The sequence below is a fragment of the Dromiciops gliroides genome, chromosome 6 (genome assembly GCF_019393635.1).
Source record: "Dromiciops gliroides isolate mDroGli1 chromosome 6, mDroGli1.pri, whole genome shotgun sequence".
Taxonomy (NCBI): domain Eukaryota; kingdom Metazoa; phylum Chordata; class Mammalia; order Microbiotheria; family Microbiotheriidae; genus Dromiciops; species Dromiciops gliroides.
Genome location: NC_057866.1, coordinates 79,185,480 through 79,303,676, shown reverse-complemented (window position 1 = coordinate 79,303,676; position 118,197 = coordinate 79,185,480). Strand labels below are relative to the sequence as shown.

The 118,197-nt window shown below is 39.5% G+C and overlaps 1 protein-coding gene across 2 annotated transcripts; it reads left to right on the top strand.

Annotated features, from left to right (window-relative positions):
• Positions 1 to 30,849: 30,849 nt before the first annotated feature.
• On the top strand, positions 30,850 to 115,194 carry CD38 (CD38 molecule). 2 transcript variants are annotated; one of them, XM_043970958.1, is made up of 9 exons: positions 30,850 to 31,218; positions 80,745 to 80,871; positions 82,809 to 82,944; positions 87,593 to 87,675; positions 101,304 to 101,377; positions 104,065 to 104,157; positions 104,349 to 104,435; positions 111,016 to 111,089; positions 114,345 to 115,194. In XM_043970958.1, the coding sequence occupies exons 1-8, from the start codon at positions 30,983 to 30,985 to the stop codon at positions 111,086 to 111,088; spliced, it is 909 nt and encodes a 302-aa protein (XP_043826893.1). In that variant the 5' UTR covers positions 30,850 to 30,982; the 3' UTR covers position 111,089; positions 114,345 to 115,194. The 2 variants fall into 2 exon arrangements, with proteins under 2 accessions (XP_043826893.1, XP_043826892.1); XM_043970957.1 differs by lacking the exon at positions 114,345 to 115,194 and having other exon boundaries at positions 111,016 to 111,520.
• Positions 115,195 to 118,197: the final 3,003 nt, after the last annotated feature.

The window sequence follows — 118,197 nt, the reverse complement described above, 5'->3', positions numbered from 1 at the left end:
AGCCACTGGTGGTGATCTTTGAAAGCTTATGGGAAATAGGAATGTTGCTGCAAGAGAAGAAAAGGACAAAAGTCCCAACTTTCAAAAAAGAGAAAATCATAGATCTTATAAACTATAGATCAGTGAACTCTACTCAAGTTACTGGAAAACTTTTAGAACATGTTTTCAAAGGGAAGGATGAATGCAACAACAACAATAATCAGCAGGGATAACAAGTCTTGCTGACAAGACAAAAGCTCCTTTTGGCTTCAAGAATAAGCCATGCCAAATTCATCATTTCTTTGGACCTATAAACATGACTAGTCTCTGTTTTTTTTTTTTTAAAGTCATTCACTCAGGAAGAATACACACACATATAGTTGGATACAGAAATACATTTCATTCAAGAGGGAAAAAGGAGGGAAATGGGAGAAGGGTGGAAGGAGAATTAAGGGAAGGGGACATTGAAAGAGGGAGGGGTCAGTCCCAGGCAAAACAAACTCTAACTAAGGAGGTACAAAAATATTGTCCAAACACCTCTTTTGAGGTGGCAAAGAATGGAAATCTGAGGGAAACTGATGAACAAATTATGGTATAGATGTGATGGAATACTAGGGTCTGTGTGTGTGTGAGGCAATTGGGGTTAAGTGACTTGCCCAGGGTCACACAGCTAGTGTCAAGTGTCTGAGGTTGGATTTGAACTCAGGTCCTCCTGAATCCAGGGCTGGTGCTTTATCCACTGTGCCACCTAGCTGCTCCCATACTAGGGTCTTTTAAGAAAAGATGAAGGGGTGTGGTTTCAGAGAACCTCAGCACACTTGTCTGATTGGATACCAAGTGAAATGAACAGGACCAGGAGAACAATTTATGGTAAAGGCAAACAACTTTGAAAGAATTGGGAACTTTTATAAGCATAAAGACCAGCCAGGATCCCAGAGGACTAATGGAACATGCTACCCATCCTCGGAAAGAGGTGAAAGACAGTGCAGAATGAGACAACTTTTTTAGACGTGGCCAATGTGGAAATTTGTTCCAATTGATAAAACATGTTTGTAATAGGGTTTGTTTTTCTTTAGTTCTCATCCATTATCTGCCCCCCCCCCCCCCAATCCTGGGTTGGGGGGAGAGAAGGATGAGAGGGCAAATTTTGCTGATTGAAAAAATGAAATATAATTTTAAAAAATCTTTCACTTGACTCTTTTTTTTTAAGCGAGGCAATTGGGGTTAAGTGACTTGTCCAAGGTTACACAGCTAGTAAGTGTCAAGTATCTGAGGCCGGATTTGAACTCAGGTCCTCCTGACTCCAGGGCCAGTGCTCTGTCCACTGTTCTACCTAGCTGTCCCACTTTCACTTGACTCCTAACCACTAAAGCTATCATCTTAGATTTTTGTCCACCATTTCCAAGCTAGCAACAAAGAAAGCGCCATCTTTGTGTTCATCCTAACCTGTTTCTTCTACTTCCTCATTTCCCAATCACTTAAACTCTTGCAATCTGGCTTCTGGCCCCAACCCTCTCTTGAATCTGTTGTTTCCTAGATACAAATGATTTCTTAATTGCTAGCCCCAAGTCTTCATTCTTTTGGGGGGGGGGCAATGAGGGTTAAGTGACTTGCCCAGGGTCACACAGCTAGTAAGTGTTAAGTGTCTGAGGCCAGATTTGAACTCAGGTACTCCTGACTCCAGGGCCGGTGCTATATCTACTGCGCCACCTAGCTGCCCCTATAACGTACTTTGCAAGCCTTCAAGTGTTGTTATTATGATCATTTTCTTTTTTTTTTATTTTGAAAGCCATTTTTAGAAGAAATATCTGATCCTCTCTTTCATACCTGAGCACATGACCTTTTTAATCATAAAAGTATTTCATTATTTTCCAGTTCCAAGTAAAGATAGTTTTCAACATTTGTTTTTATAAGATTTTTAGTTCCAAATTTTTCTTCCTCCTCTTCCTTCTCTCCTCCCCAAGGCAGAAAGCAATTTGATACAGGTTACATAAGTATAATCATAATAAACATTTCTGTATTACTATTTTGACTGTTTTCATATGTGTAACTATTGTATCAGTTTTCCTGATATGAAAGCACTGGGTTTACTTTAAGGAATTTGTTTATTCTTGACAGGTATCCCTGACCCAGAAAATCTGGAAAAATCTTTATGTGACACTATCCAGTAGGCTTATAGCAATCCCCCTTGCAAGCATCAGTTCATACAAAGAACAAAACTGACTAGAGATTTCTTGGATTTTAATGACACCCTTCAATGAACCACTGACTCCTGTTTTGTGTAGTCTCGGTCACAACAACAACTAAAAAGGGGTCCCAATAGAACTGCCTCCTGAAGCTCCTCACTGAGTCCAGGAATGTCTGACATTGTTCCCTTTGCAACGTTCTGCAGTTTCCCATAGTTCACACAAGGTGGCATCAGGCATCATTCATCTACATCCCAGCCTTTGCCAGAATTTTCATTTTCCCTTCCTTCCTTCCTTCCTTCCTTCCTTCCTTCCTTCCTTCCTTCCTTCCTTCCTTCCTTCCTTCCTTCCTTCCTTCCTTCCTTCCTTCCTTCCTTCCTTCCTTCCTTCCTTCCTTCCTTCCTTCCTTCCTTCCTTCCTTCCTTCCTTCCTTCTCTTCCTCCTCCTCCCCCTCCCCCTCTTCTTCTTCTTCTTCTTCTTCTTCTTCTTCTTCTTCTTCTTCTTCTTCTTCTTCTCTCTCTCTCTCTCTCTCTCTCTCTCTCTCTCTCTCTCTCTCTCTCTCTCTCTCCACTAACTCCTCTTTGCCCCTCTCCTCAAGTCCAACCTTATTTCTTCATACCATCTTATAGTCACCTATATGTACCAGGATTACTCCTGCTCCTTAGCTGGACAAAAGAAGCCTATGGTAGACACCATTCATCTTTGAATTCATGAATGTATCTAAAGCTTCTACATGAAAGTCAGAAATCATCGTCATCATTGTTAACCTTTTGGCTGTTAGTGATGATTCTTCTGAATTGTTATTTTCCTCTATCTTCTCTGGTCCAATCCAATTCCCAGGAAACTAGTTCCCAGCTAATCCACCCAGGTAATGTAACCACATCTCCTTTCAAGCAAAGGGGAGGGAAAGACTGGAAATACAGTTACTCTTTCCAGCCTCCCTTAAGCTACCAGGTGCATCATCAGATCTATCAGTCAATTTGCCAACCAACCTTCAGTATGCATCATCTATGTGCTAGGCACTGCCAGGGGAAAAACAATAGAAAAGCAGCCCCTGCCCTCAAGGAACTTATTTCTAGCAGAGAGGAGACAGCATGTACATCCATCATATATTGATATATACAAAACAGACATCAAATAGATACAAGATAATTGGAGGGGCAAGATACTCAGGCCTGAAACTGTTCTTCCCCAAAGCTGGATCACCCTAATCCTTTAGCCAGTTTAAGTCCTTGGCCATAACTAAGAACTAGCCTCTCTGGTACTCACTTTATTCTGTATGGTAAGATGGCAACAGTGGATAGAGTGGTCAGGACTTGAAGTTGGCATATGGACTTGAGTTCAAATCATACCTCAGAGGCTTACTAACAAGATGCTTAACTTCTCTCTCAGTCTCATTTTCCTCATTTGTAAAATGAGGGATAATAATAGCACCCACCTCATAGGGTTTTTGTATGGATCAAAAGAAACAATGTATACAAAGTGCTTTATGAACCTTAAAGTACTATGTAAATGATAGTCATAGTACCTAAGCTATGTATCATGCACAGAGTAGATACATAACAAGAATTTTTTTTTTATTCTATAGATACCTCATCTCAGTGAAACTATCCCATTTGGGGACCACTTCTGTTGAACTCTATCCTTACAAATTCTTACTCAGAGAATAGGAATATTGGCACTGTGTCCCAGAGAGAACAAGTCAACAAAACCAAGTTTGAATATGTTGACTATAAATGTCTATCCATTCTCTCTCAGTCACCCAGTAGGATGACCCTGACCCTTCACCTGCCCCTTTTGAAAAGAAGGTCAAATTTTCTAATTAATAATTAATTAATTTTCTAAAGAATAAGCATTTATTTTCTTTCCCACCTTTCCTTCTCTTTACAAACAAACCAACCCAACCCTGTTACAAATATGCAAAGTCAAGAAAAACAAATTCCTGGATTAGTCATGCTCAGAAATGTAAGTATTCTCATTCTGCAACTTGAGAAATCATTTTCTTTTTTTTCTTTTTTCTTTTTTGCTGGGCAATGGGGGTTAAGTGACTTGCCCAGGGTCACACAGCTAGTGTCAAGTGTCTGAGGCCGGATTTGAACTCAGGTACTCCTGAATCCAGGGCCAGTGCTTTATCTACTGTGCCACCTAGCCGCCCCTGAGAGATCATTTTCAATAACATGATGGAGATAGAAACCTATATGGTAAGTGTTAAGTGAATGAGATTGAGGCAGAAAGCACAGACACCATTTTTCTAAGTACTTGGCGGTAAAAGGGAAGAGAGAAATAGAACAATAGCCTTCTACAACCTCTGCATTCATAATGGATGAGCCTCATGCCTAAGGTACACTCCTTCAATCATCTCTACCTATTAACATCCTTGACTTCTTCCAAATCTCAGTTTGGGGGTTTGACACCATCATTTCCTCCCTCCCCTAAAGTCATCTCTTCCTCTTTGAATTTTGGTTTAGTTCTGTGTCTAGATCATTTCTTTGCCTTCATTATACTTCACTTTGTACTTTATTCACATACAACTTATATCCCTCACTATTTGACTAAAACTTGCTTGTGGGTAGGTACTGTCCTGTTTGTGTTCCCAGAATCTTGAAGAGTGTCTTGTACATTTCCTGTTCTGTTGATTAGTCATGTCTGACTCTTCATGACCCATTTTTTTTTGTTTTTGTTTTGTTTTTTGCAAAGATACTGAAGTGATTTGCCACTTCCTCCTCCAATTCATTTTACAGATGAGGAAAATGAGGCAAACAAGTTTAAGTGAGTTGACCAGGGTCACAAATCTAGTAAGTATCTGAGATCGGATTTGAACTAAGGTCCTCCTGACTTCAGGGCTAGTGCTAGGTATTTAATACATTTCTGATGAGTTAAATTTTATGGAACCCTCATTTTTCAGGTATATTTTATTTTTTATGTAGCTAGATGGTACAGTGGCGTGAGTGTTGGCCCCAGAGTTGGGAAAAACTGAGTTCCAATCCAGTATCAGATGCTTACTGTCTTTGTGATCCTACTCATCTGCAAAATGGAGATGATAATAACATCTACTTCCTAGGGGTTGTCAGAGGATAAAATTAGATATTTGCAAATTGTTTTCCAAACCTTCAAGCATTTTGTTATGTTCACCACCACCACCACCACTACCACCACCACTAACTCTACCACTACTACCACTACTTACTACTACTTACTGCTACTGTTATAGGGGAAGTACCAGTTAAGAGATTTATTCAGTGTTATGGAGGCTAATAAATAGCAAAGCATAAACTCAGAAACTAAGTCTTCTGGCTCCAAGTCCAGTAGTCCACTGCAATATAGAATAAAGATTGGGTAGTTTAATGGGATGAAAGGGAGATGAGGAAGAGGGGGACTCTGCAGAGGGAGACCCTAAATGTACAGAGGGACAAAATTAGAGCACTGGGGAGATGTAGAATATTAAACTTATTTGACTATGCAATTTTGCCTTGGACAAAACTTGTTTCTCAGAGCAATTTCTTACCTGCAAATTGGGAATGAAAGTAATACCTTTTTTTTGTTTGTTTTTGTATAGGGCAATGAGGGTTAAGTGACTTGCCCAGGGTCACACAGCTAGTAAGTGTCAAGTGTTTGAGGCTGGATTTAAACTCAGGTCCTCCTGAATCTAGGGCCAGTGCTTTATCCACTGCGCCACTTAGCGCCCACAAAAGTAATACCATTTTAAAGAATCCAGTGAGGTCATGAATGTGAAACACATTGTAACCATAAATGTATTATTGCTGTTTCTATTCTTGTTATTCTTGTGGTCTTTGAACAGGAATGATAGGTTAGGAGGAATAGGGAACATAGCATCCTTTGTATTTATGCTCCCTAGGTAACAGGCAGGCTTGGGTCCAGATGGTCATTCACTGCCCACTGGTCTGTTTAAACAGTTGTTTTGTGTTTTTTTTTTTTAAGTTTGGTGGAATAAAAAAAAAATTCAGCACACTCCTGTCTTTAGAAAATCAGACTACAATCCACTGATAACAATCGCCAGACTCAATTCAAGACAATCTCACTGTACATTACATCTATTTTTCTATGGAACATTGGGATTTTCTTATTATGATGCCTGATTTTTTAAAATAAAATTTTATTGATATTTATTTTTATAGAATCTAATTTTCCTCCTGCATCCCTCCCCTGACCCTTATAACAATGTGGTTTTTTTAAAGAAGAGGAAAAAATCAGGAAAACCTATCAATACCTCAAAAAAAAATTGGGGGGCAGCTAGCTAGCACAGTGGATAGAGCACCAGCCCTGGAGTCAGGAGTACCTGAGTTCCAATCCGGCCTCAGACACTTAACACTTACTAGCTGTGCGACCCTGGGCAAGTCACTTAACCCCAATTGCCTCACTAAAAAAAAAAAAATCTGACATCATATGCAATATTCTACATGCATAACTTCCCTGTCCCCCACCTTGAAAAAGAAGTATTAGGAGGAGGTGTATTTTCATACATCTTCTTTGGGGCCTTTGTTCTTTGTAAGTTTTCAACCTTTATTCATTTATTTATTTATTCATTCATTCATTCATTCGTTTGTTTATTTATTTATTTGCAAGGCAATGAGGGTTAAGTGACTTGCCCAGGGTCGCACAGCTAGTAAGTGTCAAGTGTCTGAGGCCAGATTTGAACTCAGGTCCTCCCGACTCCAGGGCTGGTGCTCCATCCACTGTGCCACCTAGCTGCCCCAGTAGGTATTGTTTTATTCTTTTATTTTTACTCCCAATTTCTAGCACAGTGTCTTCCAGACATATAGTAGGTACTTCATAAATACTTGTTGATTGTTTGGTTCTAGTAGTATATCAACTCATGGATCATTGGAGAAAGACCTCATAGTCAGAGTAACAACAGATAAATTAGTGTTCATAGAAAATTTTTAAATCTGTTATTTTTTTCCACATCTTTTCCCCTCTTTCCATCACAGTCATTGTGAAAGGCAAAGGGTTCTGTCCATTTTGAATTTTAATCAATTTCATGAATCTCATTGGTCAAAGAGTCCATCACCTAGTAGCCAGCCTTGTGGTATTGAGTCTCTCCATGCTGGTTCTTGGATAACAGATATATGTTACTAGGATCATACCCAAAGTTTTTCTACCTTAGTAGAACTATAGATATTATTCCCATTTCACAGACCAAGACATTGAGGCACAGAGAAGTTAAGCGACTTACCCATGGTTATTTTATTAGTAAGTGTCAGAAGCAGGATTTGAATCTAGGTCTTTCCAGATTCTGAGTCTAATATTATTTCTGCCACACCACCCTGCCTTTCACTTTCCAGTACATCACACTGCCAAGTCAACATAACTTGGCAACTGATTGGATACAGGAAGAGATGGAGAGGGAAAATTCAAAGATGACTCTCAGGTTTTGAACCTAGTTGACATGGAGAACTATTGCTGTCATCCACAGATATAGAGAAGCAGATGAGAAGTACAGATTTCACAATATTTTGACAAATATCTACTCCCCATGTCCCACTTATCAAAGTATGGAAGTGGTTACACTTTTAATTTTTTTGCGTTTAATTTTTTTCAATTACATGTAAACAAAAACATTTTAAACATCAGTTTAAAAATTTGAGTTCTCAATTCTCTTCTTCCCTTCCCCTGCCCCTTTCTTGAAAAGGCAAGCAATTTTATAAACATTATACATGTGAAATCATGCAAAACATTTCCATATTAGCCATGTTGCAAAAGAAAACAGACGCCTCAAAAATAATAATAAAGAAAATTTTTTTCAAAGTATGTTTTGATCTATATGCAGACATAATCAGTTTTTTCCTCTGGAGGTAGGTAATCTTTTTCATCAAAAGTCCTTTGTTTTGGATCGTTGTATTGCTGAGAAGTCATTCACAGTTAATCATTTTACAGTGTTGCTGTGTACAACATTCTCCTGGTTCTGCTTATTTCACTTTGCCTCAGATCACATAAGCCTTCCAGTTGTTTTTTTTAAAGCACCTTGCTCATCATTTCTTATAGCACAATAGCATTCCATCACAGTCAAATGCTACAACTTGTTCAGTTATTCCCTAATTGCTGGGCATCCCCTCAATTTCCAATTTCTCTGCCAGAAGTCATTGAATTTAAAAAGAAATAAAGATTTTACATAAATGTTCTCCAGTTTTCCATTTCCAGTGCTTCATTCCAAATTGCCCCTTTTGGACACTTCAGCATCCATATCCAATTGGGAAAGCAATAAGGATCCTCTCTCTAATGGGATTGGCTTTTTTTGCCAGTGTCCTACTTGCTTGTGATTTAGGTTGCAGATGCACTCAAGAAATCCTACCCTGGGGAGCTGGAGGGAACATTCAAGAGGTGATATACACTCCTGAACTAACTTAGTTCTAAATACTACCAGAAATGGAATATGGCCAATATACACCTCACTGCACAGCTGGCTTTCCTACTAACATCTGAAACTGGAAGCCCTTCAAGATTCTGTTTTTCCAGATGTTTTAATTTGGACTGTCATATGTTGTTCTATGTTGTTGTTGTTCAGTCATTTCAATCATGTCCTATTCTTCATGACCCCATTTGGGGATTGTTTGTTAGTTTTTGGCAAAGATATTGGAGTGATTTGCCATTTCCTTTTCTAGCTCGTTTTACAGATGAGGAAACTGAGGAAAACAGGGTTAAGGGACTTGCCCAGGGTCACATGGGTCAGATTTCTGTGGTGTTTTTTGTGTCATTTTTCTCAAAACATCATTTAGTGGTAAGGGAGGTAGGGCACAGTAATATCCTCATTTTATAGGTGAGAAGATTGAGGATCAGTGGGAGGAGGATGTAGTCATTTGCTGGCATCCATAGGATTACAAATCTAAAGCTGGAAGGAAACTCAGTGGTCATCAAGCACAAGCCCCTCATTTTGAAGATGAGGAAACTGAGTTTTGGGAGGTTATGTGAATTACCATAGGTAATCAAGGTAGGAAACATCAGGGACAAGATTTGAACCCAGATCCTCTAATTGCAGAGCCAGAGCTTCTGCCATGGCTCTAAGTTCTGAGCCAGATGTCCAAGTTCATGTCTTTTGATACACCCCTCTCCCCAGGACTCCTTTAACCACACCAGCTCACAAGGGAATGATGAGGAAAGGGAAAAGAAGAACCAATGAATAGCTGGTGGGCAGCTCACTTCAATAGAGGAATAAGTCCTAGATCCCTCTGCAGGTATAATAGTAACTCATAAAAGTGCTTTGTTTTCAGGGTGTATTAAAATGACTTTTTGTTTTAAAAAAATTCAGAAAAATAAGTGACTTTTTAAAGAGGAGCCTTATTAGTAAATGAATTGAACTTATACCTGTTCAGGCCTCTCTCTCTCTTTTTTTTTTTTTGGTCAAAGCATTACCTCCAGTTTTTCTCATTGTTAACTATTCTGATGACTCTCAGGAAAGCAAGAAGAAACCTTTGCAGAATCCAATAAGATTTTATGGGAATAAATTCCCTCTTAATGTTTTCTGGAAATTAATTAATTAATTAGTTAATTATAATGCCCACAGAGTATTTATGAGCTTTCTTAGCTGAAGGATCAAAGTGCCACATCCATCCCAATAAGCTTTTCTGTTGGTTTTGTTTTGTTTTGTTTTGAATAGTGCTCTGTTCTGTTATCTTTTTCTTTAGGAAGATGGAGGCCAATGAATAAAACAAAGGGGGATATTGCCCCTGTGTTTAGTTCTTCTTATAACATCATCTTGCAGGTTTTAAAAATAGGCTCAAGGGGGCAGCTAGGTGGCACAGTGGATAGAGCACTGGCCTTGGAGTCAGGAGTACCTGAGTTCAAATCCAGCCTCAGACACTTAACACTTACTAGCTGTGTGACCCTGGGCAAGTCACTTAACCCCAGTTGCCTCACTAAAAAACAAAACCAAAAAAAAAAACCAAAACCAACAACAAAATAAAAATAGACTCAGATGAGCTGAACATGATCTGCAAAATCATTAAAGATGCAACAGTGTTCCAGGAAGAGCGTTGTTATGCAGCCTGTTCCCTCCTTTGACCACCCTCCTGGGATTTTTAGAGTGGGGAAACCAGACTAGCAGGCAATGCTGTTTCTAGGAGCCAACATCCTTGGAATGCTTGATTTCCAGCTTGCTCTGACTCATGCTTGGGATTAGTATGGTATAATGGAGAGAGCTTGGTTTGGCTAGGGAGTGAGACCAAGGACACATATTTGTATTCCCAGTTCTGCCATTTATTATGGGCAGCTAACTGGCACCACAGTGAATAGGGACCCAGGTCTGGAGTCAGGAAGGTTCATCTTCCTGAGTTCAAATCCAGTCTTAGACTCTTAGTAGCTGTGTGACCTTGAGCAAGTCATTGCAACTTGTTTGCCTCAGTTTCCTCATCTGTAAAATGAGCTGGAGAAGTAAATGGCATACCACTCTTTGCCAAAAAAACAAAACAAAACCCAAATGGGGTCATGAAGAGTCAGGCAAGACTGAAACAATTGAACAACAACAGAAATCTGCTGTTTATTTCCTGTGTGACCCGGGGCAAATCACTCAGCCTCCCTGGGCCTTTGATTCTTCAACTGTAGAGCTTTGGATTATATGCTCTTTGAGATGTCTTTCAGCTCTAGATCTCTGATCATATAGATATAAATAAAAACATGCAAAGTCCTTCTGCCATATGAATGAATGAACGAATGAATGAAAAGCTAGGTAGGTAAATAAAATATTTATTAACTATGTACCAGGCACTTTGTTAACTGCTGGAGATACAAATACAAAAAAAAAGAAAAGAAAAGAAAAGAAACAGTGCCTATCTTCAAGGATCTTACATTCTAATGGAGTGGGGTAGGGACAGAAGGAAACCACATATATACATTGCGGTAACCAAGAAAGGGAGTTATAGTTGGCACCTGAGAAGTCATAAAGATGTTGTTGTTGTTGAGTCCTCTTCAACTCTCATTTGGGGTTTTATTGGCAAAGATACTAGAGTGGTTTGCCATTTTCTTCTCCAATTCATTTTACAGATGAGGAAACTGAGGCAAACAGTTAAGTGACTTGCACAGGGTCACACAGCTAATAAGTGTCTGAGGCCAGATTTGAACTCAGGAAGATGAGTCTTCCTGACTCCAGGCACTCTATCCACTGAGCCACCTAATGCTCATCACAAAGATGGGGTGTGTAGAGTAATTCATTAACACACTTTTTTGGGGGGGCTGAGGCAATTGGGGTTAAGTGACTTGCCCAGGGTCACACAGCTAGTAAGTGTCAAGTGTCTGAGGCCAGATTTGAACTCAGGTCCTCCTGAATCCAGGGCCAGTGCTCTATCCGCTGTGCCACCTAGCTTCCCCAACACACTTTTACATATATGTTAATGATAGTGGTGATGTGATTATAATTCTCAGAAAAAGAGGTGGAAAGGGGTGTGGTTGGGAAGTGTAGGTCATTAAATGGTCTGGGTCCATTGGACAAGGTACCTTTCTTTGAGGCTTAGCTCCTCTCAGCCATGGTCTCAGGCAGTTCTACTTGGAAGGCTGATCAGGGCAGGGCAGAAAATAGTTGGGATGAGGAAGAGGAGGCATGGTTCTAGGGAGAGCAGAGACTCTCACGCAAGACCTTTGGTAGCTCATGGAATGAATGAATGAATGAAGCATGAAAAATCATTTATTTCTTTTTATTCTTAAAAAAAATTTTTTTTGTGGGGCAATGAGGGTTAAGTGACTTGCCCACGGTCACACAGCTAGTAAGTGTCAAGTGTCTGAGGCTGGATTTGAACTCAGGTCCTCCTGAATCCAGGGCCGGTGCTTTATCCACTGTGCCACCTAGATGTCCCTGTGAAAAATCATTTATTAAGTGTATTTTATATACCAGACAATGTGCTAAGCAAAGAGGATACAGATTATAAATAAGCAAAACGGTTTTTGCCCTGCAGGTCCTTATATTCAAATGGAAAGGCAACATATCAAAGAAAGCTAGAAAGGGAGTGAAATGCACCTGGAATGATAGGTTATGAAATAGCCAGAAAGTAACATGGAGTCCTGGTTCCAAGCAAGATAAGCTCATTTACCAGAGAGTCCAGGGGTTCCAGGATCATCAGCCAGGGAGTTCTTGTGGGAAGGAAATGAGAAAAGTGAGAATCATGGTTTGGAAACATTCCAACAGTACCCTTTGGGTTTGCAAGTATTCCTTCCACCAGAGGCCCAAACTCTGTCAGAGACAAAATCCAGTCCTCTGAAGCAGTGGACAGTTTTACTAGGGGAGCAGCTGGGATGGGGCCGGGAGTCTCATTCCTTACTCCTAAGAATAAGGGAAAGGGAGGAATCTGTCACTGGGTGAGAGAAGCCTGAAGTTGGCAGCTGGAATGACTGCCCTCTGAGCTACAGATAGAAGACTGTATCATGATGTATAGGAGTGGTGTGTGGAAATTTATTTTGATTTGGGGACCCTACCTTTGGGTTGAGAATAGAAAGCCTTAGGCCCTCAGGGTCTCTTCTGTGTGGAAGGTGCTGGTGCCCCTCTCCCTCTGCTTCAGCTAAGCCAAAAAGCCCCGTGGGCTGTACAAGATGCCAGGTCAGACAGCTGGGGGAAAAAAAGCCCTCAGCTTCCTCCGACCTGAGCAGAGCTATCGGAAAGATCCCGGATAGCCTGTGCTGAGGCACGTGAGACTGGAGCGCACCCCCCACCCCCTACCCCCCACCAGCCACAGCCCTGGCTAGTGGATTAGCTTGGTGTGTGGGCTCAGGAAGCCCTGAGATTTGAGTGGAGAAAAGAAAGGGGTTCAGCAGTGGCAGTAAGGAGAGGAAAGTTAGAAGCAGGGGGATTTACAAAGTGAAAGGGGATCCGAGTTAGAATAAAGTACCTGAGTGCCCTAAGGCAAGAGGTGGCTAAAGCCCTTATTGTATTCAAGAAGTTTCAAAGAGATGCAGTGGAAAGAGAAGTGGAACAACACAGTCAGGTTGTGCATTTTATTTCCCTGTATTCTTAATTTTAAATAGTATCTCATAAATAAACTCTGCTTGGATTATTTAGTTAAGATCCTTTTTAATATTTTACTTATCAATTTGGGAGTGGAGCAGTGCGGTGGAACTTTAAAAACGGCCCACATTAAATTAATAGCAGTCAGATAGACAGTCAGCCAAATAGCCAAAAGCCCCCACATTAGTCACCTCAGTCAGATTAGCCCCCAAAATTAGGCTAGTAAGTCAAAATATTTCTACATTTGAATTGCGACCACGGTAGGACTGTATTTTTTCATATAGTTATAATTTTTCATAAATCCAATTATATAATTTTTCCAGGTTAGATTAGCTAGCAATTAATTAATTTTTTGTATAAGCGGTAGTCACTTGGCAGAAGCATTCCTTCCCCTTAATCTCCAGAAAGGATTACAGCTTTCTTTCCACTAGCCTATGTTGTCCCATGCTCCAGAATAGGAGGGCATCAGGGCCTTCCAAAGCTAACATTCTAGGCTTCAGAGTTCCTGCATTTGTTTTTGCTCTGAAATACTCACGCGCGTGCGCGCATACACGTGCATACACACACACACACACACACGCACACGCAAATTTAAATGGTTGATGATTAGCATTTTAATTCTACTGTAAAAGAATTTGCTCATAGGTATCAACCAAGAAGCACAGACTCTTCGCTGAAGCCTGACATCTATGTACCTGACAGAACGCACGATCCTTTCCCTTTCATTCCTTCGAATGTTCCAAACCAGCCCTTCTATTCATTTTGGATACTGTCCACTCCACCCCTCACTGTAGATTGTTTATTTGCTTGCTCTTTTCCAGAGGATAAAAGAGGGCATTGCAACTGGTACAAAATAGTTTTGGATTAATGCTCAGAATTGTTAGCTGAATGCACATTATTCCCACACTGTGGGTGGCCCCATGGGAGTCATGTTGGGAGTGAGAACAGTAGTTAATAGAAAGGATTCATTTTGTTTCATGATAGGTATTGTCTCTGGAATATGACTAGGCCAGAAGCAATCTGTTTTTGATGGGGGGGGGTGCAGGGGTTGTAGGGAAGGAATCAAGGCTCAGATCAAAGAAATAAACGTTGGTCTTCATTATTAATATCTGTCTACAAGGTCTGTTGGGGTAAGTAGATGCTGGATTCACATTCCTCTGCCTGGCAATCAAGGCTCTCAGCAAGCTGGCACTCTCCTGCCTTGTTCCTTCATGCCAGCACTGTATGTTCCTGTCCAGACTAGGATACTGACTGTCTTCCTCAACATGTATTGCATTCTCTTATCTCCATGCCCTTTGTTCTCTCTCTCTCTCTCTCTCTCTTTCTCTCTCTCTTTTTTGATAAGGCAATTGGGGTTAAGTGACTTGCCCAGGGTCACACAGCTAGTAAGTGTCAAGTATCTGAGGCTGGATTTGAACTCAGGTCCTCCTGAATCCAGGGCCGGTGCTTTACCCATTGCACCACCTAGCTGCCCCAATGTTCTCTATATCTTTCAGGCAAGGTTGTGATGTTAAAGATGTGGTCTCCTATGGAATATCACCTAGAGAAGCCTGCGTGTTTTCTACAAATATCCTCATTGAAGAGGTCCTCAGTATGTGCAATGATTTCTCAGTCACCCTTTAAGAGTTTTAAATTTTACTAAAATCTAAATTCTAAATCTACTAAATACTAAATTCCATGTCTCTAGTGTCTTCTCTAGATGCCTTGCCTGCAAGACCTGGGACACTAACTACAGTCTCCAAAGCCTGATCAGGACTTTTCAAATACACACTTGGTTCCACCTCTTCTACTGCAGAAGTTCCTATTTATCACATGGTTAGCACACTGGAACCAGTTGCAAAGTATCTATCTACCCATGCCCCAAAGCTCTCTAAAACTCTTCCATTTGATATCAACGCAACTTTTTTTTTTTTTGGCTGGGCAATAAGGGTTAAGTGACTCGCCCAGGGTCACACAGCTAGTAAGTGTCAAGTGTCTGAGGCCAGATTTGAACTCAGGTACTCCTGAATCCAGGGCCGGTGCTTTATCCACTGCGCCACCTAGCTGCCCCAACCCATTTTCTCTTAAGTTTGTTCATCTTACTTTCGGAATATTTCAAATAGTTAGAAAGTTTTCTCTAACATCACACCTATTTCCACTTCTTCACCCCTGCCACTCAGTGCACAAAGGTTTGCTCTCTGAAGGCCAGGAAAACAAATCTAATCCCCTTTCCACATAACTACTCTTCAAATATGTGACTAGCACTATCACATTTCCCCTAAGTCTTCTCTAGAAGTTAAACACTTTGCTTTCTATATTCATTTGTCTAATGCCACATTCTCCAAAACTCTCAGAGTCCTAATTACATTCTTTTGTCCCTGTTCATGCTTACTGATGCCCTTCTTAAAATGCGGTGCCCAGAATGAACTAGAATTCCAGACAGGATCTCAGCAGAGCAGAGCAGAGAGGAATGATGATCTCTCTTGTGCTGGACACTGGTTCTCTTAATACAGCCTAGGATTGTATGGGTGCTTTTTCTTTCTTTTCTTTTCTTTTTTTTTTGGTTGCTATAGTGAACTGTTGAGTCATGCTGAACTTTCATTCTACTAAAATCCCTAGAACTTCTTCACAGGATCTATTGTCTAGCCATGTCTCCCACATTCTATAATTGTGCCATTTATTTATTTATTTTGTTTAAATATAGACTTTTATATTTAGATCTATAAAATAGCAAAGCAGTTCTTCAAAGTGTTTCATCTCTGGGGATCTGAGGAGTCCTGAGTTCTACTGAAGGAAAAACTGAGTGCACAGGATACTGAAAGCAGGAACACAAGTTCAATATGGCCATAAAGTTATACAAAAGATTGGAAGACGGTATGAGTCTGTGCTGTTTTTCAACTTTGTCTTTTTCTCTTTTCTGTTTTGGGGCTTCAATCTGGTGAGAGAACACCAGTTCAATAGTTCATCCAAGTCTTTCCATGTTGTTGGTTCATCATTCCATTTCTTTTTTCTTTCTTTCTTTCTTAAGGCAATTGGGGTTAAGTGACTTGTCCAGGGTCACACAGCTAGTAAGCATCTGAGGCTAGATTTTAACTCAGATCCTTTTGACTTCAGGCCTGATGCTGTAGCTACTGTGCCACCTAGCTGCTGAGAAGCAGAGATTGAGAGTTCTCACTGCCCCTCTTTGGGAGATATTTGCTTTGTGTAGCTTCTGACACTGGTACTAAGGCTCTGTGCGGTACAAGCAGAATAAGACAATAGTTGTGGGTTGAAATAGATATCCCAGAATGGAGATCAGGTCAAGGCATTGAGTCTTCAAAACAAACTAGTGACCAGAAGTAGAGAAGAAGCAGGATTGGACTAGGAGCTACTGTAAAAACTTAACCAGTGGTGACATCAGTTCAGGAGAACAATTCCCATCCCTGGTGTTTTCCCCTTTTTCTTCCCCTTTCTCTAATTGTCTATAGAGCCTATATCTGCATTCTGAAAATAAACAATCCTTTCCCTTATTCTCTTCCCAGATTCACCTGTTGGGAGGAGGTTGGTGAAGATCATAAGGTGAAACAGTTTCCATACAGTAAAGTTCACCATGTTATGAAATAGTGTTGGATAGGTAAGAGGTGATTGCAGAGAGCTAGGTGTTCTAGGTTCCTTCACAGCACCATTACAACTAGGAATTCTGTTACCATTTCCTCACCTATCTTCATCCATTTTTAGAGTTTGGGGCTTTTTTTTTTTTAATCTTTGCTGGCAGGAAGATTATCTTTACTAGTAAAGAGAAAGAAGCAAGATGAACTCAGTTGTTCTTCCTCTCCATCTTTCATCATTGTTCCATCTGCACTCCCCCCCCCTCCCGGGCAATGAGGGTTAAGTGACTTGTCTAGGGTCACACAGCTAGTAAGTGTCAAGTGTCTAAGGCTGGATTTGAACTGAGGTCCTCCTGAATCCAGGGCCAGTGCTTTATCTACTGCACCACCTAGCTGTCCCCTCATCTGCTCTTTTTGATCTTCCTTTTCCCCCCAATATAACTCAAAAGGCCCTTTCCTTAACCTTTATCAGAGCTTCAATTCGTTCTGAGATTTAGTGCCTCTAACACTATTGTCTCAGTGTTGGACTTTTCCTGAATCTCCTGTTCCCAAATCAATTTCTCATATATGTCCTTTTAAATTTTTCAGTCATTGATGAAACTCCATTACAGCTACATTAATCTCTTTAGCTGTCTCCTCTTTTTCTTCCTCGATGGATTTGTGCAGTGGCCTCATCAGACTTTTGTCCCTGAGAACCTCACCTCTCTTTGGGATGTTCACTTTAGAGGCTCAGGTTATGGGGTCCTACTTATCTTTTCCTTGAACCCTTTGAATTTTCATGCCATTATAACAAGAGTTCTCTGGCTTCCTCTTCCAGAATCACTTGCCCCTCAAATTTCTTGGAGAGACAGCTAGAGCACTGCCTCTGAAGTTGGGGGGACCTGAATTCAAATCTCACTTCAAATACTTACTAGCTGTGTGACCCTGGGCAAGTCACTTAACCCCAGTTGCCTTAAACATCCGGGGCCCTCTCCAGTCATCCTGCTATATACCTTGCCACTGGACTCAGATAGCTCTGGAAGAGAGAATGAGGTTGGTGACCTTGCACAGCTCTCCCTCACTTAAATCTAATTCACTGCAAGTCACGATCCAAGGTCATGGTACTCTTCAGAAACGAAGGACAAGCAACAAAAAATTTCTTGGGTATCCTGGGTGCCTAATGTGTGTCTTTTCTTTACTACCATTGATTCATTGACTGAATATGTCCCCCCCCCCCATTTTTAGGAGCCAATGATTAGCACCCTCAACTCATTTAACCATTTAACATCTATTAACTTTTACAAATTGATATGTACTTCAAAGATATAGCAAGAACTGAAAAGATTAACATTTACCCCCAACATCTCAAGGACAATACATACCCTTACACAACTCTGGTTTCTACCTACTGGGGGAGGAGGCTCAAACCTTAACTCAGTTCCTTCCCATCATCAGTTCCACCAAATTCATAAGCAAAGGCAGCATCCCTGCCGGATGAGTCCCCATCTCACTAAAGCTGGAATCGGGTCCTGAAATCACTCCTTGCTCCTTGAACTATCAATACTGTGCTGACTACAAATGAACTCTGGAGTGCTGGCATGCTCAGCTACCATACAGATCGTTTCTACTCAGAAGCTCATAGGTTCCACTATGTTCTCTGGTTGCTATGAGCAAAAGAGCCAACAAGCTCCCCCAAGATCACTGTGGCCAAGAGGACAGAGGCTAAAGGCCTTTGTGAATGCCTTTGTACCAAGCAAATAAACTTCTCTTTGCCAAATGAAATAATTTACAGAATGCCCAGGCATGTTGCTCCATAGACTATTTAAATTCCTTCCTTTCTACATCGTAACTCTCCAGGAAGTAAGTGACCAACCTCTCAGAGCCTTAATGTGGTACAGTGCCAGTTGAGATACCCTTTTCATGCCCCACATACTCACAAGTCATGAGACCCTGAGTAAGTCACAACCTCTGCTTGGCTCTGTTTCCTCATCTTTAAAACAGAGACATTAATAACACTATCTCCCCGGGTTGTTTTGAATATAATATGAGATAATATTGCTTAAGCATTTTGCAAACCTTACAGCTTTATATTAAGGCTAGTTTGTTGTTATTATTATTATCCCATAATAAGGGCTTAAATGGAGACAGAACTCAGAGCTATTTTGTAAAAAATAAAGAAACCCATAGAAATGAAACTGTCCTCATTTCCCCTTTTCTTTTAACTTCAACTCACACTGAAATCTTCAAAGCAGTCTTTGTTTCTAAACAGTCCATTTGAAAGAGAAACCATCTGTGCCTGACCTTTATATTAGTTATTGAAGGAAGCAGAACTTTTCAGGTTACAACAAAGTCAAATAACAAAGACAAGACTACAACATAGACTCAGATTAATTGCAATAACCAGCCTCGGTCCTAGAGAACAGATGATGAAACATTTACCTTCTTTTGCTAGCAATAGGGTATGACAGATAAAATGTTGCACATTCTGTTAGATGTGATCACTTTGTCCGTTAGTATTGGTTAACTTTTGCTTTGTTACAAAGGAGGGTTCAATCATGTGAGTTGTGGGGGTGGGATGAGTCAGAGATTATATTGGGAAATGTCTGTGATATTCCAAAGAAATCAATAAGACCTTTAAAAAAAAGCCCTCCAGTGCTAATGATCAGCTAGTGGGGGGGGTGTTCAATAATCTTTTTCAATATTTTCACAGTTCACTAAACTCTTTCTGTATTGCTTAGTATGATGTAGAAATTGTAGTTTCAAAAAGCCTCACACAGTTGCCTCCTGAATTGTTAAAAATATGATATCCCCTTCCCTGGTAGAGTGATTTGATTTCTATTCTCTTTGTAAGAAAAGAAAAAAGGGAAAAATAATCACATGAAATAAATCAAGTATACAACTTGTAAGATAATTTGCTCAGGAAATTTTGGTCTTATATGTCTAAAGTGTAGTAACTAGAAAAAAAATTCAATGATTAACATCCAAATTTTGGGCATATTCATAGAGGGGAAGGGAAGGAAATAAGCATTGATATAGTGCCTACTATGTACTACACACTGTGCTAAGTGATTTTTACAAATTACTTCACTTTATCCTCACAACAACCCTGGGAAGTTGGAGCTATTATTATCCCTATCTTATAGTTGAAGAAATTGAGGCAGACAGAGGTTAAGTGACTTGTCCAGGGTCACACAATTAGTGTCTAAGGCTGGATTTTCACTCAGAGTCCTAGCGAATTATCTTTCTTATTTACCACATTTAGTGAAAAATATCTTTTATGATCCAGAACTCAAGATTCTTATGGGTAAGGGTGAAAATTATATTTAAGTTATGATAAGGATGATTTTTCTCCTTGATTCTGTCTTTTGATCATTCAGTTTGCTTAATATTGGCATTTGTGGATTTTTAATTCTTGTGTTAGTACAACTTTTAATAACCCAGGCAAGTCACTCAACCCTCATTGCCCCACAAAAGAAGAAAAAAGAAATAATAATAATAACAATAATTTATATAGCACCTACTATGTGCCAGGTACCATGCTGAGTGCTATGATGATGATGGTGGTGGTGGTGGTGGTGATAGCTAACATTTATATAGTACCAACTATTTGCCAGACATTGTGTTAAGTGCTTTATGAATACTATCTCATTGGATCCTCACAACAATGCTGGGGGCATAGGTTTTAATATTATCCCCATTTTATAGATGAGGAAACTGAGGCAAACAGAGGTTAAATGACTTGCTCAGGGTCACACAGCTAATAAGTGTCTGAGGCCAGGTTTAAATTCAGGTTTTCCTGACTTGAGGCCCATCCCTTTTTCTATTTCACCACCAGCTGCCAATTTATTGTTGTATTAGGCAGGGAAAGTTTTCATTTTTTTCTTTGTATTCCTAGAACCTACCACACAAACATTTAACAAACGTTTACTGAACTTAATTGAATGTGCTCTAAAAATGCTTAGAAAGGCAAGCTGGCTTAGTGGCAAGATTGCTGCTCTTGGATCCTGTTCAGATTTGCCTCTGATATATATGGGCTCTGTGGCCCTGTGCAGTCACTTAACCAATTGGTGCTTGAGTTAGCTTCCCAAGACTGTAAGTTCCAGAGAAGATGTTGACTTGCATTGATAAATGAAATTCTTCCCTGGCATCTTCCTTCACCAATAAAATCACAGGTTTAGTCCCTATTCCTGTTTCAATGCTAGTTGTTATCCTTTAATACTTCAAGGATCTGTGATTTTATTAATGGAGATACTTTTTCCACCGTTGTAAATTGCGACCTGTCTACAATATAATAGTTAGGTTTCAAGAGTGACTACGGCTCACAAATTCATCACCTCATCGCTCATCCTGGGATGATGCTCTCTGAATTTAGCTAGGCTGGTCTTTGAATGACACACCTAAAGTCTCTCTAACTTGGTGGGATTTGTCAGAGATTTTGCTCTGTCTTGGAGACCTCAGGGCCACACTATAAGAAAACATCAGAAAGAGATGGATTAAAGGGGGCAGCTAGGTGGCACAGTGGATAAAGCACCGGCCCTGGATTCAGGAGGACCTGAGTTCAAATCCGACCTTAACACTTACTAGTTGTGTGACCCTGGGCAAGTCACTTAACCCTCATTGCCCTGGAAAAAAAAAAGCAAAGAAAGAGATGCATTATACAGTTTCCATTATACAGGTACTCCTGACTCCAGGGCTTGTGCTCTATCCACTGCGCCACCTAGCTGCCCCGTCATTCTCTCTTAAGAAAGGTGCAACAGCTTGGAACTCTCCCCCAAATCCCTCCAAATCCCTTCAAAAAATGCCATAAAACAACACCTGGAATAGCAGAACCCACAAAAGAAAGGTGCAGCAACTTCAGGTGACCTCCTGGACATTATGTTTAGGGCTGTTCACTCTCAACCGAATCAAGAGGAAAAACATGAGTCTTTCCAAAGGGTGTGGATAGGTCTAAATAAAAGCTGACCTATGACCTTAAATCTTCAGTAACTCCCCACAATTTCTGAACAAATAACCTCATTGTTTCTTGCCTAAGTTATGTCAACTTGGCTGCATCTTTTGGTTCGGGACCACCATTTCTCTCTGAGCCCACAGCTTCATTGCCTGTGGCTGAGCAGGCTAGAGCTGATGTGACTACCCACCCTGCCTTGGACGCAAGGTCCTTTTGGTGTGGCAAATAGTGAGATCTCAAGGCAACAGCTCCTTCCTCTGTCATGTTTTTCCTGACCCTGCCCTGCATGTCTCCACATGCCTTTTGAATCAGTGTTTGGAGCTTATAACATATTTTCTTCCCTCACCCTGATAGGATTAGTTGATAGGTTAATAAATTCCTTACTTTGATCTTTGGATTATCATCAATTTATTGCTTCTATTATTGCTGAGACTCAACACTTGTTAATACTTGCTTGACAATCTCCCACAAGGTAACCTATTCTGAGGAAGGAGGCAGATGGTACAGTGGAAGAAGTAATGTATTCAGAGTCAGAGAACCTGGACTCAGATTCTTTCTCTGACACTTACCATGTATTGAACAAATCCCTTGATCTCTTTGGTCCTCACTTTCCTCATTTGTAAAATGAAGGGGTTGGACAAGATTCCCTCTGAGGTCAATGATGGCTTTAAATCTATAATCCTATGAACTCAACAGGCTGTTTTAACTTGACTTCCCTGTACATTTAGACTACACTAAGATAACAGCTTTAAACTGCACTAAACTTTTAGGACACCCTGTATATATACTCTCCATCTCCCAACCCTGTGCACTGTCACAGCCTGTCTACCATCCCTAGAATTCTCTCCTTCCTTGCCTCAACTTCTGGCTTCTCTCAAGTGCCAGCTTAAAACCCCACCTTCCAGAGGAAACCTTTCCTGATTCTCCTCAATGCTAGTGCCTTTCCTCTGTGATGAAGTCCAATCTATCTTATATATCTTGTGCCTATGCATAAGTTTGCATGTTGTTTGCGTGTTGTCTCCCCCATTAGACTGTAAGCTCCTTGAGGGCAGGAACTATCTGTTGTCATTCATTGACTCCTCAGCATTTAGTATAATGCCTGGCACATAGAAGATGCTTAATAAATATAGGTTGACTTCCATTTAACTTGATATATATGCACAGAGACTGGATGGGGACTGATAGGAAGGGACTCAAGCAAGTATGAAGACAGTCATATTATCTATGAAAGGAGCGAAGAAACTCTTTCCTGTAGGATTTCTTGGAAGGTAGGGACAAGAATCACACAAGATGAAAGTTACTGACAGATTCTGGAAAGAGTAACCACATTCACAAAGTCAAGGATCTGCTGAAGCACTGAAGTAATTATTAATATTTAGTAATTTATAAATATACACGTATCAACAATTCAGGAGCTCAAACCATTTTAAGAGATATAATATATACACACATATGAAGTTTTCTATATGTATAACTACATAAATAAAATTCTATATATCTGTAGTGTTATATATAATGTACATTTATAGTGTGTATATATATATATATATGTTTAATATATACACACACACAAAGCTTTTTGTTTGTTTGTTTGTTTGTTTGTTTTAGTGAGGCAATTGGGGTTAAGTGACTTGCCCAGGGTCATACAGCTAGTAAATGTTAAGTGTCTCAGGCTGGATTTGAACTCAGGTACTCCTGATTCCAGGGCCGGTGCTCTATCCACTGCGCCACCTAACTGCCCCTCACACAGAGCTTTTTAATGTATTACTACATAACTAAAATTCTATATATCTATATGGTTATATTTAGTGTTTATATTTATAGTGTGTGTATGTGTATATATGTGATAGATCATAGATTTATATATTATATGTTTATATATCAGGATCATATATGTATATATTCATACCCACATGCATATACCCACTTACACACATATACACATATACATGCATAAGCATGAACACACATATACACATGCACACACAAACAATACATATATACACATGTGTATGCACACATGCACATATATGTGCACACACATATACATACACATAAAACTTTCCTCACACATCTGTGAGCTAGGTACTAGATACTCTTTTCAGATATCGAAAGTACTGGGTATGCCCGCATCACTAGGTTCCTCTTTACGTCCTGTCTCAGTGATGATCTTTTCTTCCTTCTGCTTACTTTAAGTTTTCTCTAACACTTATGTGAGGCCTTTCCCTATCTCCCCGCTGCCAGGGCCTTCACCACAAAATTATCTTGTATTTTGTATTTTCTTATACATAACACCCCTCCCTCACTTAAATCTAATGTATTGTAGTAAGCAAATGAGAGATAACAGATACTTTTTAAAAATCTGTGTTTTTTTAAACTGAACTTAACAAATACCAAAAAAATTCTATAAAAAAATAGAAAACATCAAGGATTATATATAAAACCATAAATATCTTTTTTTTTTTTGGCGGGGCAATGGGGGTTAAGTGACTTGCCCAGGGTCACACAGCTAGTAAGTGTCAAGTGTCTGAGGCCGAATTTGAACTCAGGTACTCCTGAATCCAGGGCCGGTGCTTTATCTACTGCACCACCTAGCCGCCCCATATAAATATCTTTTTAAATTTAAGTTTTATTTTATATTCCAAACTTTAACAATAATAAAAAGTGCTTTTCTATAAACACAGTAGAACACCAAGAGGATTGTGTATAAAACCATGAATCTCTATTTCTTACTTTTTGCTTCATACACACACACACACACACACACATCTATCTATCTATATATCTATAAAACAAATCCCATATGTTACTTTCAAAACTTGCCTTGCTTGTCTGGGTTTCCTTCTGAACTTCCTTCTATTCTTTTCTGTTCATTAAAAAATGTTTTATATATTTTATATGACTGTACGTTTATAATCTAAATCAAAGTGCTTGCCTTCTCAGGGAAGGGGGAGGGGAGTTGAAGGAGGGAATTGAAAACTTTTTACATGTAATTGAGAAAAAATTAAATAAAGCCTTTTTTTTTTCTTTTCAGGGCAATGAGGGTTAAGTGACTTACCCTGGATCACACAGCTAATGAGTGTCAAGTGTCTGAGGCTGGATTTGAAGTCAGGTCCTCCTGAATCCAGGGCCGGTGCTTTATCTACTGTACCACTTACCTGCCCCCCCCCCAATAATATTTCATACACTTCACAGATCACAAATTGTTCACCCATTCCTCAATCAATAGGTTATGCCCTTAATTTCCTCACATTTTCTTTTCTTTCCTTTTGTATTTTCATATTCTCTTTGGGATTAGGAAGTTTGTTTTGCTTTTGACTGTTCCCTCCTGGATAAGTCCTGAGTTCAAATCCTCTCTTCTCTCTCCCTCCTCACCTTACCAACTGTTTCTTTGTTGAATTAACTCTGAGCATGTTGTATGTGTGTGTATGTGTTTGTTCAACTCTTTCAGATGAGAATGCAGTTCACCAGATGCTTGTGCCCCTCACTGTTTTATTATGTTTGTATATTCTTCCCACTCACCCTAATTAAGAGAAATAACAAGTTCCACCTTTTCTTCCTCCTTTTACCCTTCCTCCTCTTTCCCCTTTTAAAACACTTAGAACAGAATCAGTTTACCCCCTTCTCCCACTCTCTTTTTCTTAACTCCCTCAATACCCTTTGAAGACAGTAAGGTTCTGAAGGAACACAGTTTCTCTTTCCGCATAATAATATTAGCAAAACACCACCATAGTACCCTTTCCAATTCTTCAGATAAGTTTACCTTTCTGGGTTTCTTTTTCCTCTTTTGTTTGTATTTCAAAGTTCCTACTCAGCTCATCAGGAATGCTTAACAGTCTTCTAATTCAATTGAAAATATTTTTCCCCCTGTAAAGTTATATTGCACTTTTTCACTTTTAAGTTATTATTGGAATTGGATGGAGCTGCCTTATCATCCAAATGGATTTTATGATGCCCTGAACTAATAGGAGCAAAATGCCCTTGGACTAAAACCACAGAACCCAGATAGTTAGCAGATAAATCCCTATTCACTAACTTCTTTCCCCAAGAGAGTAAATAGATCTTATTGTTCTCCTTATCAAATATCTAGGCATCTTTATCCTTGGTAAACCTTTCCTGTTTCTTCAAGTTTCCTGTTATATAGTATTTGCTTTAGGTTGATTTGTATCATTCTAATGAAACTGAGGTTACCCTGTAACCAGTGAAAGAGAAAAAAAAAAGGTTTATATACTGTCACAAAAAAGGGGGAATCTTTGAGAGCTCCTTCTTTGGAAGGGATCCCCACATGATTCATGCTTGCTTATTGTTGGGACAAATAAACTGGTACTATGCTTTTCTGTCTGTCTCTGATCTGGTTTTTCCTGTAAGAGACATTATGAAAATAATTCCTCTGATCTATAATTTTTTTCCTGTAGGAGATAGGAACATAATTACATAAAACAATATTTGACAACATGCATTTACAAGTATATATGCATACATAAATGCAGGCAGCTAGGTGGACTTGAGTCAGGAAAACTCCTCTTCCTGAGTTCAAATCTGGCCTCAGACACTCACTAGCTGTGTGACCCTGGGCAAGTCACTTAATCCTGTTTGCCTCAGTTCTTCATTTGTAAAATGAACTGTAGAAGGAAATGGCAAACCACTCCACTATTTTTCCCAAGAAAACCCCAAATGGGGTGGTCATGAAGAGTCAGACATGAATGGAAAATGACTGAAAAATAACATACATCCATAAATGAATGCTGTTCTATAGCATCATTCTCTAGCCTAGGGGTTCTTAACATGGATTCCATGAACTAGTGTTTTTATAGGTGTGTGTACACACATATGTGCATGTATGTAAATACATACACATGTACACATACATATAAAAACAAGTTCATGTACTCTAGGTTAAGGGACCCTAGGGCTAGAGCATGATGTACTGCCTGATGTAAAGTCCCTAACTCTACTAGACTTTGTCTCTAAGGGCATGATAAAGATAACATATTTCAAAGGCTGGAAGGAACATAGCCTGAAGAAGTGACAGAAATATTTACTTGTCACTGACTCAGTTCTGTGGCTAAAATTCAAAACATCTGGGAAGCAAACATCTCCCCAGAGACTGTGTGAAATATTCCCAGACACTGCCAGCAACCATTGACTCTTCAATTCACAATACTGAATGAGCTGCCTGTACATCATGAGCCTACTTCCTGTGGTCCTTTGTTGTTGCTGTTGTTCAGAATTTTTTTAGTAGTGTCCCACTCTTTGTGACCCCCATCGGGGTTTTCTTGGCAAAGATACTGGAGGGATTTGCCATTTTCTTCTCCAGCTCATTTTACAGATGAGGAAATTGAGGCAAACAGGGTTAAGTGACTTGCCCAGAGTCACATAGTTAGTGACTTAGGCCAGATTTGAACTCAGGAAGAGGAGTGTACCTTATTCCATATCCAGTGCTTTATCCACTGCATCCTAGTGAAAGTTATGTTTCTAGAATGTGGAGCAGGAGCCTTCTTTTTCTACCAAATTGATTAAGAAGACGAATACAGACAAGTTGTTTGGGTTTCTGAGATTTGGAGGGAGAGAAGGATCAGTGTTTCATAGGATTCAACCAGAGGGGCAGCTAGGTGGCACAGTGGATAGAGCACAGGCCCTGTATTCAGGAGGACCTGAGTTCAAATGCAGCTTCAGACATTTGACACTTACTAGCTGTGTGACCCTGGGCAAGTCACTTAACCCCAATTGTCTCACCAAAAAAAAAAAAAAAAGGATCCAACCAGAGCTAGGGATCTTCCATCTTTCACATAACACAGAACCATCACTGGATCTTATCAGTAGTTGTACAGAGAAAACCCCTCAGTTAACTTTTTGTCCCCCCAGATGAGCCATCACTGAGCCTTAAACCACAACTGGTATTTAGTAGTTAAGTCAACAAACTTTTGCTGTGTGTCAGGTTCTGTGCTAAATAGGATGATGGATCCTGTATAGTAATGCTGTAGGAGTTGCTGCCTTAGCAGAGCAGAGCTGCATTTCTTTATTGAGTACTAAGTAGCTGGAGATGTATGTATACCCTGGCTCTTTTGTGTCAGGAAAGAGCCTCTGAAATCAAGGTTATACAAATAATGGATCACATTGCTATCGCTGGAGCCTTTAGTGTTTACAAAGTGCTTTTCCCCATATTCCTGAAGTAGGTGGTCAATTTCATTCTTCTTTTTTTCTTTTTAACCAATGTATACAGTGTCACTCAAAGATATAAGGTAACCTGTTCACACAACTCATAGGTAACAGATAGGATTCTAAGTTGGTTCTCCTGAATCCAAGAAGAGTGTTTCTTTCCATCATCTTTGTCTTTTAGCAGTTTTCTCACCAACTCCCAAACATAACATATTGATTTCCACATTGTCGACTTTTTTCATGCTATTAACTGGATCATAAAAGGGATCATGGATCATGTAGAAGGGAATCAAATGAGAGAAGACATGACACATAGGAAGGAGCTAGGTTATGGAAGACATCAAAAGCCAAACAGATGATCGTCTTTTTTTTTTTTTTTTTTGTGGGGCAATGAGGGTTAAGTAACTTGCCCAAGGCCACACAACTAGCAAGTGTCAAGTGTCTGAGGTGAGATTTGAATTCAGTTCCTCCTGAATCCAGGGCTGGTGCTTTCTCCACTGAGCCACCTAGCTGCCCCAGATGTTTGTCTTTTTGATCCCGGAGGTGACAGGAGCTACTAGAATTACTTGAACAATGTGGGAAGGGTGATAAGGTTAGACCTCTGCTTTAGGAAGATCACTTTGATTGCTGAGGGGAAGATGAACTGCCCTCTAGCAAGACTTGAGGCAGGGAGTCCATCCTGCCCACATTTAAACAAATAATAGGTCTATGCCCTTGGTCTTAGAACCAGACTTCTACCTGCCTTCAAGGTTTAGATCAAGTGCCAAGTATTTCAAAAACTCTTAACTCCTCCAAGTGTTTAAAGCTCCACCTCGATCATTTTGTATTTACTTTGTATATGGTCTGGATTTACTCTTCTGTTCAAGGTATGGGCATCAAAAGTGGCATATCATTTCCTTGAGGGCAGGGATTGTTTTTCTTTTGTATTTATATCCACATCAACTGGATGATAGGGATTAGGAATAGAACCTGTGATTTTGCTGGTATAGGAAACTTCTTGGGAAAGAAATTCCCTCTATCCAGTAGAAGTGGGTATCTCATCTTTAACTCACTCTCTTAGGATATGTACTGGTTGTCTCCTCCAGTAGAATGTAAGTTCCTTTTTTGAAGAGGTATTATTTAATTCTTTGAACTTATAGCCCCAGATACCCGTACTGTCAATCAACATGCATTTATTAAGCACCTACCATGTGTAACAAGTTGACAAGCATTTATTAAGCACCCACTTTGGTTCGGGCTCTGGGACAAAGCACTAGGGATACAAAGACACAGTGCCTTGTATATAGTAGGGATTTAATAAATGCTAGTTGAGTGATAGTATGGTGGTCTGGCTATTTTTTTCATTTATTTATTTTTGTCTGGTTGTTTTTTGTAGGTTTTGTTGTTGTTGTTGTTTTTAACTGTTTCAAGGAAATTTTTTGCCTGTGACTATGTTGGTGTAGGAAGCAATACCTCTCAAAATTTTGACATCCCCCCTCCCTCTGAGGCTCTGATTCTGGCTCTGCCGATGTGACCTTGGGCAAGTCACTTCACATCTCTGGGCCTCAGTTTCCTCAACTGTAAAATGAATGGTTAGATTATTACTTTCTAAGGTCTGTTCCTTCCAACTTTAAATCTGTGATTCTTTTGCTATAGAATCTTCTTTCCCCAGTTAAATAAGGGGAATCGTTCTTATATATCTCTTTCCCTTCTTCCCAATCCCTTTCTTCTTCCTTCAAAGGACTTTGGCTGGGCCAACAACAGTCTAAACAAACACAAACCATGATCTTCTACATCATAAGCAGTTGGTGAATCACAACCTACTTGCTGCTTTAAAGCAGCTAACTACTTTGAAAGTCTTCTTCTACTGTCTCATCATAGTGGGAGTAAACTGGGGCTTCTCAAACGTTCTGTCGGTGGAATCTCTATTGACACTATCTCCCACCAAGATGGTAGGTAGTCCCACCTTGCAGGCAGGTAGTCATATGAAAATTAACTGCCATAGGAGAATTTAGTCAAGCCATGTCGGAAAGGCTCATAACCAGACTAACCACAGGGTGGGTGGTGAAATTCTGTGTTGCATAGTAACTCTCAAAGACAGTCTACTCAGAGGCTTATGGGCTGCAGTCTGCTTGGGTGAATATACCCACAATTCTACGAAATCATAGATTCTTCAAGGATTCAGCTAACAGTCATGAAAGGTCAATGGTGAATACATGAGAAACAAAGTTCAGATGTATGTTGGTTCTAATTCACTGAACAGGGCAAGGACCATGTCTTAAATTTCTTTTTGTACTGTCAGTTTGCATCATTAGAGAGAACTTTCAAATAAATGTAATCGTACACTAATTCAAATATTTACATAGGTCCCATAATCTTGAATAGTCCTAAGTAATTTAATATAATAAACACTTAGTAAGTACTTGCTATGTGAAAAATACTGGGCACAGAAATGCAGAGAGTGCCCAACAAATACTTGTTGAATTACAATTTGAAGGTACTGCCTGCAGCAAGCAGAATCTCTTTTATGGGCTTGGGTGTCGAAAATAAAACATCATTTACAGGGCTGTATCTTTTGAGAATACCTGCCAAATAACTGGTGGCAATGAGGAATTCTATAGCAAAGGAGAAGTTACATGTGAAAAATGAAAGAATTTAGGAAGAGGAACTGAAGAAGGAAGAGAGAAGCAGGGTCAACTGGATGGGGAACTAGACCAATAGGTGGGTTTCCTGAGTTCTAATCTCATTTCTATAATCCTTTACTTTGCCCCTGAGGAGAATATTCTTGGCCAAGTATCACAGGTTCCTCGGATATAAGACTTTATGAGCCCAGTTCCCCTTTTACTCCTAAAAGTATCATCAGTTCTGGTACTGTGTTAGACAGTGAATTGGAGCTAGGATTAACTTGACCTTTCAGTCACCCTTGCCATTCACTGTTGAGGCTCAGTGGTGTTTTAAGAAAAGAAAAAAAAAAGAGGAGACTCATTCAATTTGCTTATGATTGTGGGAATTCTTGGCTCCTGTTTGTTTAGGCCAGGGTTATTGCCCAGTGAGTGAGCCAGAACCTTTAAAGGAAGGAGGGGAGGGGCTGGAAAGAAGCAAAGCGAATCATAGAAGCCATAAGGGGGAGGTGCAGTTTCATACTGACTGGCCAAATTGCTTAATCTCCCCTTCCCCCATCTACTGCCAGAGTCTTGGGGACAACCAGGTTCCCTCTGCTTCACTCACCTTTCTTTTCCTCACCATGGTCAGGGAAAGCAGTTCGCACTGGAGGCAGAAATGTAGGTGCCTCTTGCTTGGACTCATAATCACCCTAATCCTTGGGGCTGTTGCAGTCTTTGTTGCTGTGGTCTTTGTCCACAAGAGGGACTCACCCTCTGAACTGCCACAGTGGAAGGGAAGAGGATCCACAGCCAACTTGAAAGAAATCATGCTGGGAAGATGCTTCAATTATGCCAGGATAAGAAACCCAAATCTGAGGTAAGTGGGGAGACCCTGCCTTTAGCCACCAAACAAACAGCTCTGGCAAAGGAACAGTGCAAACTTCTTTAAACAATCAGGCTACTGTTTGGGATCAGCTGAAAAGAGGAGGGCAGGCAGGCACCTCAAACGCTTAAAATTCTGCAACAGACATTAAAATTTTTGTCAATTGGATTGAGGGTGGAGGGAGTGGTGTGTGCCAGTGTGATAAGGCACGCAGGCTTGGGGGAGGAGACAGTTCTAAATGTTACTCTCCTAGTTCTGATAATGCTATCCACAGAAGACCTAGGTTCAAAACCTACCTCTGCCACTTACTCTATGATCCTGGGCAAGTCCTTCACTTCTGGGGCTCAGTTTCCTCATGTGTAAAATAGGAATGTTGGGCGAGGAATGTTATTTTTCGGGTCCTTTCCAGCTTGAAAGCTGTGGTTCTGAATTATGGGTGATTAACTTGGCCTTCACATAGCATCAAAAAGCTTGACAGAGGTGTGGGATGGGGGTGGAGGGGCAGGAAGGAGAATAGCTACTCATTTTGGGTTGTTGTCTAACATTGTACATGTGTGGGTGGAGTGTAAATGTGTGTAGGTGGAGTTGAAAATAATGCACACATACATAAGTTTGGTCAATTTGCCCTTCAATACGTTCCCATAATTTTGTTGTTCAGTCTTTTTACTGGTGTCCAAATCTTCGTGACCCCATGGACCATAGCATGCCAATGTTGTCCATGTGGGGTTTTCTTGGCAAAGATACTACAGTGGTTTGGCAATTTCCTTCTCCAGTGGATTAAAGCCAACAGAGGTTAAGTGTCTGGTTTAGGGTCACCCAGCTAGTCAGTGTTTGAGGCTAGATTTGAAGTCAGGTGTTCCTGACTCCAGGCAAAGCACTCTATTCCCTGAGCTACCCAACTGCCTCCAAAAATGTTTTTTCCAATTATGTTCAATTCTTTGTGACCCCATTTGGGGTTTTTCTTGGCAAAGATACTGGAGTAGTTTGCTTGGTGGTCTCTGATCTCTGTCTCCAATGCCTGCCTTTTTCAGTCCATACCTGAGGTATTGACTACCAGTATGCTCCTGCATCCACATACATCTCTCTCAGATGAGACATAATCCAAAAAGGCTTGGTTATACAAAGAGTTGTGTTTGTTGCCAACTCCCGACTGAAGGACACTGAAGTAGCTCTTTGAGGAAGTGATAAAACCCCTTGGGAGACCCAATCAGTTGATCAACAAAAATTTCTTAGAGCAGAACCAGAAGAAGAGTTTTATACAAGGACACAACATTGTAAAGAAAAATAACCTTAAAAGACTTAAGAACTCAAAGCAATGACCTTCCACATCTACAAGGGCCCTATGCTGAAGTGTGTTACACATCTCCTGAAAAAGAAGTGATTGCCTCAAAGAACGGAAAGAGATCTATATTTTTGGACATGGTTATTGTATAGATTCATTTTGCTTGATTATAGTGATTTATTACAATGCCTTTCCCCCATTTCTCTCTCTCTCTCTCTCTCTCTCTCTCTCTCTCTCTCTCTCTCTCTCTCTCTCTCTCTCTCAGAGGGCAATGAGGGTTAAGTGACTTGCCCAGGGTCACACAGCTAGTAAGTGTCAAGTGTCTGAGGCTGGATTTGAACTCAGGTCCTCCTGAATCCAGGGCTAGTGCTTTTATACACTGCACCACCTAACTGACCCACCTCCTCCCAGTTTCTCTTAAATTTTTTTTTCTTATTTTTTCATGGGGGAAGTGCATCTTGGAGGAAAAAGATAGGGTCAGTAATAGTGATACAAAAAAAAAAAAGAGGAGCACTGAATTTTCTTTTTAAATACACGAAAGAGAATAGAAGGAAATATGAAAGGAAACTCAAATAAACAAGACCTTTTTTTTGGGGGGGGCTAGGCAATTGGGGTTAAGTGACTTGCTCAGGTCACACAGCTAGTAAGTGTCAAGTGTCTGAGACCAGATTTGAACTCAGGGCCTCCTGAATCCAGGGTCGGTGCTTTATCCACTGCACCACCTAGCTGCCCCAACAAGACCTTTCTGAAAGTAATGTATGAACACTTTGATCTCAAAGTAACCTTTCAATCCCTTGTGTGTGTGTTTATACAAATATATATACATGTGGTTGCCTTATTTCTGTCCCAAGTTTGGGGAAAATTAGCTGGGGTTTCTAATATATTGCTACTTATAAATTAGAAGCTTTAGCATCAATTTGGGGGCATTAAGCATTTATTAAAGCAAATTAGGTATTAGTAAAGATAGAGCACATTGCCACGAAAGTTAGGAAAGCCTAGCTAGCCTAGAGGAGAAAATAGAGCTCAGCCTGGCCTGCTTCTTCCTCTAAGTCCTCTGGCACCAAGAGCTCCTCAAGAGAGTAACTGCATGTAGAACCTCCCTCTGGGTCCAGAGGAGAGACAGTTCTTACACACTGCTTCAACCTGATTGGCCAGCATCACCCAGATCCATTGGTTCTACTGGACTTGAGTGTGGTCCATGAGCGGAATGTGCCTGAGGTCAGAGTTCAGAGAACACACCCCCTGGGGGCCAAGCTCTCCTGTAGGTGTGGTTTCAATCAAGTCAGTTTCAAGTGAGTCAATCAGCAAAGTCAATCCAATCGATCTTAATATAATCCTCTAGAACAACAGGGTCTCTAAGCATTCTAAAACCCATTATTTTCTCTCTCTCTCTCTCTCTCTCTCTCACACACACACACACACACACACACACACACACACATGCACATGCACATGCACACGCGCACACACACGCACACACACACGCACACGCACACATGCACACACACATACATATATCTACAAAACAAGCATCTATTAAATGCCTTCCATGGGCCAGCCATTGTGCTGGGTGCTGGAGGTACAAAGACAAAGATAAAACAGTTGTTTACATTCTATGTCAATGTGCACATAAAGAAATATGTGCTAAATTATTTCTTTTACTAGTTTAGGGATGGAGGCTTCTAGTAGTAGTCAGGGTAGGGAAGGCATCAGCAAAGGCTTCATAGAGAAGGCAGTTCTTGATCTGAGCCTTGAAGGCAGTAAGGGACTCTATTATGAGACAGAGGAGGGCATGCATTGCAGGCATTCGGGAAAACTCACACATGACCAGCAAATACATTCTGTCAGAGCAGGAAGCACACACTAAAATTGGGAGCTCCCTCTTAATCATTTTGAAGGGGGCCAATAAAGAGGAAGGAGGACCCCAGGTCGATGCCCATCTTATTCCAGGATCCTCCACTAGGACCATTGGAAACATCCTTGAAACCTTGGTGGCGGGTGGGAGAGTAGGGGTAGGGAAAGAGAATTACCTGCCCATGCTGGCAGGATCAGCTCCTTCAGTCGGTGTGTGGTGGATCCCTGCCTACTCCCTCCTAGCACCACAGTTAAAGAAAGTCAGTTTTATGGTAATAACATGCCATTTTCTCTCTGGTCCTCTGCAACACTTCCTTCAACCTTTATCTGAAAATAGAGTGCTGGAATGTGAGAAAGCTGCCTCCTCTCTCTCTCTCTCTTTCTCTCTCTCTGCCTTCCTTATGCTCTCTTTCTCTAAAATATTTCTATTTTATTAAGTATTTCCACAGGTAAGATTGTTTAACCTTCATTTTTAAAAAAAATTTGAATTTTAAATTCTCTCCCTTCTTCTCACCCCTCCCATACCCTTCGAGAAGGCAAGCAGTGCGATCATTGATTACATATGTGAAATCGTGCAAAATTTTCTATTCTAAGCTACCTTCTCTTAGGCTCAGCCAATATCTACCTAAGGCTTTGGGTGCCCGCCTTGTCTCCTCTGGCCAACAGGTAAGCAGCTTCAGGCTGCGATAATTCATACAAGTTGTCAATTTGTGTCCCTGTGTCAGTGACGAACAACTCTGCCCTTCTTCCCTTGACCTTTCTCCTACCCCCCACCATCATATCTGGTTCTACAGCATATCTTAAACACATCTACCTCCAACCCCCTTGATTGAGAAATGATATGGTCATCAATTCTAAGTCAAAATGGGAGTGGGTCAGGGAGATAGAAACGGTAAAGGGGCTTAATCTGATAAAGAGATTCAAAATCTCAATGTGACTATAATTTTACTTCCTACACTTTAAGCCAAGTCAACTGAAACTCACAGTGATTTTATGTGGCAGGAAGATGGTGATCTTGAGAATCAATTAGATGGTAATGAAATGGAGTAAGGGGTGGTAGAGGCAACATTGTTGGATGAATATAGACTGTTCAGCTGGCAGACGGGCGATGCTATTGGGAGCGACAGCTGGTATGCTCTGTCCCTTGTTGCCTCCAACAACAGACTGACTTCTGCTGTGAACTAGGAACCAGCTACTTTAAATTCCTACTCTTTAGAAATGATAGCTGCCTCCTCTGCCTCCTCCTCCTCCTCTGCCTCCTCCTCCTCCTCCTCCTCCTCCTTTTTTTTGGCTGGGCAATGAGGTTAAGTGACTTGCCCAGGGTCACACAACTAGTATGTGTTAAGTGTCTGAGGCTGGATTTGACTCAGGTCCTCCTGAATCCAGGGCCGATGCTTTATCCACTGGACCACCTAGTTGCCTCCCTCTTCCTTCTTTTACCTGGCTTTTCCCACTATCATCTTCCCCCCACTGCTTCCTGATGAATAACCTTTATGTCAAAGGTCCCATGTGTCACAGAAAGTTGGAATGCACACCCAAGGTCACAGCTGTCCATGAGGTCATTGCTCACTTGCCTGGAGACTAGTTCCCTCAGGGTGACCAGTTTTCTGGATTCAAAAAGGTCTGAGGATTTCACTGGTGATTGATGATAACACCTGTTTTCATCACAAGCCTTGCCAACTTAGGAGAACTTTGCTGGTAGTTCAGGAGTGATATTGACATTCTTTGGGGGTGTTTTGTTGATGCTTTTAAAAGAAATAATGCTGTCACATCCCAAAGATTCCTCCCCACCCCCTATCCTCTCAATCAAATCCTCCTTTGTAAAAAAAACATGATTATAATCATGTAAATTGTTTTCCCAGTTTTGATGTATTCCACATAGCATCAGGTCATAAACTTTTGAAGGTCTGTCATGTAGAAGAGAAAATGGATTTGATTCATGTGGTTTTGGAGGACCAGGCATAAGGAAAAGGGTCTTAGAGATCACAAATATAGAGCTGGAGGGGCCTTTATCTAATGTGACTAGCTTATCACGTAGATGAAGCAACTCCAATCAAGAGATAACTTATAGAAATTTATATAATATAAAACATACACATATACACATACATAGATATGTTTATATAATAACTTACTAAAAGACAAACAAGTAGCAACCAGCAAAGTCAGGGTCCAAGCCTAGGTCCTCTGAATCCAGATTCAGAATTTTTTCTTTTTTTTTAAAGTTTATTTTCTAATAGTATTTTATTTTCCCCAATTACACGTAAAGAGAATTTTTAACACTCATTTAAAAAGAAGATTTTGTTTCAAATTTTCTTCCTCCTTTCCTCCTCTCCCCCTTCTTAAAAAAGGTAAGAATTTTAAATAGGTCATATATGTACAATTATGTAAACCATATTTCCTTATTTGTCATGTTGTCAAAGAAGAAACAGACCCAGCGGAAAACCACGAAAAAGATAAAGAAAGTAAAAAAGAGTATTTAACATTATTTCTGTTGTATCTCACTGCCTCCCTGGGATCATAGAAGCAAAACTTGGTCTAACTCTTGCAGGGGGAGAGGGTGTTAAGTAGAAGACCACATTATGGATCTGATAGGGGTCATACTGATACATTGTGATGCCATTTTAGTAACAATGCACTTGGCAACATGTCAACAAGTGGTGAAAGATACCTTTGGAGACCTGCTTTCCAGATCAATCAATGCTGATAAAACTTGGTCTCGGCATCAGACCAAGCATGTCCCCCATGACTGAATAACATTTCAGTCAGTAGAAATTAATTATTTGAGGGACAGCTAGGTGGCATAGTGGATAGAGCACTGGCCCTGGAGTCAGGAGTACCTGAGTTCAAATCTGGCCTCAGACACTTAACACTTATTAGCTGTGTGGCCCTGGGCAAGTCACTTAACCCCAGTTGCCTCACTAAAAGAAAAGGAAAAAAAAAAGAAATTAATTATATGCCAAACTTAAGCATGTTTAACTTAATAGAAGTTTCTTTAGGACAACAATCCCTTTATAAGATATCCAAATGGGTCCCCATCAGGATCATATTGTCTTTTGTTGACAAGTCCCTTCAAGCCTTGAGAGCTTATAACACATACTTAGAGTCACAGAAAACTGCCAGCAGTTCGTGCCTTAATTTTTTTTCCTTTTTTAAATTGAATATTTTTTCAATTAAAATATATTTTCTCTCCTCTCTCCCCAATTAAAAAAAGAGAAACAAATCCTTGCAAGTAATATGCATAGTTGAGCAAAACAAATTCCCACATTGTCATGTTTTATTATTCAACCCAGACTCTACTTGCCATTGAAGAATCATGCCTTTCCCATTGCTTATCTTTCTTTTAAGCTCTAACAAAATTATTTTCTTTTGCCCAGGTCTTAATCTTTACAGATGCCAAGTGACTTTTTTACAATAGAAACTGATGCTTTAGATATAGAAGTAGGACAGTACTATCCCACACTAAAACCACCTAAAAACATGTACTTTCCCCTACAAACTGACCCTTAGGAAACAGAATTACACCTTATGGAAAGAACTCTTGCCCATCAGAATGAAATTTATTTATTTTTAACTTTCATTTATTTATTCATTCATTTATCCATTCATTTGTTTATTCATTCATTTATTAAATTTAATTTATTCATTTATCTATGTATCTATTTATCTATTTATTTATTGTTAATAAACATTTTTATTCATGGTTTTGGGTTCTAATTTTTATCCCTCCTTCTCTTTCTTCCCCACCTTCTCCCTGAGGTAGCAAGCAATCTGGTATGGGTTATACATGTATGATTATGCAAATTATTACCATATTTGTCATTTTGTACAAGAAAACTTGATTAAAAGAAAAAAGAATGAAAGTGAAAAATAGCATGTTTCAGTCTGTTCCATCAATATCAGTTCTTTGTTTGGAGGAGGATAGTATGTTTCATCCATAGTCCTTGGGGATTGTCTTGGATCATTGTATTGTTATGAATAGTCAAATCATTCACAGTTCTTCATCAAACAATATTGCTGTCTCTGTGAACAATGTTCTCTTGGTTCTGCTCACTTCACTATGCATCAGTTTATACATGTCTTTCCAGGCCTTTCTGAAGTCATCCTGCTTGTCATTTCTTATAGCACAATAATATTCCACAGGATGAAATTTCAAACCTCATGGAGGCAGTGGATCTGACACCTTTCTTACTGGATTCCCACATTTGGTCCATAACCAGAATACTTATAACTTTTAGAGGTCAGATTTGTGGGTCACTCTTCTCTTCTGAGTTCAAGATCTAGAACATTCTGAGATCCCAGAGCTCCTAAGAGGCTGAGAGCCTTTCATAGGATCCCAAGTATCAGATCCAACCAGAAGCAGTTCAATTCAATTAGCATTTATTATGACCATAAATCTAGGGCGTGAAGGGACTTCAGATGCCATTTCATCCAGCTTCCCCACACTACAGATTTACACTTTACGGATGAGGAAATTGAGGGAAGATGTTACTTGTCCATAGCCACACAGGTAAGTAAGAATCAGAGGTGAAATTTGAATCCAGGTCCTCTGATTTCAGAGCCAGTCCTTTTCCTGCTTTATCATAACACCTCCCTAATATGTGCCATGGATCATACTAGGCACTCCCCCTGATATAGGAAAGAAAATATAAGCACTGTCTGACATGCACCCTAGATTCAGCAGAAATTTATTTCAAAAGCTTCAAAGGAAAGATAAGCAGAATTCCACGAAACAAAATTTTTTTTTTAAGTGAGGCAATTGGGGTTAAATGACTTGCCCAGGGTCACACAGCTAGTAAGTGTTAAGTGTCTGAGGCCGGATTTGAACTCAGGTACTCCTGACTCCAGGGCCGGTGCTCTATCCACTGTGCCACCTAGCTGCCCCAAAACAAAATTCTAAAGAGAGAGTCAGCTCAAAAGGGATGGGAGATGCTCAATAGTTAAATTCTAGAGAAATAGATAGATAGATAAATAGATAAATGGATGGATGGATAGATGGATAGATAGAAAGATAGATAGATAGATAGAAAGATAGATAGATAGATAGGCAGACATATTTAAAAACTATTCTAATGAGGAGTTTTTAAGTGTAATGAAGATAATTGCAAATTCTTTCCATGGAGCATGTGTGAAGTTGAGCAGAGCATCTCTGGCTACTTCTGGCAGCCCATGAATGCTGTGGTCCAGCACTGAAGGATTTGGACCTTTGGAATCATATAGAAATTCTTTGGCTTCCATGATGGCAGCAAGGGAAATATGATGCATAAAAAGAGGATTAGCCGCTGAGCTAGGAAGAGCTAGACACTTAGTGGACTTTAAAAGTTGAAACTTTCTCCATTCTTGTTCTTTACCTTTCCATATGTGGGGTTCTTCTGCCCACCTAGCCTATCTATGGTGGTTATTTGTAGATGGCAACTAGCATATCTATTCATATAATTGAGCCTCATTGAGGTCTCAAGATCCTAGATTTTGTGAGGACCTTTGTCAAAGTCCTCTGCTTTGTGTTTCTTTCCTTGAGCATAGTCAGGTGACTAAACAGCAATCCTGAGATGGATATTTCCAGCCTTCCAGGCCACTTGGTGAGTTTGAAAGGTTTGGCACTCAAGTCCTTTAGTTAGAGCTTACTCGAAGCAGCAGGAGCTTTCTGCAATTACCCTTTTCTTGGAGAAGATGACCACTACCAAAAGGATGGGCCCAAGCCACACACAGGCTCACTAGAAGATTTTCACCTTTCTGAGAGTTGCCCAGAAACTACAGAGCCAAGCTAAAGGTGAAATAGTTATTTGACAGTCCCACAAAATGCTTTACTTTTTTCTTGGTTTTGTTTTGTTTTTGTGGGGCAATGGGGGTTAAGTGACTTGCCCAGGGTCACCCAGCTAGTAAGTGTCAAATGTCTGAGGCCAGATTTGAACTCAGGTCCTCCTGAATCCAGGGCAGGTGCTTTATCCACTGTGCCACCTAGCTGCCCCCAAAATGCTTTTACTTTTTGATGTGTCTTTCTCCAGCGAAAGTAAAAGAGGAGTTACAAGTTAATCATTAATGCATGCTTATTAAACTTTTGTGTAGTATGTTCTTCTGTGTGGAGGGAATAAATAACTATATCTGATGTACAGTATACATTGGGTACCTTTTAACTTTCTTTTGTGGGTTTATAAGCGAGAAATGTAGTACACAGAGAAATCACCATATTTGGCAACTTATTAGATATGTGGGGTGAATAAGAATGAGGAACCAAAGGTCAAAGGACCAAACATAAACTCCTCCCTTCCTGCTTTCCCTTGCATACCATTTGATCCAGTGACATGGGTCTCTTTGCTTTTCCTCATTCCTTAGAACTTTCTCCTTCCTCATCTCTCCCTCCTAGGTTCTCTGGCTTTCTTCAAGTCTTACCTAAAATCTCATCTTCTACAAGATGTCTTTTCCAATTCTCCTTAATTTTTAATGCATTCCCTCTAGGTCTGTCTCCAATTTACCCTGCATATATATCTTGTGAATTCAAAATTGTTTGCCTGTTGTGCCCCTCGTTAGATAGATTGTGAGCTTCTTGAGAGAAGGGACTGGTTTTTTTTTTAATTTTTGTCTTTGTATCTCCAATGCTCAGCACATAGTTGACACTTGTCAATAACTCCAAGATCTATTTAGCCTTCCCTAGTCTTTTGACTAAGTTCCAGTACCACATACAAAGTGCCTAGTTGAGTCAAGTCAACAAACATTTGACAAGTGTCAATTCTCCATTGCTGGTTCTGCTTCCATGTCACACCCACTAAGTTGTAACCTAATGCTGTGCTGCTCTTCTCATTTAGCTCCCACAGGAGACTGATAATGAGTGGTCAGAAAAAGAAGAGCAGTGACTCAGAAACTCTGAGGGGAGAGAGTATTCAGAAGGAAAAGAAATGATCAATGGGGGCAAGCTCCCGAAGAAATGGGGAGAAAATTGAATGAAGGGCACAAGGAGAAGGATAAATGGGATAATATAAAAAATAAAGTTAAGCCAGGATCAAAACATCAATGTCCTTCTACTAGAAGCCTTTCCCAATTACTCTTAATCCTATTGATCATTTCCTATTGATCCTGTATATAGCTTGTTTATACACATTTGTTTGCATTTCGTCTCCCTCATTAGATTGTGAGCTCCTCAAGAATAGGGACTTCTTTTGACTTTCTTTGTGTGTTCAGTGCTTAACTGTGATGTTTAAAATCTAAATTGTGTGACTGCCTTAAATTAAAAAGCTTCGGTACCAGTTTTTGGGCATTAAACATTTATTAAAAGCATACGGATACTCATATGGAGTTCAGAAAGTTAAGAAAAAGAAAGCTTACCTAGTCTAGAGTTTCAGCCTGGTCTGGTTCCTCCTCAAGTCCTCCGCCACCAGCCTGCTTCAATCACCAACTCACTAGCAAACTGATTGTGGAAGCTTTTTATAGGTCTGGAACAGAGGCGGTCCTTACACACTGCTTCAAGCTGATTAGTTGGTGTCCTCCAAATCCATTGGTTCACTGAACCTGAAGGTGTTCTCAAGTTAACTTTAAAGTCTAGCTTCTGAGAACCATACATTCTTAAGGGCTAGCAGGTGTGATTACAATCTAGTTAACTTTGAAGTAGGCTAATCAGCAGTCAATCACTCTCACTTGATTCAATCAGTTTAGATTAATTTCCAGGTAGGCCTTTGAGTATCAAATCCCATTATTTTATCACCTAACACAGTGTCTGGCACATAGTAGGCACTTAACAAATGCTTATTGACTGACTTTCTCCAATTCAATCACCTTCACTCCTAGCCAATCAGTTACTACATCCTGTTGATTCTTCCTCTGAAATATCTCTGGTATTTATCCTCCCTCCTTCGATTCCTGCTGCAAATCACCCCACTTTAGGGAATTTTTACTTTTCAGATGATTTTAAGAAAGAGGGAAGATTGTTCCTGCCCTCAAGGAACTTACATTCTAATTGGAGAGAAAACCTATACATATATAGATACATGTATAACCTACACACAAAGTGGATACAAAGTAACCTTAGAGGAGCAGGTGCTAGTAGCCAGAGGTACTGGGAAAGGCCTCCTGGCTTGCCTTCCTATCTGTAGTTTATCCTCTTCAGTCTTTTATTCCGCTACTTAAATGATCTGTCTAACATACTGTTTTGATTAGATTACTCCTCTGTTAAAAAAAAAATTTGATGCCTCCCTACTACCTATTAAATTAAGTATAGTTTTCTTAGTCTAACATTCAACCATTCCAAGTCTCCTCATCCCCCAGGGCAGTTAGGTGGCACAGTGGATAAAGCACTGTCCCTGCAGTTGGGAGGACTTGAGTTTAAATCTCACCTCAAACACTTACTAGCTGTGTGACCCTGGGCAAATCACTTAACCCCAATTTGCCTTAGGCATTCAGGGCTATCTCCAGTCGTCCTGATATACATCTTGCCACTGGACCCATATGGCTCTAGAGGAGAGAGAGTTTGGTGACCTTGCACAGCCCTCACTTAAATCCAATTCACTGCAAGTCATGATATCACCGTGATGTCATGGTCCTCTTTGGGGAATAAAGGGCAAACAACAACAACTCATCCTCCCAATTGGCTTCAGTCTAACTTTCTGACCTTATTTCACTTATTGGAAATACCAGACAAACTGTATTATAGCATGATCTGTATAGATCTTATTGTCCCCTATTCTTACCCTGTTCATTTTTCAGGCCTTTATTCACTGAATTTTTTTTCATTATTTCCCTGGATATTCTTGATGTTTTTCCAGATGAATTTTGTTATTATTTTTTCTAGCTGTATAAAATAATTTTTAGGTAGTCTGATTGGTATGGCACTGAATAAGTAAATTAATTTAGGCAGTATTGTCATTTTTACTATATTAGCTCTGCCAATCCATGAGCAATTGATATCTTTCCAATTATTTAGATCTGATTTGATTTGTGTGAAGAGTGTTTGGTAGTTGTGTTCATAGAGTTCCTGGGTTTGTCTTGGCAAGTAGACTCCCAAGTATTTTATATTATCTACCGTTACTTTAAATGGAATTTCTCTTTCTATCTCTTGCTGCTGGAGTTTGTTGGTCATGTATAGAAATGCTGATCATTTATGTGGATTTATTTTATATCCTGCTACTTTGCTAAAGTTGTTCATTGTTTCAAGTAATTTTTGAGTTGATTCTCTAGGATTCTTTAAGTATACCATCATATCATCTGCAAAGAGTGATAGTTTTGTTTCCTCCTTGCCTATTCTAATTCCTTTAATTCCTTTCTCTTCTCTGATTGCTAAAGCTAACATTTCTAGGACAATATTAAATAATAGGGGTGATAATGGACATCCCTGTTTCACCCCTGATCTTATTGGGAAGGCCTCTAATTTATCTCCATTGCATATAATACTTGCTGATGGCTTTAGGTAGATACTGTTTATTATTCTAAGGAAAGCTCCACCTATTCCTAAACTCTCTAGTGTTTTTATTAGGAATGGGTGTTGTACTTCGTCAAAAGCTTTCTCTGCATCTATTGAGATAATCATATGATTTTGGTTGGTTTTCTTATTGATGTGGTTGATTATGTTAATAGTTTTTCTAATGTTGAACCAGCCCTGCATTCCTGGTATAAATCCCACCTGGTCATAGTGTATTATCCTGGTGATCACTTGCTGTAATCTCCTTGCTAATATCTTATTTAAGATTTTAGCATCAATATTCATTAGGGAAATTGGTCTAGAATTTTCTTTCTCTCTTTTTGCTTTGCCTGGTTTTGGTATCACCACCATATTTGTGTCATAAAATGAATTTGGTAGAATTCCTTCTTCACCTATTTTTCCAAATAATTTGTATAATATTGGAATTAATTGTTCTTTAAATGTTTGGTAAAATTCACCCGTAAACCCATCTGGCCCTGGGGATTTTTTCTTAGGGAGTTCATTAATGGCTTGTTCAATTTCTTTTTCTAATATGGGTTTATTTAAGGATTTTATTTCTTCTTCCATTAACCTGGGCAGTTTGTATTTTTGTAAATATTCATCCATTTAATTTAGATTGTCAAATTTATTGGCATACAGTTGGGCAAAATAATTCCTAATTATTGACTTAATTTCCACTTCATTGGTGGTAACATCACCCTTTTAATTTTTGATACTGGTAATTTGGTTTTCTCCTTTTTTTTAATCAAATTAACCAATATTTTATCTATTTTATTGGTTTTTTCATAAAACCAGCTCTTAGTTTTATTGATTAATTCTATAGTTTTTTTGCTTTCAATCTTATTAATTTCTCCTTTAATTTTCAGGATCTCTAATTTAGTGTCTAATTGGGGATTTCTAATTTGTTCTTTTTCTAGCTTTTTAAGTTGCATGCCCAATTCATTAATCTCCTCTTTCTCTTTTTTATTCATGTAAGCATTTAGAGCTATAAATTTTCCCCTAAGCACTGCTTTGGCTGCATCCCATAGATTTTGATATGTTGTCTCATTATTGTCATTCTCTTGGATAAAGTTATTGATTGTTTCTATGATTTCTTGTTTGGCCCATTCATTCTTTAGAATGAAATTATTTAGTTTCCAATTGATTTTCATTCTACTTTTCCCTGGCTCTTTCTTACATGTAATTTTTATTGCATCATGATCTGAGAAGGATACATTTACTATTTCTGCCTTTCTACATTTGACTATGATGTTTTTGTGCCCTAATATATGGCCAATTTTTGAAAATGTGCCATGTACTGCTGAGAAAAAGGTATATTCCTTTCTATCCCCATTCAATTTTCTCCAGACATCTATCATGTCTAACTTTTCTAGTAATCTATTCACCTCTTTCAAACTTCTTTCTTATTTATTTTTTGGCTAGATTTATCTAATTCTGAGAGGGGGAGATTCAGATCCCCCACTAGTATAGTATTACTGTCTAATTCCTCTTGTAACTCATTTAACTTCTCCTCTAAGAACTTGGATGCTATACCACTTGGCGCATACATATTTAATATTGATATTACTTCATTATCTATAGTACCTTTAAGTAAGATGTAATTTCCTTCCTTATCTCTTTTAATGAGATCTATTTTTGCCTGCACTTTGTCTGAGATAGGGATTGCTACCCCTGCCTTTTTTACTTTAGCTGAGGCATAATATATTCTGCTCCAGCCTGTGGTAAAAAAATAATATCCAATTTTAATCTCACAAGCCTTTTACCTTTACTCTGTGTGTATCTCTCTGCTTCAAATGTGTTTCTTGTAAACAGAATATTGTAGGGTTCTGGTTTTTAATCCACTCTGCAATTCGCTTCCGTTTTATAGCAGAGTTCATCCCATTCACACTCACAGTTATTATTACTGACTGTCTATTCCCCTCCATTCTATTTACCCCCTTTGTACTTTTCCCCCCTTCTTTCACCCTATTCCTCCTCACCGACGTTTTACTTCTTACCCCTGCCTCCCCCGATCTGCCCTCCCTTTTTATCACCCCCCTCTCTTTTCTTTACCCTTTTCTCCCTTGCTTTTGTCCTCCCTTCTATCAGTCCCCCCCTTTCCCTTCCCCTTTTGCTTCCCTAAAGAATGAGTTAAGTTTCTTTATCCCAATGAACGTATATGTTATTCCCTCTTTGAGTCAAATCTAATGAGAATAGGGTTGAAACAATGTTCCCCCCTCCTTTCTTTCCCTCTATTGTAATAGGTTGTTTTTTTCCACCTCTTCATATGATATAATTCATCCCATTCCACCTCCCCTTTCCTCTCTTCCCCATAGACTCCCTTTTTAACTCCTTAATTCTTTTGTATCATCACATCGAAGACAATTTATATTTATACCCTCTATGTAAAGTCCTTCTCTCTGCCCAAATACATTTACAATTCTTAAGAGTTATGAGTATTATTTTCCTGTGTAGGGATATAAACAGTTTAACCTAATAGGGTAACCTTTTTTTTTCCACCTCTGTTTACCTTTTTAAACTTTTCTTGAGTCTTGTATGTTGAGATCGAATTTTCTATTCAGTTCTGGTCTTTTCACCATGAAAGATTAAAAGTCCCCAATGTCATTAAATGTCCATCTTTTCCCCTGAAAAAAAATGCACATTTTTTTCTGGGTAATAGATTCTCGGCTGCAATCCAAGCTCCTTTGCCTTCCGGAATATCATATTCCAAGCCTTGCGGTCCTTTAATGTTGAAGCTGCCAGGTCCTGAGCAATCCTGACTGTGGCTCCATGATATTTAAATTGCTTCTTTCTGGCTGCTTGGAGTATTTTCTCCTTCATCTGATAATTCTGGAATTTGGCTACAATATTCCTTGGAGTTTTCCTTTTGGGGTCTCTTTCAGGAGGTGATTGGTGGATTCTTTCAATGATGATTTTATCCTCTGATTCTATGATATCATATGTTCCCAAGAAAGAGCCTTGAGCACACCTACTATAAGGGGGAGGGGAGGGATGATGGCTGAGCAAAGGAAAGTGAAAAGAAGTTGGTCAGACAAGAAGGAGAAGAAAAGCAGAGAACAACATTATGAAAGAAAAGGGCAGAGAAAAGCATCCAGGAGGAGGGGGCAGTTAATATGATGCAAAGAAACAGATAAGAAGAAGGAGAACTGACAAAAAGCCAATAGATTTAATGATGAAAGTGTGTTGGCAACCTTAGCAAGAGCAGTTTTAGTAGAGTGGAGGATCTGGAAAAGAGATTGAAATAGAATAAGAAGTGAGTAGGAGATAAGGAGGCAATGATCACAGAGCAAACAGTCTCTAAAGGATCAGAATTGCAAGTGGCAATAGAAAGGTAAAAAAAAAATGTAAGTGGGTTTCAGCCTATTGCCAATGATGCTTTGCAGATAAAAAGAGGGATAAAACCTATCAACAAGCACAAGGCAGAAACATTACAAGGGATAACAGATACAAAGCCTCCATATTACCCTGGAATCTATAGCATTTGTTAAAAGAACTAAAGGAAGCCCTCCCGTATCTTTTGCAGATGTTCTTTGGAGAATTTACAGAGGGACATGGGCATGGATGGTGTGCCAATAAACCCATGTATGGATACTTTGATGCAGAAAAGTATAAATGCTATTCTGCCCCCCTTTTCCTCTTACCTACTCAGAAGAGTATTGGAAGACCACGATATCTCTCAATTTTTACATCCTCTTGTTTGTACAGCATACCCTTTCCCCTTTAATCAAAGGACCCTTCCTTTAACAAAGAAAACCATTGAAGCAAATCTGACACAGGGACTGAGTCAGATACTATGTACTGTATTCTATATCTACAGTCATAGAATCATGGAGTCAGAGATTAAGAGCTGGCCCCAAGGGGGGAGATTATCAGGACAACTGCATTCATTTCACAGATGAGGAAACTGAGTCCCAGATAGATTAAGTGTCTTACTCAAGGTCACACAGTTAGAGAAAAGGGCACAATGTAAGCCCAGGTACTCCAACTCCAGTCCTCTCCACTAAAAAGAATATGTGCTTTCTTATCACCACTCAAGGAAGGAGCTTATTTATTCTAATTCATCAGAAGGTGGCTGCTTTTTTTAGTGTTATTATTTACCTTCCTGTAGCCCTTATGTATGTCCATTGTTCTACTCTCTTCACACTGTATGAATGTCATATGAGTTTCCTCATATTTCTCTGAGTTCCTTATAGTCATCAATTTATATCTCAATAATACTCCATTACATTTATGTACCATGATTTATGCAGAAATTCATCTAATGATGAACACTCATTTGTTATCATTTTTTTTTGCTGCCACAGAATATTGTGTTATACACAAAATACTATATATGCACAGAATTCTTTTATTCTTCCTTGACCTTTCTTTTTTGCAGTGCAATTGGGGTTAAGTGACTTGCCCAGGGTCACACAGCTAGTAAGTGTTAAGTGTCTGAGGCTGGATTTGAACTCAGGTCCTCCTGAATTCAAGGCCAGTGCTTTATCCACTGTGCCACCCAGCTGCCCCTCTTCCTTGGCTTTTAATGAATTAAAATGTGCCTGGCATGTGTCAAGTGCTAGGGATCCAAATACAAAAATGAAATAGTCACTGACATCAAATAGCTCACATTCTAGTTAAGGAAGACAGCACACATGGCAGGTGTATTGAGAAGGGAGCTTTGGTCTGGAGAAACCAGAATTATGAATAGAGCCAAGAACAATGGATTGTTGTACCTTTTCCAGTAGCATTAGTATTATTGGCTTGAATATTGTTTATAGAGGAAAAGGTGAGGGCAGAGGGGTAAGGAAGTATTACAAACTGTATAGGAAAAGGGCAGATGGCAAGGTGCCCAGGAAGGTCATGGTTTCTTGGTTGGCCAGAAAGAATGTGAAGCAAGGTCTGGAGCCAAATAGATAAAATGGGCTGGGTAAATTTGTACTCACTAATCGGAACAGCTCAGCCCCAGGGCAAAATGTGTTATATTCATCCCAGAAGTCATTAATCTATGGGGCCTACAAGACAACACAGAACTAGCTTCTTTATAATGAATCCTCCCTTAATGACATTTTCTCATAAACAATGCAGTTAATGCAAATGAGCACTACTCATACTTGCCCAAATACCTAAAAAAATCAATGCACAATAAACAGGTAAAATTTTATGCTGTAACCACAAGGAAGACCAAGAACCAGTATTTTCCTACATTATCAGCAGTATAAAACACTTGTTCAATCCTTCCTAAATACTGAATATACGAAAGGATCTTTGCATAAAGCATAGGGAACTCCCAATATGGGGACTCTTTCTTCAACATAGATTCTGGGTCACAACTCTCTGTGACCTAGTAAATAAGATCTGGGAGTACCTAAATCTCTTCCTCCCTCCTTCCTTGCCTTCCCTCCTTTTTTTTTTTTTGGTGGGGGGGGAGGGGAAGGTCTAGAAATTGCTTTTATGTTGTCCTAGGTAAAATATAAGTGGCTACGGACTCACAGGAGCTCATGAAATATACAGTACTCAAAAACCCATTAGCTCTCTTTGGAGGGGAACTGAATTTGGAGTTGCTGACCCTCAGTCAATCTCTCTTTCTCCTGGGGTCCTACACAGTCTCCTCTAGACTTATAACACCATCTTGTGAGTTTGAATCCCTCTGGAAGGCAAACATAGCAGCTGCTAAAAAAAGCAATTCCCTTTTTCACTAGATCTATACTGTCATTAATTTTTCAAATTAAATTTTTTCAATTAACAAGCATTTATTTTCTCTTTTTTCCAACATCCTCTACTGAAGAAAAGAAAGAAAAACAAAACTCTTGTACTAAATATGCATAATGAAGCAAAACAAATTCCCACATTGGCCATGCCCCAAAATATATTTTATTCTACATGTATAGTCCATCACCTCTCTGACAAGAGATAGATAGCCTTCACCACTGGTCCTCTAGAATCATGGTTGGTTATTTCATTTACCAGAGTTCTTAAGATTTTCAAAAACCAATATAGACCAATATCTTTAATTTGCTTTGATGCAAAAATTTTAGATATAATATGAGCAAAGAGGTTACAGTAACATATTTAAAAAGATTATACACTATGACCAGGTTGGATTTAAAGTAAGAATGCTAGGTTGGTTCAGTATTAGGAAAGCTATAACTATAATTAAGAACACCAAAAATAATATGATTAACATTATTAATAGATGCAGGAAAAGCTTTTGACAAAATAGAACATCCTTTTCTGTTAAAAAAAAAAACTAAAAAAATGAATCATCGATGAACCTTTTCTAATATTTTTCAAAATGAATTTAAATTATATTTTAATTGACCCCCTTTTTTAATTCCCTTGACTCCTTCTATAAATTAATCTTATTTTCCTTTTTGCTACATCTGCTAAAATTCTTCATCTTTTTTTAATCTTGGTTTTCCATTAATGACTTTTGCAGGTGGCAATATCCATTTTATTCTTTAAAGCCTTTGTCTTTCCTTCTTCCTATGACAGACATCTTTAAATCACCTTTTAATGGGTCTTACAACCCTGATATATATTTTTTAGAAATCAAATTATTTATTTTACAGCAGTGAGGGCCACAAATACAAATAAAATGTTGATGAGTTTAAAAGAACATGATCTCAAATCCGGCCTCAGACACTTAACACTTATTAGCTGTGTGACCCTGGGCAAGTCACTTAACCCCAATTGCCTCACTAAAAAAAAAAAAAAAAAAAAAGAACATGATTGCACTTGCTAACCCAAAGATGACAATAAAGCTGGATCATGATGCAGTTAGTCTATGTGGGGTTTTCTGGCCACATTAACAGATGGGTAAATCAACCCATGGCCAATCTGATCAATTAATTGTGAAGCAACCACCTATTTCAGGTAGCCAAAATAAGCAAAACCTTTGAAGGCTATTTGATGAATAGAGCCTTTATAGGCACATTCTTAATGTCTTCTCAGGATTGATGTGTTGTTTTTTTTTCATAAAAGTATTTTATTATTTTCCAGTTACATATAGAGATAGTTTTCAACATTTGTTTTGATCAGATTTTTAGTTTCAAATTTTCCTCCCTCCCTCCCCTCTCTCCCCCCTCTCCAAGACAGCAAGCAATCTGATATAGGTTATATATGTACAATCACATTAAACATATTTCTGCATTAGTCACACTGTGAAAGAAGAATCAGAGCAAAAAGGAAAAACCTCAAAAAAGAAAAACAACAACAACAACAATAGAAATAGTATGGTTCTATCTGTATCTAGATTCCACAGTTGTTCTTTTTTTCTGGATTTGGAGAGCAATTTCCGTCATGAGTCCTTTGGAACTATCTTGGACCATTGTATTGCTGAGAAGAGTCAAGTCTATCACAGTTGATCAACACATAATGTTGTCAATACTGTGTACGATGTTCTCCTGGTTCTGCTCATCTCACTCAGCACCAGTTCATGTAAGTCCTTCCAGGGTTCTCTGAAATCTGCTTGGTTATTGTTTCTTACAGCACAATAGTATTCTATTACATTCCTTTGCCACAACTTGTTCAGCCATTCCCCAATTAATGGGCAACTCCTCAATTTCCAATTCCTTGCCACCACAAAAAGAACAGCTATAAATATTTTTGTACATGTGGGTCCTTTTCCCTTTTTTATGATCTCTTTGGGAAAAAGACAATATAAAATACTTGGGAGTCTAATTGCTAAGACAAACCCAGGAACTCTATGAACACAATTACGAAACACTTTTCACACAAATCAAATCTGATCTAAATAATTGGAAAAATATCAATTGCTCATGGATAGGCTGAGATAATATAATAAAAATGACAATTCTACCTAAATTAATTTACTTTTCAGTGCCATACCAATCATACTACCTAAGAATTATTTTAGAGAGCTAGAAAAAATAATAACAAAACTCATCTGGTAAAACAAAAGGTCAAGAATATCAAGGGAATTAATGAAAAAAATGCACAGGAAGGTGGGCTAACTGTACCAAATCTGAAGCTTTACTATAAAGTGGCAGTCATCAAAACTATTTGGAACTGGCTAAGAAATAGAGTGGAGGATCAATGGAATAGGTTAGGCACTGGAGACGCAGTAGTAAATGACTTTGGTAATGTACTGTTTGATAAACCCAAAGACTCCGGCTTCTGGAATAGGAACTCAGTATTTGAAAAAAACTGCTAGGCAAACTGGAAGAATTTATGGCAGAAACTAGGCATAGATGAACATCTTACATGTTATACTAAAATAAGGTCAAAATGGATACATGATTTAGACATAAAAGGTGATACCCTAGGTAAAATCAAGAGAGGAAGGAATAGTTTACCTCCCAGATCTTTGGAAAGGAGAACAGTTTATGACCAAACAAGAGATAGAGAATATTATGAAATGCAAATGGATGATTTTGATTACATTAAATTAAAAAGTTTTTGTACAAACAGAAGCAATGCATCTAAAATTAGAAGGGAGGCAGAAAGCTGAGGAACAATTTTTATAGCCAGTGTTTCTGATAAAGGCCTCATTTCTAAAATATAGGGAACTAAAATGCCAAATTTATAAGAATCCAAGTCATTTCCCAATTGAGAAATGGTCAAAAGATATGAACAGGCAGTTTTCTGATGAAGAAATCAAAACTATCTATTGCCATATGAAAAAATGCTCTAAATCACTATTGATTCAAGAAATGCAAATTAAAACATCTCTGAGGTACTACCTGACACCTATCAGATTGGCTAATATGACAAAAAAGGAAAATAATAAATGTTGGAGAAGCTGTGGAAAAATTGGAACACTAATGCATTGTTGGTGGAGCTGTGAACTGATCCAACCATTCTGGAGAGCAATTTGGAACTATGTCCAAAGGGCTATAAAGCTGTGAATACCCTTTGACCCAGTAATACCAATAACAGGTCTTTTCCATAAAGGATTGTTTTTTGATAATAGAAAATAGTTGGTGCTGCAAAAAGCCTGGACATTAGAAATTCATTTGTTTTGCGATGTCTGCTTCCAGGTCAAGATAGGTAGGCAGAGAAATCAGCGGACCATAGAAAGCTTCTTTGGGGGAAAGGTATAACAGAATACAGCCTCAGAAGAAGATAATAACAAAGTCAAAGATCCAACATCCAAAGCTTCCAAGAAAAATATGCATTGGTCTCAGGCCATGGAAGTGCTAAAAATGGAGTTTGAAGAGAAAGTAAGAAAGATAGAAGGAAGATTTAGAGAGGTAGAGGAAAAAAATGGAAAGAGAAATGAGAGCAATGCAGGAGAGTCATGAGAAAAAAGTCAACAGTTTGAAAAGCCAAATGGAAAAGGAGATACAAAAGTTCTCTGAAGAAAATAATTGCCTAATAATTAGGATTGAACAAATGGAAGCTAGTGACTTTATGAGAAACCAAGACACAATAAAGCAAATCCAAATGAATTTTTAAAATAGAGGGAAGTATGAAATATCTCCTTGGAAAAAACAGCTGACCTGGAAAATAGATCCAAGAGAGGTAACTTGAAAATCATTGGACTATCTGAAAATCATGATCAAAATAAGAGTTTAGATATCATATTCCAAGAAATTGTCAGGAAAAATTGCCCAAATATTCTAGAAGCAGAAGGTAAAATAGAAATTGAAAGAAACCACCATTCACCTGCAGAAAAATATCCCCAAAAGAAAACTTCCAGGAATATTATAGCCAAATTCCAGAACTCCCAGGTCAAGGAGAAAATTTGCAAGTGGCTAGAAAAAAGGAATTCAAATACTGTGGAGCTACAGTAAGGATAAAACAAGATCTATCAGCATCTACATTAAAGGACCGGAGGGCATGGAATATGATATTGCAGAGGGCAAAGGAACTGAGACTACAGCCAAAAATCATGTACCCAACAAAACTGAGCATAATCTTTCAGGAGGAAAATGGAACTTCAATGAAAAAGAGGACTTTCAGGCATTTGTGATGAAAAGACCTGAAATGAATAGAAAATCTCACTTTCAAATACAAGACCTTAGAGAAGCATAAAAAGGTAAAGAGGAAAAAGAAATTATGAGGGATATTAAAAGGTTAAACTGTTTACATTCCTACATAGGAATATAATACTTCTCACTCATAAGAACTTTCTCAGTATTAGGGCAGCTGAAAAGGAATATACTTAGACAGAGGGCACAGGTATGAATTGAATATGAAGGGATGCTATATGTAAAGCACTTATTTTTTGTCTATCCTTTTTTTTTCAGGGCAATGGGGGTTAAGTGACTTGCCCAGGATCACACAGCTAGTAAGTCTCAAGTGTCTGAGGCCAGATTTGAACTCAGGTACACCTGAATCCAGGGCTGGTGCTTTATCCACTGCGCCACCTAGCTGCCCCCCATCCTTGTTTTTTGTGGGGAAGGCAGGGTGGGGTGACTTATGTCTGGGGCCTGATTTGGACTCGGGATCTCCTGCATCCAGGCTTTGTCCACTGTGTCACCTAGCTGCCCCATGATGACATCTTTAAAATAAAGTTAAGGGGTAAGAAGAATGCACTGGAAGAAAGGGAAAGGGAGAGGTGGACTGGGGTAAAGTAGCTCACATAAAAGAAACAAGAAAAAGCTTATGGAGTGGAGTGGAAGATGGGGAAGGAGTGGTGGAGTGAATGAACCTTACTCTCATCAGAATTGGCTCATAGAAGAAACAACATACACACTCAAGTGGGTATAGTAATATATTTTTCCTTGAGGGAAAGTGGGAGAGGAAGGAGATAAGGGGTGGGGGAGAGGTGAAGGAAGGGAGGGCAGATCAGGGGAGGGGACAGTAAAAAGCGAAACATTTTTGAGGAGGGATAGGGTGAAAGAAGATAGAAAATAGAATAAATATCAAGGGGAGGGAATAGGATGGATGTAGCAATAGTAACTGTGAAGGAAATGATGAGCAGGATGCTATCAGAAGGACTTATGAAAATGCAGTCTTTCTACAGAGGAAGAACTAATGGTATCTGAATACAGACTGAAATATAATTTTATTTGTTATTTCTCTTTCTAAAGTTATTTTGTCTATTTTCTTTCACAACTTGACTAATTTGAAAATGTTTTGCATAGCTGCACATGTATGACATATTGAATTGCTTGATTTCATAGGGAAGGTTGAGGAGGGAGGGAGGAAGAAAATTTAGAACACAAAGTTTTAAAAAATCAGTATGAAAAATTTTGGGTTTTTTTTACATGTAACTTGGGAAAAATCCTAAATAAAAAAATTTTTTAAAAGAATTGATGAGCAGGATGTTATCAGAAGGACTTATGAAAATGGAGTCCATATACAGAGAAGGAACTGATGGTATCTGAATACAGACTGAAGCATGTAAAAAAGAAATTCATTTGTTTCATACATTTATTTTTTTGTTTGTTTGTTTTTGTGGGGCAATGAGGGTTAAGTGATTTGCCCAAGGTCACACAGCTAGTAAGTGTCAAGTATCTAAGGCCAGATTTGAACTCAGGTCCTCCTGAATCCAGGGCCAGTGCTTTATCCATTGTGCCACCTAGCTGCCCTGTTTCATACATTTATAACATGCATAACCCTGATATCTTGAAAAGAGAACAGAGTATCTTTCCCCTTGATCCCAATTTTTCTATCATACTTTAAAAAACTGTTTTCAGGCAGCAGCTAGGTGGCGCAGTGGATAGAGCACAGGCCTTGGAGTCAGGAGTACCTGAGTTCAAATCCAGCCTCAGACACTTAACACGTACCAGCTGTGTGACCTTGGGAAAGTCACTTAGCCCCAATTGCCTCACTAAAAAAAACCAAAAAACAAAAAACAAACTGTTTTCACTTCCAATGGGAATTTGTTCATGCTCCATAAGGTCTCTCAAATTTCCCAGGTTTTAAGAAGTAAATTCTAGCTCTTTATCCAGGCATAATTAGAAAAGGTGCTGTCTTTAGTTTCTGCATCACAACTTCTATGCCATAGAATAACTGAGAAGCAGTGAGGTAGGGTAGTAAATAGAGGGCTAGGTCACTTCCATCTCAGCTTTTTGAATTTTGGCCAAGAAATGCTGGTCTGGCTGGCCCTTTGATTTATGCTTACACTCAGATACAGATTTGGACCCAACCTCTCTTTCCCCAAGATGGAGTCTTTGTCCCTTCCCAAGTATTCAAGGGATAATAAAAAGAAAAAAAAATGAAAACCAAAAAGAAAGCAATCCCTGCCTCTCAAGGAGTTTGCATTTTATCAGTGTGGTAAAAAGTTTTAACAGTCAGTTAGATAATGGAGAGACGCCAGGTTTTTTTAGGACCACCCTTTTGGGGAGGAGACCAACAGCATGAGCTACGCACACCAGTCCGCCTGCGACGCACGCCAGATTGCCTGCTGAGCACTCGACTTCCGGGGTGCGAGCTTAAAAGGCAAGGAGAGAATGGAAGTGGGGTTTTTTTTCCTACTCTGCTGGTGTCCTGGCTGCACTGCACAGACAGACGCTGACTGGAGTTCGACTCAGCCCGGCTCTCGGTTAACAGCACGCGCTTGACTCGGTCTCTCTCTCTCTCCCCAAAGGTGGCCTTGGGTTTTGGTGAGTTTTAGATTGAATATAGACTAAGCCTAGACTTAAGACAATTTGTATTGTATTTCTACTTTCCTATCCTTCTAATCAACATCACCTTGTGACTACCATACAATAAAAGCTCTAACTAGAAAACCAGAAGCTTCTTCCATTTACTAGTCTGGGAGATAAATTAAGGGAAAGGTTAAAGAGGGGAGATTTATGATCTAATATCCAATTTTAAATCTCACATCAGTAAAGTCATATATTCAGAATTTTCTGCAACTCTCCTGAGGATCATTGTTTAAGGTTAGGCTGCTTTGTAGCAACAGATGTAGGATGGCTTAGGTAGCATATATAGTGATTACCATATGTGAAACTCCCTCAAAGCTGCTGGGAGCAAGACCTCTTCCCTTGGCCTGTCATGGGAAGTCCCAAAGAAAGTTCTAGGGCATAAGTTCAAAGAAAAGAAAGAGAGTGAGAGTAGGCGTTCTATCTTCTTTTAAAATGCCCTGAATTGATCTTCCTGGTTCAATGGCTTTAACACAGTAACCTCCTTTTGTTGCCCTCATGAGGATTAAGGGATTGCTTTATCTTCCCATAGAGCTTCAGTGCAGAGTACCTGGACCTAGAGAGACCACAGCTACTCAGCTCAATTCCACATGTGCTCCTACTTATGGCATGCACCATGCCTATCACATACACACACACATACATATATATATATATATATATATTTCCATTTTTTAAACTATAAAAAGAGTAACTGACTAACTGAAACTAAGCCAGAAGAGAGAGACAAGGAAAATGAAATTACATCATATGAGGAAATAAATGAAAACATTTAGTATAGAAGAGATGAGATATATGATAGAGGTATGTCTGATGAGCTGTCACAGGGAAGATGGACTTGACATGTTTTACTTGACCCCAGAGGGTAAGAATTAATAGCAACAAATGAAAGTAACAGGGTAGAAGATTCTAGCTCAGTATAAGAACTTCCTAGTAATTAGAGCTATCCCCCAAAGAAAAAGTTTCCTTGTTAAGTAGTGAACCCCCCATTTCAGGAAGTGTGTAAGCAGCAGATGGATGACCATTGATCAGGAATGCTAGAGAAAGTATTTCCGATTTTGTGTGTGTGTGTGTGTGTGTGTGTGTGTGTGTGTGTGTATTTGTGGGGGGAGCAATGAGGGTTAAGTGACTTGACCAGGATCACACAGCTAGTGTCAAGTGTCTGAGGTTGGATTTGAACTTCGGTCCTCCTGAATCCAGGACCTGGTGCTCTATGCACTCTGCCACCTACCTGCCCAAGGATTCCTGATTTAGAAATGAATGAAGGATTAAAAGTATTTATTAAAGACTATGGATCAAGCACTGTACTAATTGCTGGGGGTAGAAATATAAAATAAGACAGCCCCTAACCTAAAGGAGCTCACTTTTTTTTTTGGTGGAGCAATAAGGGTTAAGTGACTTGCCCAGGGTCACATATCTAGTAAGTGTCAAGTATCTGAGGCTGAATTTGAACTCAGGTCCTTCTGAATCCAGGGCAGTTGCTTTATCCACTAGGCCACCTAGCTGCCCCAAGGAGCTCACATTCTTTTTTTTTTTTTTTTTTTAGTGAGGCAATGGGGTTAAGTGACTTGCCCAGAGTCACACAGCTAGTAAGTGTTAAGTGTCTGAGGCCAGATTTGAACTCAGGTACTCCTGATTCCAGGGCCGATGCTCTATCCACTATGCCACCTAGCTGCCCCTCCAAGGAGCTCACATTCTAAAGGAAGAACCCGTACATAGGGGAATAGTGTCCAGGGGAGTATGTTTTTGGTCTGAGAAGTCACAGTATAAATGGAACAATTGGTTTAAACTTAATTATCTCTTGAATCCCTTTCCACTTTAAGATTTTTATCATTTTTGTAGATTTATAGTAATAGTAAGAAAGGGTTTGGGTATGGTGGGTGGAGGGGAAAGGAAGAAGGAAACAGGGTGGCTACTGGGAAATTGGCTTCATTAGCTAAATTGGTAGAGGAAGGTTGACCAAAGGGATCAAAGGTAGGGATGTAGAATTCACTAGTGTCACAGAAAAAAGTAAGGCAGTTTCCCCCTTTCCTTTTGGTGCCAATTTCATTTAACTATAAAAATACTCTTCTCTAATACTAGTTGATTAGAGCACCCTCTTCTGTCTCATTGTAATATTACTTTCAATAACAGCACCTGATCCAGTCACAACAGCCACACTTTTCTTCCTCCCTGTTTCAAGGGTCACATATCCCCCTCTGAAGAGTCACATGCAGGCATGCGGCCCTGGGCTGGCCACCCCTGAGTTGGAGAATGGGTCAGTGAGGTCCTGGCTACAGATGTGATTCCTGGATAGGTCAGTTATCTTTGTTTGATCACTTCTATGACCTCTTGACTGGGCATCTTACTGGCCACCTCATGCTCCTGTTTTTCCTAAGGGAGACCAGGCCAGGAGAATGGGAAGGTGTCTGAGCATTCCTGCTATCGGGATGCACCTGTTAGAAGGATGGTGGTCCAGCAGAGGTAGGACCATAAATTCCAAAGTCTGCAAAGTGCTTTATATATTTTATTTCGATTGATATCTGTATGGTAGGTACAATAGACATTGTTATTACAGTTTTACAGCTGAAGAATTTGAGGTGACTGGTCCACAGTCACACAGCTAATCAGTGTCAGATGTGGGGTTTGAACAGAGGTATTTACAGTACCAAGTCCAACACTGCTTCCACTTTACATGTTGCTTTTCATTCTGTTATATTACTGTTTCAAAGTGAAGTTTGGCATGTGCACATGTGTGTGTGTGTGTGTGTGTGTGTGTGTGTGTGTGTGTGTGTGCACCATCAGCAACTTGTCCTGCTGTGTAGATCAGCTGAAAGAACATTGGAGTCAAAGAACCTAGGTTCATATCTCTGGTGCTACTTCTGTGACTTTGGGAAAGTAGTTTAACCTCTCTGGGCCTTTTTTCTCATGTGTAAAATGGCAGAGGAGAACAAGATAGCCTCTGAAATCCCTTCCTACTCGAAACCTATGATTCTATGTTCCCTGTATTTTGAATTTAAAAACCTGGGTTAAAATCCCTCTTCTTTCACCTGCTACATAGGTTGACCTTGAACAATTTACAGCCTCACAAAGGGCATTAGTAATACATACTTGCTCTACCAACCTCCTTATCAAGTGAATTAATACATTTGAAGCAAAAAAAAAAAAGAAAAAAATCCCCCTCCCCCCCCATCTCGCACCCCCTGCCAAAGTGCAAAGCATTCACTTGTATTATGTTTTGCAAATTTCTACAAGTCAAGTCACTCAATTCCTTCCTGGAATAATTTCCCCAAACATAGGCTCATCCCAGGAATGCCTTGAATGTTGACAACATAACAGAGTCCACATTCTCCTTCCCCGGAAAGAGATTCCTCCAGAAATAATAAATCCACAGGAACACTTCCAGTGGTCAGGAATTCTTCTTGCCATGGGCGTCCTGAGGGATGGATTCTTCTAAACGAATACAAAAAGACAAACAAGTTGATACAAACTAGATGACTCAAAAAGAAAAAAAAAAAGGCCTGAATGAGTGAAAACTGAATCACAGAAAAAATTAGGATTACGTGTTGACTCTTCCAGAGAATGAAAACAAAGTTTCAATCTGCCTCATTAAGATTTCCTCCATCACTTTCTTAAGTTGAGACGATCAACAAAGTAACAAATAAAACCCTGGCGTGTAGGACGGCACTTTCCAAGATGTCAATGGGTCTCAGGACCTGTCTCCAGCATATCTTAAAATGGAGCTTTTAGCCACTACCAAGCCCAATTGTTTCATTTTGCAGATGAGAAAACTGGTCTGTAGGAGAGAATAACTTATGACTACCTTAAACAGTAGGGCGAGGACCAGAATGTGGGATTCTTTTGCTGAAGACAATGACAAATCGATTCATTAAAGCATAGAAAGAAAAATGAGAGATCTGCACATTATAACTAAGAAACAGAGACTTAGAATTAGGAAGAAGGGTTGGACTTTTCTTAAACCACATTAAATGTATATAGAGAATTTGGGCTTGGAGTCTACTAGCTACGTGATCTCATCTAAATGTATTCTTTCCTCTTATTTAGGGCTCTTAAATATTAAAAAGCAATTTCTGTTTTTGGCTTTGAAAAAGTAGGTATAACATTTATGGAATTCATCAGAAGTTGTTTCACTGACTAACCTAATTCCCTGGAGGAAATGTTGATTTCTCAGATGAAATTTTCCAGGGGAAAAAAAAAATCTAACTAGGAAGTTAATGGTAATTACAACTCTGTAGGGGGACATCAAGGGGCGAAACAGAGTTGAAAACTGGTATATGAAACTGCATTAAAATTACAAAGGAATCTTTGAGGCCTGGATCAAAGCCATTGATTACATTTTTGGTACAACTTCTTTCATGTTTTGAGACTTTAAGGTATAGTTTCCTCAAAGATGTGGCTGAAAACTGCAGGATTACAGCATTACCAAATTCCCATGACAAATACAGCCTGATTTTGATCTTCTCTTTAGGTCTTCTTCCTCGTTGCTACTCAGGGATGGTTCTCTCTTTCTTCACTTTCCATCCCACAACACCAAGTTCACATCTCAAGAGGATTTAAATTCACATTTATTTTCTGTTTTCCTACCTTCACATTTTAAGGTTGGTTTTTTTCTCTTTCCATCTAAAATTCCCTTATGAAGTATTACAGTCTAATGTATGTTTCAAATTCTTCTTGTTTTCCTATCAGGGTGCTTCTCTCTCCCCCTCCTTAATTATTTTTCCTTAAGTATTCCTATCTCCCCAAAGAATAGAATCTAAAGTGGAAAGTAGAATTCATCCAGAGTTGTCCATGAATGTCCCAGAATGCCTGGCACAGGTATCCTGATTTTCTTTTTTCTTTTAATTTTCTTTGTTTTAGATTTTTTTGACATCTTTTGTTTTTACATCACTTAAATTTCCCTCTCTCAGAGAACCATCCATTATAACAAAGAACTTAAGAAAAAGAGGAAGATGAAAAATTTTAGCAAAACCAATCCATTGGAAAAAAGAAAACCAATTCCCTGAAAAAAAAAATCTGACATTCAATTGACTGACTAGCACTGGTCATTCATAGCACCTACTATGTGCCAGGTACTGGGCTAAATACTGAGGATACAAAGAAAGGCAACCCCACCCCCAAACAAATACAAACAAACAGTCCCAAACTCACAGTTTTGGTTCTGGTACTGAAACATACCACTTACACCACTGGTCATACCTTGGTACTACACCTGAATATACTACCTCAATAGGCAGTCCATTTCATTTTTTGATATCTCTGCTTATCAGGGGTATCCATTCAGAGCTATCCTTGGGATATGCCAAATTGCAGTGACTGCCCTGAGCCCTGAACTTTGGCAGAGTAAACTCAAGGACAACAGCTCACCTGTGACTCAGGAAGACAGCAGGTCAGATTTGGAAGGTACCTGAGAGACCATTTTGTCCAATCCATACCCGAATACATAATTAATTTTATAACACTCTCTAGGAGTTGTCATTCAACTTCTGAAGGAAAATCTCCTGTAGGGAGACAGTCATTACACTTTGGCATAGTTTTAATTGTTAGGACATTTTTTGTTTCACCAAATCCACATTTGACTTATTTGACTTCTACCCATATGCAATCAATTAAATTGGTACAGTATTTAGCACCACGACTGGCACATAGTAGGTGCTTAATAAATAAATGTTTCCTTCCTTCCATTCATTGTTCCTAGTTTTGTCTTCTGGGGCCAAGCAGAACTTGTCCCATTTCTTTTCCACATAACAGTCCTTCAAGCACTTGTCCCTCAAATCTTCTCTTGTCTTTCTCAACCTAAAAATTTTCAGGTCCTTCAACCAATCCTTTGGATCTTCTCATTACTCCTGGGATGATCCCTCCTGCTATGGAATTTTTGATCATGGGATCCTGAATGTTCTTTCTCTGAATCTTTTCAAATCTATTCTCCCTGTATGTAGGGTGAATGCCAGATTATTCTTGGTTTTCTTCTCTATCACACATCCTTAGAGAAGGAAATGGCAAATCCCTCGAGTATCTCCACCCAGGAAACCCCAAATGACATCACAAGGAGTGAGACACACTGAAACAACTGAACAACAAATCACGAATACTAAGACAAACTGTTTACTTCCCCCAAAGTAATCATAATTATCATCCTGTTGGTGATAATATCTAAAAGAGAAGCTTCATTTGTTGGTTCATCTACCTTTTGAAAGAGACAACTCCACTGGTGGATACTAAGAAGACTTAGAATCACTGAATTCCAGAATGGAACTTTTTTGTACGGACTTCAGAAGTCATAAAATACCTTTTACGTAAATAGGAATCCCCTCAATAATACCCCCCCCTCCCAAGAAGTGATTATACTCCTTTGTGTAATTTAAGATTCTAAATGTGGATTCTAATGTGTTCCCCCAGTCTGGGGGAAACTGACTAAAAATCACTGATAAAACGAGTTTAGGTTTTTAAGGGTTTATTGGAAAATAGAAAGAAAAAGATTGAGAACAGAATTCTAACAGCCTGGCATTCCTATCTTTCCTCAAATTTCCTGTGAAGTCCTCTGCCGCCACCACCATCAAGTCCGGAAACCAAAAAAAGGCCAGCGCTCTCTGCGCAGGCTCCCTTTCCTCCTTCCTGTCTCCTCCCAGACCATAGGAGGCTCCTCCAGTTGATTGGCTGGTAGACTTGATAGACAGCACCCATGAGCAAACGTCATTTCCTGACGCCAAGGAAAAGCCACAATGCCTCTGAGGCATTTTCCTCATGGTGGAGCTCTCCACAGCAAGTCTCCAGTAGGTGGCATCATTCCAATCATTACACCTTCCATTTGAACAATTCCAGTGACAGGGAATCTGCTACTATGCTTTGATTCTATTTCTGTCCCTTTACTCATGTAGAGAAATTATCCCATAACAACAGCTTTCCTCTCCAGGCTACCCTCCAGACTTTCTCTACCATGTCCTAGAAACCTCTTCATCTTGGTAACTCACTATAATTCACCTGCTCTAAGTACTCTCTGCCCCTGAGGCCTCCCCCTCTGATTGGATGTCTTCTCCCAGAACCTTATTTAAGGAGGGCACTTGGAGTAGATTTGTCTTCATTCCTCTTCAAGTCGTAATCCAGACTTTCTCTTTAACACCTTCTTAATGGATTGTCTCTTGTCACAGGTCTTTACCCTCCTCTGCTTTTAATCTTTCTTTTATTCCTCATTAGAATGTAAGATCCTTGAGGGCAGGGACTGTCTTTTTTTCCTGCTTGTATGTGTATTCCCAGCACTTATCATAGTGCCTGGCACAGAATAAGCATTTATTAAATGCTTGTCAACTGATTTGCCTTCCCCACATACAACCCGCAGGCTTCAGGCTGACTCTTTATTTTATCCCCTTCAAGACTGCCTTGGCTGTTTATTTTAGCCTGATTTCACTTGGATATAAATTTTGGGAGCTGGGAAGAGATGCAAAAGGGACATATGATTAGCACGTATGTCCCTTCTTTTCCTTTCCCCCATGGTCCTTTGATTGATGTAGAATAATGGAAAAAATGCCATATTTGGAGTAGGAAGATTTGAATTCAGGTTCTGACTCTGCAACTTCCCAGCTGTGTGACCCATGGCAAATCACTTCCTCTCTCTGGATGTTAGTATCATCATCATCACCACCACCACCACCACCACCATCACCATCACCACCACCACGACCATTTATATAGCACTATGTACCAGGCACTTTACAAATATCTCATTTGATCCTCACAAGAACCTGGGATGTAGGTGCTATTATTCTCATTTTACAGTTGAGGAAACAGAAGCAAGCCAATATGAAATGCACAGGGTCACATGGCTAGTAAGTATCTGAGGCTGGATTTGAACTCAAGTCTTCTTGACTCCAGGCTCAGCACTCTATCCACTGTGCCATGGTGCAGGCAAAATACTCATAGCAGCACTTTTTGTTATTGCAAAAACAGGAAGGAAAATCATTGATTAGGATTTGACTGAACAAATTGTGGTTATCTGAATGTAATATAATATTCTATGCCATAAGATATGACAAATAAAGAATTCAGAGGAAAATGTGAAGATGTATGAACTGATGCAATCAAGTAAGCAGAACCAAGATAATGATACATGCAATTATTATAACTTGTATTGGAAAACAATAGTTATATCTTCATACTAATTTCAATAATAATTTGTCATTCTGGAAAACAGATGATGAAACATATTTCCCTCTTCTTGGTAGAAAAGCAGGGCATTCAGGAGCAGAATATTGCATATGCTGGCAGAAGTGGTTTCTATATTGGTTGTTTTCACTTAATTATTTTCCTATGGTATAAAGACAGGTTTGGCAGGAAAGTATATTGGGAAATAATTGCTGTAAAAAATGAAAGGCATCAATTAAACAAAGAAAGAAAAAATGAAGTTGGGCTAAAGGATTCTTTTAAAAAATATTTTTATTTATAATTTTGAGTTCCAAATTTTATCCATCCTTCCCCTCCCCCCTCCCTGAGGTGATAAGCAATCAGATGGGTTATATATATGCAATTATGTAAAACATTCCCATATTAGTAATTTTGTACAAGAAAACTTGAATAAAAGAAAAAAATGAAAGGAAGTGGAAAATAGCATGTTTCAGTCTGTGTTCAATCAATAACAGTTTTTTCTTTAGAGGTAGATAGTATGCTTCATCATTAGTCCTTTTGGGATCATCTTGTACCATTATATATTGCTCAGAATACTTGTCATTCACAGTTCTTCATCAAATAATATTGCTGTCTCTGCACAATATTCTCTTGGTTCTGCTCACTTCACTATATATCAGTTCATACAAGTTAAAGGATTCTTAAAGTCCCTTATGGCTCCAAATCTCATGCCCCCATATTCAATAGATTTTATGGGATGGGTTTCTTTGAAGGTAAAGTCATTCGATGAGATGAAACACTGAATAGAGAGCTCTGATGCTATGGATTCCCATCAGCTTCTCAGTAGTACCACAAGGTGGCAGTGTGCGCCTGAAGTAAAGTGTCCGGTATATGGTGCAAATTTGCAGAAACAAGAAACTTATTTTCCTGATAAAAACAGCCCAAAGGAAGCAATGATACCAAATGCCACAAAAAATAATGCAATAACTACAGAGAGTGCTTGGGGGAAGGGGGAAAGGGGCAGGGCTTGGGAACTAAGAAGATGTGAGGGTCAAATTGCTTTACTGACTGAGGCTTGGAAAAGTAATTGCTTCATTTGGAGAAATGATGGGAATAGGGTCACAGAGGAGATACATTAAGATAATTTGGCTTAGTGACTTGGTTTCTGCATCATTTTAAATAAGAATTTTATATTGTGCCTACTCTGTGCCATGCACTATGCTAAGGACTTTACGCAGATCCTCACAACAATCCTGGGAGGTAGGTGCTGTTATCCCCTCTTTACAGTTGAGGAAACTGTGGCAAACAGTGGTTATATGATTTGCTCAGTCACACAGCTAACTGTTTGATTCCGGATTTTAAGTCAGATCTTCCTATCTCCAGGCCCAGAGTCCTATCCACTGTGTCACCTAGCTGCCATTTAGTATTAACACGGGGGGGGGGGGGGCATCTGGGTGTCACGGTGGTTAAAGCACCAACCCTGGATTCAGGAGGACCTGAGTTCAAATCCAGCCTCAGACACTTGACACTTACTAGCTGTGTGATCCTGGGCAAGTCACTTAACCCTCATTGACTCGCAAAAAAACCCAAAACAAAACAAAAACACACAGGAAGTTCAGGGTTATCTTTTGGGCAATGAGTTCTCCATCTCTGGCTTTCTTCTTGCAGAGAAGTCCACTTGTCATAGATTTTGTAGACATGGGTTCCTAACCTGACACGTGAGAAGCTTGTCAAAGGATCAAGGGGAATTAATTAATCTCTTAATTATATGTCTTATGTGCACCAGCAACTAGAATTTATTTCCTACTGCACTGAAGGTACAGGTACTCCTCTTCCAGCTAAAAGATTCTATGGTTCTATAACTGACAGAAGTTTTGGGATATATAGAGTCTTTGCTTCATCTCAGTCCAGTTCTATATGCAGGAATGCATGGAAGCCCCTTGGGCACTTAAAATGAAGAATCAGAGGATCAAGGCTTACTTGGCTGTATTTATTCACTGTCTGATCCTGGAAAAGTCATATATCCCTTCTGAGCTCCTATTTTCTCATCTACAAAATAAGGATGTTGAACCAGATGATTTTGGGAGTACTTCATAAATTCAATGATCCTAAGAGGGAATAGACCTTTCTAACTCCTGGCCAGATGAGCTGTCAGCAGCTGCTGTCATATTGTCTATTAACTTTTATTGGTTATTATATCAAATTATAGCCCTGATACTGATTGATGGTTAAGCCATCTGGTGACAATGGATTGAGGAGGACTGGGGTCTTCCCCACCAAATATACATCTATGCAGAAGGACCAGACCTAAGAAAGAAGGGAAGAATAGGAGAAATTTTCTGTCTGGTGTTGAATTTGGAACAGTTAAGAATTGCTTCCTGGAAAATGTTGGAGCCAGATTTAACCAGCTCTCAAGATCTGATTGTCCAGTTTTCATTATGAGCACTTATGCTTTGGAAATCAGCAAACACTAAAAATCGGCATGATTTACTGTTTTGTTGATTAGCTAGACTTAAGAAAGTAATGGAGGAAACATTAACATTAATTATGTAGATTAAATTTAAAAGTGTTGGGGCAGCTAGATGGCACAGTGGATGGAACACTGGCCTTGGAGTCAGGAGGACCTGAGTTCAAATCCGGCCTCAGACACTTAACACTTACTGGCTGTGTGACCCTGGGCAAGTCACTTAACCCCAATTGCCTCTCTCTCACACACACACACACACACACACACACACACACACACACACACACACACACACAAAGTGTGTGGAGCTTACATTTGTTTTTGAAAGCCAATTGTTAAACCTTGAAGAACATAACACTAATTCAGTGCTATTCATTCAGCACCAGAAGGTACAGAGTTATGGGCTGAGACTGCAGAGTGTGCACTGCTACCCCAGTAACTCTGGTTAGGAGCCAATGGACATTTTAGCTAGACTCTACAGAAACCTCTGCCTATTGTTTGGCAGTGCTTAGGGTCTTACTAAGACCCTTCCTTTTTAGGTCTGGGTCTGCCTTTCTAGGTGGCTTATAGTCCCCTGGAAATGCTTGTCATTTGGCCCAATCAGGCAGCCCCTTCGAGTTATGCCTTCATATCTTCATGGCCTCCAGCAACAAAAGAACTTGTGTGTACATGTGCCCACGTGCTTCCCACAGACAGAGGCAATGGGGTAAGGGTGAATGAAAAAGTCAGAGAATAAGGATATAGGGAAAGAAGTAAGGCTGGGAGTAATGGGACGGGAAAGAAGTGGGAAAAGGCTCTGGCTGATGGGAAGGAGAGAGAATGTTCCACAGCTCCATCATGAAAATTGCTTAGCCTGCTCCAAAGTAATCCGCACTAGCACCTGAGGACACCATAAGAAAGTCAGCTTCAATCTGACCTTGTGGTCTACAGGGGAATTCTCATTTAAAAGGTTTGAAAGATCAAAAGTCATTCCATCCTTAATCCAGAAACTTCCCTGCAGAGCCAACAATGCTCCAGGCATGTATGTTTTCAAGTTATTTATGGTTTATTCATAAGCCCATCACCATTGCTTATTCTTATCATCTTCATGGGTGGCCTGGTGTGCCCTTAACAGGAGACAAGAGGGGAAAGGGAGCGAGGACCCAACACTCAAACATGCCCTCAAAGCCTCAGAACTTCCAGGTGCATTTCCCAGATGGAACTGGGGGTCAAGAGGCCAGTTCTGGGCCCAGCGGATCTCACGGATTACATGCATAATACTGACCTTGAGTTTACCAGAAAATAATCGTAGTAATAATGCTGATAACCATGTTTCTATAACACCTTAAGAATTAGAAATTTCTTTTCTCACAACAAGCTTGTACGGCATGTGAGGTCTTGGGGGTTTGTTTTTCTCCAGATATAGGGTTTCATCAGTCTGGGTAACTCCCAGCATGGAAACTCCATCCATTGACACAGACTAGCAGCTCTTCTTTTTTTTTGGTAAGGCAATTAGGGTTAAGTGACTTGCCTAGGGTCACACAGCTAGTAAGTGTTAAGTGTCTGAGGTCAGATTTGAACTCAGGTACTCCTGAATCCAGGGCCGGTGTTTTATCCACTGCGCCACCTAGCTGCCCCCAGCTCTTCTATAATTTATAGACAGACACTGTAAATTAAAAAACCCATAAATCTATTTTCTCTCCATCCCACTTAACCTCATAGAAATAAAAAAGAAAAGAAAACCCAAATTTCTTATAACAAATATGCATAACCTAGGAAAACAAATTCCCCCCAATGACTATACACAAATATATATATATACACACACACACACACATAGATAGATAGATAGATAGATAAATTTCATTCCAGATCCCAAATTTGTCACCTCTCCATAAATGAAGCACATTTCATGATTGGTCTTTTGCAATTAGGATTTCTCATTATAGTGATCATAGTTCTTCAAATTTTCAAAGTTGTGTGTCTTTACCATGTTATGCTGTAAATTGTTCCTCTAATTCTGCTCATTTTATTCATTACTTTATAAAAGTACTCAAAAGAGGTCATTTTTATAATAGTTATAGTATTTATAGTATAAATTATTTTTCTGTTTAGCCAAAGGGTTTTAAAAAAATCTTCTTCAAAAAACCAGATACTGGTGTTATTCATCAATGGAATAGTGTGAGGGTTTGTTTTGGATTTTTGCTGATTTCAGCTTAATTTTCAGGATTTCTATTTTGGTATTGAAATTAAAAAAAAATTATTTATAATGCTGATGTTGCTTGGGGGCATTAAGAGGTTAAGTGATTTGCCCAGCATATCAGAGGCCAGACTTGAATGCAGGCCTTTCTAGCTCCAAGGCTTCTATCTACTCTGTCACACTATATTAGAGCCATATGTAAAAGTGGAATGGAGCTCATGAGCTTTGCATCACAAGAGGTCTTCAAGGAGACTACTTGTCAGGTGTATTATAGTAAGGAATCCTGTTCCAGTCTAGGTAGCATGGGGTGACTCCCAAGATCCTTTCCAAATCTGTTCTTTTGTTTTTTGTTTTGTTTTTACCACTTTATAGAGTGCTTTGTATACATTATCTCATTGTATTCTCACACTAAAGCAATGAAGAATGTAGGAGATACCTATTCCTTGATTTACAGATGTGGAAATTTGAGCTCTCAGAGATTATTACTTTGGAAAATAATTAGTCCAATTTGATCTGGGACTCCATTCCAGGTCTTTTGATTGCATGTAGTCCTCTTTTTTACATCAGATCTGGTCCATGGATTTGGTTTGGTCAGCCAGTCAACAGCCATTTAGTAAGCATCTACTACATGCTAGGCACTATAGTTCCTGTTCTCAAGGAGTTAACAATCCAATAGGGGAGAAATACCTATGCAAACAACTACATATAAACAAGATACATACAGAATAAACTGGAGATAATCAACAGGACAAAGGCATTGGCATTAAGAGAAATGGGGGAGGGGCAGCTAGGTGGCGCAGTGGATAAAGCACAGGCTCTGGATTCAGGAAGATCTGAGTTCAAATACAGCCTCAGACATTTGACACGTACTAGCTGTGTGACCCTGGGCAAGTCACTTAACCCCAATTGCCTCACCAAAAAAAAAGAAAAAAAAGAGAGAGATGGGGGAGGGGCAGCTAGGTGGCTAAGTGGATAAAGTACCAGTCCTGGATTCAGGAGGACCTGAGTTCAAATCTGACCTGACACTTGCTAGCTATGTGACTCTGGACAAGTCACTTAACCGCATTGCCCTGCCCCCCCCCCCCAAAAAAAAGAGAGAGATGGGGGAAAGGTTTCTTGTAGAAGGTGGAACTTTTGATGGGGAAGGAAGTCAGGGAAACATAGGACAGAGATAAGGAATGAGAGGTTTCCAGGTATGAAGGATGGCTAGTGAAAAATTAAGGAGTTGGAAGATAGAATGTTTTCTCAGGGCCTGGATATGAAAGGGCGTTAAAAGCAATAGGGAGCCACTAGAGTTTACTAAATGGAAGGAGGGATGGACGCACTCAGGTCTAACCTCAGAAAAATCAATCTTCATCCCCATAACACTAACATAATAACTAAGGGGACATCATCAACAGGTTTTGAGGGGCATGCATTGGAACATTCCAGCCCCGTTTTGGTAGATGAAACTTTTTTCATTCTCTTTTGAGAGTATATCCTCCATTCCACCCCACTCCCACCCCATCTCCTTTGCCCTTCTTCACTTCTCCCCTTCCTCCATCCTAGTGGTGGAGGTGAAAAGAGATGCGGGTGTGGGGAGTAGAAATTAGGAGAGGGGTTAATTTTTTGATCCCTCTCTTTATTTCTCTGCCTCCAGTCCTGCAGATGTCTCCAAGAAGAGTTCCAAGAATATTAGAAGGGAGTTGAGTCAGAACAAGAAGACCTTTAAGAGCCTATTGAATTTAATTACAGGAATTAAAACTTGCTACCCTAAGGGCGATAGCTGCCAAAAACTTTTCCTCTAATCCACCTAGCAAGATGCCTCATAAATTTTGACTGATGTAAGAATCAGTCATATACATTTTTCTTCTTTCCTTCTTCCTGTTGTCCTTGTGGATCAATTACATTTTTCATTCTTACTTCCTATTTTCCTTCTTCCCCCTTCTTCCCCTCCTTTTTTCTCCCTCTTTCCCCTCTTCCTTCCCTTCCTTCCATTCTCTTCTTTCATCTCTTCTTTTCTCCTATCCTTTCTTTCTTTCTTTCTTTCTTTCTTTCTTTCTTTCTTTCTTTCTTTCTTTCTTTCTTTCTTTCTTTCTTTCTTTCTTTCTTTCTTTCTTTCACATGGCAGTGAGGATTAAGTGACTTGCTCAGGGTCACACAGCTAGTAAGTTCAAGTGTCTGAGGTCAAATTTGAACTCGAGTCCTCCTAAATCCAGGGCTGGTGCTTTATCCACTGTGCCACCTAGCTGCCCCATCTTTTTTCTTTCCTTTCCTTTCCCTCCCTCCCTTCCTCTCTTCCTCTATTTCCTCCTTCCCTGCCTCTCTTTCTTCCCTCCCTTTCTTTCTTAATCTGTACTTCTCTGATTATTAATGGTTTAGAGCATTTTTCATATGGCTTCAACAGCTTAAATTTCTCCCTCTGAAAAGTGCCTGTTCAAATCCTTTGACCATTTATCATTTGGAGAATTGCTCCTATTTTTACAAATTTGAATTTGTTCCCTATACAGCTTAGAAATGAGACCTTTAGGGGGCAGCTAGGTGGTGCAGTGGATAAAGCACCGGCCCTGGATTCAGGAGGACCTGAGTTCAAATCCGGCCTCAGATACTTGATACTTACTAGCTGTGTGACCCTGAGCAAGTCACTTAACCCCCATTGCCTTGCAAAAAACCAAAAAACAAAAAAGAAAGAAACGAGACCTTTATCAGAAAGATTGGCTGCTAAGATTTTCCCCACCTGCTTGCTTATCTTCTAATTTTAGAGGTTTTTTTGTGGAAACATTTTTAAATAGTTTGTAATAAAAACGTTCATTTTCCCTAAGATGATAAATTAGCCAGTCAGCTAGCATTTATTAAGTACCTACTTTGTGGTTTGCACTGTGCTAAGAAATGGTCCTCTCTATTTCTTATTTGGTCATTACCTCTTTCCTTATCCATAGATCTGAAAGACAATCTCTTCCTTGCTTCTCTAATTGGTTTATGCTGTCACCTTTTAGGTCTTGTATCCATTTGGAGTTTATCTTGGTACGAAGTATGAGATGTTGGTCTATGTTGTTATTCTTTGGTCATTTTTCAGTAGTTTCCAACTCTTTGTGACCCATTTGAGGTTTTCCTGGCAGAGATACTGGAGTAGTTTTTCGTTTCTTTCTCTAGCTCATTTCTATGAGGAAACTGAGGCCAACAGGGTTACCCAGGGTCAGATAGCTAGTAAGTGTCTGAAGCCAGATTTGAACTCTTGAAGATGAGTCTTCCTGATTCCAAGCCTATGTACTGCACCACCTTGTTTTCCCAACAGTTTTTGTTAAATAGTGAATTCTTGGGGCAGCTAGATGGCGCAGTGGATAGAGCACTGGCCCTGGATTCAGGAGTACCTGAGTTCAAATCCAGCCTCAGACACTTAACACTTGCTAGCTGTGTGACCCTGGGCAAGTCACTTAACCCCAATTGCCTTACTAAAAAAAAAAAAAAAAATAGTGAATTCTTGCCCCAGTAGCTGGGCTCTCTGGGACTATCAAATACTAAGCTATTGTGAGCATTTGTTTCTGATCCACTGATCAGTCTCTCCATTTCTTACCTGTTAATAAATTGTTTCAATGATTACTGCTTTGCTGTAGCATAGTTTAAGATCTAGTACTGCTAGGCCATATTCCTTTCCTACTTTTTTTGTTTTGCGGGGCAATGAGGGTTAAGTGACATGCCCAGGGTCACACAGCTGGTAAAGTGTCAAGTGTCTGATCCCAGATTTGAACTCAGGTCCTCCTGAATCCAGGGCTGCACCAGCTAGCTGCCTTCTCCTACTTTCTTTTATTAATTCCCTTGATATTCTTTACCTTTTCATTCTCAAGGTGACTTTTGTTAATTTTTTTTTCTGGCTCTAAAAAGTAACCCTTTCGCAGTTTGATTGGTATGATACTAAATAAGTAAGTTAATTTAGGTAAGATATTCATTTTTATTAGATTGGCTTGGCCAGCCTACCCCCACTGAATGTAAACCAGTTGGACTATTTCCATTAACCTTTTTCTCCACTTACACCACATCTTCTTCCCACAAGACAGAGAAGTGGGATGTGTGTATGTGTGTGTGTGTGAGCATGTGCACACACACACATGTGTGCTTGTGAGGGCCATTCTCTTTTGTCCCTGTGTGAGCAAAGGTCAGAGGAATACACAGGTGACCATATCATTTCTCTGCTCAAGATTCTCTGGTGTCATCCCATTGCCTTTGGGACAAATGACAAAACCCTCATCTTGGCATGAAATGGTTCTGGCAGTATAGACTTCAGTGGATGTGGTGGTGGGCTAGAGGGTTGCTGATGAACAAGGCTATTATTCATCAAGTAAAATGTTGCGTGTGTATGATGCTCATTAAATTCAGAGGAATTTCACTCCATACTTCTTATGGCACTTAAATTGATTTCATTCTGATCTGAGTATTGCATACTGTGGATAAGATTAATTTTTCCCACTATTTCTTCAAGTTGCAGATTAAAATTACCTTTTTAAAAATGTTTTCTCAGTAGTAACCAAGAAATAATAGAATGTATAGAATAGAATAATAGAAAGGACATTTGATAATATACTCAGATATTTATACAGGAGGAGATTTCAGGGGAGAAAAAGAAAGAGTAAGAAGGAACCTGAAGCTGAATGATGGATAGAAGGAAAATATATCCTGCTCCAAACCAATGAGAGGCAGCTAAGTGGTTCAGTGGATAGAGTGCTGGGCTGAAGTCAGGAAAACCTGAGTTCAAATTTAGCCTCAGAAACTCTCTAGCTATGTGAACTTGGGCAAGTCACTTAATTTCTGTTTGCCTGTGGATCAATGATCCACTAGAGAAGGAAATGAAAAACCACTTCAGTATCTTTGCCAAGAAAAGCCCCAAACAGAATGACAAAGAGTCAGATACAGCTGAACCGTGACAACAACATTCCATGATAGTGATTCCAGAAGCAGAATGCTGTTAAGTGTTGCTCCATCCTGCAGGAAGGGTCCCTTGTGTTGCTTAGTTTACATTTATAATAAGGTAGCATCATATTAAATGTGTTAAGGAACCATCTTTTTCACAATTGTCAATGTAGTTAATGCTATGATATCAATAACTTGAGTCAATTGCATATTGAGTTGATTCCCTGCCTCCAGTCTTTCTCCCCTTTAATTCTCCATTCACATCACTGCTAGATTAAGCTTCCTAAAGCATGCCTGATAATTCTACTCCCTGCTCAAACTTTTAAAAATAGTATTTTATTTTTCCAATTACACATAAAGACAATTTTCAGCATTCATTTTTATAAGATTTTGTGTTCCAAATTTCTCTCTTTCCCTTCCCTACCCCTTTAGATGGCAAGCACTCTGATGTAGATTATACATGTGCAATGATGTAAAACATTCTCACATTAGTCATGTTGTGAAAGAAGAAACAGAACAAAAGCAAAAAAAATAAAATAAAATAACCAACAAAACACACACACACACACACACACAACCAAAGGGAAAATAGTATGCTTTGATCTGTACTCAGACTCCATAGTTCTTTCTCTGGATGTGGAGAGCATTTTCCATCACAAGTCTTTTGGACTAGTCTTGTATCATTGTATTGCTGAGAAGAGTTAGGTCTATCACAGTTGATCATCACACAATGTTGCTGTTACTGTGTACGATGTTTTCCTGGTTTTGTTCACTTCACTCTCTGCCCAAACTTTTAATGGATCCCCATTGCTTATTTGGTAAAAATCACTTTTTGCGTGACATTCAAAGCCCTCTTAAATTTGACTCCACTTTCTCACCTTTATGTCTTTCCCAATACTCCAGGTTGATTTGATTTGATTTGAGGTGTAAATTGTTATAGTAGAAAAAGTACTAGGTTTACATACAGAGGATCTAGGATGAAGTTCATCATTGGACCCTGGGGGAGTCAATGAACTTCTGAAGCTCTTAGTGTCTTTATCTATAAAATGAGGGGGTGAAAGTATCCTTTTGATATCCTTGGGAACAGAAGACCTCTAACTCTAAATCTGTCATCTTTGATTCTGTGATTTTATTTGGTTTGATTGCAAAGCAGTATGGCATCATGAATAGAGCCAGATGTGGAATCAAGAAAGCCTGGATTCTGATCCCACCTGAGATACTTCCTAGGTATGTGACTCCAGGCATTACCCCAGTAATCTTCAACTTCCTGATCCATAAAATAAGGACAATATCAGCACCTACTTCATAAGATTATTGTGAAGATCAAATATGATGTTTGTAAAGTCTTTTGCAGGGGGCAGCTAGGTGGTGTAGTGGATAAAGCACCGGCCCTGGATTCAGGAGTACCTGAGTTCAATTCCGGCCTCAGACACTTGACATTTACTAGCTGTGTGACCCTGGGCAAGTCACTTAACCCTCATTGCCCCACATAAAAAAATTAAAATAAAATAAAAAATAAAGTCTCTTGCAAATCTTAAAATGCTATATAAATGCTAGCCATTACCATTATTATTTCATATTATTTTCCTCCTAGCTGTTCTTTGAATTATGAAACAAACCTTTAAAGCATTAGATGAACTTCCAACTAGATGAACTTTTCAGCTTTTCAAGATCAAAGAACAATGAGTTACTGTTGAAGGGCTAGGCACCATCTCACAGGGACATGGCCAAAGAATTGTGTCTCAACAGGAGGCTCAACAGAGAAAGAGTGGAAGGAAATTGTCCTTTAGCAATCCTGGAAATCCTGGAAGTTCTCCTCTTCTCTAGGCCAGATGGGAACCACTCATGGTTTCTAATGCGAACAGTTTGGTGATGGAGAGAGATGCCAAGTATCAGAGTTAGCACCAGGACAAGAATGGCCAAGGAGAGGAAAGGCTGAGTCCCCACAAGAGTCCAAAGAAAGAGGCATCAAGGTGGGGAAATTATTTTATTATTTAAGCTAAAACTCACTTTCATTACCATGGCTTTCCATCTCTGAGATGCATAAGGTGGTACTCAACATACACTACAAACTTAATCAGTGTTTGTTGAATTCAACTGAAGTGAATTGACTATTAGAGCTGGGAGAGACCTGAAAGATGATCTAGTTCAATTCCATTTAACAGATAGAAAAACTGAAGGAGAGAAGTGACTTGGGAATTCTCCTGTAGCAACCAGGCCTTTTCATTATTAGGCCTTTTTTTTTTTCGTGGCAATGAGGGTTAAGTGACTTGCCCAGGGTCACACAGCTAGTAAGTGTCAAGTGTCTGAGGCCCCACCTGAACTCAGGTCCTCTTGAATCTAGGGCTGGTGCCCTATCCACGGCGCCACCTAGCTGCCCCTTATCATTAGCTATTAATAATCTCTTCCACCAATCTGTTTATCCTAGCGAGCAATAAAATTGACTGATATGGCTTTCACTTCTTTCCTTTAGCTACATCTACTCTTTTTTTTTTTTTTTTAGTGAGGCAATTGGGGTTAAGTGACTTGCCCAGGGTCACACAGCTAGTTTAGTATTAAGTGTCTGAGGCCGGATTTGAACTCAGGTACTCCTGACTCCAGGGCCGGTGCTCTATCCACTGTGCCATCTAGCTGCCCCCATCTACTCTTTTTTTAAAAAATGTAAATAGTATCTTATTTTTTCCAATTATATATAAAGATAGTTTTTAATATTCATTTTTTATTAGATTCTGAGTTCCAAATTTTTCCTCTCCTTTCCTTCCTCCCTCCCCAAGAAGGCAAGCAATCTTAAATAAGTTTTATGTGTAAAATTATGTTAAACATATTTCCATTTTAGTCCTGTGTCACATTCATTGTTTGGTGAAAATATGAATGGGCCAGGAAAAAATGAGAAATGGGTCCCCAGTTTCTTCCCTCCCCATTTTTCATCTTTTTTTCCCTTTCAAAGTTCCTGCTATATACCTCCTATATTCTCAGTGCCTTTATGTTCTCTTCCCAGCCCCCCTTCTCAAAATCTGTTTTCAGGAAAAGGTCTGTTATTAATTTACATCTTTGTATATATTTAAGTCAATGTGTTATGGCCTCTCTCAAGAGTGCTTGAATTTTATCCTAAAAACAAACCTTTCTGTGTATATTTAAAAGCTCTCCCTACCTCCCTACACCCCCAAGATATCCCTCTTAGGTAGACAGTGAATGTGTTCCAGAAGTGAATGGGGAAAACATCAAAGATTGTTTTGCCTCTGGGCCTTTGCTCTTCCTGTTGCTCCTATATGGAACATTCTCTTTACATTTCTTCACATGTTGAATTCATACTTCTTTAAAGAAATCTCCAATATGACATCCTCCATGCAGCCGACCTTGACCCTTGGACTTCACATAGTACTTTGCTCAGTAACTTTGTTTTTGTTTTTGTTTTGTTTTGCAGGGCAATGAGGGTTAAGTGACTTGCCCAGGGTCACACAGCTAGTAAGTGTCAAGTGTCTGAGGCCAGATTTGAACTCAGGTCCTCCTGAATCCAGGTCCAGTGCTTTATCCACTACGCCACCTAGCTGCCCCTACTCTGTAACTTTTTATTTATTTATTTATTTATTTATTTGTTTGTTTGTTTTTTTGGTGAGGCAATTGGGGTTAAGTGACTTGCCCAGGGTCACACAGCCAGTAAGTGTTAAGTGTCTGAGACCGAATTTGAACTTAGGTCCTCCTGAATCCAGGGCCATTTCTCTATCCACTGCGCCATCTAGCTGCCCCTTGCTCTGTAACTTTTTAACAGAAAGATCATAGAATCATAAGGTCATAGAACCGGGATCCATCTAGTCTAACCCTCTCAGAAACTGAGGGTCAGAAAGGATAAATGACTAGAGCAAGGTCACATAAATGAATCATAATTTAAGGATTATAATCTATTATGCATTACTATTCATTATAGTCATCTGGTTAGCATTTCTCCCCTCCACCCCAATTATAAGTTTCGTAAGGCCAGGAACCATGCCTTCTCCAAAGTTGTTATCCACCCCACCACGCCCCCAGCACTCAGCATCTCTAGTGTTTTAATAAATGATTGTTGATCACTTCATTAATTGATAAACCATAGAATATACTTTAGGCCTGCAGAGCTGGTATTGGATTGATCAGCCACAATCCACCACCCTGTACCTTGACCCCAAACTCACATCCTTTGGTCATCTTAGGTTAAAAAGGACAAACAGCAAGTACAAGCTCAAACAGTGGCTAGGTAGGCTGAATTCATACTCATAGATTTAGAAGTGGAAGGAACCTCTGAGGTTATCTAATTCTGCCTCTTTTTCCTTTTTTTTTCCCCTTTTTTTGTGGGGCAATGAGGGTTAAGTGACTTGCCCAGGGTCACACAGCTAGTAAGTGTCAAGTGTCTGAGACTGGATTTGAAGGAGATAGTGTTTGATCTATCTTTGCCCCCAGACAGATGGGCAAATCAGGTGGTTGTTTGTGCTGAAAAAGCTACCAAATTCAGATCTATACAACCGAATCTCTTGTTCCACAAAGGCCCTCAGCCATCCACCTCCTTTTTGTCTCCAACATTGCCCCTGACTGCAGTGCCCAGGGGTTTTGCCAAGCAGGATATTCCAGGAAAGGACACAGCAAAGAGGAAAGAAATCTATCTTCCTTTGTAGCCAATTTTAGTTGCAGAACTTCACACCAATGGAAGCCTGTATCAACACTTATCAGTAATAAGAGAGAAAGACAGAGACAGAGAGAAAGAGAAAGAGAAAGAGAGACAGAGACAGAGATAGAGACAGAGACAGGAAAGGAGAGAATGTCTCTTCCCTCACATACTGGTTTCCAAATGTCTCCTGGGATTCTAGAGAGATCATTACATTTTTTTTCCAGGAATTCCTACCAACCTCCTATTTCCTTGTCACTAAGGTTGATTTGTTCTCAACAAACCGGGATGGATGGATGGAAGGAAGGAAGGAAAGATAAAAGAAAGCATTGTAATAAATGTTTATAATCAAGGAAAGCAAATTTCTGCATTGTCCATGTGCAAAAATGTATGTTTCGTTTTGCATCACTTCTCTGTCAAGAGAAGGGTAGCATGAATCATCATTGGTCCTTTGGAATTGTGGTCTGTCATCACACTGATACTAATCTTTCAAAGTTATTTTTCTTTATAATGATGTTGTCATATAGGGTGTTCTGGTTCTGCTCAAGTCACTGTATCAGTTCATACTTGTCCTAATTTTCTTTGAAACCATCCAGTTATTAATTTCTTTTGACACTATAATATTCCATTATACTTAGGCACCATAATTTGTTTAGTCACTCTCCAATAGATGGAAACCCCTTTAGTTTCCAGTTCTTTGCTACTACAAGATCTGCTCTAATATTTTTGTACACGTGGGTTCTTTTTTTTTCTCTCTCTTTTTTTTTTTTATCACATTGTGAGTATAGGCCTGGTAGTAGAATCATTGGTCAAAGGGTATGTGCATTTGAATGACTTTTTGTAACCCCCTTATATAACAAATGAGTAAGTGAAGCACAAAGGTTAAATGACTTGCCCAAGATCCAGTATCTAGGATTTGAGGCCAGGTCCTCGGAGTCCAAAAAATAGCACACTTTTTACTGTACTAGGGAGATTGTTAAACCACTTCTCAGGTTAAAGTTTTGATTTATCTACGAGGATTCTTTCCCCCAAAACTAGTTTGGATAGACAGACCTAGGGATAAATGAACCCAGAAAACTTTGACAAGAAAATAAAAGGTTGAGAGATAGGTCTAACTCATAGGGCTCTGCATGGGGAAAGCCAACCTAGGTTTATCAGGAGAGCTCTTCATTTAAAGCCCAAAAGCATCTAGTAAGCACCTACTACATGCAAGGCACTGGCCTAGAAAATGGAGATGAAAAGAGAAAAATGAACTGTGGCATTCATAGTTTAGCTGGCCCTCCCATAGTACTTGTTTTTGATCTGGACTGGAACCCAGGTTCACTGACTCCAAGTCCAATGCTCTTTCCACTACATCCTGGCTCTGGCACCCTCTAATTGCATAACCTTCAACAAGTCACCTTATCTCCTTGAGAATCAGTTTCCTCATCTACAAATTGTTGTTGTTGTTTAGTCATGACCAATGCTTTGTGACCCCATTTGGAGTTTTCTAGGCAAAGATATTGGAGTAGTTTGCCATTTCCTTCTCCAGCTCATTTTACAGATAAGGAAACTGAGACAAACAGGGTTAAGTGACTTGCCCAGGGTCACACAGCTAGTAAGTGTCTTAGGCCAGATTTGAACTCAGGAAGATGAGTCTTCCTGACTCCAGGCTTGGCACTGTCCCACCACCAAACTGCCCCACCAATAAAATTAAGATAAATCATTCTTGTACTATTTTGCAGTATTTTCATAAGGAAAGTACTCTATAAACATCAAAGTGCCTTCTTAGTGAGTTACTGTTATTATACCACAGAAGTCATTCCATACCTAACCGATTTTCTCATTGAGAAAAGTGAGACCTCCATAAACCCTCCAATTTTATCTGGTATCTAAGTATCCAACAAATAAGTAATAGACATTTTTTTTTTTTTAGTAAGGCAATTGGGGTTAAGTGACTTGCCCAGGGTCACACAGCTAGTAAGTATTAAGTGTCTGAGGCCGGATTTGAACTCAGGTCCTCCTGACTCCAGGGCCGGTACTCTATCCACTGCGCCACCTAGCTGCCCCAGTAATAGACACTTAAACTCAATGCTGATGGTTGATGTAGAAGAATTGAATATTATTCTTTTTAAACATTTGGGCCATACATAAAGACATTTTCTTTCTTTTTCTACAGAATAGATTGCCTAAAAATATGGGAAACCTTTAAAAACGCATTTATTTCCAAGAACCCATGCAACATTACAGAACAAGATTATCAGCCACTAATGGAGCTGACTACTTATCCTATACCTTGTAATAAGGTAAGTCACTATTTGGATTTTATTGGCAGATATTTGTATCCCAAGTCCCTCTGGCCAGATCTACTTTCCACCTTTTTAACAAAGTTGTTTTTTAAAGAAATCTTAATACCCAACAATAAAAAGCTGACAGCACTGATGTGGGTAGGAGACATCCCAAAGACTATTAGAAAGGCTAAAGATCTGTGTTCAAATTCTTACCTTTCACAGTGTTAAATGAGGACTGGGAAGGATATACTGGACCTCCACAACAACAGGGACTTCCATGTCATGATATTTTTTGTTTGTTTGTTTGTTTGTTTTTGTGGGGCAATTGGGGTTAAGTGACTTGCCCAGGGTCACACAGCTAGTAAATGTTAAGTGTCTAAAGCCGGATTTGAACTAAGGTCCTCCTGAATCCAGGGCCAGCACTCTTTCCACTGCATCACCTAACTGCCCCTCATGTCATGATCTTACAAGGCATATAACAATGTCTACTTATGTGACACATTTTCTGCCACCAGGGAAATAAATATGAGTTGGCGTATGGAGAAAGCCACATTGATTTACAGAACCATTTCATTGAGGAATTGCAGTCGAAAATTAGTTTCATGATCTGGACCCAGATATTATAGTCATCTATGTTGTGTATCTTATTACCCCACTAGAGCTTAAAGTTCTTCAGGGTAGGGACAATGTCATATCTAATAATAATAATTCACATTTGTATAATGCCTTAAGGCTTTTGAAGTACCTGTGAGGTAAGGAGGAGAAATGATATCATCTTTGTTTTATAGAGGAAAAAACTGAGGCTAATGGTTTTCTGACTGGGTGTTAGAGTCAAAATTTGAACCCATCTCCTGAATCCATGACCATTTTGTTTCACCATGCTGCCTCCCACAAGGATGGACGAAGCATTTATTAGGCCTGGGATACATATAGTGATTCTTAGTGACTTCCCCACCACCACACATACACCCAACACTCCAAGATGTACCCACCTCCAGAAAACCTGACATCTTTCATATTCAAAAACCTACCCAATGTGTCATCATGTCTTGGAATGGACTTGGAATCAGGAAGACCTAGGTTCAAATCCTTCCCTGAGGCATGTAACAGCTATGTGACTCTGAAAATCAACTAACCTTTCTTTTCCTCAGTTTATTCATCAGTAAAATATTGGACTAGATGACCTCTGAAATCCCTAGCAGTGCTCAATCTATGATCGGGGTTAGAAGGAACCTTAGATCTTATAGAACAAATTGCCAACCAAGGCAGGACTTCCCTTTACAATATCTATGACTGATGATTATCTAACCACTCTAATGAAGACTTTACAGACCTAATTGTATCAAATAGTAACAATAACAATAACATCAATGATACTATTTATACAGTACTTTAAGATTTGCAAATTGCTTTACAAATATTATCTTATTTGATCCACACAATAACCCTGTAAGGTAGGTGCTACTATTATTCTTATTTTACAGATGAAGAAATGAAGGCACAAAGAGGTTAAATGACTTGCCTAGGGTCACACAGCTTGCTAAGAGGTCAAATTTGAACTCCGATCTTCCAGACTCTTTCTCAGTACTGAGAATTTTTTCCTTAACTTGAACCCAAATATACTTCTCTACAACTTCTACCTATTGGTCATATTCCTACCTTCTAGAGAAACCCAGAACAAGTCTTTCACAAGGCAACCCTTTATATGTTTCAAGATCACAATCATATACCCTTAAGTCTTCCCTGAGTTCAATATTCTTAACTGCTCATACTTTTCTTCATAGGATATAGTATCTGGCACTTTCACTACCCTAGTCACTCTCCCCCGGACACAGTGCAGTTTGTCAATATCTTTTCTTAGAGATCCAGACATGAACCCAATAATCTAGATGGGATCTAACTGGTGGAGAGGGCAAGAGATAGGGTTAAACCAATTGTGTCTTCTTTCTTAGACACTCCTTTGGAGCAAAACCAATGAGCTGGCTCATCAGTACACCAAAGTCCAGGGCAATTTACTCACTTTGGAGGACATGCTGCCAGGCTACATGGCTGATAAACTCATATGGTGTGGAATCCCCTCAAGGCCAGGTGAGAGTTTTAATATTTTCATTAATTTAAGAATATTCAGAATGAATGAAATCTAGGCTCTGATTTTGTCTGTGAAAAAAACTGATGTTATGGGCTCATCTCTAGATGTATTAATACTAAGAATTCATGTTTCTCTTCCTCTCTAAGGTTACCAGGGCACTTTCCTCAAAACAACCCTGTGGGCAAGTAGCATAAGTATTTTTAACTCTATTTTGCAAAAGAAGCAGCTGAGGTTCAAAGAAGTAAAATAACTTGCTCTTGGTAATGCAGCCAATGTAGGGTCTAGGACTCAAAACCAGGTTTTATGATACCAAATCCAGAGTTCCATCCCCTCTAGCAGAATCATTTTTAACCTTTAGTTTTTAATTGACAGCTATTGCATATCCTCAGCTCCTCATGCTCTTAGAAAAAATATTTCAGCATTTTCATTATTCTCAGAATGCCTCTTCCCTAAAATCCATTTTCTCACATTGCCAGTTGGATTCCTGATTGCCTCTTTCTCACCTAAGGCTCCTCTAACTAATTAAATTTTCTATACTCTATCAATTTTGCTTCTATATTCTGATTTTTAGAAGGCTTCTTGTAAAAATTTAGAATTTAAAAATTTTAGAAAGTTCCTTGAATGTTGTGTTTTGCTTTTATTTAATCATATATTCACAATCATCTTCTCTTAGAGATGGAGTCAAGCTTCTTTGTTTTACAGGGAAGGTATTGAATCCCAGAAAGTTTAAATTATTAATACAAGGTTACTCACAGACAGAAGTAGAACTAGTACCCAGGTCTCTTGGATTCTACTACATTGTGCTGCCTCCTTTATCTTTTATATTCTTTTCACATGATTTTATTTTGGAACAGGTTAAGGGGCAAGGGGGAAGGCAGGAGAGGTGGAGATTGGCTAAGCGACATGATGTAGTCAATAGAATCTTGGGGTTCAAGTCAGGAAGACCTGTGTTCAAATCCCACCTCAGACGCTTATTAGCTGTGTGACCCTGGACAAGCTAATTAACCTCCCTGTGACTCAGTTTCCTCATCTATAAAATGAGGTGGGTTATCTTTGATGTTCTCCAAAATACCATCTAGCTCTAATAATTTTTACCCCTTTTATATAAGGTCAAATATTGGGCCTTGATGTGTTTTCGTGCTGGAACTTCAGTTTTTAGTTTGTTAAATGAAAATTAAAAAAACAAAACAAAACAGTGCTCCATGTTGGAGATTAGGAATTGGAGCTTTGGAAAGGAGGACATTTATTCTGTATAAAAGGGAAAATGCAAAAGTCAAAAAGGTGAGTTTTCTGGTAAAGGAGGTGCTATAGGTGACTTTTTCCTTTTTCATAGTTTAAGCCTGACTTCATGACCCTGTAGAGGGATAATTTGAGATATTCCCATTTTTTCCCAAATTTTAATTATCCTGATGCCTTGTTAATTTTGCCAGGTGTCATACCTAGAGCCATTCTTTTTTATTATTATTATTATTCCATAAATTAACCCATTTATTGTTGGACTATGGGCTACAGATTTTTTTTTTCGTGAGGCAATTGGGGTTAAGTGACTTGCCCAGGGTCATACAGCTAATAGTAAGTGTCGTGTCTAAGGCCGGTTTTAAACTCAGGTCCTCCTGAATTCAGGGCCAGTGCTCTATCCACTGCACCACCTAGATGCCCCGGGCTACAGATATTTGATGGGGAGAAGATTTTTCTGGTCTTTCAATTCCTTCAGTCTTCTGACGGCAGATTTGACTGTAACTGCAGAGGTGGTATTGTAGGTCCATGCCCCACCAGCTACTGTTTTCATATAGGATCCACAATGCCAGATACCCACAGTCCATCTCTTCATTTTGGTCTTGCCACAGAAGGAACAGGTATACTTGGCATGCTGGGTAATTTCAATTTTCTTCACCATTTTTCTGAGGGATGCACCATAACATGTTCCATATTTACCAACAATTCCGACCTTATTAGTGCATTTAGCCGTGTTGCCAGTTGCAGGCCTGGAGCTTGAAGAGGCCTACAGCCATTCTTTTTTTTTTTTTTTTTAGTGAGGCAATTGGGGTTAAGTGACTTGCCCAGGGTCACACAGCTAGTAAGTGTTAAGTGTCCGAAGCCGGATTTGAACTAAGGTCCTCCTGACTCCAGGGCCGGTGCTCTATCCACTGAGCCATCTAGCTGCCCCTCTACAGCCATTCTTAATAAAACCTTGCAAATTAGAAAATACCTAAAGTGGGTGGAGATGATTGATAGCAGCAATAAGTCCGGTTAACAAAATTGAAGATTGGAAAAGATTTCTAAATTTCTTCTAAATGATAAATGTTTGATGGTTGATTAAAAGTTCACTCAATTGAAATTATCTGGCAACACATTCAGGTTTTTCTTTTCTGGTGTTAGGGAAATAACAGTGAAATATTTTGATTGGTGAAATTTTTTATTTCACTACTTGGGTAATCTTTTTTTAATTTTAAAGGTTATAATCATCTATTACCTTTTTCCAATTAATTTTTTTTTTTGGTGAGGCAATGAGGGTTAAGTGACTTGTCCAAGATCACACAGCTAGCAAGTGTCAAGTGTCTGAGGATGGATTTGAACTCAGATCCTCCTGAATCCAGGGCCAGTGCTTTATCCACTGTTCTACCTAGCTTCCCCCTATTTCCCAATTAATTAAAAAATAATTTCAACTTCAATTTTTGTGTGTGTGTGTTTTTTTTTTTTTTGCGGGGCAATGGGGGTTAAGTGACTTGCCCAGGGTCACACAGCTAGTAAGTGTTAAGTGTCTGAGGCTGGATTTGAACTCAGGTACTCCTGAATCCAGGGCCAATGCTTTAACCACTGCGCCATCTAGCTGCCCCTCAACTTCAATTTTCAAAGACACTTCTTTCCATCTTCTAGTTTGACTTAAGTGCAAATAAGAAATTTGTTAGAATTTGTAGGAGGAAATTGCTGTATTTATGTTGGCAGGTCACATCCCCAAATTTCTTCATTTAAGGTTTATGCTTTACTTTCTTTTTTCTTTCTTTCTTTTTTTTTTTTTTTTTGCCGGGCAATGGGGGTTAAGTGACTTGCCCAGAGTCACACAGCTAGTAAGTGTCAAGTGTCTGAGGCCAGATTTGAACTCAGGTACTCCTGAACCCAGGGCCGGTGCTTTATTCCCTGTGCCACCTAGCCTCCCCTCTCCTTTTTATTAAAGAATATTTTGAGGGTTTTTTAATAGACTCCTGGAAATGAAAACTAGCAAGAATACAGACATTACCATGGCCATTTTCTTCATTTGAGAGAGGAGGAATCTGAGGACCAGAGAGGAAGAGTATACTGCCCCCAAGGCAGCACAGCTAGCAAGAGGCAGAGCTGGGATTCAAATCAAGACATTCAGACTCCAAATCTCTTTCCCCTACACATTCAATGTCTCTCCTTAATGCAAAGATGTGATTTAAAGAAAGCAATGCTTCATTCATGGACATTTTCACAGTTTATAAAGCACATTACTCCCAATGATCCTGTTCAATAGATATTGGGTTATTTTTATTCAGTCATTTTTCAGTCATGTCCAACTCTTTGTGGATCCTTTTGGAGTTTTCTTGGCAAAGACACAGGAGTTGTCATTTTCTTCTCTAGCCCATTTTACAGTTGAGAAACTGAGGCAAACAAGGTTAAGTGATTTGCCCTGGGTCACACAGCTAATCACACATATCTGAGGCCAGATATGAACTCAGGTCTTCCTGACTTCAGGCACAGCTCTCTATCCACTGCACCACCTACCTCCCCCACTATTTTCACTTTTAAAATGAGGAAACTGAGACACAAAAAGGTTAAACACTTAGACCCAATTATATAGCTAAGAAGTTTAGGTAGTTGGCAGTGGACAATTGGATGCCAAATCTGGCACTCTCCATCCACTGCCCCATTGTATTATATGTTAGGAAGGAGATGCACAGCTAACGACAATAGCTGGATAATATCCACATTAGATTAGCTGGAATAACTTTGATGATATCCTACAAGGTTCAAGGAAACAAAGCATGTTGTTCCATAGTAAGATATTAGGCTCAAAATGGAAAACCCTAGGAGAAATAACAAACTGAATTCAATTCCAACTGAAGTACAAACAACCAACATCAGTTTTCCTGAGAACAAGATCTGGTAGAATGAGGGGAAGTTAAAACATATGGCAACTGCGAACCTAAAAATGGGAACTGGCATAGACTGGGGAGCAAAACGTGCAGAAAGGAGGGTCTGTGAGGGATGGAGGCAAAGTTGGTCTCCCCCAAAGTTATGCCCCAGGTCAGCCCTGGCAGGAAGTTACTAAGACCCAGGCTTGGCTTTTTTTACTCATTTAGGGGCTGGTGTAGGGGAATGATATCCCATGTCTAGTCCTTCTATTTCAAACTTCCTTAAGGGATTTTCCAGAATGATGACTCAAATACTGTCGCTGTGTTCCTATCCAGAGCTTGGATAATAAGTCGAGTGCTTGGCCAGGATGCCAGGAGGCACTTAATTGGACTGGACTGACATTCATCCATTTTCAATATTCCCTTCTCATGCACTTGGCAAAAATGAGTTTGGAAGGTTTTTCTGTCATTATTGCATTGTGGAAGCATCATGAAACATGTTTTACAACCTCTCCTTTCTTCCTCATTATTCTGCACAAAATATCTTTTTCAGAAATAAACTATCAATCTTGCCCACAATGGCATGAGTGTGCCAACAACTCCTACAGAACATTTTGGAAAACGGCATCCAAAAGGGTAAGTACTTTGTTTGAATCACAGCTTCAGAGAGTAGTAAAAAGAGCATTGGTCTTAAAAGTTAGAAGATTTGGGTTTGAGTCCTGACTCAGATGATAACAAATTGAGTAGAGCCTTAGTTTTCCCATATGTAAAATGGGGTTAATCATATTTGTTTAACCTACCTTGCAAGGTCACTGTGAGATAACATCTTTGTAAGCCATAAAGTATTATAATTGTGGTTGTGAGGATTATAGATTTAGAGCTAGACGGGACTTTAGAGATTGAGTTCAACCCTTTCATTTTGAAGATGAATGAATTGAGGCCCAGAGAGGTTAAGTGATTTGCCCAAGGTCACATAGGTAATCAGCAGCAGAATTTAGATTTGAATCCTGGTCTTCTGACTTCAAATCTAATATGTCATATGCTGCAAATTGCTTTCTCCTTCAAATAACCCCTCACCAATGACATCTGTCAGTTATGTCAGTGCTCTGGAATGTAATTCATCTAGACCTTGTGATTTGAATTGTTACCATGAAATTTCCTTATTTGTTCCACCTCAATCACCCATAACCATTTTTAGTCTGTCCTTCCTAATTCAAAGATCATTCTCCTTGGAAGAGAAAAGAAAAGCAAAATGAGAGTTCAGTGGTTCAATCTTGTCACTGTTATCTCATCTACCTTGTGCTGCAGTCATATTCTTTCTTTAATTATTTTCTTACACATAACACAGCTAAAATCAACAAAACAAGCAAGCAAAAACTCATAACCTTAACAACCATAAAAACCCAAACCCAAACTATGTTTTGTTCTCTTTACCATTCATTTCCAGTTTTGGCTCATTCTAGGATTTTAGAGTTCTTGATGCTATTTTTTTTTTTTTGGTGAGGCAATTGGGGTTAAGTGACTTGCCCAGGGTCACACAGCTAGTAAGTGTCAAGAGTCTGAGGCCAGATTTGAACTCAGGTTCTCCTGAATCCAGGGCCAGTGCTCTATCCACTGTGCCACTTAGCTGCCCTTCCTGATGCTATTTTTAGGGGAACTATAGTATATTACTCTTTCATGTTCACCCTTAGTTTCCTTCTATCTTCTAAGCATATCTTTTTATCAAATGGATTTTAATATTATTTTTTATCAAGTTTTATAAAATATCCCTTTGGTGATTTGACTGGTATAGAATTAAAAGCATAAATTAAGTGGCAATATTTTCATCTTTGATATATTAACATGCCCGAGCCATTAACATTAAATGCTCTTTCAGATATGTTCTTTTTTTCATTAAGGAATACTTTGGAGCAGCTAGGCTGCACAGTGGATAGAGCACTGGCCCTGGATTCAGGAGGACCTGAGTTCAAATCTGACCTCAGACACCTAACATTTACTAGCTGTGTGACCCTGGGCAAGTCACTTAATCCCAATTGCCTCACTAAAAACAAACAAACAAACAAAACCCCAAACAAAACAAACAAAAAAGGAGTACTTTGTAAAGGAATCTATGCAAGTCTTTTGTGTACTTTGGTAGATAGATCCCTAGGTACATTATGTATTTTATAGCTATTTAGAATGGGATTTTCCTTTCTATCATTGCTTCTTGGGTTTTATTATTATTATAAAGAAAGACAGTTGATTTTTGAGGGTTTATTTTGTAGTCAGCATCTTTGCTAAAGCTATAATCTTAATTAGTATCTTTGCTTGATTCCCTAGGAGATATACCAGCAGATAGAGATAGCTTTACTTCTTCTTTACCTATCCTTATGCCTTTACTTTCTTTCTCTTTTCTCATTGTTATTGCTAACATTTCCAGAATTAAATATAAAATAACAATGGACATCCTTGTTTTACTATTGCCATTGCATATGATGTTTGCTTTTGATTTTAGATAGATTTTAATTATATTAATAAAAGAACTCTATGCACTTATAATTTGTTGAGTTTTTAGCCTAATTGAGTGTTGTACTTTGTCAAAGGATTTTATTGCATCTATTGAGACAATCATGTGGCTTTGGATGTTTTAGTTTTTAATGTGATTATATAATTTTTCTAATGTAGAACCATTTTTGCTTGCCTAGCATAAATTTCTTGGATAAATTGCTATAATCTGTTTAACAGGATTTAAAAAAATTTTTTTTGAATCAACATTCATCAATTGTATTGGCCTATAGCTTTCCTTCCATGTTTTATCCTTCTTTAGTTTAAATATTAGAACTGTATTTGTCTCATAGAAGGATTCTGGTAGGTGCTTTATTTCCAGATTTTTGAGAATAATTCATATAGCATGGATACTCATTGTTCTTTAAAAGTTTGATAGAATTCTCCTTAGAATTCATAAGTACTAGGAGTTTTTGTTTGTTAATTTGTTTTTTGGTGCTAGATTTTTTCTGGATAGTTCTTTTATAGCTAGTTCTATTTCCTTTTCTGAGATTAGGGTATCTAAGATTTCTATCTGGTATTTTGACCATTTGAATATTTTATATATTCTTAAGGCATTCCTCTATTTCTTTTGTGTTCTGTTTTGTTAGCATATGATTGCATAATAGGTTCTGATTATTCTTTTTATTTTTTCTAGTCTTGTTATAATTTTACCTTACTCATTGGCTATTTTATTGATTTGATTTTCTGCTTTCTTATTTTTTAATCAGATTAGCTAAAGATTTATTGATTTTATTAGTCTTTCCAAAGAGCTAGTTTTTTGTTTTATTTATTATTTATATGGGTTTTTGTTTTCAATTTATCTATTTTTCTTTTAATTTTTTTGTGGGTTTTTTTTTTTTTTTTGGTGAGGCAATGAGGGTTAAGTGACTTGCCCAGGGTTACACAGCTAGTAAGTGTTAAGTATCTGAGGTCACATTTGAACTCAGGTCCTCCTGAATCCAGGGCCGGTGCTCTATCTACTGCGTCACCTAGCTGCCCCTCTTTTAATTTTTAATATCTTCTCTTTTGTATTTATTTTAGTTTTTTATTTTTTGGTTTCCTATTTTTAAAAATGCATATTCAGTCCATTAATCCTCTCTTTTTTCTATTTTGTCAGCGAATATTTGTAGGGATATGATTTTTCCCCTGAGGACAGCTTTAGTTTTAGCATGTTTAAAAATGAGTTAGTCAACACATTCCCATTCAATTTCTTTAGTTCATCCTCCTTTCACTTTGTCTTCAGAACATCAGCTTTAAGAGCTTTCCATCCCTTCTTTGCAACATTTCTTTTTTTTCTTTTTTTTTTTTTTAGTGAGGCAATTGGGGTTAAGTGACTTGCCCAGGGTCACACAGCTAGTAAGTGTTAAATGTCTGAGGCTGGATTTGAACTCAGGTACTCCTGAATCCAGGGCCAGTGCTCTATCCACTGTGCCACCTAGCTGCCCCTTGCAACATTTCTAATAGACTATTAGACCTACCTATTCTTTCTTTTTGACACTGTTCTTGTCAAATCAAGGATATGTGTCAGACTGTATCCAGATTTCCTCTCCTCTCCAGCACAAACTTTATGATCCAGTGGTCACATATCCTCTAGTTTCACTTCATTTCTTCTAAAAGAAGTAACTACTTGTTAGTCAGAATCATATCTAGAACAACACCTCCCCTTGTGGCATCCTCTACCTTTTGAAGGATGAAATTGAGTAACAGATTAAGTTACAAATATGTTAGTAGCTGGGAGTGGTGGTAATTCCAGCTAATGAGGATGAGGCTGGTGGGTCTCTTGGGCTCTGGAGTTCCAAGAAGCAGTGGGTTAAACCAATCAGGTGTCTGCACTAAGCTTGGCATTACTGTGGTGAGACTCGAAAAGGCAAATCAGCAGTGAGATCAGTCTATGAGAAGCACCTCCACTTCTAACCTGGGAGAGATAGGGAGACCTACTGTTTAAAAAGCGAAAATAAAAAACAAAAAATAAAGTAAGACAAAAAAGCAAGACCAATCATTGTATTGGTGGTTTAGCTTTTGCTAGTGAGATGTATGTCCAGTTAATTGAAATTTCCTATAACTTTTTTTTTTTTGTGTGGGGGGCAATGAGGGTTAAGTGACTTGTCCAGGGTCACACAGCTAGTAAGTGTCAAGTGTCTGAGGCTGAATTTGAACTCAGGTACTCCTGAATCCAGGGCCTGTGCTTTATCTACTGTACCACCTAGCTGTCCCCTTCCTATCACTATTATATCAAGCTTTTTTTTTTTTTTTTTGTGAGGCAATTGGGGTTAAGTGACCTGCCCAGGGTCACACAGCTAGCAAGTGTCAAGTGTCTAAGGCCGGATTTGAACTCAGGTACTCCTGAATCCAGGGCCAGTACTCTTTTCACTGTACCACCTAACTGTCCTATATCAAGTTTTTTAAAGGGCATTTCTTGAACCAACTTCATCCTTCTGTTAAAGTAATCTGTACAATATCACTTTTCCCTCTTCTCTTTCTGAAATATTCTTTATCGTATTTCTTCCTTTGACGTCTACCCCTTCTTTATCTGATCTGTTCCTTGTGAATAAGGTTTCTCTTTCCAGAGGCATATTTCAAGCTATGAGTTCAAATTGCCTCCTTGAATTAGAAATTTTAGTTTACTCCATTTATCACCCATTTGCTCTTTATTTGATTATGATCTTGTTGAAGGCAGGGATTCTTTTTGCCTTGCTTTATATCTTAGCACAGTCCTTGGCATGTAGTAGGTGCTTAATAAATGCTTGACTGGACTTGCCCCAGAGTTTGCATGTAGAACCTGATACCAGGGGCTCATTCCCTTCTTGGGATATTGACTCTTAATACTCTCTTCTACTCTCCATTGAATGTTGTACCTGCTGCTCTGCATGGCATAAAAGAAAAAAAATCAACATTTTGAGTTTATGGGGATACGCCATCCCTGACAAATGGTGACTCAGTCGGCTTCACAGACCTCCAATGAAGGGGAACTCATTATCTCCCAAGGCAGCCTGTTGCATTTATAAACTACTCCAGTTGGTGAGAAGTGTTTCCTTTCTCTCAAGCCTTAATTTACCCCTTTACAATTTTCACTAATTGCTCCTGGGTTTTCCTCCCAGGGGCCAAATAAAAAAGTCTAATACCTTTTCGACATGGCAACCCTTCAAATGTTTGAAGATAGTGATCATACTAAACTTCCTTAGTTCATTCAACACAGCCTTGTAAGACATGAACTTCAGGTCCTTCACCATCCTGGTTGTCTTCCTTTGGATTTGTTCCAGCTTATTGATAGCCCCTTAAGTTGTAGTGTCTAGAACTGAACAAAGTACTTCATATTTGGTCTGATCTAGGCCCACTACAGTGAGTGGGGCTATCACCTCCTTGTTCCTGGGAGTTCTTACTCTCTTAATGCCCAAGATTCCACTAGCTTTTAGGGACTGAAATGATGCCTCTCTAGCTCACTAAAATCTTCAGATCCTTTTCAAACAAAATTCTGTCTATTCTGTAATTTGTGCAGTTGACATTTTCATGCCTATTAAATTTCATCTTATTAGATTCACTCCAATAGTCTAGTCTTATTTGTCTTTTTTGATTCTGACTCTAATCCAGTGTGTTAGTTTTTCTTCCCAATTTTGTGTCATCTGTCAATGATCTATACCTTTATTAAAATTATTGACAGGGGCAGCTAGATGGTGCAGTGGATAGAGCACCGGCCCTGGAGTCAGGAGTACCTGAGTTCAAATCCGGCCTCAGACACTTAATACTTAACTAGCTGTGTGACCCTGGGCAAGTCACTTCACCCCAATTGCCTCAGTAAAAAATAAAATAAAATAAAATAAAATAATTGACAAAATTATTAACAGCACAAGGCCAACCAAAGATGTCACAGGCACTCCAGTGGAAAACGTGCCAAGGTGACATTAAACCTTAACAACTATTCTCCAATCAGAACTACTCTCGCTATTCAAAATCTACATAATTTGTATATTGTCTAGTCAACTTCTCTCGATATTTTTTCTTTTAAAAAATTAAAGTATTGTTTAATTTGCAAGCAGGTATTTTCTGTCTTTTCATGAGAATAGTATGAGAATTCATAATCATGTTTTCTAAACTATGGCTAGCTAAACTATATCTACAGCATTCCGTTAAATGGAATGGAGCTATTGCTGTTCCTGTGTAATCATCACATCGTTTTCTAAATGTTCATTCACTAAGCATCTTTTCATCCATTTTAGGATTTTCCCAAGAATTAAAACCAAACTTATGGCAATGCTTATAGTAACAGACAAATAATACCTCCGTGGGCATTCTTTTTTTATCCTTTTTTAAATTTAGATGTTTCGTGATATGATTAACAGGAAAGCACCTTAGGTATACTCCTTTGTTGGATAAGGAGTCAGCATTACCATATTTTATGCCATTCTACAACAATATTCCAAGATACCATATTCTTAGAGGGTTTTTCATTTCTCATATCTGCTTTTCCCTTTTCTGTTCCCTTCCTTCTGTTAGAAGTAGTGTTGTAAACATGAACTCTGCCCCTGAAGTCTTGAGGTTTGGGGGGGGGGGTTTGTGAGGCAATGGGGGTTAAGTGACTTGCCCAGAGTCTCACAATTAGTAAGTGTTAAGTGTCTGAGGCCGGATTTGAACTCGGGTCCTCCTGAATCCAGGGCAGGTGCTCTGTCCACTGCACAACCTAGCTGCCCTGTCTTCAGGTTTTTTCACCCACAACTACATAATTCTTAGCAAACCTTTACAGTGTAACGATTGGAATGACGCCACCTGCTGGAGACTTACTGTAGAAGAGTTCCGCCCATGAAGCGAAGGTCTTTGAGGGCAAGACCAGGAGTCTTTTCTTTGGTGTCAGGAAGTGACATTGGCTAGTGGGAGGAAGAAGGAAGAGACTAGGGCTCTGTCTTGCTCTCTTCCCTTTGGACTCTGGTGGAGAGCGGAGCTAGAAATGTGCTCTCCCTTTAATAGATAGATGAATGGAGGCCTTTCTCTCTCTTTACCAAATTCTTATTCTCCTTAATAAATGCTTAAAAGCCTAACTCTTGCTGAAGCTTATAATTTATTGGTGACCACTCATTAGATATTTTAGACAGAATAGCTAGAATTTTAGCCTTTGATAACAGGTTCCTTCTGGTGATATATTTTTCCCCAACATATGTCACCAGAAACAGGTAGCAGTCACCAACATTGACATGTCTTGGGAAGCTTTTCTCACTTACCCCGAGATGACAAGAAAACTCTCTGTTGTCTGTGTTGGGTTGACAATAGCTGTCCCAGGAATTCTCAGCAAGGTGTCCTTAGGACTCCTGTTTACTCCTGCTTCCTGTAATCATTTTCTGGAGGACCTCTTAACTGGTACAGTTCTTGTAGCAAAAAAAGACTGCTTCCTCCTAAGCAAGTGTAGTTCCTGTTCTACAGGAAGTCTCATACTTAGCTCCAATTATTCAAAGGTCTTTCTTCTTTCCTTCCTTTGCTGTAGCACATTCTTCTACCCTGCAGCTCTTTGATACATGGGATAATTTTCCCCTGTTCTTTTATTTATTTATTCCCCTTTTATTTTATTTCTTTATTGAAGCAATTTTTCCATTCATTCTCCCTGATGACCTGGAGGGCAGAGACTTATTCCTTTGATGCTGTCCCTTTCTCCTCAAGGACAGAGACTGATATACATAATGCTTATGCACAATGTTGGCTCTGTCACAAGAGACATAAACATGCCACACACTGTAGGTTACCACCAAACTCCCTCTGAATTTGCTCAAAGCAAGATCCAGTCCCCCATCGCTTTGTTTTGCTAGCTAACTTTTGTGGCTACTTGTTAAGCATAAACATTCTAGTTCTCTGCCTACTAATTGGTCCGAGTCTTCAGGCAGTAGGGTCTCTTGAGCAAGACAATTTATTTAAAGTGGACTCCTTGCCTTTTCTGGAGACAGAATGCCCCTCATTGTCAGTTTGCACATCCTTGTAGTTCCATAACACAGGCAAGAATAAACAGAAGCTAATTCATAAACTGTAATCCCATTATCTCTTTAAATCTCCCCAACCTTGTTTCACGTTTCTCCCAATCTCCAGATATCTCCCTGTTCTTTACTGGTTCCTATGTTCTCTATTTACTGGCTGAAGTGGGGATTCACCCCAATATGGCCTTAGCTTCCAAAGAAGAACCGAGCACCTTACAGACAACTGAAGAGAAAGCCCTGCACTTCATCTTTTTTTTTTTTTTTTGCAGGGCAATGGGGGTTAAGTGACTTGCCCAGGGTCACACAGCTAGTAAGTGTCAAGTGTCTGAGGCCGGATTTGAACTCAGGTACTCCTGAATCCAGGGCCGGTGCTTTATCCACTGCGCCACCTAGCCGCCCCCCCTGCACTTCATCTTACTGGAATTTTGACCTGATTTAGAGAAAAGTTCCAAAACCCATCTTTTTAACATCCAGACCCTCATCTAGTTGTGAACCTCCTTGTGAATTACAAACCTCCCACTAGAAAGAGTGCTAGACTCGGAGGCAGGAGAGACTCAAGTTTAAATCCCCCTCCAATGCCTAATGGAGATGAGACAATGGACATGTCTCCGAGCCTTTTTTTTTTTTTTCTGAGCCTCAATTTCCTCATTAGTAAAAACGCAGTGTCTAACTCACAGGGTTGTTAGGATCCAATGAGAAAATTATTGTAAAGTACTATACAACTGTCAGATGATGATAATAACAGCCACAGCAAATTCAATTCAAGCAACATTTATTGGACTCCATACTTTGGTCAGAGCTTTGTTTCACAAAAAAGCCTTCCTCTGATGCATTATTATGGTATGATGGTGACCACAGGTTGTCAAAGGCTATACTGGCAGAACATGAAGTCCTGGCAAGTCCTGGCAAGCCAGAGAGGCTTTGAGGACAGGCCCAGGGTTGGACTGTATATCTGTCATCCAAGACGCAACTTTCTTTTGCTCAGGCAAGCAGGCCCATCACAGGATTGCCCTCAGGGAGATGAAATTTTTGGCCACAACAATCTTCAAAAACTATATGAATAAGGCATCGTTTATAAGTTTTGTGATCTGCTGTGATTGAGGAAATGGGCACACTAGTGAAATCAAATATCTTTGAGGAAGTATAGGGAGCATTATGCTAAGTGATAGGGTAAGGATAGGGAAAGATTTGCCTTCAGTAAACCTATAGTTTTGCACGTGGATTTCACATCAAGAAATAACTATTGGGGGAACCTAGGTGGCACAGTGGGTAAAGCACCGGTCCTGGATTCAGGAGTACCTGAATTCAAATCCAGCCTCAGACACTTGACACTTACTAGCTGTATGACCCTGGGCAAGTCACTTAACCCTCATTGCCCTGCAAAAAAAAAAATAACTATAGTACAAAATGGGACATGATAAATGAATGAGCATTAGTAGATGTTAGAGGAAAAGATGATTAAAAACGGAAAGGGATTGTAGCTTTCTGGAACGGCGGCATTTAAGTCAGCTGTAGGCCAGATTCCTTCCTTTTCACAGATGTTAACTCATATTTTGGCAAGGTGTCATAAAATAAAGGCTATTAGACCTTGGGGGAGGAAGACCAAGATTTAAGGCTATGCTACTTGTTGGCCCTGTGACTATCTGCAAGTTAATGTGCCTCAATTTTCTTATCTAACTACTCATGGATATTTCGAGCTGTGGTAATGGAAGTGATGTTTCCCAAACCAGTGGCTCTTTTTAAAATTTGTAATTATTGAGCCTGATTATATCTATAAAATGTAAGAGCTGGAAGGAAACTGAGAGGTCATATAAAACAACTCTTACTTTTACAGAGAAGGAAACCAAGGCCCAGAGAAGTTAAGCAACTCATCTCAAGTCACACAGCTAGTTTGTGGCCAAGTTATTTCTTCTGATTCTCATTCTAGAGCATACATTCTGGGATTCTGCCCATTTTATGTTGGGAAAGCTGAAGTACTGATTTAAACTAAAATAAAACGTTTCCATGGTTGAGTATGGGGGGAGGGAGAGATGACAGTGATGAAGAGAGGGGAAGATCAGTTTCACCTGCAGTGAACCTTTACTGAGTCATTTTAGCCATGTCTGATTCTCTGTGACCCCTTTTTCTTGGCAAAGATACTGGAGTGGTTTGTCATTTCCTTCTCCAGCTCATTTTACAGATGAAGAAACTGAGGTAAACGGGGTTAAGTGACTTGTCCGGGGTCACACAGCTAGTAAGTGTCTGATACCAGATTTAAACTCAGGTTTTCCTGACTCGAGTGCCAGCACTCTATCCACTGCCTCACCTAGCTAGTGAACCTTATGAAAGTTTCATGGGAAAGTGGGGCTTGGAAGGTGGAGGAGTCTTAGAGAAAAAGTGTCCTTTGGTGCTACTGTCAAGGACAGAGTGCTGGACTGGCTAAGCAACCACCCTAGGAAAATACAGTGAAAAGTGTATTGGACTAAGAATGGGGAGACACAGGTAACCATTCTGTTTCTCATTCAGTGTCATGTTTCACTCTGACTTTGGGCAAGTAATATTTACAGATATTTCCTAGTCTGAAAAATGGGCAGGTGTGTGTGTATGTATACATACACATACATATATATATCTGCATACCTATACCTATACACATACATACATGTGTGCATTCATTTTTCAGAGTGGGCTTTAAAGAAGAATACTGAGTAACTAGAATGTAATGAAGTCTATGATCAGTAAATACTCAGATTATATTTTCTAACAAGTGGGATATGTACACAATTATATAGTGATATATTTAAAAATCTGATTTAATTGGTGGTTACTGCAACACTTCTATCAGTTCAGATTTCTACCCTTCTATACCATAGTGAATGCTCTCCATGAATTGTCAAATCCCACCCAAATTCATCACCCATGAACCAACCCTTCATTAATGTGGCTCTGTCACCTTAGTTAGGCTGGTACTAGAACCACGGATACATAGTTTGTCCCGAGGCCCATACTCAAAAGCTTTTCTCATTTAGGCCCTGTTAAAACTTGTACTCTGCTGGCATGGCTGTGGACAACCCAGTGTCACCTCAATGTCACAGTGATATATTGTTGTTGTTGTTGTTGTTGTTGTTCAGTCATTTTCACTCATGTCTGACTCTTCATGACCCCATTTGGGGTTTTCTGGGCAGAGATAATAGAGTGGTTTGCCATTTCCTTCTACAACTCATTTTCCAGATGAGAGAAGGCAAATGGAGTGAAGTGACTTGCCCAGGGTCCCACAACCATTGTCTGAGGCCAGATTTGAACTCAAGAAAATGAGTCTTTTTGACTCCGGGCCCAGCACTCTGTCCATTGCACCACTTAAATGAGCTTAAATGGTGCTAAATGTTGATTTAAATTCATTTAATACCTGCCAACTCATTATAGACAGGAGTAAACCTGTAGTGGTGATCTATGTTTAATATAAATTTTAAATGTCCTGGGCTCTCCTGAACTTCTGTGGGTTTGGGGATTTTGTTTTGCTATTACCAGCCATATCCAGGATAGTAGGACCCAACTGAGAAATGGTAATAAAGTTAAGAGAAAGGGTGCCAGAGGATTCAGATTTAGAGGAAACCTTAGCAATCTTCTAGTCTGACTTCCTCCTTTAGACACGTACATACTGTGGTCAAGAGAAGGAATGGTACTTGCTCAAGGTCATACAACTAGTAAGTATGAGAACCGGCCTTAAAGCTCAGGGTTCCTGATTCCAAATTGGATCCTCTTTCTATAAATTCCCATTCAATCTGTCTCAGTTTTCAGTGTTTCATCTCTTTCCAATCTCTATTTCTCTTGTTTACTCTCATCTGTTCTACTACCTTCTAACCATAGAGGGCACAGTGGATAGAGTGTCAGACCTGCAGTCAGGAAGACCTGAGTCCAAATTTAGACTCAGACACTCCCTAGCTGTGACCCCGGGCAAATTGGTTAATCCCGTTTGCCTCAGTTTCCTCATCTGTCAAAAGGAGCTAGAGAAGGAAATGGTAAAACCACTCCAGTATCTCTGCCAAGAAAACCCCAAATGGGGTCATGGAGAGTCTGACAAGACTGAAAAATGACTGAAACAACAACAACCTAAGCAGAGAACATCGGCATACCTCAAAGGGAAATACAAGGAGGCAAAAAACTGTAGACTAAAGGCAGACCCTCCATCTTGTCCATTCAAATGAATATTCTCACTTACTTTTTTTCTTTTTTTGGGTGAGGCAATTGGGGTTGTGACTTCACTTACTTTTCAGAAAGCCAACAGAATCTTAGCAGCTGCTTATGCAGTCATTAAATAGCTGCTAAATAGAAGGGGTAGGGCTACATTTAAAACAACAACAAGTTTTTGCATTAACTTAACCTTCCTCATTACTATTGATTTATGTTTTAAAAAATGGGGTCATCCCACAAAAATAGTGCAGAAGTTGTCAGTAGCTTGTAAATTTATTTGTATTTATCATCTATTTATTTCTATGCCAGAAATCTAGGCTGAGAGATTGGTATAGAAGTTGAGAATGAGGAGGGTAGGGGCAGCTAGGGTACCAGCCCTGGATTCAGGAGGACCTGAGTTCAAATCCGGCCTTAGACACTTAACACTTACTAGCTGTGTGACCCTGGGCAAGTCACTTAACCCCAATTGCCTCACCAAAAAAAAAAAAAAAAAAAGAGAATGAGGAGGGTAGAGTACCCCATGGGGACAATCTACTTTCCTAATCCAAACCTCCTCTACTCCTGTTGGAGAACCAAGAAATGTATATACTTTGTTTTCTGATTCCAAGTCTAGTGTTCTCTCTCCCTCTCTCCCTTTTCCTCCCTCTCTTTTTACATTATACTATGTTGCCTTTAAATTATGCTTTTCAAACTTTCACCAGAATCCAGAATATTGCTCTCCAACCAAATTAGAATGGAAAATTACATTTGCTCATTGGTTCACACATTATTTGCTAAAATAAAGTAATGACAATTTTTCCTTGGTGGAGTTTAGGCCATAAGTGTTACATCTTCCCAAACACTTCCCTAGGGATGGAAAAACAGAAGTAAACTCAGCTGCTAGCATTCAGATGGGCAGTGCTAAATTGGATCAGATTCCATCATAATTTCCCCAGGTGTGGTACATGTTTGTGTGTGAGCTTTTTTTTTTTTTTTTTTGTGGGGCAATGAAGGTTAAGTGACTTGCCCAGGGTCACACAGCTAGTTAAGTGTCAAGTGTCTGAGGCCAGCCTTGAATTCAGTTCTTCCTGAATCCAGCGCTGGTGCTTTATCCACTGCGCCACCTAGCTGCCCCTATGTGTGAGCTTTTGAGGACTGAACACAAACTCCTGTAAACACTCCCACTCACCACAGTGACATACAAAGGCAGGGTACCCAGGACCTAACACTGTAGGTAAGACCCACAGCCATGTCACATCTTTCATATGCCACCAGTTTGTTCCCTGCATGCACCACGCTGACTCACCCAATACTCTCTTACTCCCCTGTTCTCCCACATCCAAATACAGGCTGGTATCCACATATACTCTCCCATCCCTTCTCCATACAGGAGCCCCTTTCCTACTCCCTGGCATCCTTAAATCCCCTAAGGTAAGTGCTAATACAATTAATTGTTCTTTCCTTCATCTATTCCCCAAAACATCACTATGCTTTCTTTATTGTCCTTTAATCTTGCAGCAACCTGCTTTCCTTCCAATAAGAGATCTTTTTTAATGTTTAAGCCATCTAACTATTTCTATGTATTCATCTAGTTGAGCTAAACATTGTCACATGGAAGAATGTTGGGCATGTTTTCAGTTTGCAGAAGCAGCCTGTGGTGTGGTCCATGTGATGCTCAACGGGTCAATCAGCCAAGCCTTTGAAAACAGCAGGTAGCTGTTGTTGTTGTTGTTGTGTCTTGTGTGTATGTGTGAGCTTTATATTCTGGATAGTTAAAGTCTTGGAAGATTTCAGGCTTTTTTGTCTCCTTGAATCTCTGAGCCAAAAATAAAAGTTAACATTCCTGTACCTCATTACCAGACGAAATTTTCTGAAGTGCTATTTCCTCATCTGCAAAATGGGGAAAATAATATGCTCTCTCATAGTATTTTTATGAGGATCAAAGAAGATAACATAACTATTTAATGACTGGACAAGCACCTCCTAGGTACCTTCAAGGGACTGCAAATACAACTACAAAGAAAGAACTAATCCCTACTAGCCAGGAGTTGACATTCTCATAGGGGAGACAACAAATACATGTAAAAAAAAAAGTCTTAAAAAGTAAATAAAGACAAATAAAAAATAGAGTTTGGGAAGGATGGCACTAGCAATTGGGGATATAAGGAGAAGCTTCATACATAAGATGATGTTTGATCTGGGTCTTGAAGGAAGAAAGAGACTGTTTTCAGTGGAGGTGAACAAGCTTTTTAAATGCCTGCTGTGTGAATCCAGGCACTCTGACTCCAAATCCAGGGCTCTTTCTACTTAAAGATCAGCAGGATTATAGGTTTTAGTGTTGGGACCACTGAGGTCAACTCAGTGGGAGGTGTCAAACTCACCACCAAGGCAAAACTCTGAGTGCCACCAAACCAGATTAAAATGTGATTGGGAAATGCTTGGGGCAGCTAGGTGGCACAGTGTATAGAGCACCGGCCCTGGATTCAGAAGGACCTGAGTTCAAATCTGGCCTCAGACACTTGACACTTACTAGCTATGTGAACCTGGGCAAGTCACTTAACCCCAATTGCCTCACCAAAAAAAAAAAAAAAAAAAAAGAAAGAAAGGGAAATGCTTAACAAAACAAACAAATACATACATAAAATACATTATATTTATATATGTAAATGTATATAAATATGTAAAACATCTTTGCATAAAAATAAATAAATAACAATAAATAAAAATTACATACAATATAGATAATGTTAATTTGTGTTTTTCTAAATCAATATGTGGCCTCTAGGGATGAATTTCTACTTCAGTTTGACACCAGTGCTCTAATTCATTTCCCTTACTTTATTGATGGAGAAACTAAGACCCAGAGAGAGTAAGCAACTTGTCCAAGCTCATAGGATGAAGGTGGTCATGGAAGCATCTAAACCCAGACCCTATGTACTCTTTCCACTACACAACATTGCATTCCTATCCTTGATTGAGGATCCCATGGGTATGAGTTTTGTTTTCATCATTCTATTCTAAGCACCATGAAAAGAGGGGCCATTTCTTAAACTTTTTATTATATTTTCTAGCACGGGGCTGGGCACAGAATAATATCTCCTAGTTTTTTCTCGACCTGAATTCCCTTTCTCCCCTCACCAGCATGTAGCTACAGGGTGAAGGTCAATAAATATTTGTTGATCAACTGATCAGTCAAATGCCTTTCTCAATACCAAGCTAATTCTGAGGAAAAAATGTTTTTTTATCTTTTATTTCATCCCCCTTGCGGGCCTTGGGTAAAAAAACAAAGTTAACATTCCAAAGCATTATAGTCACATTGCTAGTATATGATACAAGTTTTTGCAAGACTATATTATTGGGGTGAGAACTAGTCCCTGTCAGTGATTAATGCGGGCATTGCTTTTAGAAATGCCTGAAGGATCATGGGAATGGGCTGCAGGGCTAGAAATAAAGTGTGTGTATATGAATATGTATGTATATACATACATGTATATATGTGTGCATATACATATGTGTGTATATATGCAGTGGGGGGGAGAGGAAGAGAGAAATACCCACATTTGTGTATAAAGTCTTCTATGACACAGGTATATCTGGACCAACAAAAGGACCTAGGGAAATCCTATCAAAAGTAGGACTAGGGGCAGCTAGATGGCGCAATGGATAGAGCACTGGCCCTGGAGTCAGGAGTACCTGAGTTCAAATCCGGCCTCAGACACTTAACACTTACTAGCTGTGTGACCCTGGGCAAGTCACTTAACCCCAATTGCCTCACTAAAAAAAAAAAAATAAATAAAATAGGACTAACCCTGAATCATGATGATTTATAATAAGAAGGATTCATTCCATAACTTCCATTCATGCTTCCGGGAAGACAACTGTTGATCTTGCTAGAGATCAGTCCCAATGCATAGTTTGACATCTCTATTATTGACTTAAGACAAAGGACATTGTGGTGGAGAGAAAGGTCATATGGATGAATGACTAAATAATGCATTTCAGAATAGAAATCATCCCTTTCATCCCAAACGTATAGTTTATTGTCCCTTGTGCTAAGTGGGCAATCATTCCTCTCTTTCTTTCTTCGTTTCTTTCTTTCTTTCTTTCTTTCTTTCTTTCTTTCTTTCTTTCTTTCTTTCTTTCTTTCTTTCTTTCTTTCTTTCTTTCTTTTTGCGGGGCCATGGGGATTAAGTGACTTGCCCAAGGTCACACAGCTGGTAAGTGTCAAGTGTCCAGGGCCGGATTTGAACTCAGGTACTCCTGAATCCAGGGCCAGTGCTTTATCCACTGCGCCACCTAGCTGCCCCTGGTAATCATTTCTAACAGCCAGTTAAAGTGTGCCAACGTCGTGGATTTGCTATTGAAAGCTGCTCTCTGTTCTGTGTCCCCTCTGTCTCAGCATTTTCGCAAGTTTAGAGGTTCATCATCTGAATCCGAAGAAAGTTCATTTGATGAAGATTTGGGTGATACACAACATCGGGGGAGAGCCAAGGTAATCTGAGTGTTAAATAACAACCGTTTATACAATATCATTTCATGATGCGTCAATGAGATGTTGTGGTTGTCAGAATGTATTCAAAAGCAGCCACTCCCAGGGAAACTGACCTTGCATGGAAAATAGTCAGGAGCCAGGGGAGAGTGGGATCTTCAGGATTTGTGTTCATCTTTTATTTTCCCTTCCAGTGACTCATGCTCAGGTTCTTCCATTAAGAAGCTGAAATCCATTATAGAAGGCAAGAACATTACATTCTCCTGTGAGGACGACCCCAGGTAATTGCTTTCTCTCTGAACAGAAAGAAACTGCATTGTAACTTTCCGAGAAATATTTTCCCAGTTCTCCTCGCTGATGCTGAAGTATCTTTCATTGAGCCTTAAACATAGTGCCAAAGAGTACAGAAGTAGTTTCTGGTACACTCAGTGCGAGAAGTCCTTGGTGCAGTGAAGAAAGAGACCACTGGGCCTTGAGTCAGAAGACATAATTTGGGTTCTCTTGCTACCTTCGGGTCATAGGGTCATTTAGTTTAGAGCTGGAAGGACCTTCAAGGACATCTAGTCCTGTTGCTTCATCTTACAGGTAAAGAATCCAAGGCTCGGGTTAAATGACTTACCCAAGGTTTTACAGGTGACTCAGCCTATTTTTCTCATTTGAAAGTGGGGGAATTAATACCGGTACTGCCTACATCAGAGGATGGTTGTGAAAAATATTTGGAACAACTCAAAGGAAAGCTATAGTTCTTGCTTTTGCGATGGCTATTTTTTTTTTTTTTTTTTAGTGAGGCAATTGGGGTTAAGTGACTTGCCCAGGGTCACACAGCTAGTAAGTGTTGTCTGAGGCCGGATTTGAACCCAGATACTCCTGACTCCAGGGCTGGTGCTCTATCCACTGTGCCACCTAGCTGCCCCGCGATGGCTATTTTCCATCCCTGGAATTCCCTGTCCTCTTGAATTTGCTGATCTCTTTCAAGATTCAGCCAAAATCCCACCTCCTGAAGATGGCCTCTTACAGTCTCTTCCACCCTCTTCCCTGTCCCCTTGCCTTCCTGTTTCTAATGCCTTTCCTCTGAGCTACCTTCCATTTACATCCACATACACAAATATGCGCATATGTATACACACACACTCACACATATATATATATATATGTGTATGTGTGTGTTTATTACTCATATAACATACATAGGATTTTTTCCCATGTGGTTTCTCCCATTAGAATGTGAGCACTTTGAGGACAGGGACTGTGTTTTTGTCTTTCTTAGTATCCCTAGGGCTTATCACACTGCCTGGAACATAGTAAATGCTTAATAAATGAATAAATGTTTGTTGTCTGACTAACTAACATCAGCCCTTGCTCCCTTTTTTTCTTCCTATCCCCTATGCTGGCAGCAGGAGGTCAATATCTTTGTCCTAAGCATGCTTCTCCATGAGTCTGATAGAGAGGAATGAAAAGCTTGAATCTGTGTGCTGGCTAGAAGAGAATAGTATTTGAAAGCTTTTAATGTAAGAAGGGCTGGTCCTCAGCAAGCTTTGAAATCAAGGATTTTTAACTAATATAGAACAAAAAACATATCTCATTCTGTTTTTTATTGTTGTTGTTGTTGGAAGGGAGCTTAGAAATGATCAAAACTTAATATGGGGGGCGGCTAGGTGGCGCAGTGGATAAAGCACCAGCCCTGGAGTCAGGAGTACCTGAGTTCAAATCTGACCTCAGACACTTGACACTTACTAGCTGTGTGACCCTGGGCAAGTCACTTAACCCCAATTGCCTCACTAAAAAAACAAAACAAAACAAAACAAAACAAAAAAAACAAAAAACACCTTAATATGGCCACCCTGTAAGACCCTTAAAGGCTGGGACTGTGTCTTAATTTTCTTTTTATCTCCTAAAATATTTTGCACATTTCTTTGCACATGATAGATACTTAATAGATGGTGAATGGATGAATGAAGCCTATAAATGTTAGTGCTATTTTGAATGGCTTCAATGAACTAAATTTCTCCAAATCTCTCCGCCTTCATAAAATTTTCACGGATGCTCACAATTTGGATCAGAATATTTTTGAAGAGAATATTCTTTTAGTGGCTCTATATATGCAAAACTGTGACTTGGGCCTATGGTATGCTACAAAAGAATCACTTTAACAATAAGTCTGTTACATCTTTTTTTAAAAAAATTTATCTGGGTCCCCTATCTCTTGCACAAGCACACCCAAGTGAATAGGGAAGGACCAAGAAGGTGTTGTCAAGAATGCAGCTATTGGGCAGCTAGGTGGTGCAGTGGATAAAGCACTGGCCTTGGATTCAGGAAGACCTGAGTTCAAATCTGACCTCCGACTTGATACTTACTAGCTGTGTGACCCTGGGCAAGTCACTTAACCCTCATTGCCCTGCCAAAAAGAAAGAAAGAAAAAAAAATGCAGCTCTCATTGACTGTGACATAGTTAACCATTTAGTACCTTTCATGAAACCCCACATTCCAATGTACAAAGCTGTTCCCAGGGACACTGAAGTTTGCAGCATACAAACAAGAGTCTGCTAAGAAAGCATGACCAGATTCCCCAAACTGCAATACTCTGCCTTGAAGGTCTCTTGTATCCTCTCCTTTCAATACATGCAATTGTACAACCATAATGTAAAATTTAGGGCAGGAACACAATTGCAGAGGTGCCAGATTCTTCCTACTTTTTTTTTTTTTAGTGAGGCAATTGGGGTTAAGTGACTTGCCGAGGGTCACACAGCTAGTAAGTATCAAGCATCTGAGTCTGGATTTGAACTCAGGTACTCCTGACTCCAGGGCCGGTGCTCTATCCACTGTGCCACCTAGCTGCCCCATTCTTCCTACTTTTAAAAGCTACCTACAGGAAACTTCTCAGTGGGAAATAAACTAGTGTCTTTGTCAAGTCTGATGGCAGCAATTTTTGCTTTTTTGATCCTGTGACTTAACAACCCTCTCTCCCTGATCCCAATAACTAACAATAACATTAAGCTTGCTGGGAATTAGAAGAAGGTGGTTAGGTCAGTATACTCCACTCAAATTCACTTTCCCCACCTTTACTTAAAATAAGGAGCGGTAAAACCCTTATGGAACACGATAATTTTTTTTTTAGATTTATTTATACGCAAGGATGTCCGGGTTTAGATGCATTCAGACAAATATTCCCATGCTGGGAGAACAATTCTTGTTTTGATTATGTTGGGAAGATTGATTGCAAAGCCCAACTTGGTTACTGGAGGGCCAATAAGTGGCACCGTTAAGCATTTCCATCTAAGAGAGGAGACTGGTTAGAATCCAGCATCATACTCCCTTTCTGTTTGAAATACCCTAGGGAAGGGTAAAGATTCTGGGCACAGCTTCCAGCCACACCTCCCTCTCCTCTGGAAATGATTCTAGTTCCCAAGCAATCCTACCCTCTGATCCCTGAATCATGGATCTTATCATCAGAGCTGGTACTATAGTGATAGACAAGGCCAGCAACTGTCTAGGGTGCTACTCAAAGGAAGGCCTAAGGGAAACTTTTTAATATTATTCTTTATAAATATGCATTTTTTTATTAGAAAATTCCACTTTTCACAGTATGTAGGAATTTATTTTATGATAAGTCAAGACTGTGTTTACAGTGAAGAGTCAAAACCTTTAGAGGGTAAGGAACTCTTTGAAGAGAACATAATTTTTAAAGCATGCCTACGGCACACAAACGTCTTATTGGTCTGCTGGACTTTGATCTCAGTGTTTCTTTAAGTAAATAAAAAATAGCTATTCTCCCTCAAAAGACTGGGAACATCTGGTTTACCATGTTTCCAGTTTCCTTTGCATTTTACTCTGGCAGCAGAATTATTTCAGCAGGGTATCATGGAGAGAAGACTTATTCTAGAGTTTGAGGACTTGGGTTCAAATGCTGCTTATAATAATATATTTGTGATCTTGGGTAATCCACTTAGCCCTGCCTGAGCCTCATTTTCCTATAAGATGAAGGGCTTGGCCCAGACAGCATCTAAGATTCTTTCCAGCTCTTGGAGCCACAGTTCTAAAAAGTCAAAACCTTTGTGTAATAGCTACCCCTTTGTAACATCATCCCAATACTCTCTCCAGTATATATCTATGGATTTACATTTGACCATAAATAAAACTCAAATTAGGTTACATGTAAAGATCATTCAGTAGAGAGGAAATTGGATTTTTCAGTCAACAAACATCAAGCACCTACTGTATGTGAAGCTTTAGCGAAGACACAGATAATTAAGATGAATAACACACAAGTCTTTGCCCTCTGGTACCAATATTCTAGTATGGAGTTAGGCAACATTTATATAACTGTGCTAAGCATTTTACAATTTTTAATCTCATTTGATACTCACAACAGCCCAGGGAGGTACATTCTTTTGTTTATCCCCATTTAACAGATGAGGAAACTGAGGCAAAGAGAGGTTAAATTACTTGCCCGGGTTCCAACAGTAAGCATCTGAAGCTGGATTTTACTCAGGTCTTCCTGATTCCAAGCCCAGTGCTCTATCCATTGTGCCATCTTGCAAATGACTAAGTCATTTGTGCAAATAATTATAATATGGTACTTTTTCCCCTTTAGGGACCATTTTATGATTGTATCTAGACAGATATTGAGTGTACTTTGATTTGTTGTTGTTCCATTGTTTCAGTCATGTCTGACTGTTTGTGACCCCATTTGGGGTTTTCTTGGCAAAGATACTGGAGTGGTTTGCCATTTCCTTCCCCATCTCATTTTATAGTTGAAGGCAAATAGGTTAAGCGGCTTGCCTAGGGTCACACAGCTAGTAAATGTCTGAGGCCAGATTTGAACTCATGAAGATGAGTCTTCCTGATTCCAAGCCCAATACTCTATCCACTGTGCTGTTCACCTGCCAGAGTGCCTAGTGACTCCCAGATATTTTATGCATCCTGTTCTTTCAAGTGAAACTTAAATGTGTTAACACAGTACAGTAAAGAGAGTGTTCACTGGCTTTAGATTCAAGTCCCACCTTCAATGCTTACTACTTGTGTGATTTAGGGCATGTCCCTTAACTTGTCTGGGCCTCAGTTTCCTTATCTGTAAAATGAAGGGGTTGGACTAGCTAGCCTCAGAGATGCCTTCTAACTCAATTTCTGGGGTCTTTTCATTGATTTCCTTGGGGATTTTGTAATTGCTACATAGAAATGCTATTGCTTTCTGTGGTTTTATTTTGTTTCTGAAGCTATTGTCTCAATTACTTTAAGTAATAATACAAAACAGAATATAATAAGTGCCTGGGAGAGGAACAGATAAAGTGTTATGAATTATGTTAGGAGGAAGAGATTTTTTTTCTGGGTGGATAACATTAGGGAGAGCTTCATAGACGGGTAAGAATGGAGTTAGGCCTTTAAGAGATAGCCAGGATTTCAAACGACTTGGACAAGGAGGTATTAATATAATAAAGAAGCCAGGGCTGCTGAGCAGATGGTGCAGAAAGGTAGGGATATGGTTTCTGGAAGTTTCGAGAAATGCACTAATCTTCTCTTACTCTGGGGTTCTCTTACTCTGACAGATCTTACTCTGCAGGTTGTGGATAAAAGCAAGAAGCAGAATTTCTAGGATAGTGTTTCTATGACTTGTTATACTGCAATTGCAGAACTAATTATTTTACAAAGAAAGGGGAAGTTGAGCCCGGGCCAGTGGGGACAAGTGTTCTTCAATGGCCTCCCTGTGTGTGTCTGCACTCCCTGTGTTGTCTATGTTCCTCAGGAAATCTTGTGGGCCCAGCCATCTGTGAGCTACTATATATTTCTAGTGCTTGAAAATACAAAAAGGTTCATTAGTGAAGAATCTGTTACAAAATCAGCCAAAGGCACATCCTTCCTTGATAAATAGTTTTTTAGATGTTACTTCTAATTTAAGGCATTTTTTCTCTGACATAGATTTCCAGGCCCTCATAATCAGCAGTCATAGGAGCCTAATAGCGGACCATTCTAGGCAGCTGTAGGGGATAGAGTGAAAACATTCAAGGAGATGAGGAGAAGTCATATGAGTTTAGGAAATGACAATCCCTTTGGCAGGTTTTAAGAGTTTGTGGTGAGGAGAAGTTTGAGATAAGACTACAATGAAAAGGTGGATTCCTGTCGTGGACACCCTTGCTTGCCAGGCTAACATTTTCATTCTTTAGAACATCCCCACAGAAACTGAAAAAACTATGTATTCTAGACTTCTATTCTTAGCTTTGGGCAGCTAGGTGGAAGAATGGGCTTGGAATCTGGAAGACTCATCTTTGTGAATTCAAATCTGATCTCAGACACTTAGTAACCTTAGGCAAGTCACTCTACACTGTTTACCTCAGTTTCCTCATCTGTAAAATGAGCTGGAAAAGGAAATGGAAAATCACTCCAGGATCTTTGCCAAGAAAACCCCAAATGGGGTTGTGAAGAATTGGATATGACTGAAACAATTGATCAATAACTCTTACGTTTTGCCTGTCATGTAACAATCAAGACCTGGGTTTACAAACCACTTTGGACAAGCTGTTTGATTTTTTTTTTTGCAGGGCAGTTGGGGTTAAGTGACTTGCCCAGGGTCACACAGCTAGTAAATGATAAGTGTCTGAGACTGGATTTGAACTCACGTCCTCCTGAATCCAGGGCCAGTGCTCTATCCACTGCGCCACCTAGTTGCCCCTCAAGCTGTTTGATTTTGAACTTAACCTCTAGGAACCTCAGTTTCCCCACGAGTAAGATAAAAATAATAATACTAGCATGGCCTGTTTTATAGGATTAGAGTGAGGAAAGTGCTTTGCAAACCTTAAAGCTCTAGGAAATGTGAATTGTGGTTGCTATTACTACTATTACTAAATGCTTTTTTCTCTCTTGTCACAGGGCTGTTCAATTCCTTCAGTGTGTAAGAAATCCTGAGGAACCAGTCTGCAGAGTCTGTAGAACTGAACAATAAGGTGTCTTTTTTTTAAAAAGCATTTTACATTATTAATTTGCATCCATCTAAGACAGTATCGAGAAGGCACACAAGTTAAGGAGAAAATCTCTCAAAACCTGGACAACTTTTTGAGAGCAATCTGGTTTAATTTCAAAACATGGACACTATTATGTCTCATAAGAACTTTATAAAAATAATTTATAACAATTATGTTCTATCTAGGTATTCTAATATTTGGCAATACGTAATTCTTGGAGCAAGTTAGGAGTATGATATTTGTATTAAGTCACTTTTTAATTAGTATTACCCTGTGAGGGACACTAAGATCTCAGGTCTACATTAGTACCCCATTTCTACTAAAAAAAAGCATCAAAATCTCAAGGAACATTGATTTAGACCCTAACAAGTGCCATTTATTTGGTTAAGTAAAGGTCAGGTCTTTTCAGAAAACTTGATGCTCCAATTTCTATGTTTTTAATGGTATTTATCTTGATAGTATTTCCACATATTCAAGCTGCATCACACCATTATTTCATTTATTGGGAAAAGTGTCTCCATTAAGATTGCAGCCCTGTTTTGAAGGGTGAATAAATGTTATTTTGAACTTCTCCTAGAACAAAGTGGGAAGAGGTTTGGATTGGTTAATTAAAATCATCTTGTTCCTCTTTCTATGCTGGGGACCCTCTAACACCTGTGAAAATTTGAACATTCACAAAATGTTCCCCAAGCTCTTTCCATACTTCCTAATAGTAAAATGATGATGATGTATGAGATGGGAGGGATCTGACAGAATATAGGCTGCTGGGTTGTGCAGTGGATAGAGCACTGGGTCTAGTATAAGTAAGACTTGAGTTCAAACCTGACCTCAGACACTCACTAGCTCTGTGATCTTAGGCAAGTCATTTAATGCTATTTGCATCAGTTTCTTCATCTGCAAAATAAACTGGAGAAGGAAATGGCAAAACACTCTAGTATCTTTGCCAAGAAAACCCCAAATGGGGACATGAAGAATTGGACATGAGTGAAACGACTGATCAATAACTCTTAGATTTTTGTCTTTTATGTAGTAACCCTCTTTGGACAAGCTGTTTAATTGTGATCATGTGACTTGGACAAGTCACTTACCTCTGTTTTTCTTGAAGTCAGCTAAGTGGCTAAGTGTATCGCTCACTGGGCCTGGAGTCAGGAAGATTTGAGTTCAAATCTGGCCTCAGACGCCTACCAGCTATGTGACCCCGGCCAAGTCACTTAATCTGTTTGCCTCAGTTTTTCTCATCTGTAAAATGGAGAGAATAATTGCACTTACCTGATATGGTTCTTGTGAGGATGAAATGAGATCATATCTGCGAAGTGTTTTGTAAATTATACAGAACCCATGGAAATGTTATCAGTAGTAGTAGTATCATTATTGTTGTGATCTGTAAGCATAGATCATGTCTTCAACTTAACCACAGTATGCTTTCTTCTAAGCCACACTTGATCTTTCTCATGCTAAGTCTGCTATGGCAGATTTGGAGATTTGTTATCCAGTATTTCTTTCCCATGTTCATTAGGTCCTGTACTACTTACATGCTGGACAAGTAATCCAGCCCTTGCTTGAAGACCCAGTGCAGGGGGCTGTCCCGCCCCTTCCGGCCACCTCTTCCACTCTTGCCTAGCACCCTGTGATTGTTAGGAAGTTTTTCCTGGCAACCAGCCCAAGTGTGCCTCCTGGCAACTTCCACCCACTGCTGCTAGTTCTGCCCTCTGGGCCCCACCAAACAAGGCTAATCCCTCTGACAGTTTCTGGGCATTCCAACCTGCAGACTTAAGCAATTGTTCCTAGAGCCAAACTTCTTGCATGAAAATGCCAGTCCCAGAATGCCCTCATCACCGAGCCCACTTTTCTCTGTTAAAGACCTTTTGAAATTTTGCTTCCCCCAAGGAAATGTTCTCTGAATATGTAACTTCTCTAAGTCAATTCTTTCTGAGGCATAGAAAGCCTTTATAGATATTCTGCTGCTAAATTCTTTAACAATTTGTGAGCCTTGTAAACTTGGGATCTTCTGATCTTAGAATGGAAAAACTAGGTGGCACAGTAGATAGAGCACAGGGCCTAGAATCAGGAAGACCAGAGTTCAAATCTGACTTCAGATACTTACTAGCTGTGTGACTCTGGGCAAGTCACTTAACCCTGTTCGCCTCAGTTTCCTCACCTGTAAAATGAACTGGAGAAATGGCAAACCACTCCAATATCTTTGCCAAGAGAACCCCGTGGACAATTGGTCCATGGGGTCACAAAGAGTTAGGTGCCACTGAACTATTTGACAGGTACTGTTAAGTGCTAGGGATAGAAATACAATCAAGTAGCAGCTGCCTTCAAAGAGCTTATATTTGAATTGGGAGAATCAACACTTAGAGGCAAGCAGCATCCAGGAAGGAGTGTTTTGGTGGGATTGATTTGACCACGGGATTCAGGGCAAATGAAGGGGAGAAATTAGCTTATAGTGCTGGGTCAGAGGTGTAATGGTGTGTCCTAAGACTGTCAAATCTAGAAGGGACCTACAAGGTCATCTATTCAACCCACACATCCCATTAATAACCTAACAAGAGGTCATCCAGCTTCCACTAAAAGACCCTCTAGTGGATGGATTCGCTCTCTACTGAAGCAGGCATTCCACTTTTTTTTCCTTTTTTTCAGGGCAATGAGGGTTGTGACTTGACCAGGGTCACATAGCTAGTATGTGTCAAGTGTCTGAGGCAGGATTTAAACTCAGGAACTCCTGACTCCAGGACCAGGGCTTTATCTACTGTGCCACAGAGCTGCCCCACTACTCTACTTTTGGTAGTACTTTGGGAGATAGTACTGGAAGCCATATAGTCTATCTCCTTCATTTTACAGATGAAGAAACTGAAGTCAAGAAATTAGCTGATTTGGGGACTAGGTGGCACAGTGGAGAAAGTGCTGGCCCTGGAGTCAGGAGGACCTGAGTTCAAATCCAGCCTCAGACACTTGACACTTACTAGCTGTGTAACCCTGGGCAAGTCACTTAACCTTCATTGCCCCACCCAAAAAGAGAGAGAGAGAGAGAGAGAGAGAGAGAGAGAGAGAGAGAGAGAGAGAGAGAGAGAGAGAGAGAGAGAGAGAGAAATTAGCTGATTTGTTCAAGGTTAAGAAAATCCTAAGCATCTGAACAAAGAAAGCAGATATAATAATAATAATAATAGTTAACATTTATACAGCTCTTACTATGTGCCAGACACTTCATATAAAGAGGGTTGTTGTTTTTTCTAGGATCTTAGTAGAGTCTGGGCACATGGCCTGAAAGTCTCCTGTTCTAAAGTCCATAATTTTGCAGTGGAGGAGCAAGAGCTTCCAGGGATCTGAAGCCCCCTGCCACTAAAAGGGAAAGTCTTGCCTATGTTCTTCATTTTCCTATTTCTTTCCCTCCTACCACCAATTCCTGACCCACAGCTCATTCAGGACACCAAAGGCCCCTCCATTATCTGTGATAATTCTGTGGTACCCCAGGACAGAAGGGAGGTAAACAGGGCCTTAGGTGGGAATTGGAACACGAGGTCCCAGCTTTTTCTCCACTCCAGAACTTTTTATCATTACAGTTTGGTATACGGTTTCCCATCAGCCTTGTGTCCTTTCTCTCTTGTTTCCTAGGGAGGCAGGATAGTACAATAATAGAAAGATCTCTTGTTCTGGAGTCCGAGGACCTGGGTTCGAATCTCACCTCTGAAACTTACTACTTGTGTAACCTTGGGCAAATGATTGAACCTCCCCAAGTGTCAGTTTCATCATCTGTAAGATAAGAGAGTTGTACTAGATATTCTCAGTGGTTCCTTTGAGCTCATGATCCATGATCACATGAATTCTTCCTCAGCAGATAGATTGAAGGTTAGTAAGTTCTGACTACTTGTCAATGCCCTGCCCCTCCTTAAATCACCTTATATTTACCTAAAATTCTCTTCCCTTAATAAAACGAAAGTTCTTTGAGAATCTTGAGCCCATGAAATATATATGCACACACGTGTATATATACATGTATAGATATAACACGCTTATACACACATACATATACACACATACAACATATACATATGTATGTGTATAACATATACACATGCACACATATAGAAACATATATACAGCTAGGTGGTGCAGTGGATAGAGTGCTGGGCCTGAAGTCAGGAAGACTTATCTTCCTGAGTTCAAATCTGGCCTCAGACACTTAGTAGCTGTGTGACCCTGTGCAAGTCACTTAACCCTGTTTGCCTCCCTCAGTCCCTCATCTGTAAAAAGAGCTTGAGAAGAAAATGGCAAACCACTCCAGTATCTTTGCCACGAAAATCCTAAGTGGGGTCACAAAGAATCAAACACAACTAAATAACATACTCTCTCTCTCTCTTTATATATACACACACACACATATACACACATGTATGTATACATACATATACATACACATACATGTATGAAATAGCACAGAAAGACCTCATGAAAAAGGATGCAGAAACGCATTGCATAGAGTGACTGCAATCTCAATTGGTAGAATGAGTAGCATGCAAATAAGAAGACAGACCCATTGGAGTAACAAAGTGTCACAGGTTTAGGGGGAAAACACCTCCCCCCCAAACAATGGTGATCCTGAGAAGGGCCCCTACCCCCAAAGGGAAAGATGCCCAGCCTAAGTAGAGCACATGCTGGTGCTACCACAGTCATACACTCATGCCCACCTTACCCACTTCTCCATGAAGTAGGAAACATAACTATTCAAAGGCTTCCTTTCTTGCTGAGGCGTAAAAGGACCAGCCTGTGGGAAATGAGTGTTCAAGGTTTCAATGGGGTTCCTATTTCCTTTTTAACTCAGTGGCCAGCTGTTGGGGTCATTGTATAAATGTGGAGGGCGACTGTTTTACCTGAATTGCTACCTTTTTAACTTTATGAATTGTATCCTTTTCATTTTTTTGTTATAAATAAATATGTATGTATATAATAAAGTCATTTTATTACATCTGATGATCTGTGAGTGCCTCATTGCATTCTATTCGCTCTAAGCCTGACACTGAATCTCTAGACTGGTCTGTATTAGGATTGTCTCCCAATCAATGAAGCAACCCTTATTAAGCACCAGAGACTGTGCTAAGTACTGGAGATACAAAAAGAGGCAAAAGACAGTCCCTCCCCTCCAGGAGCTTACAATCTAATGGGGAAGACAACTTGCAAAATATACAAAGCAAGCTAGAGATGGACAAATGGGAGATAATAGAGAAGGGTTGGGGAAAGCGTCCTCAAAGAGATAGTTTGTTTGGTGAAGAGGGGCATGTGTCATTGACAGCTTGATCAGTGACCCATTAGATGAGGTTTCAGGCACTGGATTCATAAAATGTAGAACTATAATACACTTCCTCCTTTCCATAAGGGTTTTGGATTCTTGGGGTCCCAGGAGACACAGAGCCAAAGGCCTTCTTTCACTGGGATATCTAGGCTGCATTAAACAACTGGCTGAACCTGAGATGATGAATTGAAGTTTGGGGGCTGGTTTCTGTTCTTGAGCCCCTTATCTTCCAGGATTCCAAACTCTAGCCCTCTCAGATCTCAGTCTCCATTTCTGCAATTCCATCTGAGATACGGTCTTGACCTTCAGGTGACCTCCTGTCACTCACTAAGCTGCTCCTCGTTATCCTGCTGCCACCACTGCTGCTTCTTCCATTTATCGTCCTTCTGGAAGAGGAAGTGACTCGTGGAGATCTATGGAGTTGGAAGTTCTTCAAATCAGATAGTGTCCACATTTCCTAAATGCTGATCTGAATTTGCTTCTTTTTTTTTTTCCCAGCATGTCTTCTTGTTAAGAGTTGAAAACCAGGGGCGGCTAGGTGGTGCAGTGGATAAAGCACCAGCCCTGGATTCAGGAGTACCTGAGTTCAAATCTGGCCTCAGACACTTGACACTTACTAGCTGTGTGACCCTGGGCAAGTCACTTAACCCCCATCGCCCCACAAAAACAAACCAAAAAAACCAAAACAACAACAACAAAAAGAGTTGAAAACCAGGGGCAGCTAGGTGGCGCAGTGGATAAAGCACTGGCCCTGGATTCAGGAGGACCTGAGTTCAAATCCAGCCTCAGACACTTGACATTTACTAGCTGTGTGACCCTGGGCAGGTCACTTAACCCTCATTGCCCTGCACCAAAAAAAAAAGATTTGAAAACTAAATATTCACCATAATTTAGAATACCCCCAAATATTGTGCCAGGATGAAAAAGATGTATTTTCTCAATTCTCCTTCAGGGTTAGGGTTCTTAGTAATTATAATTACATAGCATTTAGTTTGGTGGGGAGTTTCTGTTTTGTTTTCTGACTTATCTTTGATTCAGGGTCCATAAAATGTGGTTTTGGGTTGTTGCTATGTTTTTATGTGAGACCATAAGACTTGAGTAGGAAGCACAAATAACCAGGTAAATAACACTGGTAAATGTTTAACTACCCATTTTTATTTTTTATTTTGAGGGGCAATTGGGGTGAAGTGACTTGCCCGGGGTCACACAACTAGTAAATGTCTGAGGCTGAATTTGAACTCAGGTCCCTCTGACTTCAGAGCCAGTGCTCTATCCACTGTGCCACCTAGCTGCCCTGCAAGCACCTATTTTAAAGTTTAATCTTTTTTTTTTTAATTTTTTTTTTAAACGGGGCAATGGGGTTAAGTGACTTGCCCAGGGTCACACAGCTAGTAAGTGTCAAGTGTCTGAGGCCAGATTTGAACTCAGGAACTCCTGAATCCAGGGCCGGTGCTTTATCCACTGCGCCACCTAGCCACCCCATACAGTAATGTATTATCAAGTTTATGTTAATTATGGTCCACCATGTATAAAATGTTATTAAGCATCATTTTATGGAAATATCACTTATTTTTGCTGTGTTTCTAATTCTGTACCCACGTAATAATCTAGATTATTCTAATGAGTAATAGTTATTAAGTTTGAATTTTGTTGTATTTTATTAACTGTATTTCTGTAAGTTGTACCCAATTCACATTATTTTATTTGTAAAGTTTGCATCTCAGTAGGGGAGTGTCCCCTCTGGATTTTGCATCACCCATAGAGGACTTCCCTCTATGCATTGAATTATATCCATCTTTT

Bases quoted from the DNA above. Each gene is read 5' to 3' on its own strand.
- CD38 (XM_043970958.1), top strand. From the start codon at position 30,983: ATGGTCAGGGAAAGCAGTTCGCACTGGAGGCAGAAATGTAGGTGCCTC. The intron at 101,378-104,064 runs GTAGCTGTTGTT...CCTCTGTCTCAG, and splicing joins CAAGCCTTTGAAAACAGCAG to CATTTTCGCAAGTTTAGAGG. The intron at 104,158-104,348 runs GTAATCTGAGTG...TTTCCCTTCCAG, and splicing joins AACATCGGGGGAGAGCCAAG to TGACTCATGCTCAGGTTCTT.